General features: G+C 30.8%; 14 protein-coding genes, 4 non-coding genes and 1 pseudogene across 21 annotated transcripts; 7 read left to right on the forward strand and 12 right to left on the reverse strand.

The window, feature by feature from the left end:
- Positions 1 to 9,960: 9,960 nt before the first annotated feature.
- Positions 9,961 to 12,804, reverse strand: LOC114185837 (uncharacterized). Its single transcript, XM_028073770.2, has 3 exons — positions 12,495 to 12,804; positions 11,397 to 11,628; positions 9,961 to 10,543 (listed from the first exon to the last, which is right to left on the reverse strand). The coding sequence occupies exons 1-3, from the start codon at positions 12,687 to 12,689 to the stop codon at positions 10,137 to 10,139; spliced, it is 834 nt and encodes a 277-aa protein (XP_027929571.1). The 5' UTR covers positions 12,690 to 12,804; the 3' UTR covers positions 9,961 to 10,136.
- Positions 12,805 to 24,812: 12,008 nt separating this feature from the next.
- TRNAG-GCC (transfer RNA glycine (anticodon GCC)) lies at positions 24,813 to 24,883 on the reverse strand. Its single transcript has one exon. It is a non-coding gene; the product is annotated as a tRNA-Gly (tRNA).
- A 5,079-nt stretch (positions 24,884 to 29,962) lies between these two features.
- LOC114185606 (putative L-type lectin-domain containing receptor kinase VII.2 pseudogene) lies at positions 29,963 to 32,767 on the forward strand (annotated as a pseudogene).
- Positions 32,768 to 33,212: 445 nt separating this feature from the next.
- Positions 33,213 to 35,800, forward strand: LOC114184168 (putative L-type lectin-domain containing receptor kinase VII.2). 2 transcript variants are annotated; one of them, XM_028071432.2, is made up of 2 exons: positions 33,213 to 34,360; positions 34,442 to 35,800. In XM_028071432.2, exons 1-2 carry the CDS (start codon positions 33,508 to 33,510, stop codon positions 35,629 to 35,631), a joined length of 2,043 nt encoding a protein of 680 aa, XP_027927233.1. In that variant the 5' UTR covers positions 33,213 to 33,507; the 3' UTR covers positions 35,632 to 35,800. The 2 variants fall into 2 exon arrangements, with proteins under 2 accessions (XP_027927233.1, XP_027927232.1); XM_028071431.2 differs by having other exon boundaries at positions 33,214 to 35,800.
- Positions 35,801 to 38,803: 3,003 nt separating this feature from the next.
- LOC114185117 (putative serine/threonine-protein kinase At1g54610) lies at positions 38,804 to 44,153 on the reverse strand. Its single transcript, XM_028072644.2, has 8 exons — positions 43,137 to 44,153; positions 42,307 to 42,591; positions 41,565 to 41,882; positions 41,173 to 41,400; positions 40,807 to 40,904; positions 40,357 to 40,471; positions 39,611 to 40,078; positions 38,804 to 39,173 (listed from the first exon to the last, which is right to left on the reverse strand). The coding sequence occupies exons 1-8, from the start codon at positions 43,554 to 43,556 to the stop codon at positions 39,003 to 39,005; spliced, it is 2,103 nt and encodes a 700-aa protein (XP_027928445.1). The 5' UTR covers positions 43,557 to 44,153; the 3' UTR covers positions 38,804 to 39,002.
- A 1,370-nt stretch (positions 44,154 to 45,523) lies between these two features.
- Positions 45,524 to 48,123, reverse strand: LOC114186120 (pectinesterase-like). Of its 2 annotated transcripts, none has more exons than XM_028074148.2 (3): positions 48,025 to 48,123; positions 46,632 to 47,683; positions 45,524 to 46,499 (listed from the first exon to the last, which is right to left on the reverse strand). In XM_028074148.2, exons 2-3 carry the CDS (start codon positions 47,665 to 47,667, stop codon positions 45,763 to 45,765), a joined length of 1,773 nt encoding a protein of 590 aa, XP_027929949.1. In that variant the 5' UTR covers positions 47,668 to 47,683; positions 48,025 to 48,123; the 3' UTR covers positions 45,524 to 45,762. The 2 variants fall into 2 exon arrangements, with proteins under 2 accessions (XP_027929949.1, XP_027929950.1); XM_028074149.2 differs by having other exon boundaries at positions 48,046 to 48,119.
- Positions 48,124 to 59,405: 11,282 nt separating this feature from the next.
- LOC114184068 (uncharacterized) lies at positions 59,406 to 60,387 on the forward strand. Its single transcript, XM_028071304.2, has one exon. The coding sequence runs from the start codon at positions 59,632 to 59,634 to the stop codon at positions 60,166 to 60,168; it is 537 nt and encodes a 178-aa protein (XP_027927105.1). The 5' UTR covers positions 59,406 to 59,631; the 3' UTR covers positions 60,169 to 60,387.
- A 1,107-nt stretch (positions 60,388 to 61,494) lies between these two features.
- Positions 61,495 to 67,034, reverse strand: LOC114184717 (callose synthase 12-like). The gene is made up of 2 exons (XM_028072027.2): positions 65,908 to 67,034; positions 61,495 to 65,788 (listed from the first exon to the last, which is right to left on the reverse strand). Exons 1-2 carry the CDS (start codon positions 66,951 to 66,953, stop codon positions 61,573 to 61,575), a joined length of 5,262 nt encoding a protein of 1,753 aa, XP_027927828.2. The 5' UTR covers positions 66,954 to 67,034; the 3' UTR covers positions 61,495 to 61,572.
- Positions 63,849 to 63,929, reverse strand: LOC114186373 (small nucleolar RNA J33). The gene has a single exon (XR_003605033.1). It is a non-coding gene; the product is annotated as a small nucleolar RNA J33 (small nucleolar RNA).
- Positions 67,035 to 67,962: 928 nt separating the features above from the next.
- Positions 67,963 to 70,750, reverse strand: LOC114186219 (uncharacterized). The gene is made up of 3 exons (XM_028074258.2): positions 70,495 to 70,750; positions 69,689 to 69,976; positions 67,963 to 69,325 (listed from the first exon to the last, which is right to left on the reverse strand). The coding sequence occupies exons 1-3, from the start codon at positions 70,630 to 70,632 to the stop codon at positions 68,192 to 68,194; spliced, it is 1,560 nt and encodes a 519-aa protein (XP_027930059.1). The 5' UTR covers positions 70,633 to 70,750; the 3' UTR covers positions 67,963 to 68,191.
- Positions 70,751 to 81,855: 11,105 nt separating this feature from the next.
- LOC114184718 (non-specific lipid-transfer protein 13-like) lies at positions 81,856 to 82,350 on the forward strand. Its single transcript, XM_028072028.2, has one exon. It carries the CDS (start codon positions 81,856 to 81,858, stop codon positions 82,225 to 82,227), a length of 372 nt encoding a protein of 123 aa, XP_027927829.1. The 3' UTR covers positions 82,228 to 82,350.
- An 8,104-nt stretch (positions 82,351 to 90,454) lies between these two features.
- LOC114183916 (uncharacterized) lies at positions 90,455 to 91,235 on the forward strand. The gene is made up of 2 exons (XM_028071097.2): positions 90,455 to 90,638; positions 90,764 to 91,235. Exons 1-2 carry the CDS (start codon positions 90,558 to 90,560, stop codon positions 90,884 to 90,886), a joined length of 204 nt encoding a protein of 67 aa, XP_027926898.1. The 5' UTR covers positions 90,455 to 90,557; the 3' UTR covers positions 90,887 to 91,235.
- A 3,311-nt stretch (positions 91,236 to 94,546) lies between these two features.
- Positions 94,547 to 98,504, reverse strand: LOC114186287 (DTW domain-containing protein). The gene is made up of 8 exons (XM_028074345.2): positions 98,150 to 98,504; positions 97,936 to 98,076; positions 97,485 to 97,577; positions 97,266 to 97,392; positions 96,760 to 96,869; positions 96,112 to 96,192; positions 95,303 to 95,385; positions 94,547 to 95,219 (listed from the first exon to the last, which is right to left on the reverse strand). The coding sequence occupies exons 1-8, from the start codon at positions 98,474 to 98,476 to the stop codon at positions 95,003 to 95,005; spliced, it is 1,179 nt and encodes a 392-aa protein (XP_027930146.1). The 5' UTR covers positions 98,477 to 98,504; the 3' UTR covers positions 94,547 to 95,002.
- A 5,416-nt stretch (positions 98,505 to 103,920) lies between these two features.
- LOC114185679 (E3 ubiquitin-protein ligase RMA1H1-like) lies at positions 103,921 to 106,523 on the forward strand. Of its 2 annotated transcripts, none has more exons than XM_028073547.2 (2): positions 103,921 to 104,105; positions 105,534 to 106,523. In XM_028073547.2, exon 2 carries the CDS (start codon positions 105,578 to 105,580, stop codon positions 106,346 to 106,348), a length of 771 nt encoding a protein of 256 aa, XP_027929348.1. In that variant the 5' UTR covers positions 103,921 to 104,105; positions 105,534 to 105,577; the 3' UTR covers positions 106,349 to 106,523. The 2 variants fall into 2 exon arrangements, with proteins under 2 accessions (XP_027929348.1, XP_085529001.1); XM_085672875.1 differs by lacking the exon at positions 103,921 to 104,105 and adding an exon at positions 104,112 to 104,404.
- A 6,114-nt stretch (positions 106,524 to 112,637) lies between these two features.
- LOC114185514 (pentatricopeptide repeat-containing protein At2g20710, mitochondrial) lies at positions 112,638 to 115,319 on the reverse strand. Its single transcript, XM_028073273.2, has 2 exons — positions 114,897 to 115,319; positions 112,638 to 114,156 (listed from the first exon to the last, which is right to left on the reverse strand). Exons 1-2 carry the CDS (start codon positions 115,155 to 115,157, stop codon positions 112,930 to 112,932), a joined length of 1,488 nt encoding a protein of 495 aa, XP_027929074.1. The 5' UTR covers positions 115,158 to 115,319; the 3' UTR covers positions 112,638 to 112,929.
- Positions 115,320 to 121,548: 6,229 nt separating this feature from the next.
- Positions 121,549 to 124,097, reverse strand: LOC114185193 (acyl-UDP-N-acetylglucosamine O-acyltransferase). The gene is made up of 4 exons (XM_028072772.2): positions 122,740 to 124,097; positions 122,340 to 122,594; positions 122,054 to 122,173; positions 121,549 to 121,960 (listed from the first exon to the last, which is right to left on the reverse strand). The coding sequence occupies exons 1-4, from the start codon at positions 123,808 to 123,810 to the stop codon at positions 121,910 to 121,912; spliced, it is 1,497 nt and encodes a 498-aa protein (XP_027928573.1). The 5' UTR covers positions 123,811 to 124,097; the 3' UTR covers positions 121,549 to 121,909.
- A 1,156-nt stretch (positions 124,098 to 125,253) lies between these two features.
- Positions 125,254 to 125,326, reverse strand: TRNAV-UAC (transfer RNA valine (anticodon UAC)). The gene has a single exon. It is a non-coding gene; the product is annotated as a tRNA-Val (tRNA).
- Positions 125,327 to 125,636: 310 nt separating this feature from the next.
- On the reverse strand, positions 125,637 to 125,709 carry TRNAV-UAC (transfer RNA valine (anticodon UAC)). Its single transcript has one exon. It is a non-coding gene; the product is annotated as a tRNA-Val (tRNA).
- A 10,768-nt stretch (positions 125,710 to 136,477) lies between these two features.
- LOC146886500 (uncharacterized) lies at positions 136,478 to 137,573 on the forward strand. The gene is made up of 2 exons (XM_085673475.1): positions 136,478 to 137,293; positions 137,373 to 137,573. The coding sequence occupies exons 1-2, from the start codon at positions 136,478 to 136,480 to the stop codon at positions 137,571 to 137,573; spliced, it is 1,017 nt and encodes a 338-aa protein (XP_085529601.1).
- Positions 137,574 to 144,179: the final 6,606 nt, after the last annotated feature.

The following is a 144,179-nucleotide window of genomic DNA, read 5'->3' on the forward strand; positions in this document are numbered from 1 at the left end:
TCTTTAAAAAAAATGAAATCATCTCCATGGTATTGAAAATGCAATTTACAATTTACAAATTGTGCATTTACAATTCTATAGCCTTTTAATATTACATCATATACTAAAGAGAAAAAAAAATTATCTATATTTTGAGTACAATTCAAGACAAAATTAAAAAATGTAATTATTTAATGACACAAAATGATCACCATAAAATTTAAAACTAAATCAAAAAATAAAATTGTCTAATATTACATAACATACTAACACGAAAAATAAATTTGTCTATAGTTATATCGCATCTAACTTCTGAGCATTGACACACAATTCAAGATGACAAAAAATAGAATTATTTTTAATGCCACAAAGTGACCACTAAACAATCCTAATCTAAGCAAAAAAAAAAAACAAAATTGTCTAATGTTAGATTACAAACTAAACCAAAAATTAAAATTGTCTAATGATATGTCACATCTCATTTCCGACCAAATCCAAGACTAAAGAAAAAAAACATAATTACTTAATGACAAAAGATTACCTATTCAAAATTCAAAACTAAACAAAAAAAAATTGTCTAATGTTATATTACATCTTACTTCTAAGCAGTGACACACAATCCAAGACTGAATCAGGAAACAAAATTATGTAACGATACATTATATCTAACTTTTGAGCACAATCTAAATTGAACCAAAAAACACAATTATTTAATGATATAAAATGATCGCTCCAACACTAAAGCAAAAAACAAACAAAATTGTCTAATATTACATTACATACTAAATCAAAAAGTCAAATTGTTTAATGTTATGTTACATCTAACTTCTGAATAGTGACACACAATCCAAGACTGAATTAGAAAACAAAATTATATAATGAAATATTACATCTAACCTTTGAATAATGATAAAGTTACAAATTTCTGACACTTATTTTATTATTAAAATATATTATGTTTTCAAAAAAGAAAATGGAATCATCTCCACGGTATTGAAAATGGCAATTTACAATTTACAATTTGTGCTTTTACAATTCTATAGCCTTTTAATATCACATCATATACTAAATAAATAAATAAATATCTATCTTTTGAGTACAATTCAAGACTAAATTAAAAAACATAATTATTTAATGACACAAAATGATCACTATAAAATTTAAAACTAAATCAAAAAATAAAATTGTCTAATATTACATTACCCACTAACTCGAAAAACAAAATTGTCCAATGTTATATCGTATCTAACTTCAGGGCATTGACACACAATTCCAGGTGACAAAAAAATAGAATTATTTTTAATGACACAAAGTGCCCACTAAACAATCCAAAACTAAGCCAAAAAAACAAAATTGTGTAAATTTAGATTACATACTAAACCAATATTTAAAATTGTCTAATGCTATGTTACATATAATTTCTGAACCCAATCCAAGACTAAACTAAAAAACATAATTACTTAATAATAAAAGATGACCACTTCAAATTTCAAAATTAAACCAAAAAATTAAAATTGTCTAATGTTATGTTACATCTAACTTCTGAGCAGTGACACACAATTAATGACACAATATATCTAACTTTTGAGCACATTCTAAATTGAACCAAAAAATACAATTATTTAATGATACAAAATGATCGCTCCAACATTAAAGCAAAAAAAAAAAAACAAAATTGTCTAATATTACATTACATACTAAATCAAAAAGTCAAATTGTTTAATGTTATGTCACATATAACTTCTGAACAATGACACAATCTAATACTGAATCAGAAAACAAAATTATATAATGACATGTTACATCTAACTTTTGAATAATGATAAAGTTACAAATTTCTGACACTTATTTTATTAATAAAATATATTATTTCTTTAAAAAAAAATGAAATCATCTCCATGGTATTGAAAATGCCTAAATTTAGATTACATACAAAACCAAAAATTAAAATTGTCTAATGCTATGCCACATCTCATTTCTGAACCCAATCCAAGACTAAACCAAAAAAACATAATTACTTAATGACAAAAGATGACCACTTCAAATTTTAAAACTAAACCAAAAAAATAAAATTGTCTAATGTTGTGTTACATCTAACTTCTGAGCAGTGACACACAATCTAAGACTGAACGAGGAAACAAAATTATGTAATGACACATTATATCTAACTTTTGAGCCACTCTAAATTGAACCGAAAAACACAATTATTTAATGATACAAAATGATCGCTCCAACACTAAAGCAAAAAACAAACAAAAGTGTATAATATTACATTACATACTAAATCAAAAAGTCAAATTGTTTAATGTTATGTTACATCTAACTTCTGAACAGTGACACACAATCCAAGATTGAATCAGAAAACAAAATTATATAATGAAATATTACATCTAACCTTTGAATAATGATAAAGTTACAAATTTCTGACAATTATTTTACTATTAAAATATATCATTTTTTCAAAAAAAAAATGGAGTCATCTCCATGGTATTGAAAATGGCAATTGTGCTTTTACAATTCTATAGCCTTTTAATATTACATCATACAGTAAATAAATAAATAAAATATCTATCTTTTGAGTACAATTCAGGACTAAATTAAAAAATGTAATTATTTAATGACACAAAATGATCACTATAAAATTTAAAACTAAATCGAAAAATAAAATTTTCTAATATTACATTACTCACTAACTCGAAAAATAAAATTGTCCAATTTTATATCGCATCTAACTTTTGGACATTGACACACAATTCAATATGACAAAAAAAAAGAATTATTTTTAATGACACAAAGTGACCACTAAACAATCCAAAACTAAGCCAAGAAAACAAAATTGTCGAAATTTAGATTACATACTAAACCAAAAATTAAAATTGTCTAATGCTATGTCACATCTAATTTTTGAACCCAATCCAAGACTAAACCAAAAAAACATAATTACCTAATGATAAAAGATGACTACTTCAAATTTGAAAACTGAACCAAAAAAATAAAATTATCTAATGTTATGTTACATCTAACTTCTGAGCAGTGACACACAATCTAAGACTGAACGAGGAAACAAAATTATGTAATGACACATTATGTCTAACTTTTGAGCACACTCTAAATTGAACCAAAAAAACACAATTATTTAATGATACAAAATGATCGCTCCAACTCTAAAGCAAAAAACAAAAAACAAAATTGTCTAATATTATATTACAAACTAAATCAAAAAGTCAAATTGTTTAATGTTATGTCACATCTAACTTCTGAACAGTGACACACAATCCAATACTGAATCAGAAAACAAAATTATATAATGACAGATTACATCTAACTTTTGAATAATGATAAAGTCACAAATTTCTGACACTAATTTTATTATTAAAATATATTATTTCTTTAAAAAAATGGAATCATCTCTATGGTATTGAAAATGACAATTTACAATTTACAAATTGTGCTTTTACAATTCTATAGCCTTTTAATATTCATATACTAAATAAATAAATAATCTATCTTTTGAGTACAATTCAAAACTAAATTAAAAAAAGTAATTATTTAATGACACAAAATCATTACTATAAAATTTAAAACTAAATCGAAAAATAAAATTGTCTAATATTACATCAGACATTAACTCGAAAAACAAAATTTTCTAATATTATATCGCATTTAACTTCCGGGCATTGTCACACAATTCAAGATGATAAAAAAAATAGAATTATTTAATCATACAAAGTGACCACTAAACAATTAAAAACTAAGCCAAAAAAACAAAATTGTCTAATGTTAGATTACATACTAAACCAAAAATTAAAATTGTCTAATGCTATGTCACATCTAATTTCTGAACCCAATCCAAGACTAAACAAAAAAACATAATTACTTAATGACAAAAGATGACCACTTCAAAATTCAAAACTAAACCAAAAACTAAATTATCTAATGTTATGTCACATCTAACTTCTGAGCAGTGACACACAATCCAAGATTGAATCAGAAAACAAAATTATGTAATCACATATTACATATAACTTTTGAGCACAATCTAAATTGAACCAAAAAACACAATTATTTAATGATACAACTCCAACACTAAAGCGAAAAAAGGAATAAAATTGTCTAATATTACATTACATACTAAATCAAAAAGTCAATGTTTAATGTTGTCACATCTAACTTTTGAATAGTGACACACAATCCAAGACTAAATCAAAAAACAAAATATATAATGACATATTACATCTAACTTTTAAATAATGATAAAGTTACAAATTTCTAACACTTATTTTATTATTAAAATATATTATTTCTTTCAGAAAAAATGGAATCATCTCCATGGTATTGCCAATGGCAATTTACAATTTACAATTTGTGCTTTTACAATTCTATAACCTTTTAATACATCACTTATTACATTCCATAGTCTCATTTTAATGATAAAGAAATTACTAGAATAATTTAAACTTGTAAAAATATGAAAAGGCTATTACAAATTATACAAAATAAACCACACTTAACATAAAGTATTCACAAATATTACAAACCAGGAAATTAAAAATTGAGACAACAAGTGCATATTTCAAAGAAACCAAAACAACATAATAATGATAATATTGATAACTCTTATTCTTTTCTACTCTCCATATTTCAACATAAACTAGCATTTTAGATCTTGATAAACCATATAAAATCCAACTCTAGAAAGAGACTGGTCTTGACTTTTATTGATTGTCGTTGCAAAATATAGTGATATTGAAAACAATATTCTTTGAAATTTAAAAGGCAATTAACCTATATCAAAAGAAACTAAATCCATTCTTAGGATAAATATTTTGTCACCAATATTTTTCCATGTAATTAAAGTTGTAAAAATGACAGTCTTCCCTAAATGATTAACTTACAATTTTGTGTCATTGCAAAAACCTTTTGATTGATCAATATTTCTCAAAAGCACGATTGGTATTACTATTTTCAACTTCTATCGATGATTTGATATGTTTAAACATTTGATATCATTTAAGAATTCAAATGTAAACCATTAGATTTTACATTACTTTTTTCAGAAAGAAAAAATATATATGAATGTACCGTAATTCTAAATTTTATCTTTAACATGTTTAATGAAAATTATTTGTTATGTTCTCCATTGTAATTATAATTAAGGGAAGAACATAATTTTTAACAACTTAAAAGAACCTTTTAATGTAAACAAAATAATGTAACTACGATTTTTATCAGACCTATATTCTCCATAGACTTTTGCATAAAATATTTTCTGCATAAGCTTCTCTTTTTTTTTACTTCTGTTGAAAGGGGGAGCCTTTCATCCATAAATGAAGAACAGTTTTGATGATGTCTACTGATCTAGGATAAAATATAGCTTGGTCCAGTTAGGATATGCATTAGGCAATTAGCTTCTCTTTATCAATTGTATTTCAGGCCTGCTGTGTAATCCTGCACATGATTAGTTTCTGAACTAATGATTTAGCTGTGAAGTCTGGCACAAAGTGAGTGAAAATGTACTCACGATAATCGATTAGATAAATGGCTAATTGAATTAGTGACAGCAAAAACCTTTGTATAAAAGCTGTTTTAGAATCTGTTTTGTGCCTGGAATTTTTGAGATAGATCACGCAGTCTTCATCTGGAAAAGAGCAATCTGAGAGACACAAAAAGCTTCAGAAGATTCTGCAATAATCCAAGCACAGATCCAAGAATGATTGATGATTGACTCTACCATGATGGATCTTGCTTGACTCAAGGAGCATTAAGTCAAATCTGCACAATTTAGGTGTTTTCGTTTCTTGTTTTGTTTTCTGTATCTTTGATTACAGTAGCTTCAGTGGTTGAAGTGTGGACCTAGGTGCAATTGTGTGGATGCATTGCTCCTAGGGGAAGTTCTTGATTGTTGAATCAAGTTCTTGGGTTTTGGGGTTAGAATTACATAGGTGTGCTTGTAATTCTTGGAACCTTTGTGTTTAGTGGAATCCTCCTAAGTGTATTACTTAGGAGAAGACTGGATGTAGATTCGCCTTGAATCGAACCAGTATAAATTGTGTGTTTTGATTCCTCTTATCTCTTTTAATTCTTCTTGATTGTCTTAAAACAGTCCATTAACCCAGAACTGTGTGATTGATTAACTAAGCTTTAAACCTTAAAGACTCCTTCAAGATTCACATTAAACAAGTGAGAAACTCATTTATCAACACAGATCCCTTTGTGGTTAAGAGTATTGGACAGATCTGTTTTAACAATTGGCACCAGAGCTGGTTAATCGCACGCTAATCGATTAGAAAGATCCTGTTATGTCTAATACATCTCAAACCTTTGCTGAAGGGGCATCCATTAACAGGCCACCTCTGTTTGCTGGTGAAAACTACCCTTTTTGGAAAATTAGAATGAAAATTTTTTTTGAATCAGTGGACAAAGGGGTCTGGGATGCTGTAGTTAATGGACCTTTTCAACCCATTAAAGTTGTGGAAGGCAAAACTGTTCTTAAAGAATTCTCACAATGGACTCTTGATGAAAATAAAAGGGCACACTATGATGTTAGAGCCAAAAATATTATATCCTCTGCACTAACTTTGGATGAATTTTACAGGGTATCTGTGTGTGAATCCGCCAAAGAGATGTGGGATGTTTTGGAGGTCACCCATGAGGGCACGAATGAAGTCAAAAGGGCAAGGAAGAATACTCTCATTCAAGAGTATGAGATGTTCAGAATGAAGGCTGGAGAAAGCATTTGTGATGTGCAAAAAAGATTTACACATATTGTAAATCACCTCCTAGCTCTTGGCAAGACCTTTGACAAAGAGGAACTCAATATCAAAATTTTGAAGAGCTTAAATAGGACATGGCAGCCCAAAGTGACAGCAATTTCTGAATCTAGAGATCTCACTAGCATGAGCATAGCCACTCTCTTTGGAAAATTGAGGGAACATGAATTAGAGCTTGGAAGACTCAAGGAAGAAGAGGATGGAGAAAAGAGGCACACTATAGCCTTGAAGAGTGCAGTGAAATCTGCAGTAAAACTGAAGAAAGCAGAAATTGTAGATGAATCTAATGATGATTACAACTCTGACAGTGAAGCCTTGAGACTAATGGTAAAGGGGTTCTCAAAATTTATAAAATACAAGAACAAAGCTACCAGTAATTCTGCAGAAATTAAAAGATCCTCTAGGAAGCAAGAAAAACATGTTCCAACTTGCTATGAGTGTGGAAAAATGGGACACATCAAACCTGAATGCCCTGTCCTCAAGCTGAAGCAAAAATTAGAAGAGAAAGGTGAGACAGACAAGCACAAGAAGAAAAGGAAAGCTTACAATAGTGACTCCAGCTCATCTAGTGAATCTGATGGAAGCATTGAGGAAGAGACCAACCTCTGTCTTATGGCTGGAACAAGCTCTTCTAAGAGTAGTGTGAGTAGTTTCAACTCCAATGATGATGAAAATAATTACTATGAATTACTTGATGCTTTTAATGAATTGCATAAGGAAGCTACAAAATTGCAAAAGTCAAATAATAAGCGTAGAGGAGAAATTAAATGGCTTGAAGGTAGAGTAAAGCAACTAGAAGAGGAAAATGAAAATCTGATAACAAGTCTTGAAAAACTAGAGAAATCTAAGAAACACTCTAGGTCCAAAGATGACACAAGCTCTCCCCAATGTGAAAAATGCCTAGGACAGCTAGAAAAGATAGATTATCTAATGAAAACTCTCTCAAAATTCACTTTGGGAAGATCAAATCTTGATGTAGTGTTAGGATCTCAAAGGAGTGTGCTTAATAAAGAGGGAATAGGTTACAGTGGCAAATCTAATCCATTAGGCACCAGAAGTTTTCTAGATATGAGTAAACCAACATCTGTCATTTGCTCCTACTGTTCTGAACCTGGCCATTTTTCTAATTCCTGCTACTTTAAAAATTGTGGGGTTCCTAAAGGAGAGTACAGATGGGTACCTAAAGGAACACCTCAAACCACTAACATGAAAGGACCCAAGTTCAATTGGGTACCTGCATCTTCTCTTTAATCTTTGTTTCAGGTGTGTCTTAATGCAAGGAAAACAATGTAGCTTTTATATAATGGATGCTCAAGACACATGAAAGGAGATGTGAAGAAGTTCTGCAAGATATCTTACAAAGCCAATTATTGGTCATGTTACAAGAGGTGTTAATAACAAAGGTCAAATTTTAGGCATTGCCAAGGTGAAAAGTTCCTCTTCTATTGTGATATTGCAACTGATTATGGCTGTCTGCACTCTGATGTTAACCTGCGCTACTGATTTCACCTGCTGCGTTGGTAGTATTGTCATACATTGTATGCCTATTGTGTTCAAACTGTGTAGCTGCTTGCCTAACCTTGGCCTTAATCCATTATCGTGCTCTATCTGAAGCCTAGTCTGTGTTAAGTTCTGCATCACATAGTTGCTACTTAATTTCTCAAAAGGAGCCCGCTAATCCATTATGCGAAATTGCTATGCATTCTGGTTGTTATCCTGGTTGTTATGCATTATCTACTGCTGCATCTTTTACTTTGCTGCGCTATTTAGTTTTTTTTTTCTGTCCCATCTTGAATATGTCTTTTTGCTACTGTCCAAAAAGGGGGAGAATTATTTTGCCACTACATTGATAGGCTATACTGATAGGGGGAGCATAAAATTAAAGTGATATCTGTTATATGCCTATGCTGTTGTTTGCCTTGTGTGCTTGTACTGCTGTTGTGTTTGCTTAATGTGCTGCAGGTAGGCTTATCATAGTCCATGTTTTGGACATCATCAAAAAGGGGGAGATTGTTGAAAGGGGGAGCCTTTCATCCATAAATGAAGAACAGTTTTGATGATGTCTACTGATCTAGGATAAAATATAGCTTGGTCCAGTTAGGATATGCATTAGGCAATTAGCTTCTCTTTATCAATTGTATTTCAGGCCTGCTGTGTAATCCTGCACATGATTAGTTTCTGAACTAATGAATTAGCTGTGAAGTCTGGCACAAAGTGAGTGAAAATGTACTCACGATAATCGATTAGATAAATGGCTAATTGAATTAGTGACAGCAAAAACCTTTGTATAAAAGCTGTTTTAGAATCTGTTTTGTGCCTGGAATTTTTGAGATAGATCACGCAGTCTTCATCTGGAAAAGAGCAATCTGAGAGACACAAAAAGCTTCAGAAGATTCTGCAATAATCCAAGCACAGATCCAAGAATGATTGATGATTGACTCTACCATGATGGATCTTGCTTGACTCAAGGAGCATTAAGTCAAATCTGCACAATTTAGGTGTTTTCGTTTCTTGTTTTGTTTTCTGTATCTTTGATTACAGTAGCTTCAGTGGTTGAAGTGTGGACCTAGGTGCAATTGTGTGGATGCATTGCTCCTAGGGGAAGTTCTTGATTGTTGAATCAAGTTCTTGGGTTTTGGGGTTAGAATTACATAGGTGTGCTTGTAATTCTTGGAACCTTTGTGTTTAGTGGAATCCTCCTAAGTGTATTACTTAGGAGAAGACTGGATGTAGATTCGCCTTGAATCGAACCAGTATAAATTGTGTGTTTTGATTCCTCTTATCTCTTTTAATTCTTCTTGATTGTCTTAAAACAGTCCATTAACCCAGAACTGTGTGATTGATTAACTAAGCTTTAAACCTTAAAGACTCCTTCAAGATTCACATTAAACAAGTGAGAAACTCATTTATCAACACAGATCCCTTTGTGGTTAAGAGTATTGGACAGATCTGTTTTAACAACTTCAAATATGATGTTTTATTTGATCGATAATGTTAATTGCTAATAGGGAGAATTGAAATCATTTCTCTGAATTTTTTCTTCCAAATCTATCAAACTAGTCTTATATCTTTTAAGAATAAGGAGTTGAACTCATAACATTTTTTATTTTTTATTACAACTTTACTATCAAACCAACCTTATTACTTCGTGTTTTGACGCCGATGATGATTAAAACTTCATAACTAGTGGGGAAATTTTCAATATCAATGATTTGAGAGGAAAAATTATTCTTTAGCTTCCATTATAATCTTCCAATTGCAAATTCACTGTCCTCAGGTTAAACCTGTTTGTTTTCACAACAAACGTGGCCATAACCATATATGCTATGTTACGAAAATTATTCAAATGGGGTTAAATTGTTCACCATCACCAATAATCACCCAACCTCAGCAAAGTACAACACAGCGAAGCCTATTTTCTACTAAATCGCAAGTGAGCATTGAAGCCTTATATTTTCGTGGTCTTGAAGTGCAAACAGTGGGAAGTGGCACTGTTATGTTTCTATCTGTCATGCCACGCCACTTTGCTTGCATGTACCTTAGTTTTCTCCAAGGTCCTAAGTGCATTTTCTTTTCCTTCATGCATTTTTTTGCAGCTGAGCACATAATATTAATTATGACCTGTAACCTCTCTGTTTTTCCAACAAATACCTCAGGTAACCTGTTGATTAATTTGTTGTATTCTTCACTGGCACGTGCCATCTCAAATTCTGCTCGAAAATTCAATTCAATTACCACTTTTACTTCTCTTTTAGTGTTTGAGTTATCCTTCACTTCCAGATAAGTATGCTCCCCTGAAAAGATTATCAATGATATTAAAAACCAACTTGATTATCTTTAAGTTCAGTTAATATGTAATACAAACTTATGGCTGTCCTTCAGACCTGTCCCACCTATGACCATGTTCTTATCTTTGTAATTTAAATAATACAACTCACATTAGACATATAGTAAAGAACATATATGGTTGTTCTTAAATCCTTTCCCACATATACGTCACAATAGAAATTACTCACAGGTTCACTTTCTCTGAAATGAAATTACTAAATTATTTACCAAGCAGGTTTTCATATATAGGAGCTGTAAAAGGTTTGAAATGATAATGATTCGATACAACATAGTTTTGGTTTGATTTTTTTAGAATTTAGAATTTCCTCCTTAATCTCTTTGGTTTGTCTCAGTTGTAAAAAATAAGGCTCACTTGAAAATTTTACACTTTCATAATTGATAATTGATGATGCAGGTGTCGGCAAACATTTTCTGAAATTATTCATATGTAAGAACATAATATATGCACATTAGTTTAATCTCAGTCTCAGAAATAAGTTTGTTTCAAACATTACAAATTATTTCTGGACACAATTCATATTCCTAAAAGCATTATTTCTGAAAAAATATTTCGTTTCTTTAACCACATTTGCTTGGTTAATCAACAGTCGACACGTTATAAGAGAGCCTTTGTCACAGTACAATGACAGCCAAAATCAACTAACTCAGTGCTAGTGGAAAAAATAGAAAGAACAGTCTGCTATAAACACTTTATGAAAAGTCAAAGTAGTGAAACTTTTGATGATGTTAAAGACAAAAGTGGAGAAAAAGTTAAGATGAAAAGTGTATTTTAACCAAATATTGTTCATGATAGTATACCTGATATTTGGATTTCCGAGGAAGTTCTCCATTTAGATGTGCAAAGAGCAGAGTTGTAACCAAGGTTCAACAAACGATCACATATTTCCCTCCTCAAACAATTCCTACAGCTCTTAACATTCACTTCCCTCGGGCAAAGGCACTGCATATCCCACATTTTTAACTCTGTTAGAGCTTCCTTTGTAGCTTGCCGAACTCTTGTCTCAATCGAGCTACTCCCGCATAAATTTGTCTGTGAAAATGGAAAAAACAGAATGTCAGGAACTTCCATAGGTTTATCATGTTAAGAAGTTTATCATGTTAAGAGAGATTTTAAGTCTAATTTAAAGTTACAAAACAGACTTGTAAGATAGGTATCTACCCTCTTATTTATTTATAATGAATGCAAAATTTTCAACCACCTCCTCACACTAATATATATATATATATATATATATATATATATATATATATATATATATATATATATATATATATATATATATATGAGTAGTTTCATAGTAATCTAATAACAGATAGATCAATAAATTTAATAAACAATAAATTTCATCAAGATGAACTTTAACTCATAATTCTGGTGGTACTGTATCATTTCAAGAACGTATCTATCGTTAAGCATATTAAAATACTATATTTCTACTCAAAATCATTAGAATTAAGTTAGATAATTACGAAGGATATATATATATATATATATATATATATATATATATATATATATATATATATATATATATATATATATATATATATATACTATTTTGAGTGATACCACCACACACCTATCACATTTTGAGTTTTTAAATTCATAAAACTGGACATAAACATGAGTGATCCAATATAGTAATCGCGAAATGCTTTCATAGTATTTTAGACTTTTTAGTTTGGATTTAGCTAACAAGGTACAGCATCGGTAAGTAAGATGAAAAAAAATTCTTCACATATGCAAACTTTTTGACAAAATCGGAGTTCAGACTTCATAATTAAATTCTGATGGATCAAATTGTCATGAGTTTATGGTTGCGCGATATAGTAAGAAATGGGAAAAGACAAATAGAATCCATTGAGTAATTGGCACTGTTGTGAATGAAATTATACCTGGAGAAGGAGGTATTGTTTTTCCCAGAATGCTTTGTGATCGTTTTCCACAGAACAAAGATTCTCATCGTCGTCACCAAGAAGGTTGCCGGAGTTGGATGAATTTACCGGCGGGTCCTGGAGATCCTCCCAGAAGCCAAAAACGGTGTCGGAAAAGCTTACGAATTCTTCATCAGAGTCCATGGCTGTGCACATTGCTCTCGCAGGGGCTTATGTGTAAGAGAGAGGGAAACTGATACTTCAATTTATACAAAAATAACCGAAGATTTACGTGCCATGGGGACCCACCATACGCCATCATTGAGTTCTTCCTGAAAACTTCTGAGTAATGTGTCTATGGATTGAATTAGATAAACCCTAAACAATCCCCTAAAAATCGTGAAACTGATGATAAAGTTTTATAAGTTAAATTACCTTTATTTTTATTTTATTTAATTATGTTGTATTGAAAAGTTCAATTTGATTCCATATTTCTTAAAAGTTTTAGTTGCTATCGGAGGTATAATTATTAAGATAGAAACACTAAAAAAAACTCTTAAATAATGATAAAAACTAATTATTAATATAGAAACACTAAAAAACTATTATAATATAAGGATAAGAAGTTAAAACATTGGGTGCTAATGAACGAATTTATAATAAAAATTATTTTAGTTATTAATTATAATTTTTTTTAAATGATTTTAGTTGTCAATAATTTTTAGTTTAATAAATTTGTATCTATATTGGTCATCATAGTGACTAATTATTTTTTATCATTATAATTAATTATTATTTAAGAATTTTTGTTAAAGTGAAAAATTATAAATATTTGCCATCACATGAAAATTTATTAAAAAGAAAAAGTTAAGCAATATAAAACATAAGGAGACCACACCAAACCCTTGATAAAAGTTACACGGTAGAACATTAGACCACTTGTATTATTCTTTATGAATCAAAGTTAAATTGACTAACTTTTCAACACAATGATTTCCCTCAAAGAAAAATATGAGAAACTTTGAATTGCATATGTTTACAAAAATGCAAGCATCGACGTCATCTCCCTCTAAAGACTCTAAGAAACAACTCGTTGATCCAAAAAATCAGAACAAACTAAAAAAAATCACTCTTTAATCAAAGCATCTGAAAAACCTCCCTCGAAGCATGTTCCAAAACATAAATGACCCCATAAACTCAGCATAAATAGAAGTCAACACCCATAAAAAAAACTGAAAAACTACCTACATATTCCTTTCAACTTCCTCAAGATATATTAGCACATGAAGTTAAATTAGGGCAACTCCTAGTTGCACCATCATTATTCACCTTGAGCCAATTAGCAGATGGAACTTTTCATATTACATCTGTAAATGAAATCACTCTACCATACCTAGAATGAATATTGAAATATATGAGCACTAGAAAAATTATAGATAGTATTACTCATGTGTTTTGTAGAGTTATTCTATATCATATGCACTAACTCCTTAATTTGAGAAATAGTAGAATAAAAAGTAATTGGATCCTAAAACCTACTATGATTTATCATCCTCCAATTAGGCACATCCTCATCTCCAGTAACCATTAAAAAAGAAAATTCGCATATAAATTGTCAATAAAAGAAGGAAAATTCCAATGAGTACTTGTCCAGACTGAACTAACAACAGAGTATAACCTTGCTCTATCAAAATAAGGAATTCTAGCCAATTCAGGTAAACAAATGTTAGAACACCAACGATTATTCCAAAGATTAATACAATCACTTTTACCTAGTGTCCAAAATGTATTTTCAAGAACAACATCATATACATGCTTAATATCATGCCAAATTGATGACGATTTAAAGGACATTATTTCTAATACTTAGACTTAAGAAATCTCATATGCATGAGTTCAGTCCAAGTCATATTGCCATAAACAAACTCCTAAGCTAAACGTAATAGATATGCTTTATTCTCTAACCGAATATTTGTAACATGCAAACCACCATTCATTCACCTTAGAAGGACACAAGATAGACCATTTAACAGTGAGCAGCCCCCGTTTCTGTGTATCCGCAATCCAAACAAACTTTCGAATCCATTGTTCCACCTCAAGAAGAAGCTTAATAGGTAATTTATAAACTTGAAAGGTATAAGACAACAAGCCAATAGTTACCGAATTTAATAGCTGAATTTTGTCGGTCATACTAAGCGATCTTCCTTTTCAAGAAACACCTTTATTACGAATCTTATCAACCAAAGGCTGAAAAACTGTACTTTAGGAGCCCCCACAAAAATTAGCACACCCAAATACGTAAAAGGAAGAGATTCGTGATTGCAAGAGACAAGTCTCTTGAGATGTCGAACAAAGAAAGCAGAAGCATTAGTAGTATAAAAGTGACATTTAGCAAGACTTACACATTGACTAGAGAAAGTGTCATACTCATATAAATAAAATTTCAAATGTTGTCTCTCCTCTGCAAAAAACAAATATATAATTAGTATACAGAGTGTGAGAAGAGAATTGTATCTCCCGAAGACAAACCATGGAAATCATATTATTATTTCATAATGTAGATATTTAAAATTTAAATTAATCATTATATTATAGTCTTAAAAGTTCCCGTGTTATTTTATTATAATTTGAAAATTACAACAAAATAAATTTCATATTTAAAATTTTTGTTATCTATTGTTTTCTTTTTTTTTTCTTTATTAGCAAGAAAATGTTATATTAATAAGAGGTGTCTCAACTCATTTATAAACATAGACAAAAGTTAGAAGAAAAATAAAACCGATTACACAGTAAAATTTGCTTCTTATATATTGTTTTGTATGCTTATTATTAGACCAGTACATATAACTAACTGATTTTAAAAAGTAAATAGTTAAATTGATCTTTTAGTAATAAAATACTATTATACAAAATCAAACTATTATTGTTTGGGAAATAAAGTTAGAATTAGTTTAATTTTACGAAAAATTTCTGATATCCACTTATATCCATGTTTCATAATTAATAAATAATGAAATATACTTATTTTTTATTATCAATACATTCTAGTGCCCTTTTATCATTTAATATGTGTAATTTATAAATATTTTTATACTGCCAATAATAAATATGTAATAATTATTATAAAATTAATACTTTGTGATACTTGAAATGCTGATAATTAAAGATGTAAGAAAATATTTATATACACTATAAGAAAATTGTGTATATTAATGATAGATATAATTTGTTCATAATAGCAAAAATTTATCAATAATTTGAATTTATCAATAAATTATTGATGACTATAAATTTACATAAATTTTATTGATGGATATTAAAATTTGTTAGTAATTATTGACAACTACAAATCTATCAATAAATTTGTTGATAATTATAATTAAATTCAGGATATTGATAAAAGTCGTGATAGGATTATTTTTCTTTCCTCCTTCTCTTCCTTTTCTTTTTCTTTCTTTTTTTCTTCTTCCTCCTCCCCCATCCACCATTACCATTATTACTACCACATTCATTGTCATCATTCAATGCCTCTTCCTCTTCCTTCTCATTCTTTTCTTCAACTCCTTCTTCTCACTCATCTCTCTTAATATGCAAAATTTATCGTCAAGCCAAAATTTACCAACGTAATCATCTCCCTTAATATGCAAAATTTTTCGTCAAGCCAAAATTTACCGACGTAATTGATTGTTGGATAAGTTACTGACAAAAATATTTATTAGTAATACAAATTATAAATTAGCGAGAGATCTTATTGACAAATTTTATTAACAGATTCATTACCTATAAAAATATTTGTTAATAATTTAAATTATAAACTCTATCGATAAAGTTCATTAATAAAATTGAATATAAATCGATGATTTTATTTCCATATTAATAAAAATTTATATGGAAATTATTGTAGTAATAATCAAATTAAAAATATTTATATCATAAAAAAACTCATATTTATATTATTTTCTAAAATGTCCATAAATGTTCCAATCAAATCATAAATGCTACTAAGTAAATGAAAAGTATCTCAAAAATTCCATTTACAATATAGTGAATTAAATATAAAACATATATACTCCTCCCGGAAAAAAACATAAAAAAATCTTAAAATTAATAAAAATAATATATAAAAAGCCTTTCATAAAATATTCTTTTAGGAAAAGATATTTTAAATTTCCTTTTTACGAGGAAAGACGTATAATTAAGTTGAGTTTATAAAAGCAATTAAAATTAATTTCACTCAATCTTAACTTGGTATATTGTTTAAGTATAATTACATGGATAAGTAGTATTAATTACTACTGTTTTTTGGTGGTATTTTAAAAAGTTCCATACTTTTTTACTTTAATTTTACTTTAATTATAGTTTTAGCATTATAAGTAAGAATGTCAACGGAGCGGGTAGGATACAGATCCCATGTACCCTACCCACTAGACAAAACTTCATCCCGTACCCATACTATATCCGTTCGAATATTCGTTATGTAAGTACCTGCATATTTTTTAATATTTCCGAATATTCACGGGTACCCGCGAGTATTTACAAAAAAAAAATATTTAACAACAACTTCTAATCATAATTTCAAATAAAACTACAATGCATAACATTTATAAATTTCAAATAAAGTGCAAATAACTCATTTAAATAGTTTTGAATGAAAATTTACAAATAAATGGAGATTTTTTTAAATCAATTGATAAAAAATAACCCATTCAAAATTAATGAATTAATGTTTTAATCATTTTTTTTTAATTTAAATTATAATATTGTGGGTACAGGTATCCACGATACGGATACTATGACACCCATACACACCCCTTTAACATGCGGGTATAAAAAATATCTGTACCCGTTACCTGTGGATATCCATTTTCAATATCTATTTCTTACCCATTACGGATTTTATCCGCGAATACCCGCAAGTATGGATTTTTTTAACTTCCCTAATTATAAGTCTCAAGATAGCCTATAGAAAAGAAAAAAGAAAAAAAAAACTTATGTTAAGGTAAAATTATTTCACTTTGATAAACGTGGTATAGAAGATCCATATCTGGATTTGGACTATTTGAAAAGCTAGTATGCAGTACTCTAAGGTTGATCGTGAGAGCTCTCTTTTACTAATATATATGTCTGATTCAGATATCCACTAATATAAATAATAATTTATGCCACAAGATAAGTGAATGTGTAAACAAGAAAAAAATAAAACCAGCTCTTATCCTTCTCAAAGGGTTATGCATTGCAATTGACTGAGGTTAGTAATAATAAATAAAAAAATAAAATTGGCTGAAGCAAAGAATACTGTAACATAAACCCTAAACCTAAAAGGAAACTGAAACAAATACAGTATACGAAATAGTATACTAAGAATTCTTAGTTATTATTACTATATTAATATGGATTAAATATGTTTTTAGTCCCTTAACTTTCAGTGAATTTTGGAATTAGTCTATTTTAAAACTTTGGACCAATTTAGTTTTTCATCTTTCGAAATGCATGAATTTAGTCTATTTAATCAAATTTTGTTAAATTTATTTGACATTTCAAGCACATTTCATAATAGTATTTGACTTAACATTAAAGCAAAAATGTGTCAAACATAATAAACAACTCAAATATAATCTTGAAATGCGTACGAAACATCAAATAAACATAATAAAATTTGATTAAAATGATTAAATCCACGTATTTCGAAAGATAAATGACTAAATTGGTCCAAAGTTTCAAAATGGACTAATTCCAAAATGTACTGAAAGTTAAGGGACCAAAATCATATTTAACCTTATTAATAATAGTTAAAATTAAAAAGAGAAGTATATTTTAAAAGATTTATATCATCACCACCTACCTCTTGAATATTTCACAGCTCCTAATCTAAACATAAGAAATGACTTGGTGAAAGATAAAAGTGGTAATTTTCTTCAATGAACTTATTTATTTATCTTTTTTTCAAATAGAATAAATGAAATTTTATACATTATCTCTTATTCATTTTTTTTTAAAATTGACCTTTTCAGTGCTTTTGACATGAAATTAAAAGAAAAAAAAAAAACGTATTTTTACATCTCTTAATCCAAACACACCCTCAAAATCTAATCAAATGAAGCATAGTCAAAGATTCCAATCATGTTCATATATATAACATAATATTACCCATCTCCATTTTCTGGAATGTACAAGACACAAAATCCAGAAATTTGTACTGTGTTTGGTGAAAAACCTGTTGGGGATTTAGAGATAAGGTTGTGTTTGTTTTATTATGAAAGCAAAGATTAAAAGAACAGTTAAAGTGCAAAGTAGGTTGGAATGAAGCAGTACTTTGTTGGGAAAAGTAAACCATTCATCCAAAGTTTCCTGTTAAGGAGACAAATACAAATTGCCAGGCTCCACCAACTTCACAAATTCTACGTTGTATTTGTGAAATCCAAGAATATAAACCTTTATGGATAACAACAAATAACTACAATGTATTTTGAAGCAAAAAGCTACTATGAAAAACTGATCTATAACTTTGAGAGTTATAAGTTATTAATAATTCATTGGTGGAATTCTCATATTTAAACAATAATAAATCAAATGAACCATACATTAGAAGATAAATTATAAATTCACCTTGATCTATTTTAAATCACATGCATTAAACAACATTTAACTTGAAAAAGTATAACTAAAAAATATCAAAAAGTGAATTTATTCTATTTTAAATTTTGATCTTATGAGAATTTTTTTTACATAATTTGATCTTCAAACAAATGAAAGATGAGATCAAAGATAGAAGAAAAACGAATTTTTTTTAAAAAAAATAGAGAAATTATATTTTTTATAAAATAAAACTCAATTAATAAAAATTATATTTATAATATAATATTTTAAACAATAAAATAATAAAGTACCATCTTTTAAAAATCACTACTACTTTTTATTATTTATTTATTTTTAGAATTCACGTAACATAGTTATTTAATCTCGAAAAACAATCATAGAAAAGGATAAAGATCTGGATTTCATTGTCCACACTACAATTATTTACATTAGAAAGTAATAAATAGTTACTTTAATAAATTGACCAATCTAATGATGTCTAAATAGCAGTAAATCGTTTAGAAAATTATAAAATTAGTGATAGTTGAGAAATCATCATTGCGTATATTAAACGAATACAAAAAAACTGTTGAAAATGTATAACAAAAACCTATAGAAACAGGAAAAGGATGTACTCACAAGTCGTTTTCTTTCATATCTTATAATAACACTTGTAAATAAAAATACTATATTGAACTAAGATATTTCCAAAATAAAACATAAATTAAATCAAAATTAATAAAATAGGTTTTAGAATTTGAGCACAATATGAGATGTTAACTATGTCCTTAGAAATAAGATAAAATGTACTAACTTAATTAGCTTTATCTGAATTCGAGTAAGGTAAGACAGAAGAAAATAACAGAAAATAGGTCAAGCTTAGGATTCTTTAAATTAAGAGAAAGAGTATATTTAAACAGAAACAAAGATGAAAATTATATTAAATATGATTGATGTAATTAACAACAACAAAATGTGTAAAAAATGACATAAATGTCCTTGCATTATTTTTATTAAAAGTATGTATAAATTTCATTTAAATAGTGAATAACTAAATTAGAATAATTATAACAGTTGTAAAAAATATTATTTAAAAAATTTATTAAAAGTATGCAATTATATATATACATATATATATATATATATATATATATATATATATATATATGGGGTTGAATTTTAATTATAAATATTTCAATATTACAGGCACTAAAACCCGTGCATGACAATGAATTTTTTAAAATTTTACTTTTAATAGTTTATAAATTATGGTAAGTGTGGATGAATTATATTAGAAAATATAAATTGATTATGTAAAGAAGATTTGAAAAAATAGTGTCAATTAAAAAAAGTATTTGAATTAATAAATTTCTGCCAACAACTTAACTTTTTACTCACAATAAGATTGTGATTCTCCCACAATTTCAAGAATAACTATATAATTCAAATCAGAATTGAAAGAACAAATATATCTATACATTCAACCAATTATAATATTTTATAAAAAAAAATTATTATTTTTTCTATAAATTTTAATTGTTAGATAATTCCTTTATAGATAATTATTTCTTAAAAAATTATAAAATTTGCAAGTATATCCTGTAATTTTTTTGCAAAAAACATTTTGTGAAAAATATATTGGAAAAAAATTGATAGCAAATTCTTGCAAACCATTATTCATAACAAATTTTGCATGTTTTTCCTAAAAAACAATTTTCAAAATAAAAAGTTGGGAGGAAATATGCGTTTTTTAAATAGTAAATTAGATACCAATTTACAAAAAAAATATATATATTAGTTACTAAAATAATCTCTACTATGAATAAAAAGTTGTAATTGTTTCTAAATTGGTTTCAAGATTTAACTACCAAAGTTTTTCCTACCAAAAAAACTGGTCACTAAACATTAGTTACCAAAAGAATTAATTTATGTTGGAAAAAACGCAACGTCAATTAAGAATATTATCGTATTTATCTTCGATAATCACCATATTAATTGAGAAATAGGATAAAAATAAGGAACACAAGAATATAACGTAGAAAGTTCAAATATGAAAAAAAAAATCGTGGTTGTTGTCCAAAGATAACTAGAGAATAACCACTATGTACAAATTTTTACAACACACAAAAAACACTCTGAACCCTTTAATCCCAAGTATACCCACACTCTCCCGAGTAAGAATTTAACTACACATCACAACACCCTACTACAAGAATATAAGAAAAGTCAAACACTAGCTCAAAGTGTCTTTGACTTGGGACAATGAACATCATGGAGTTAGAGCCTATTATATAGTCACTAACACCCACTCCTTAGTTTATCTTAGCGATGTGAGACTTTCAAGATGTATTATTTTCATCTGTCCAACATTCTTCACCTTGGTTAAAATAAACACATCCCGAGTAAGAATTTAACTACACATCATAACACCCTACTACAAGAATATAAGAAAAGTCAAACACTAGCTCAAATTGTCTTTGACTTAGGACAATGAACATCATGGACTTAGAGCCTATTATATAGTCATTAACACCCACTCCCTAGCTTATCTTAGGCTATGTGAGACTTTCAAGATGTATTATTTTCATCTCCCCAACATTCTTCACCTTGGTTAAAATAAACACATCTGCATTGCCTATACCAGCAATCATACTCCACCATAAAGATTTCACTTGGAATTACCTAGAATTTTCACTTGGATTTAAGTCATCCTAAGAATTTCCACTTTGAATTAAACCATCACAAGAATTTTCTCTTGGAATGAAATCATCCAAAGTATTTCCACTTAAAATTAAACCATCCCAAGAATTTTCACTTGGAGTTAAACCGTCCCAAACATTTTCTCTTGGAATTAAATTATCCCAAGTATTTTTCACTTGAAATTAAACCATCCCAAGAATTTTCACTTGGAATTAAACCATTCGAAGAACTTCCATGCATCATGCATCAATGCTAACCAATGTCCGTATATAATCACCACACACCTTGCATCAATATTAGTCAATGCTTGTTCATAAACATCATACACCATGATGCAATGCTAATCAATGGCCATGCATAAATCTCACGCACCTTGCATCAATATTAGCCAATACCCATGTATAAAATTATCGCAAGAAAAATTCATCTAAGCAATCACAGTCTACCCAACCAAGAATTACCACGTGTCACAATCTGTTGGAAGTCCTACATCGACTAGAGATAAGACTAATTCACAATATATAAATGGGGAGTAAACCTCACCTTACAAGTCAGATTTGTGGAATTGAGTTAGGCTTAAAGCCCACTTCTAACATGGTATCAAAGCCAAGTTAGAGCTCATCCTAATAAGTTTTTTTGGACATTCTGTTCCACCCGATATAGGGCTACTAATGAACCACTCATTCATTTATAGTCCCACACACGAGATGTATATACCTCGGCGTGAGGAGGTGTGTTAGAAGTTTCACATCAACTAGAGATATGGCTAATTCACAATATATAAATGAGGCGCAAACCTGACCTTACAAGCCGGTTTTGTGGGTTAAGTTAGGCTTAAAGCTCACTTCTAACACAATCCTCCAATTTCAAATATGACCAACCAATAGATACCACATGTCACAATCCTCCGGTATCAAATATGACCAACCAGAAGTTGTCACATAATCTTCTTCTTCCTCAAGTAGATCTGCAACATAGTGAACATTTTGCATCGCACAACCACCATCAGCCCTCCATGCAGTCACCGCAACAACCAAATCAACACCCTTCGCCAGAAACCACGTCGCCATCGTATCGCCACAACACCCATTGTCAATAAAGCATTGTGCAATCCTTGCAAAAGGTCGCCATAGAGATCTCGAGAGCTCCATCGTTTCCACACAGATCTAACGTTACCAAATGCTGCAATCCATCACACACAACAACCCAAATCCCTAAGCTACACCACACGAACAAGATCTGTAAACCACAGAGCACTTCCTCCATGCACATGCCGCAAACTACGACTCACATAAATAAGACCTCCATGCACATACCGCAAACTGCGACTCACACAAATAAGATCTTCATTGTGCATCACTCACTAGACCACACAAGTACCAACAACGGCATCCCCTACAGATCCAGGAGCACACTCGACACGAAACACGAACTCCACAACAAATCAATGACTCACCATCCTTGCACTTCACGAACCCAGTTGTAGATTCACCACGCCAGCACGACGTTGACAATGATCCTTCCATCAAATTTCTCATTAAAACTTCAACAAACAATGATGATTCTTTAACAATAAGTAATTAATCTTTTCTAATGTGGAAGATCAGACTAAGCTGCAACCAAAGAGCATACTAAAAAAAAAAATTTACCGAACCATAACTCTTGATAGCACTTGTTAGGAAAAACGCATAATCAATTAAAGACATTATTGTCTTTACCTTCGAGAATTACCCTATTAATAGATACAATACAACAAATATATAAGATAAAAATAAGGAACACAATAATATAACATGAAACTCCAAATACAAAGAAAAAACTACGGTCGTTGTCCAAAGACAACTAGAAAATCACCGCGTGCAAAGTTTTACAACACACAAAAACACTCTCAACCCTTTAACCCCAAGTATACACACACTCTCCAAAGCAAATATTTAATTACACTTCACAACACCCTACTACAAGAGTATAAGAAAAGTCAAACATTAGCTCAAAGTATCTTTGGGCAAAGAACATCATGGACTTAAAACTCATTATATAGTCATTAACATTCATTCCATAGTTTATCCTAGACAATGTGAGATTTTTCAAGACGTGTTATTTTTATCATCCCATCAGTTTCTACTTAATTAGTAACCAATCTAGTGATCAATTATAACTTTATATTTACAATATTGACTATTTTAGTAACCAATAATTTTTTATTTTGTAATTGATATCTAAATTGATTATTGTAATGACTAACAAATTTTTATCACTATTATTTAAACGTTTTTTTATAGTGTTTAAGAAGCTATTATAATTTTAAAAAATTTGAATTTTTTAAAATGTCTCATGTCAAGTAAAACTAAAGTTAAATTATACTATTTAGGTGAAATACGATTTTCATCTCACATGTCAATTTTATTTCATAGTTAAATTTTTAACATTTTCATTATTCCCAATGATGAACTTTTAACAAAATTAGTAAGAAAATATAACATTTATAATAGTTTAAAAAGTAAAACTTTTCTCATGCGCACACTAACATTTTTATCTTCAACTAAGATAATCCTATGCAAATCAATTTGCTTTTAAAATACGGAATGCAAAGTTATAATAATTGAATCTGATGACGCTACATCCACATAAGGTCACTTTATTTATGCATGATAATGCTTCATCGTAATAATGTTTACGTCACATTTTCCACTGAGATATATTGGCAATATATGAACCATTAATTATCATACAAGGCCAAACCTATTGGAACCTTAAAAGTATACAAAATAATGAAAATTGTGATGACAGGATCAGTATCGGGATATACCCCTACTATTTTAGTTTTGTATAAACCATTTATTTGATTCCAGCTTTCTCTAATCAAACCCTAATTTATCAAATGAATATTCTCCGTATTTAAAAAAGAAAGGCATAAACATGTCTCAGCTTCAAAATAGGGGTAAGAAAAAAATGAAAAAGAAACTGCGTGAACGTGGATCGAACACCAGCTTTCTCTAATCAAACCCTTACAAAAAAAACAAAAACATGTTTCAGCTTCAAAATAGGTATAAAAAGAAAAAATGCACCAGCCGGGAATCGAACCCGGGTCTGTACCGTGGCAGGGTACTATTCTACCACTAGACCACTGGTGCTTTTGTTAAAAATTTTGTATTGTATGTTTATATTACTAAATTTTATTTGGGCCTTAGGTTTGGTTCATTTTAGTTTGGACTCAAAAATTGTGAATGTGGGCTGAATGACTTTTGAGGCTTTTGATGATCCTGGTGCTACTTTTTTTTGCAAACTTCAACGTCTGAGACTCCTTTTTTAAGAAGAGTTGGTTTATAATTAACTAAAAGTATGAGTGCAATGCAACCATCTAAGTAAGTTGGAGGGGTTGAATAATAGCCACATGTTTATTTTATATTATATTTAAGGGTAGAAATTAAGTTACCTCATTGTTGTCTTTTTTAAAATGGATCATGTCACACGCTTATCATACTTAAATGTTCTTATGGTTGGACCTAAATACGAAAAAGGTTATGAAGGCAAATGAGAAAGTTAAGGTAGAACAAACCCACTCAATATATAAATAAGTAAAACATACCAATAATAACGTAAGACTATATGTATCCTTTCAAGTATACTTTAAGTGAAATTTCAAATAATGACAAATAGAAAAAAAAAAATGGTGTTGAAACAGTTGTTATTCCAGAATTTACTTAATATAAATTAATCAATTTTAAAAATGATTAGCAATATTAAGAATTTTAAGATAAAAATTTGTGTTTAGAAGTGTGCATATAGAGATCGCAATGGGAGCACCATGAGTTTACCATCTCGAAGTAAAAATTTATTTACATTTCTATTTTTATAGGTAATGGATATAACTTCTTGTTTCATCATCATTTCATTAAGGGAATGGAAACACACATTATTCAAGTCGGAAATCTACATGTAAGTTTAAATTTCATATTAAATAGGTGAAAAATCAACAACATATAAAAGAATAGTCATAGACTTATTATTTTAAGGTTTTAGAATTAAAGTGATATCCATACTTTATGTGTGAATTTGACTTATATTTCATTGGTGTTGTGGGTGAATTTTGTCTCGAAAGATCTATCAAAGTCAAATGTTAGTCTTGGTGACGAGCTCAGACGAGTCCCTCTTTAGACAAACATTATTTGTCCATTTAATATTCTAAGTATTAATTAAATAAAATGTTTGCATAAAATAAAAAATATGATATTATTAAGTATTCAATGATAAAATGATACATATTTTTTTTCTCCAATATCAAATATAAAGAAAATAAATTTATAATTATTTAAATAACTACTAAATAGAAGTCAAATAATTATAGAAAAGTAAAAATGATCAAATGTGAATCTTAGAAATAAGATACAAAATTAAGAACTAAATAAACATTAACATATTATGTCATCTAAATAAAATAGATAGGCTTTAGTAATTTAAAGGAGGGATGAGTGCATGAACCATTGTATATCTCCTCCAGGGATGTCAAAAAAAATTTGTACACGCGGGTATTCGCAGATAAAACCCGCAATAGGTAGGAAATGAGTATTGTAAATAGATACCAACGAGTAACGGGTATGAGTATTTTGTATACCCTCATGTTAACGGAGCGGGTACGGGTATCACGGTATCCATACCCGTGGATATTCGTACTCATTATATTTTAATTTAAATTAAAAAAAATATGATTAAAACATTAACACATTGAAATTGAATGAGTTATTTTTTATCAATTGGTTTTAAAAAAATCTCAATTTCTTTGTAAGTTATCATTCAACACTATTTTAATGAGTTATTTGCACTTTGTTTGAAATTTATAAATATTATGCATTGTATTTTTATTTGTATTTATGATTAAAATATTTTTTTAAAGAATTAAAATTTTCTTTTGTAAATATCCACAGATAACCGTGGATACTTCCACGGATATAGATACAAGTACATGACGGATATTTATTCAGCGAGTAGGGTATGGAGGCTCTATTACCTGTACCCTACTTGTCATGCTGACATCCCTAATCTCCTCCCTACACGATTTAAAAAAATGGATATTACTCATATTCATGTCTAATTAATTTGGAGATTTGTTTTTGCCTAACGGCGCTTAACCAGACAAATTCAATCTCTTGATCATTAATAACTATATTTTGATGGCTAATTCTACTTTTTGTCCATTTATTTCATTCTAAAAAAATCCTTTGTTTAATAGAATAACACCAAAATATATATATATATATATATATATATATATATATATATATATATATATATATATATATATATATATATATATATATATATATATATATATATATATATATATAACACCATTGTATCTCTAGGATTGAATTTAAAAAATATGGTCAAATTAGAATAATTATGTATCAGTTGATTTACACTATGTTATTGAAGCTATTAGGAGAATTAATTAAACGAGGTAAATAAAAAAAATACTGTACATTTAAAAGTAGAATTTATTTTTGTCTGAAATAAAGTAATCAGATGTGAGAATAATAAATTGAAAGAATAAAAAAGTAATTCAATACAAAATGAAATTCTTTTTAAAGCTAAAATTTCACGCACTTTGTTTACACTACAAATTTGACAAAAATCCGTTGATTTGAAATTCATGAATAGGGGGCAATTTTTGTGGTGTTACCTTTTTCGGTTGGATTGTGTTTCAGAGCAAAGACCCAAACATTCTGTTTTTGGAACTCTGGTCAACCTTGATGGTGCCATTTTCGTCAACTAGGTTAAAGATTTTGTTTCTTTTTATCTGAAAAGCAAAAAAGAAAAAAAAAAGAAAAAAATTGTGTGTGACGTCTACTTTCGAAAAGAAGGTGAGGGGAAAATGCATACTTGCCACAATAATTGTGTAGAAGGAAAGAATTATGAATCCACGGTTCAAAGAAAAGAAAACAACAAAAAAACTTTACAAAAATAACAAAGAAAAATGTGATTCCCACATGTAGTGCAATAATCAGTTTTCGCGAAATTCAAAATAAAAATATTCTTACAATCTTGTTCCTTTATTATATTTCAAATCTCAAATCAATGATTTGTTTCTGTCACATTCAGATAATTCAGCCTAAAGAGTGAGAGACAGAGGTGCCAAACACCTTTCTTCGAAGCTACATATTCAATATTCATACAAGTTATTAGGCATGGCTTTTAGGGTTTCTTCCAAGCTTATCTCATCATATGAAATAAGCCAAACCATAAGATATATTTTATAATTTAAATTGTATTTTCCTCACTGCTAACCTAATGGTTTTTATTATATGCTTAAAATGGCTACGTTTCATATTTAATTAAATATTTTTATGTTTGCTTCTTTAGTTTATCATGATGTTTGCTTATGAACTCACACTTAAAACGTGCTTACCTTAATTAAACATAAACCAAATTCTTTGTATTTAGGATTTAGTATATGCGCGTGACTCTCTTTTTTCTTTTTCTTTTTCTTTACACATTTAGAAGACTAAAATCAAATATTTATATATTTAAATAAATTAAAAGTATATTTAATTCTAATAATGCGTACTAATATTCAGATAAAATAAAGACGGAAGAGTTATTACTATATTAATATTTGCAGCATTTTTTTACTCTTATATTTGCAGTATTATTATTGGTTTAAAAATCAATTCTCAAATATAATATTTAATAACGGCTTTTCGCATAATTTAAAAAACACGTGAGTTCTTTTTCCAAGGAAGAAAAATAGTTGTACTGTTTGAATTTTTAGTTAAAGAATGACTTAACTAAAACAGGCAAAAAAGAAAAAAAATTCTTCTTCTTCCACCTATAGTTCCTTTTCTATACCAAAGAAAAAACGTGTTTTAGGTATATTGACTTCAATCCTGTGCCAAAATTCTATTTGAGGATATAATTTGGGACAAATTTCTTTGAAAACATTAAAAAAAAAAAAGAACAAAAAATTAGGTAGATTTTTTTCGTAACTAAAATGAGCTTATAGTTTAATGTATAAGCTAATTTATAAAATTTTTGTCCAATATTTTTTTTAAGTTTTAATTTTTAACCTAGATATGAAAATATTAATTTTAGTTTATAAATATACTACTTTCATTTTCTATATTGTAAAACTTGCTAGTTTATATAAAGAATTTTTTTTTCTTCTAAAAATGCTTATAAGTATATTTTAAATTATTAAATATTCACGTAATATATTATTCTAAAATTACATAATGAGTGCAAAAAAAAATTCTAAACGAGTTTGTTCTTAATGTATTATTTGTATAATGTATGTTTTTATTAGTGTAAAAAATTACATTATTAATTCTAAATGAGTTTAATATTAATATATTATTAATTATAAAAGAAATTTTAAATATAATTGTTCTAAAAATAATATATTAATATTGTAATGTATTTTAATTAAATTCAATAAATATTTAATAGAATAAATATGTCAATTATACTTTCTGTTTGTCTAATAATTTGAAACGTATACGACTTTAACTCCCCCAATAACTTTCCACTCAACTTGGATATTCTTATTTTTGTAATTGAACAAATGTAATTTTTTCATCAATCAAATTAATCATTTACCAAGTTGACATAGAGAAAAACAAAGTATTCGTCAAATTATTAAATAATCACGTGTTGTTGAAAACGTATGAGTTGAAGCTATGTTTCCTAATAAAAATTTATTATCATTCACAGTATGTTAAGTTGAGAAGAAAAAATAAACAGAAAAATATAATATATTTATTGACAATATATATTTAAATAAGTGGTCGTGTAAATTACATTAAATATTTAATCACTGATATATGAACATGTCCATTTGCATATAAAAGATGCATGCTTCTATATGAGATGCATTGAGTCTTAAGTGTGAATATGTAAATATTATTTTGAAAAACGCTTTTATAAAAAAAGTTAGCTAGATACTTTTTTTAATGGAATCTCTCTTTCTAATTATATTTTTCATATAAAAAATTCACCAGGAGATCGAAGTTGGATACCGTCCATCTATATTACTTTAAAATTATTTGGATTTTTTAATTAGAAGTTGAGATTAAGATATTAAACAATAATTTAAAAATTCGACCATAGGCAAACACAAACCAAGAGGTAAATGAGTGTGCATTTTTTAAAAGAAAAAAATAAATAAAATGAAGTCCCTTTAACTAACCCACTCATTACACTTCAAATCCATGACTTCTTAGGGCGGTGTGGTTGGATCTTTGTCGGAAAAATAAACTATTTCACCCATCTCTTCTTCCTTAAATCTCACTCTCTTTTTTTATTTTTAGCAAATGCTTGACCATCACTAGTGTCCACTACTTATTTTATTTTATTTTAATTATTTATTTATTTAATTTTGTGATTTTTTCCATTGCTAAGTTTCTTTCAACTTTCCAGGAATTGTTGTCTCGCCGCCAGCTACCAACCAATGCCAATGTTCGGCTAAATTCAAGAATCAATGAAACTAAATCTAAAACTTCATCCAAAGTAAACACAAGGTCTTCTTCTATTGTTAATGTTCGGTGTAACTGCATCATTAGTTAGGCTTAGACGTATTTGTTCTTCGTTCTTCCCTTTATCTTCAGTTCTCTTGTTCGTTGCCACCCACAATGTCTTCTCCTACTTTGTTTTTTCTTGTCCTTAATTTGGTTCTTCAAGTTTTGAGTTCTGTGTCCGCAAATGAATTTGTCTACAACAGAAACTTCAACTCCTCTAACGTGAAACTCTATGGGAATGCCACCATCCAGAACTCAGTTCTCACGCTCACAAACAAAACTTTCTTCTCCATAGGACGTGCCTTTTACCCTCACAAAATAAAAACGAAGCCATCGAACTCTTCCACCGTTCTTCCCTTTGCAACTTCCTTCATCTTCTCTGTTGCCCCTTGTGAGAACTTCCCTGTTGCTCATGGTTTTGCTTTTGTTTTCACCCCGGTGATGGCCGTAAATGGAGCACTCTCGGGGAACTACTTGGGTCTGTTTAACCGCTCCACTTCAGGTAACTCCTCCAACCATGTTTTTGCGGTTGAGTTTGATGATTTTAGGAACGAGGAGTTCAACGAGGAGAATGATAATCATGTGGGTGTGGACTTGAATTCGATGATTTCTGAGTATTCTGAGCCTGCTGGGTTCTGGGGTGGGAGAGAGGGCGAGGAATGGGAGGATTTGAAACTGGCTGATGGTAGAAATTATCAGGTTTGGATTGAGTTTGAGGATTCGGTGATTAATGTTACTATGGCACCAGCAGGGAAAAAGAAGCCTCGCAGGCCTTTGATTAGTAAACCTATTAACCTTTCTTGGGTCTTGTTGGATGAAATGTATGTGGGGTTTTCTGGATCAACAGGGAGAATGGTGGACTATTGTAGAATCTTGGCTTGGAGTTTTAGCAATACCAACTTTTCAATTGGTGATGCTTTGAACACCAAGCATTTACCCGTGTATGTGCATCCAAAAACGTTGCTGTTTAGAACAAATGGTTTCATCATAGGTGTAACTTTCGGGGCATTTTTCATGGGGGGTTTCTGTGCTTTGGTGTTTTTCTGTAGTTTGTTCAAAACCAGAAAGGAAGAGAAGCAGGAAAATTTTGAAGACTGGGAATTGGAGTATTGGCCACACAGGATTAGCTATCAGGAGATCTGTGATGCAACAAGTGGATTCTCTGAAGAGAAAGTGATTGGGATTGGAACGAGTGGGAAAGTATACAAGGGAGTTTTGAAGGGAGTAGTAGTTGCGGTGAAGAGCATCAATCACGAGACACAGCATGGAATGAGAGAGTTTCTGGCAGAGATTTCAAGTCTTGGCAGAATGAAGCACAGGAATTTGGTGGGTTTCAGAGGTTGGAGCAAAAGAAAAGGAGGAAAACTTATACTGGTTTATGATTACATGGAGAATGAGAGCTTGGACAAAAGGATCTTTGAGTGTGAAGAGGCAATGCTGCTGAGCTGGGAAGAAAGAGTTAGAGTTTTGCAAAATGTAGCTGATGGGATTTTATACCTGCATGAGGGTTGGGAAGTTGAGGTCTTGCATAGGGACATCAAAGCTTGTAATGTACTACTTGACAAGGACATGAATGCTAGATTGGGGGATTTTGGGCTTGCAAGGCTGCATCGCCAGGAACATGTGGCAGACACAACAAGAGTGATAGGGACTCTGGGGTACATGGCACCGGAACTAGTTCGAATTGGGCGACCGACGGCGGCGTGTGATGTGTTCAGCTTTGGAGTATTGGTTCTAGAAGTGGTGTGTGGGAGAAGACCAATCATAGCAGATCAGCCACCATTGGTTGATTGGGTGTTTTCCCTTATAGAGAAAGGGGAGTTGAATTGTGCTATTGATGAGCGTTTGAAGGGTCAAAGTGGCTATAATGCTGAGGAATCTGAGAGGATGCTTCATTTGGGTTTGTTATGTGTAGGTGATGATCCTGTTTCTAGGCCAACAATGAGGCAAGTGGTGAAAACTTTGGAGGGAATAAAATGCACCGAGTGCAATGAAGAGTGCATCCATTTGGGTCTGCTTGGAAAAATAAACTCAGCAGCATCATGGTCTAAAAGTTCTACAAGTTCTTCCTATGTAAATTATCCTACCTTTGATGAAATTTTGCAGACCAAGTTTTATTCTACAGCATCTTTAAGCGTCTCTTGTCCCAGCCCACAGCCACAGTCAGAGTTTGTCTCAGAAGGAAGGTGAGACCTGCAATTGATTAAACCACTATGTTAATATTGAACTTGCAAAGAGCTAATGCTGCTGTGATCAAGTTACAAACATGTGTAAAGTTCGAGCACTTGTTGCTCCAAATGTCCGAGTTTCGCTAAAATAGTGATCTCAAGTCTCAACGACTGATGTAGCTAAGATTTGCATAAAGTTGGGGTGTTTTTTTTTCCCTCTGCTACCATAATTTTTTTTTTTTCAAATTTCTTTCTTTGGTGTTCTAGTTCTTTGAATACTACTTATGTTGAACGTTCTTTCTTTGACAAATCTTGAATGAAACAAAAAATTTAATTTAAACGTGGTGTCTCATTTTCAGTATTTATTGCATCTGAAACAGTGGTCCTTGCAAATATTAGTTATTTCATTTCATTCCAGCACATCTCTGCATGATTACAGCATACGATGACTTTTGGCAACTTTTATGTTACTGTGTTTTTTTTTTTTGAACGACAGAAACACATGATTAACAAAATTTTGAAGATACTCGTGTGTAGCAAATAATTACGATCTATTTCCCAAGAAATGATTAATGAATGGAACCTATTTCCCAAGAAAAATCAATTTCCTTCTTTTTTTAACCATACTTTTTTTCCTCTTTATTTTCTAAGACCAAGCACACCCAAGTATCTCGTGTATGCAGGACAAATATGTAAGACCAAGCATACCCAGGTATCTCATGCGTGTAGGACAAAAATCTAAGACTAAGACTGGTTTGGGATTGGTGATTATTTGTTGTATTGCTGAGATAATGATGGTATCTACCACGAATTTAATTTAAAATTAGTTGAAAATAAAAAATATTATAACAATGCTTCAACAAACCTTCAATAAATATTCACTTTCTTATAAAAAACTTGCAAGATATTTTTCAACCAGACACGTCTTGATCACCTTAATGGTCCATCTCCGACGAAATAAATGCAAAATTTCTATGACATGTGTGTGTGAATTGACAATAAATAACAATAACCTGCGTTGGCCGTTACCTCTTGCTTTTGAAGGGTTAAGCAGTTGCAGAGCCAAAGATTCAGATATATATGCAGCAGCCAAGTTCAATTGGGCAAAGTTTTCCTTCCATTTTCAGTCCCTTGCCAATGTCTCCATTGAAGCTCCTTGTCATTCTTCTTCACACTGCAACCACTTTGTGTTCAGTTTCCACCACCGAATTTGTCTATAACACAAACTTCAACTCCACAAACATCATTTTATATGGAGATGCCTCTGTAGAAACCTCCATTCTGACTCTCACAAATTCGAGTTTCTTTTCCATTGGCCGTGCTTTTTACCCTCACAAAATACCTACCAAAAAAGCCAACTCCCCCACTTTACTCCCCTTTGCAACCTCCTTCATTTTCTCAATTGCTCCCATCAAAAACTTTTTCACTGGCCATGGCTTTGTCTTCCTATTCACATCATCAAGAGGTGTAAATGGTACCACTTCAGCAGAGTATATCGGTCTTTTCAATCGTAGCAACGAAGGCAATCCTCAGAACCATGTTTTTGGAGTTGAGTTTGATATAGTCCAAAATCCAGAAGAGTTCCATGATATTAGTGATAATCATGTCGGTGTTGACATAAACTCGCTTCGCTCTTTAACTTCACATGAAGCTGGTTATTGGGGAGGAAAAGGTGACAAAAAGTTTAAGGTGTTGGAGCTAAACAATGGACAGAACTATCAGGTATGGATTGAATTTATGCACTCTCAACTTAACGTTACCATGACTCGGGCAGGACTAAAGAAGCCTAGAGTGCCTCTTATCAGTAGCAATGTAAGCCTTTCAGGGGTTCTTATGGATGAAACATACGTTGGATTCACTGCAGCAACAGGGAAGATAGTAGACAGTACTAGGATTCTTGCTTGGAGTTTTAGTAATTCAAATTTTTCAATAGGTGATGCTTTGGTGACAGAAAATTTGCCTTCATTTGTACATCATAAAAGGTGGTTTTCTGATAGGCGAGTTTTGGCTGCAGGTGTGACCATTATTTTGTGTGTGTTAATCACTGGCTGTGGTTTTGTAGTTTTTTTCATCCTGCGCAGAGGCAAGACACTAGAAAAAGTTGAGGACTGGGAACTGGAGTATTGGCCTCATAGGATTGGTTTCCATGATATTTATGCAGCAACAAGAGGGTTTTCTGAAGAGAATGTGGTTGCTGTTGGAGGGAACGGGAAGGTGTATAAAGGGGTTTTGCATGGAGCAGAAGTTGCAGTGAAGAGAATCCCTCAAGAAAGGGAAGAAGGGATGAGAGAGTTTTTGGCTGAGGTTTCAATTCTGGGCAGAATGAAGCACAAAAATTTAGTAGGATTGAGAGGTTGGTGCAAAAAGGAAAGGGGAAACTTGATTCTAGTTTATGACTTCATGAGCAAGGGAAGTTTAGACAAAAGGATATTTGAGTGTGAAGAGAGAATGGTGCTGACATGGGAAGAGAGGATTCAAGTTCTGAAAAACGTAGCCACAGGGATTCTGTACCTGCATGAAGGTTGGGAAGTTAAGGTCTTGCATGGTGACATTAAAGCATGCAATGTTCTTCTTGACAAGGACATGAATGCAAGGCTGGGGGATTTTGGATTGGCTCGTATGCATGATCATCATGGACAAGTTGCAAGCACGACAAGAGTAATTGGGACAATAGGATACATTGCTCCTGAAGTGATTCGAACAGGAACAGTGTCAACTATGTCTGATGTGTTTGGTTTTGGAATATTGGTACTGGAAGTAATTTGCGGGCGAAGATCAATTGAAGAACATAAACCAGGTCTTACTGATTGGTTGGTGTCTCTAATGGTGCAAGGCCAATTGCAAAGTGCTGTTGATGAAAGGTTGAAGGCTAAATGGGGATACAGCGCAGAGGAAGCTGAAAGATTGCTTCATTTGGGTTTGTTGTGTTCAGATTCTGACCCTAGTATTCGACCAACGATGAGGCAGGTTGTGAAAATGTTGGAAGGGGAAATGGACAACACTGATGAAGAAAACATGGAGATGAGTTTGCTTGGAAAAGTAAAATCAGCTGCAATGTGGTCTAAACCTGAATGTGCTTTTCCTTGCAGTGGTTACCCAACTTTTGATGAAATTAAGATGTTCAGTTTCAGTTCTTGGACTTCTGGGAGTGGCTCGAGTACTTTTCCAGGATCAGAGTCAGAAATCATCAGAGTAAACAGATGATGTTTTTACTATTTCATTGTTACAGATTTTAGTTACAAAAAACTAAAGTAACCAATAGAGAATATTCTAGGTGTAGCTTTCTTGCTTGTTTGTTTGGATGTAGCATGCATCACCAAAAAGAAAGAAAACATGAGATCAGTTACTTCAGGGTGTGATTTCTCTGTTTTTATGAGATTTTGTTATATTAAACTCTGCTAAGAATTGTCTGGTATTCATGAATTGTGAATTAGATGAATGAGTATTGAATTGCCTCCTTTGATTATCGATGAAATTAAATTCTTGAAACGAACCAATTTGAAAGAAAATAAAATTGATTGTGCATTGTTTGACTCATGGGAATTCTTTTTCTTGTAAATATCTACTTAGTTCTTGTATATAGATTTCATTTTCAGTAAATTTTGTGGGTTGAGTTAATTACTTTTGAAATATCCTCAGCTAATTACCAAAATTTAATGAGATAAGCTTTCAAGAAAAAAAATATTAATGAGATAAAACTTTTTTTTTTTATTGTTAGGATTGGTCATAAATTGCATAAATCATTGTTCTTTCTCCATACATTAATTGGTTAAGTAGCAAAAGGTTAAGGAAAAGAGAGATGTTTAATTTCCAAAATATTAAACATAATGTTAGAACAACACTGCAAATTATTCAAAGAAATATATATATATATATATATATATATATATATATATATATATATATATATATACACGTACATGTATATATATATATACGTACATGTATATATATACACATGTATGTATATATATATATACATACATGTATATATATATATATATATACGTACATGTATATATATATATATATATATATATATATATATATATATATATATATATATATATATACGTACATGTATATACGTATTCGCGATATTGTGCCAATTCAAGTTTTAAACTACCGCAGACTTGTTTCATAGCTTTCAACTGAGAGGCAGATCCGATGCGACTGACAGATAAACCGACGTTAATAGCAGGTCTAATTCCGCGATAAAAGAGCTATGTTTCCAAACATATTTATCCATCAATAATGGAGATCACATTGGTTGGAATATAGGCCGATACGTCTCCCGCTTGTGTTTCAATAACGGATAAGGCGGTCAAGCTACCTGCACCTGTCTGGTCCGATCGTTTAGCAGCTCTTTCTAAGAGACGGGAATGTAAATAGAAAACATCGCCTGGGAAAGCCTCACGACCTAGTGGTCGGCGTAACAATAATGACATTTGTCGACATGTGTATATATATATATATATATATATATATATATATATATATATATATACACATGTACATAGATATATACATATATACATATATATATATATATATATATATATATTAAAATTAAATTTAGGGTTAAATATATTTTCAGTCCTTGAATTTTTGATGTAAGATTGAAATTTGTTTATGTTCAAAATTTTGATATATTTTAGCATTCAAACTTTAAAATTTAATGGATATACTCATTTTAATTCAATCATGTTAAAAAAATTTAACATGTCAAACACATTTCATACTAACATTTGAATTGTTTACACCATTTGACTTGTTTCCACTTTCATATCTGTTTGGAAAACAGGTTTTACACAAAAAAACTTTGACATAGACCAAAAGATATCAAAGTTTTAAACAAAGACGAATTCTAATTTTGTGTCAAAGTTTAGGGACTGAAAACATACTTAACCTATAAATTTAAATTTGTTTGTTTTATGGTGTGTGTTTTTTTTTTTACAAAAATGGGTTGTTTTTCCCATTTATTACAAAAATGGATCAGTTTACTAATTAACTACATCGTAGGGGCAATTTACTACAGATTTGACTTCTCTTTACTTTTTCTTTAACTTTTATATAATTATAAAGTTTTGTATACTTTTTTTGAAAATAAATTTTTAATAATTTGATTAAAAATATTTTAAATAAAATTTTATTATTGCAAATTTTATAATAAAGTTTAAAATATCTAAATTTTAATAAAATTTTATCATTTTAAATTTTTTAATAAAATGCAATAATAAAATTTAAAATATTAAGTTGTAAAATATCTAAATTTTAATAAAATTTTATTATTCTGACTTTTATAATAAAATGCAATAATAAAATTTAAAACATTAAGTTTTAAAATATCTAAATTTTAATACAATTTTATTTAAAATATTTTTAATCAAATTATTAATTTTTTTTAAAATGTATATAAAACTTTAAAAGTTATATAAAATTTAAAAAATATAGAGAGAAGTTAAATTGTTAGTAAACTACCCTACCATATAATTAATTAATAAACTGACATAATTTTGTAATAAATGGGTCAAAGCAACTTATTTTGATAAAAAGATCACTTATTATCTTAAGATTTTTATTAGAAATCGTGTCAAATGTATTATTTATACATAATCTCTTAATGACTACCCCGCATAAAAACTCATCGTTTTTAATGAACTCAACTTGGAAGGTGAGAATCAAAATGCAGTTTGTGATGTAAGGTTCTAAATTCCAATTAGTGTTTTGATAATAGTATTGGGCGCAAAGTGAACTGGACTCGACGGTCCAGCCTGCTAGCCCGCTAAACGGATAGGTCGAGTTAAATTTTTTAATTTATTTTGGTGTAACTCATTTTTAATTTTTGGATTAAATATATTTTTGTCCCTTAATTTTTAGTAACTTTTAAAATTAGTCAATTTCAAAATTTTGGATCAATTTAGTCATTCATTTTTTAAAATATGTAAATTTAAGATTATTTAATGATTCGTACTATTATGTTTTGTCATAATTGAATCTAATCGCAAGATAAGGATAATTGATCATAAAAATTTTAAAATCATCAAGTAACCAAATATGTCTTTATTGTTAACTTTCTCAAGAAAAACTTCCTCTCGTATGACAATGCTACAATTCACAGATTCATTTTGACTATAGATACGATTTTCTGCACTGCTATGCCATGCAATTAACCCTTGAACTCAGTGTTCCGACATTCACACACCCAACTTCTCTCCCATCAAGCTTTCAATATATTCTTTTTCTTCCCACATTATGTCACTGTCTTTCTATTTTCTCTATACATCCTTGTCCTCCTTCCACTTTTGGATGAAATAATGTTGGAGCTTTAGTAATACAATTTTGAAAATTTGGATTGCATATACAAGAACGTGAATGGAAGAACATCAAACTCTTGTTATAAAAGCCTCAATTTACACTATATCCCTGTAACTTACAAAGGAAGAGTAATGAACAGTGAACACACTCCTTCCCTTCTCTTTCTATAATTTTGATATAAATTTTGTTGTCATTTAAAATATATCTAGTTGTATAACTAGAAAAAAAAATTTATATGTAATTGACTAATAATCATCCTAATTTTGGTTTGCACGAGCTATCTCACCCGACTTGTTCATTCGTGCTCGTCTCGAATATTCTTGGATCTTTCGATCACGCTCTTTGAGCATCTGATCCACATTGTTTGATGAAACCAGTAATGGACCAGAGAGGTGGCAGATATTGTTCCCCATGGGTCCATGGCCCTCCTGAAATAGGGACCACCATCAGGAACCAGCAAAAACCCAAGATAAATGACATATGCATACAAATTACAAAAATGTGGAAAACTGGGGACACAAAAAGCAAGGTTTTTTCATTGTTAATTGCTAGCTAGAAAAAGCTATTACCTTCATGTGGATCAAGTACAACCGAAGTTAAAAAATTTAACATTGATTAAGAATGATAGTTAAGTTCATTACATATTCTTGATTTCAGATGATAAAAATGTTTCTTTTTTATCATTTATTCAGAATGGTGGTTAGGTTTAAAGATGAAAGCTTTTTTTGAAACAGAAGCATTAAATAGGATTTAGAAAATTTAAATTTGTTTAAATTCCAGTCCACTATAACCATTTTTCACTTGTATTTGAGTTCAGAGAGAACAGTAATAAACATTTGGAAGGTAACAACAGTTAAAAACTAACCTGAATTAATGTTTGAGTGGAGACTCTAGCGTTTTCGATTTGCCTGTGATCAATTCTCTGAGAATGGCGCTTCTTATCATGCCTTCTTCTTGACTCTGATCCAGCATTAGTTGACTCCAAAGATCTTTGTGCTTGAATTGCTTCTCGGGGTCTTGAAGAAACATGGTTTTCCTTTTTATCTCCGGATAATGAAGTCCTAGATGCCACTCCAGATAGTTTTGGTAGGGCGGCTTTGTTTGAAACATAGGGCTGCTCACCAGCTTCCTTTACAGCCATTTCCCAGCTATTGCCTGGAACCAATGGACCTGAATGCATAGGCCTCTGATAAAGAGGCCCGGAGAAATAATTTACTGATGATTTATGATCCTCTGACACTTTCTGTGGAAAAACCAAATGTCCAGAAACAGGTTCTCTGTGAGGGTTGAAGAATTCGTTCCGGCTCCTTGAGTTAGGAAGGCGTTGTCCTTGCTGCATCAAATAAAATTATGATTTACTGAGATGAAGAAAAGAGACAGATTGCAGAGCACTAGACAAGGCAAAACACAAAAAAAGTAGTGCTTTCTAGAGGGATCTGGAACAGTGTAGTGCTTTTATGTTCAGTTGATGAAATTCAATCTTTCTTGTTTTTGATACCAGGTCTAACAAAATTCTATACACAATTTTTTTGTTGTATTCTCCTATGTGCCTAACTTTTAAATATGAAGATGAATAAGGAGAAACGGTGGGTTTAATTTTGTTTCCATTACCTGCATTGATACGCGACAGTCCTCATTGTCTTTTGATAAAATAAATGTCTGAGGTTCTTTCTCTTGCCGAACTCTTGGTCCATTTTTCTTCTCCTTTCTCCCATCAGCTCCTTGCCTAGGATGATAAACAAAAATTTATACTTGTTTACAATAGTCTCAGGTAACAAGGTTCCCATCTACCATAAATGGATGAATCCAATGGAGCAGAAAGCAAATTCAAAATTAATCATGCAAAATATATTTGCAGTTACATGACTGCAAAGCTTTAGAAATCAAATATATGCACTTTTTCAAAGATTTCAACAGTCAAATTCAACTATTTACACAAAATCAATTTCACTACTTGGCAGAAGTTAAAATCACATCAGAAGAAATTAGTATTGAAAACAAATCAAATTGTCTTTGGCTCAGCATCCTTTTCATGTAAAAAGCATATCATACAGCAAGTACCTTGTTGCTTCTTCCCAAAATTTAGTGTCCATCTCTTTGCAGGGAGGATATTTTGGTAAACTTGATGGATCGCAAGGAAGGGGTTCCGTTGAAAAGAACTGTCAATGAAGGGGTGAAATGTCAAAATGGAGAATCAAGGGCCTCATAGAAGTTTAGATTGGAAACGAGTTCCTTCAATATATTGAAGAACATTGCATAAGAAATTCGATAATTTTTTCCACTCAAAAGGTAACAGAGGCAGGAATCAGCAAGCAGGCTTCATCATCACAAGTACACACATGAAGCTCAGAAATTGGTACTCAAAACTCACGCAAGTATAAGTACATTGCATGAGTGCTTCACTTATTGTAAACAAAAAAGACTAACCTCACTCTTCAGGGCTGTAGCTGCTGTTCCTCGAAGTGTGGGATCTAAAGCAAGTAGGGATTCAATGAGCTTTGTGGCAGCAGATGGATATTCTTTAAATGTTTCAGCAACACAACGCCTATAATGATGGGGAGGCCTGAATACTGTTGAATGTGGTGACCGCAGCTTACGCCAATAGTCTTCAGACGGTGAGCCACAAAGTTTAAAAATCCTATGCAATTGCTCAACCTGCAATGAACAAAAATTAAACTTCAGGCACCTAGCTCTGTTACTGTAATAAGATCAATTTGAGAATTGACAATATTGCTTTAGAAACTGAAACTGTTCACATCAGTGAAGTAACAGTGCACGTATTTATGATGAGTAAATGATGAAGACTAGATTCTTAATACCTCTGTTTTTCCAGGCAAAATAGGCCTGCCACTATATAATTCCCCCAGTATGCAACCAGTGCTCCATAGATCTACTGCAACTCCATAATTAGACGCTCCGAGTAAGAGTTCTGGTGGCCTATACCACAGAGTTACAACACGGCTGGTCAATGGAACCTTGTGATGGGGATCAATAAAATTTGCCAGACCAAAATCTGCAATCTTTAAGGTGCCATTATTGTCAATGAGAAGATTTGAGCCCTTTATGTCACGGTGGAGGACACCTCGACTATGACAATGATTCAATCCACTAAGAAGCTGCTGCATGTAGCATTTAATCTGATACACAAGAAAAATCACTTAGAATTCAAAAAACTCATAAGGATAAATAGTTCCCACTATTAACTCTGACATCAGTATACAGAAGTGTTAATGACCAATTATCCCAAAAGCTTAAGCTGTTAGGCAAAGGCTCATTAATGGTTTTATTACATCTCTAACATGTTTGAATTACGGATAATGCACAGGCACAATTCTTCCATGTGCTGAAATTCAACTTTTCATTTTAGAAGAATCTGGGCAGCAAAGATCAAATTCATAGCAATTTGTTCATAAAGCTTTGATACCATGTCAATGACCAAATATCCCAGAAGCTCGAGTTGTTAAGTGAAGGCCATGAATGGTTTTATTACATCTTAACTAGAGGAATCATGACTCCATGTAAAACAGAAGACTGCAAGAATATAAGATATATCATCAATACCTGAGGTTCGGAAAACTTAATGCTAGGACTTGATGCAAGTCCTGTAAGATCATGTTCCATGTATTCAAAAACAAGGTACAAGCTGCGAGATGTCTGCGACGTTATCAATCCTTCCAGCTTTATTATATTTGGATGGTCAAGCCTACGCAGAACAAGAATCTCCCTTGCCATAAACTTGACACTCTCAGCATCAAAATTATCAAAGCGTACCCTCTTCAATGCAACGATCTTTTGGTGAGTCAAATCACGTGCCTTATACACAGAACTGTAGGTTCCTTGGCCAATCTGCATGGTTGAATGCCATCCCACAGGTCGTTTAATAAGTGAGAACAAAAAACAACATTAACCATTTATAATAGAATACTATTTCTTTGTCCCTCAAAAATAAGTTTAATCACCCTAACTCACATTTTTCATCCTCTACTTTTGACAAAAAGCTTTAATAATGAAAAATAATCCTGAACTCATTCCCATTACACAAAGCACAGCAAAATAAAATGTACAGAGTCCATTGTACGAAGGACTTAGTTTTTGTTAAAAAAAGTTAAAATGAAAACTATCCAGTCCCTTGTTGCGCTCTTTCCTTTTGCAGTTAGAAAAAGATACAAGAAAAGGTAGATACAAGCCGCATCTAAGCTTCATACATAAACACGAGCACAGGTTTCTGAAACACTCGTCAACAAAAAACATTATAGGATTAATTTCATAAGCATGCAATGTTTTGAAACCTTTGACAAGTGCGTTCACATGATGGTAACAACAATTGGTGAACTACACGACAGTTGAATAATAATGCAATCACAGAGTATGCAGCCAAGGTGAAAACTTACTTTACCAAACCTCTCAAAAGTGTCTGCCCTCCGTGGTATCCATCCTTGGATAGCTTCACCAGCAACAGAAGAAAGCCAAGTTGGCCAACCTGCTGCGACTTGCTCTCCTTCTAAACCCTTGGGAACCCTTCCAACACCAGGATGATCATGAACAGCCGATTCAGGTTTCTCCTTTTTCTTCTTCCCATTCTGATAATCAAACAACCGCATCGAACCACCAGATTCCTTGCCAATTAGTGAAACTTTCATATCAGCACCATCTAAAACCTTATCTTTCCCCCAAACTCCATCGACCCTTTTCTTGGAACCCAATGCAGAAGCCTTTATCTCAGATGTCCTTCTGCTAGATGAAGTTAATTCCCTTGCCACACCCTCCCTGCTGTCATCAACAGCTGCACTCTTGGAAGCTATGCACCCCATGTTGCACCACGAAGCTATTATTCAACTATACAATAATATTATTATCCTTCAATCAAGAACCACGATCGCAATCTTCCACCTACAACTCCATCATGCAAGTCACCAACTAATGCTCATGCATCAATTTGTTGTCGTCCTTCAAAAAAAAAAAAAACAAAGCTGGGAATTTCCCGTCCCTGAACCCTTAAAAATAAAAAATGGAAAAAACCACGCTTTCTCTGCCCCCTTTTGAAACTTTCAAACTGACCCAATTGCAGAGTCAGATATTCCAATCAAAGACGCAATTCAGAACCCTCCAGTAACACTGCGCCAACAATTGTCAACATTCAAAAAAAGAGGGTGGTGATGATCCTAACATTGGTATATAAGGAATGATAAGAGTGATTAATAAAGAAAATAGTGGGAATGAGAAAAATAAAAACTTGAGTGGATCTTTAAAATGGGGTTAAGGGTAAGAATGGAATGGTTGGTGAAAAGCTTAATATGAAAGAAAGTGTTTGATTTGGGTAAGAGTGAAAGTTCAACGCGTATTCATAATTTCACAAATTAGAGAAATGAAATATTAATATCTCCCTAACAACGGCTTCTGCCGACTAAACTCAGTCAACAGACCCCTCTCTTTCCTCTCAGGGGCTAAGAGTCTGCCATTGACGTTATGCAAGGAACAAATTTCCCCCTTTGACGGATTATTTTTATTTTTAAATAAATAAATAATTTTTTACAACCTAATATTTTATTTGTAAATCTCATATAACTGCAAGTTTTTCTTCTATTAATTTATTTATTCAATATTATCATTGATGAAAAATGCTACAAGAAAAATATATAAATTTATTCATGCCCTATTCATGAGAAAATAAGTTCATGATTTATTCGTACTTTTTAAAAGCTAAATTAAAACTCCAAAGAATGCAACATGCAATTAGTAATATTTTAGTAATCGCTCCACTTATTTAGCCTGAAAATTCTTTACACATAACTTTAGATATTTAATTAATTAATATTTTAGATATTTTAAAAAAATAATATTCATGTAATTTTCAAATCCGTGAAATGGTTTGAAGAGTTTATTTTGCTAGTCTCATGGGATAATGCATCTCTAGGCAAGTGAGAAAATATTAAAAATATTTGAGTATAATTTTTTTTTCTGAATTTTGTATTCTTAATTTATGATATAATAGCTACTTACTTTATATTCTTAAAATAATTTTAATTTTATTTCCAGGACACATTTATAAAATAACCAACATTATATTATTAATCTGAGTGAAATGAGGTTTAGTTTCTTTAAGTAAGTATTGAATTTGAATTCTATGAATGTAAAAAGTATTAAATTATTAATTAATTAGTTCCTCTAGACTGTAATTAATTATCAACAAATTAATTAATATGTCGTATTCTGTTTTGACAGAATTAATATGTAATACTTATAGCACTATAAAACAAATATTTAAATAAATAACTTAATTAAAAATTTATTTAATGTTTTCGTATGATAGAGAGTTTAATTATATCACAAAATTTATTGAAACAGGTTGAATATATATAAATTACAAAATCATTCCTAGGTCTAAGTTTAATTTATATGTATAGTTAAAAAAAATATACATAAATCTAACATAACTTACCGTATTAGCATTTATTAAAGAAGAGTAACATGGTAAAATGCTCAGATTATATTAAATGTTTGTCGTAAAACATTGTATATACGCCAATGATGGACATAAATTAAATTCGTTATACGTTTTGATACGTTTTACATTAATAATTAATTTTAAAGGGTTAACTCATAATCAATAAAAACGGGTCAAAAACCAAAACAAAAAATCCACTCAAACGTAAATGTTCCGTTTTTTCTTAATTATTTTCAATTTAAACTCAATTCTTTTAATGCAAATAAAAAAAAAAAAAAAAAAAAAAAAAAAAAAAACAGGTATTACACGTAGAAATGCACTAGGTTGTGGCAACCATGTTGTGAGACAATAAACCTTGTTAATTACATCTTCTCTTTATATTTATCTGCATTCATTCTGAATGTACAAAAATGGAAATTAAAACATAAATTTCTATGAGAATGACGCGACTGGAGCAGGTATATATATACAAAAGAATGTGTGAACTAACCTAGCGTAGTGAATGAACAAAAGAATGATCAAAAAAGAAAGAATGAAAGAATAGGGTTATGTTGTGAAATTGATGTGTTTGATCACCATATAAATGTGGTCTTGTTGTGTCTGTAGTGTGGGGGCACGCCAGGGAAGCAAGGAACCCCAGTAGCACGAACCCAATCGAGTCCATGGAAGAACTTGGAAGGTGAGAACAAACGTGCAGCTTTTGAATTCAGGTTCAAAATCCCATTCCAATTCACACGCTTTGATTTGTCTGAACCAGGGCCAGTGTTGTGATACTCTGCATAAAAGCAAGTATCCATACCAGTAGGGCCATCTAATCCCTGCCATGGCAAATACCCTTCACCTTGAATCAAGTCATCGATGTAGGTATCCATGAAAATGGTTCTCGAGTAACTCTTCCATGGACGAGCTAGGTAAGCTTTGTTATTAAATCTCACTGGGTGAAACTCAGGGTCGGACACAATGGAACCTCCTTGGATCACTATTCCAGATGGTTGTTGTTTCTCTTTTCTTCCTTGTGCTGTCACAATGCATTGTTGATGTTCCATTGGCTTTCGGACCATGAAAGTGCAATTCTGGAAAACCACAAGTGCATTTCCGAACACAAAGTCGATGGTACCGGAAATGGTGCAATCCCTGTAATACTGACGCATGGCGTGTACGTAAAGTGTGTCTTGATACCCATCCATTGAACAGTTGTAGAACACAGACTTGTCTGCTTGAACTCTCAATGCCACTGCCTGATGCTTCTCGGGTCCAGCAGAGTTCTCAAATCCCATGTTCATGCCCACAAAGTAATCTCCTTGAATAGCTGCATGGATATATAAGGTTATAATCATCATCAGTCAAATTTTTATACTTTTACCCTTGAAAAATACTTGTTTGATTAAATTCCATATATGATGTATATGGAATTTGAAAAGAAATATGAAAGAAGACATACCAACTGTGGCAGATCTATAAGTGGTGACACCATCCATGTAGTTTTTGTTGCCTGTTATTCTTGTCTTTTTCCCACCATCACCGATGAAAACCACATGACTCATCTTCTTTGTAACTTCAACATACTCTTGGTAGATACCCTCCTTGATGTAGATCACAAATGGCGTTTTGTTTTTCTTGGGCACTTTCTGCAGTGCCTCATTGATGGTTCTGAAATCTCCACTGCCATCTTTGGCTACCGTCACATTAGGCTTGCTATTCAACAACAGAGTTGCATTTAGTCCTCCACGATTACCAACCGACGAGGGTGACTCAGAATCTTGAAAGAGGCGACGCCCCAGTACTTTTGTGGCAGTCAAATTTGTGAAAGTATCATACAACGCTGTTATGATGCCAAGACCATTGCTAGTCATATGCATGCCCGTGGTTAATAAATCCTGCATCTTTTTACCAGCATCGCTCGTTGTGTTCTCAAACTCATCCAAGCAAGTGTCTTGGTATGTAAGTGCACCACTTAACCAAACTTTTAAGTTCATCAGGAGTTTATCAACAGTGAACAGGTTCAACTCGCTCATTCCGCTAAATGCCCTTTCTAACTCCCAAACCGAAAGATCCATCAGTTGTTTGCATGTTTCCAGTGCCATCTTGGCTCTGGGATCCTTCTCAATGTCATGCAAGACCTTCGTTTCTGCGAGTTTATCACTGATTTTTTCGATGGTTATATTGAAGGCAAGTTTGATGAGTTCATATGGATTTGTAGTTGTGCTGTTTCCCGCACCTGCTATGAGATTTTCCTCACATTCTTCCTTGTAATTCGTGGGGTGACAAAGGGATTCCACGGCTTTTACAGTGGCAGCAACATGTTCATTTTTGGTACTAACAATTTCTTTATTATCTCCATTTCCATTTGAATTTGAATTCGAACCATTCTGAATGAGGTTGATACCAAATATGATAGTCCCAACTATAGCCACCAAGAACAAGGTTGAAACAGCGATGATGATCCTCTTTCCTTTATCCTCATTTCTCTCCGACATTTCAAGTACGTAGCTCCTATCATACGTGGGTTTAGTGTAAAGTTAGTGGATTTCACAAAATAAAAATAAGACATCTCATAAACATGTTTTTGAAATCTGAACATGATCTTGTTTTATTTTGATCATCGTCTTTTAGCGCTAGCACGACATGCAACTAACGTTAACAACTAACAACAATGTGTTATCACTGTTTGCATATATAATGTCATCATCAATAATAAGGACAATATTTCAGAAATTCTAAAGATACAAACAAATAAACGATTTTTTCTTCTGAAATAAAGTCACAGTGGCATAAAATAATCATATATTGCATTGAATAAATAATAAATAATGTGTATATATTTATTTACGTACTATGTGAAACAAGAACCTTACGAAGAAAAGTGGAGAGAAATGAGATCTTTAGCTAACAACTACTCTTTGTCAAAGTGTTTGGAAGAATGTGCTTTCTTCCGTGTGCTGAGGTGCAAAGTGGAGAAGTATTATATAGCCAAAAAATGGTACTTAACCCCTAATTAAGTTAATCATTCTAATGCCATTCGTGTTTTGTCAAAATACCAAATAAGAGGAACGGATAAAAAACACAGATACTTGTCTTTTCCAAAATAAGAGGGGATAAGAAAACACAGATACTAAGTTGTATATATAATTGGTATTAGTGCAATTAGTGTTTTGTTAAAATGCCAAATAATTGTCTTTTCTAAAATAAGAGAAACACATATAAAACACATTACATATTATATATATATATATATATATATATATATATATATATATATATATATATATATATATATATATATATATATATTATTATTACTGGGTGAACATGTCTTAGGTAATGTTTAGATTAGGGGGTAGACATGAGGAAGAGTGAGTGAATGGATTGAGAAGATAAAGAAAAAAAAAATTATGGTGTTGTTTATATTGAGAAATTTGGATAGTTGAAAGGATCTGAAAGAAAAATGTGAGAATTTGTAAATGATATGATGGATATAATAGGTTAAACATTTTAATCGATAAAAATAGAAGATTGCCAATTTACCTTTTCATACAAATTTGATATAAATTTAAATTTAAGTAGCGAAAATTATATTAAAATAAAATTAAAATTGCTGGGATAAAAAATAAAATTGTAAAGATTGCATGTGATTTTTCCTTACATGTTTTACGGCTTCTTTGCCTTTTATTCAAAGAAGACAAAGTCATATCCCACAATTGTATTTTTTCAAACTAAGTAGGGACAGTTTTGTCTTTGCTCATCACTGAACAGTCCACTTACTCTCATCTTTACATCTAGCACGAATCAATCCATCACTCTCTCACCCAAATTTGCTTCCTCAAATTGGAAAAAAATCCTGAAACACATGTGAGAGAAGATTCAAATTAATTTTGGTCTATATTTGAATTCACTTTGTTAACAATGTCGAGTTTGATCGACAAAATAAATTCATATTTGAGTCGAGGATGACAAGTCTTATGTATATTTTTTTCTAAATTAACCCCTTTGATTTTCTTAATTTTAAATAAAATTTATGAAATAGTAAATATATGAGATGGAGAATGGAAGTGGAGAGTGAAGACGAAGGAGGAGAGGAAGAGAGAAAGAAGAAAGGAAAAGAAAAAGGGAAAAAATGTGAAAGAAAAGGAAAAAAAACTATAAAAATTATTTTTTTAATTAATTAATTTTGGTCTATAATATTCAAATAAACTTAGTTAACAATGTGGACTTCTTCTTCACTTTAGTCTCTTAGGAAAGTTTAATGAAAGAGAATTGGCATTGACTCTTCATTACTCAAATGCTCTAACATTTATTACATTGTGTTCACATTCAAGTAATTACCGTTGGAACAAACGGATTCGAAATACTAAATGGATGTGTTGGTGTTACCTGAACTACCTAACACTAAAATGATATACACAAAATAACAAAACTACGTGATACTAGAGATGACAAATAAACCCGTCTCCGTGGATATTGTCCGAACCCGTCTCCGTTTTGACGGGGAATCCCCGCATTGACTGAGTATGGATATGGGTATGGGGAATCCCCGACTTTTTCAGTTGGGTATGGGGATGTACATATACCCGCCATATCTCCATTCTCGTTTAAATTATTAAAATATTCACAATTAATCAAGTAACCTCTATATATATATATATACATATATATATATATATATATGTATATATATATATATATATATATATATATATATATATTTTTTTTTCTATTTTTTATTTCTTTTAATTATTTCATTTGTCATGAAACTCATTCTCATCTCCAATATATTTTTTATCTTATCATAACCTTTATGTAATTATGTTAAAATGATGTATGTTAATTAAAAAAAAATTATGCCTCACATTTGAATATTTATATTATTTTTTAATATTTTTATTTATTATAAATTTTCCTTTCACATGAGAATGTTTATACTCTCAATTTAGGGTAATATAAAAAAATTATTTACTTATTATTATTATTAATTTTTGTTTAATTTGAAGAACTCTTTTGTTTCATTAAAATAATTTTCGTTATTTTTCAACCATTAAGTATATATGTTGATATTTGAAAAGTTTTCTTAATTCTCTAAGATATTTTTCGTCTTATTATACCTTAGTTATACATTTGATTTGTTTTTTTTCGATAGTCTCTCAAATTATTTCTAAAACACACATTTGTTAGTTTTTTAATATTTTTATTTATTGTTTTTATTTTCATCATGTAGAATAATATTTTGATATATTCTATCTAATTATTTTTTATTTTATAACTTATTATTAATCATAATATAATTTTTTCACTTTAAATTCTGTTTGAAGTGGTTAAAATTATATATATATATATATATATATATATATATAATGATATTTAGGAATAGTATATGATAATTCACTACAAGAAAAACATGAAATGGTGACTGATTTAGTCAGTAACCCATATCAGTCACTATTTTTCGTCATTGGTGGTAGTAGTTGATTTATTGTCTGAATTAATGACTAAATTAGTGACCGATTCAATGATCGAATCGGTACTTGATTTAGTGACCAATTTAATTACTAATTTATTTGTAATTTAATGACAAATTTTTTGGTCACTAATGATATTTCTATTTAATTTTAACCACTTCAAACATAATTTAATAATTAGTTCTCGAAGGTATTTTTCATTTTATCATACCTTAATTATACATTTGATTTCCTTTGTACGATTTCTTTCGACAATCTCTCAAATTATTTCTAAAACACACATTTGTTAGTTTTTTAATATTTTTATTTATTGTTTATTTTCATCATGTATAATAATATTTCGATATATTCTATCTAATTATTTGTTATTTTATAACTCACTATTAATCATACTGTAATTTTTTTCACTTTAATTGTATAAATAACTTTTATTTACTACAATATAAAAATTTAATGTAATTGCTATGAATATTTTTTTGTCACTATCCAACATATATTGAAGGTCAAAAGATACAAAATCTATGTTAAAATTTTATTATTATGTTTATTATTTGTTCTTTGTGTCATTTTGATCAAGTGATGTATTATAACTTTTATTAGTGTATAAAAAAGAGATTCATTATAATTTAAAAAATTGAAGTAAACAAACATTTAAAATATATTTTAATTTGAATATTTGTTTTCCTTTTATTATTATGTTTATTATTTGTTCTTTGTGTCATTTTGATCAAGTGATATATTATAACTTTTATTAGTGTATAAAAAATAGATTCATTAGAATTTAAAAAATTGAAGTAAACAAACATTTAAAATATATTTTAATTTGAATATTTGTTTTCCTTTTATACTTTTTTGAAATATTTTTTAATTTTATCAACTAAGTTCATCAATGTTGTAGTTTGCAAATTTAATAAATATTTTGGTTCACATGAAATTTTATTTGGTATTTTAATATAAAATGTAAACAATTATAATTTAGGTTAAATTATACTTTTAGTCCCTATTTTTGTAGCAAAATTTGAATTTGGTCCCTCAATTAATTTTTATCTCAATCTGGTCCCTATTTTGGGAAATTTGACCCAATCAAGTCCTTTCCGTTAGTGGTGGAGTAACGGTGTTAAATGGGGTGCCACGTGTCAGCTTCTGGATTTTTTGAATTTTTTTTTGAATTTTTTGAATTTTTTTTTTATTTTTTATTAATTTTTTTAAAATTTTTTAAAAAATTAAAATTTTGCCACGTGTCAAGCTGACATCGTGCCACGTGGCAGTGACAGTGCCACGTGTCACTATTTGGGAGGTGTCATTTTCTCATTCTCAATTTGGTCCCTGTATTTTATTTTTTGTCTCAATTTAGTCCCAATTTTTGTAAAAATTGTGCAATTTTGTCCCTCTCCAAATTGAAGCCAAATTTAATTTCTATATAAATATGCACAAATATTTCTATCAAAATTGATAATTCAAGTAAATATTTTTAACAAGATTAAGTTTATTTTAATTTATATTTTACGTTAAACTTTATTTAAAATTGTTTTAAAGTTGTTAATAGAAAATAATGTTAATAAAAACATTCATAAATTATATTGATATTTTATTACATTATACTTTAATATTGTTTTTTATTTGAATTTATATTTTAAATAATTGCATATTTTTAAAATGTGTAAAATTCAATAATTTCTATACAAATATTTTAGTTAGTATAAAAATACCAATTATATAATTTAAGAAAAATTAACTAGTTTATGTAACAATAAAAAACAAATAAATTTAAAATTTGAAAACAATTTTAAGTAAAATTTAATGTGAAACAAATTTAAAGAAACTTGGTTTTATTGAAAATATATGATAAAAAAATTAATTTGAATAAAAAAATCAAATTTAATAAAAATATTTGTATAACATTTTATAATTTTTGTTTCAATTTGGAGGGGGACGAAATTGCATAATTTTTACAAAAATTGGGACTAAATTGTGACAAAAGATAAAATACAGGGACCAAATTGAGAATGAGAAAATGACACCTCCCAAATAGTGACACGTGGCACTGTCACTGCCACGTGGCACTGTCACTGCCACGTGGCACGATGTCAGCTTAACACGTGGCAAAATTTTAATTTTTTAAAAAATTTTAAAAAAATTAATAAAAAATAAAAAAAAAATTCAAAAATAAAAAATAAAAAAAATTCAAAAAATCCAGAAGCTGACACGTAGCACCCCATTTAACACCGTTACTCCACCACTAACGGAAAAGACTTGATTGGGTCAAATTTCCCAAAATAGGGACCAGATTGAGATAAAAATTAATTGAGGGACCAAATTCAAATTTTGCTACGAAAATAGGGACTAAAAGTATAATTTAACCTATAATTTATTTTAAGGTATTTGGCATCGAAGAAAATCTTCCTAATATTGAATATTTCATAATATTTTGTTTTTTTTACTGTAATTTTTTTTCTTTTATAAAAATTAATATTGAAGTAGTTAGAACACGGGTACGGGTATGGGTACGAGATTATACCCGTTACCCGGTGGGGATGGGGATGGGAAAAAAGTTTGATACCCGTTGGGTTTGGGTATAGGGATGTGGATGAATTTTTTATGCGGGGATGGGTATGAGATAGCGAAACCCGTCCCCGCCCCGTTGCCATCCCTACGTGATACTCCCAATTTTATTAAAGTCATTTTACCTATTCTCACCATAATTTTCATTTATTAATACAACTAAGACCACAATTTTACCGTTTCAACCAATGATATATCAACTCTCAATTGCATAAAAAAATTAATATAATTCAACAACTATATAAATTAACTCAAATCATTTTTACGTTCAACTTAGAAGTTTAAATCATTTCAATAAAACACAAACAATTTTCCTTTACAAACAACTGAAAAAGAAAAGACTGAGAACCCTAAATTACATCACCTCACTAAACAAAAATGATAAAAAGCTAAATAAATCAAAATAAAACATTATATACTAGTATAACATATTAACCTTATAATATGATATATGGGACAAAAAAAATAAAGAAAATGTATTAAAAAATAATTATCCTTAATTAAATTTTTATCGGAGGAAAATGATTTAGATAAGAAAAGTAAAAAATTAAAAAAAAAAGCTTTGAAAAGTTAAATAAAAGTCATAAATAATTTTAAAAAAATTACAAACATATGATAAGTTTAAAAATAAATAACTAAATAATTTGAATACTTATTAATAATTTGCAATGTTATCATTTATTCTTTTTAAAAATATTCAAAGTAAATCAGAAAAATCGGTTCTAATATTTATTAATAATTATGTTCACATTTAAAAAAAGACTATTTTTTAAAATATGTTGAAATTTTACCATAAAGTATTTTTTTTTCAAGTGTGTTAAAATTATAACATATTTTGAAAGCATTTTATGATTGATAAATTTGACACATTCAATTAAAATTTTCAAAATAACATCAATTGTCTTTTAAGTCCTTATATTTTTTATGGTGGATACACATACTTTCTCAATTTCATTTTTCAAAAGAAACTCCAAAAAGTAAAAAATACGAAAATTATGTTCGCCTGACAACATTATCATCATGAACGACATGTAAAGATACGAAAATTATTATTTGACTTCTGAAGAATTATTTTTCTAGTGTGTTAAATTTTAATTCACTTCTCCAAGGACTTTCTGAATGTCTTAAAATCTCTGAAAACTATTTTTCAGAGTATTAAAATATTAATATATTATGACCAATCATTTTCAGAGAAAAGAATTATAAAAGAAGTATATTAGTGAAGTTAGAAAAAAAAATATTTGTAATTACTATATTACTTTTCAATTTTAATAGCAAAGATTAGGGTGATAATATGGTGGGTACCAAATTTCTCTATAAAATCCATTCTCATCTTGATTTTTACATCCAATGGGAATGAATTTTTATCGTATTCCATCCTAACAGCGTACATTAATATTTATGTCTGAATTCGTCTCTTAACTTTTTTAGATATGACTTAAATATTTTTATAGAAAATAGATATTATTAAATATTAAATATCAAAGTAATATATATTTCTTTTTTTCCAATATGAACATAAAAAAATAATTATATAAATATTAAATAAAAAATTAAGGTATAATTACTCGTATAGTACCCAGTTTAGGACTAGTGTGTCAAATAGGTACCCGGTTTTAAAAAAGTGTCAATTGCATCACAACTTTTGAAAATTGCTTCAATTAGGTCTCTTTCAGACAAAGTTGACTAACGCCGTTAGTCAACGTGCCACATGTCAATCTGTGGTTTTTTTAATTTTTTTTTTAAAATTTAAATTTTTTTAAAAATTTTTAAAAAAATAAAAATAAAAATGCCACGTGTCAAGTCTGTGACACCCCGACTACTATACTAAATAATTATTATTTGATAAAAAAATATGGAATCAAATTTTTTTTTCCATACGATTATCCTTGAGAGAATATTAATAATAACATAACTTCATATTCATATATGTAGTTTGCATCTATGTAATTGTTCATGAAATATTACAAAAATATATATTTGTTAAATATTAAGAGTCCTACATCAGAATAGAAGATTTTCTATATTTTTAACATCTCCTAAAGATATTAATAGAAATTATCCATGAGTCAATCTTCAGAAGATCCACCAATAATATCCCGAACAACTCTCACTGAGCAGGTTCCTCTTCTGCTCATGGCTCATGCAACAGGTACATATGAAAGAAAAATATGAAAGGAGTGAGGTCTTTATAAGCCTTAAATATCAATCTTAATAAACTCAACAAACAATGCAGACACCGGGGGCCTAGATTTGGACCTATAACCACCAAACTTGATCTTGTTTTACCAGACATATGGATCCATATTCCACTTCTGATGATCCAATCTGAACATCAAAAGTTGCTTTGGGAAGTGATTAGGTAGTTGAGTATTTCTCATAAAATATTGGTACAATCATAATTATTTCTTTCTCGAGAATATTAGCCATTCATCGGCTCACAAAAGAGATATATACTCACTACCTAACCTTGGTGATGCCGAGCAGGTATCTGATAGTTCCAAGTTTGGCCTATGAATATCCTAGTCCAGAGCGCTATTCTGAACTATCCAGATATTCACCTACTTGGTAAAACTTCCTTAGACCCCACCATGGTCCCTGCCTTTCATCCCGCAGTGTACCAAACTGTGACTTCCCAAATACAAATACTTTGACACTGGTTTAATCTCAACTTATTGAAACCAGACTTAACTCTTACTTAACTGACACACTCTTGAGTATTTTCAAAGGTCATAAAATGTGATGACTATCAATTCATGTCATTGTATAAACAATATACAAAGAATATAAAACAACGATAAAATGTATATGCAAATTTCTTCTATCCAAGCTCACTAAATAAATAATATATACTTTCACTTCACATTTATTTATTTTTAATTGTAAAAATAATGATAAAATAAGAATCAAAGCAAGAACTTTAAATAAATAATTAGATAAGGGTAAGAACGTTATAAATAAACAAAAATATAAATTAAACAGGAGCAGTACGTAATTGGAGATTAAATAAAATAAATAAACAGGACCAGTGCATAACTGGAGATAAATTAAATTAAATAAAATAAATAAATAGGACCAGTGCGTAACTGGAGATAAATAAAATAAACTAAATAAACAGGATCAGCGTAACTGGAGATAAATAAAATAAATAAACAGGATCAGTGCGTAACTGGAGATAAATAAAATAAAATAAATAAATAGGACCAGTGCGTAACTGGAGATAAATAAAATAAAATAAATAAATAGGACCAGTGCGTAACTGGAGATAAATAAAATAAAAATAAATAAATAGGACCAGTGCGACTGGAGATAAATAAAATAAAATAAATAAATAAGACCAGTGCGTAACTGGAGATAAATAAAATAAATAAATAAATAGAATCAATACATATTTAGAGATTAAATAAAATAAATAATAAACAGGAGCAGTGTATAATTTAAGATAAAATAAAATAAATATAAGAGGATAATAAATGAAAATAAGTTAATAGAATAATATATGAGTCAAAATAAATAAAAGATTAATATAAAACCCATGAGCTTATCAAGATTAATATATAAGAGCTTAACCTCACTCCCCCTTACCTTATTGATTGAAGAGCACACTAATAATATTTGTAGAGGATTAGGATCCCTTTAAATTTTTGCTCTAAACTTTATTTTCCTATTTTCTTTTTCTTTCTCCTTTCTTTCTTCTCTCTTTCTCTCTCTTCTTGTCTTTCTCTCTCTTCTCTCTTCTTTCTCTTTCTCTCTCTTCTTTCTCTCTCTCCTTTCTTTCTCTTTCTCTTTTTCTTTCTCCTTCTTTCTCCTTTCTCTTTCACTTTCACGTAAGCTCCCTCCCTCATCCATATATATAATTTATGCATGTGCTATTTGATTTTTCAAGTCATAATTGCCTTCATTAAGAGATAATGTTTATCTCTTCTTATCTTTTTTTTTTCTTCTTTCTTATCTTTTCTTCTTATCTTCTTTTCCCTACTTCTCCTTTTATTTATTTTTTTTCTATATATTTTTATCTCTTTTAGAAAATTCATATATATATATATATATATATATATATATATATATATATATCTTTTTTTTTACACACACCTATTTAATAATATTTTTAATGTTTAAACTACATCATAATAAAATACAAAACATTAGTAAACATAGAAGATTTTCTAAGTGTTTTATTTAAAATAAATAATACAGTTTATTAAAAAAAAAAAGATGTTACAAAGTCCCTGTGTGTGACACGTGGCATTGTCAGTGTCACGTGGTATTGTAATGCCACGTGTCAGTGTCACTATCAGATGTCATTATGTTGATCTCGATTTAGTCTCCATATATGTCTTTTTGTTTCAATCTAGTACCTAAATATGTGTAGTTGATTTAATTTTGTCCCAATTTCTTTTTTAATAATTAAAATATTTTTGTAATCCATTTTTTATAAGATTAAAAATAATTAAGTATAAATATTTTTACAAAATTAAGTACTAATATTTATAATGTTTCTCTCAATTTCATACCAAATTTATTATTTGTATAAATGTTATACTAATATTTTTATTAAAAACGACTTTTTAACATATTACTTTATTAATTACTTTTTCATTAAGTACTCATGTTTTGTTAATTTTTTTTTAAAATAGAATAATATTGTATCTTACTAATTTTAAATCAAAATTTCTATTGGTATGATTGTTATACTGATTTTTTTTTATTAAAAATGACTTAATAAAATGACTTTTACCACTAAATTTTAATATAAATATCAAATACTTAATTTTTGTAAAACTTTTATACTTAATTACTTTTAATTTTATAAAAAGATATTTTAATTATTAAAAAATATTAGGTCAAAATTGAATCAAATACACATAAGTAGGTACTAAATTGAAACGAAAAAACATAAATGGGGACTAAATCGAAATCAACACACATCTGATAGCGATACTGACACGTGTCATTGCAATGCCACGTGACACTCACAATGCCACGTGGCACTCACAATGCCACGTGTCACACACAGGGACTTGACAAGTGGCATTTTTAATTTTTTTTTTAAAAATTTAAAATTAAAAAAAAATCAAAAAAACCACATATTGACACGTGGCACGTTGACTAACGGCGTTAGTCAACTCTGTCTAAAAAGGGCCTAATTGAAGCAATTTTCGAAAGTTGGGATGCAATTGACACTTTTTTAAAAGCGGGTACCTATTTGACACACTAGCCCCAAACTGGGTACTATACGAGTAATTAAACCAAAAATTAAATAACAATTTGATAAAATTAAAATAATTATATAAAAATATATCAAATATACTTTAGAAATAAACTACAAAATGTCATAAAAAAATATATAATAATTTAAAGAATAATAAAAGTAGGATTAAAGTGTGTTTTCTTGAATTAGATATGAATATTCACGCCAAATTGAGATTGATTTATATTTTAAAATTTGATATATTTTGGTTGCTAAAACTTTAAAGATAAATGAATATAATTATTTTAATTTAATTAAATTGAATATTTTTAACGTCTCATATATTTTCTAATTAATATTGAAGTGGAACGTGTCAAAGTATACAAACATTTTAAATGTTAATGTAAAGTAAAATATTTTAACACGTTAAAAAATTTTAATGTAATTAGATTAAGAAAACTATATTCATTCATTTTTAAAGTTGTGAAAACTAAAATATATTAAAATTTCAAATATACACAAATTTTAATTTCACATAAAAATTTAAAAGACTAAAAATATATTTAATTTAAAAATAATATAAACCAATTAATACAAGAATTTATAATCAATTCAAATAATATTTACAGAAACAAATAGTTTCATTTATCATCATTTTTATAAGGTAAGAGAATTTCCAATTCTTTCGTCTAACTTTCAAGTTATCAAAGGTTAAATCATGAAGGTGACAAAGATAATAGATGTACTCAAAGTAGAAAAGAGCAATACTTATTCAGAAGAATTAATTTGTTATCCTATCTTACAATCCATCTTATTAATTTTGTAATCAATCATTTAATTTTTATTTTAACTTAGTTTAATATGTTGACATCTCACTTTTTCTTTTATAATTCTTTAGCAATATTAAATAAGAATAAAATATTAATAAAATGGATTGTAAGAAAGAAAGGGATAAGAATTTAAACGGTTGTAAATGCTCACCCAAGCATAATAAGACATAGGTGCACTCCACTAAATTGCCAACAAGGGTACAATTTTATAGCAGTAACTTCATTTTCATGGTCCCAAAAGCCAGAGATAGCGTAGTAGCAACAATAGAGAGGTACCCAGATTCCAGAAAAGAACCAAAACGCGCTTATCGATGGAATAGTACAATAAAGTTTTAAACTTAGGAGAGACAAGCAAAACCAGACTGGCCATTGGTGGTACTAGTTTTCCGAGGTTGTCACAAGTCCATGGGAAAAGTGAAAGAGCAACCCACTTCACCAATCAAACCATCTTCTTCTTCTTCTTCTTACGTTATACTTCTGCTTCAAATCATGAGCAAAAGGAGAACCTGGGTATGTGTTTTTGTGCTTGTTTATGGCTTGCTCTTCACATCTTCCTGGAACATTCTCAAGTCCATGATTTCGTGGTACAAGTTGCAAGCTGAGTCATCATCATCATCATCTTCTTGTTGGTGGCCTGCACTCTCTGCCTCGCTGCTTCTCGGAGCTGTTTTTGGGGTTCTTTCAATGGTGGCAGCTTTTGCTGTGGTGGTGCCTGCGGTTCTGGTCACGTGGATCGCCATAGTGGTGTTGTTGGCTTTCTTTGGTAAGCCTAAGAGGACTTTGGTTGTGGAGGGAAGGAAGATTACGAGGGAGATTTTCAGTTTTGTGGTGAAGGTTTTGCTGAAAGAAGGGAATATAGTGGCTGCTGTTTGTGCTGTTTTGGGCTACTTTGTTCTTGGGAGAACAAATGGAAAAGGTGTTGACTCAATTGCTTTAGATTAAGTTTCATAATTGATTTTGATTCTGAGGTTAGTTTTTAGGATTTGGGTTGGTAAAGTGTATTGATCTCTTTATTTTGCATTGATTTAGATTAAATTCAGATTTAGATTAGGTAAAGTGTCTTTAATGAAATTGTTAAATTGTTAAATATCATTACCTCCTAAACTTTATTTTAATTTTTAATTATAAAAATAAATGAATATAATTATTTTAAATGTAGTATGTACATGTGTTAATTTTTTTTTACATGTTAAATAATGTTTGAGTAATATATTTAAACTAATATGTATTCAGTGATATAACCAATTCAAATCAGTTTTTGATACATCAAAATATTTAACATAATTAAATTAAAAGATTTTATTTATTTATTTTTAATATTTAAAAGTTAAATTATATAATTTGGTGTAACAACAAATTTCAATTTTAAGTTAACTTAAAAAATAAAAATATATTTAATAAAAATCTTCTATACTCGATCGGTGTAATGACCTTTCTGTCTTATTCTTTGTCTCGAATTTTTCCAAAGATTGGTCTTGTTTGTTTGTCAGCAAACTATTTTCGTTCAGCAAATTGTTACTCTGAAAATTTGAAGCTTTGATCATATACTGAAAAAAGGAAACTAATGAGCTACAAAGTTTGAGAGTGGACAGTGCTAGTGTGTCAATATTCAAAAATCAAATCAATAAGACAAAGCTTGTTTCTTTTGTATTTTTGTTGAATAAGATAAAGTATAAAGCATTCAGAAATAGTTACTATTGGAGGTGAATTAGTGGAATTTAGTTGTAATGTCCTTAGGAAAGTACAATTAACAGTGAAATTAATTCTAAATCACTCAATGATATATAAAGGTATATCTATCTCTATCACTCAGCCCCTGATTTCACCGTTGATGCTAACAAATTACTCATTGCAAGGAAACATACAAGAACACTTGGTTTACAATGTGTTGTTTAAAGAGATGAAAATGTGAAGAAAAAAGTAAAGACCATTTTCTCATTTATTTAGACGAATGAAAGAAAAAAATAGAAATAAATTGTATAAAAATGTGTCCAAATTAAAAATATCTACATATTTAGCGTAGAAAATGTGATCTTCTGCTCCACCATTGTTTAATATAAAACTGTTTCTATTATATTTTTTATGTTAAAAAAATACTATTTTTCAAAAAAGGTTTATAAGAAAAATAGCACTCCCTTCCTCCCATGTTTCTAATAACTAGAGATGGGAGAAAAACTAAAGCCATATAAAAGGACAGATCAACAACTCAAAATGCTGTAATCTAACAAAAAGAAAGAGATAAGAATAAATTTCAATTTTTTACTGTCTAGAATGAGAATGGACATGAGATGAATTTAAGAACCTCATATAGGCCAATATAACGCAAAAACAAAAGAAAAAGTGGGTCTAAACAGATTTAGCTGAGGACTTTTTTGCAGTAACAATCTGGAATATACGAAGGCCCCTGCCAAATGCCTCGTTGAAGAGAATCCTAGTTTGCATGGGCTGAAACCCAGGCAACCATGAGAGCAGAGCCACAGGGACCATAACAATGATCCCAAATAATGTATCATATAAACGAGCCAAGGAAACAACAACATTCCAAACTATGCTGTGCTGCAAAAATGGCCTGAATACTTGTGCAATCAGTATCATGCCCCACCCTGTGGGAATGAATGCCACCAAGCTAGTAAAAATGTCCATGAACTTGAATTTAGTGAATTTCATCAACACAAGTATCAAAAGTATGGCAAGAACTATCACCAAGGACTGGACCAACCGAAAATACAGGTGCTGTTTTGCTTCATATTCATTCCGGGAATAAGCCACCACCACATAAATCCCGAACACAAAGAATACATAAATCCAAGATACAAAGTAAACACCAATGCTGGTACTTCCCGCAGCTATGTCTAGCCGGTACACAATACCGTATTGGAATATTAAGAACCGTAGATCTAAAATTATCTCAAAAAGCTTTCCCCAAATTCCAGTTAGCCTTAGATGATCCTGTTCTTCGTACCACCACCTTTCCCAGCTCTGTTCAGCTTTAGCAAAGAAGCCTTGGCGTTGCCAGATCCAGTTCATAAACTCGTCAAAATCACGCACGGTTTTCAGCCAGTCAAAGCCACAAGGATTGAACAGAAATGGTGTCATAATCCATGATGCAACTAAGAACCAACTGGAGAAGGTCATGGCTATGTAAACAAATGTGTCAGTTGCCACAGTACTTTGTGTTGAATAAACTATTAGTATTAGCCCCAGTTCAATTGCTTTCACAAAATGGCTGCGAGCATACAGTCTATAGTTTTCGGCAAAACTCTTGTGCTCTACCACAAAACCACGACCTGTGGCTCGGTATTTTGCCCCACCATGCAGGATGGTTCTTCCGAAGAAGTGGCTACGCGTGCCCATAGAGAACGTGTAGAAAACTGATGAAAGTTGGAGCTGCATGGTCAAGAAGTCCCATACAGATTGAAGGAACCCTTGTTCAAGGGAATTCTCCACAATCATTGGAAGGGCAGTGAAAAGTCCAATTTGTACTATGAACTGTTGACTCAAAATTATACTAAGTGCTTTATTATTGCTTTTTACTATAGCAGCTTCAATACCACTGAGAGCAAGCATTAGCCTGCCCCACAAAAATGCATATACTGTAAGAACAATCATCATTGTGTTGAAAAAGAACCCTACTGTAGTGTAGAAGAATGACAACATCCTAAAGAAATCTAGTTTGTGACCCAACCTATACACATCTCTGCTTAGGACTTGTTCCCCATTTCCACTTGCAACCTTTGCTTCAAACATTGAAACTTGGTTCAAACCAACATCTCTTCCCTTTCCTACCTGAATGTACTCATGATGTGTGACATTGCCACCACGAAGTGTACAGTTAAACCCTGCAAAAATGTCCTCGCTTATGTTGATCACTCTTGAGGCTTTGCTAATACCACCTCTAGTTATGAACCAAAATCTGTCAAACACATCTGGGTGGCCATAATGCATTCGAACTTTCAGAGGGTTTGCCAAAACCCTTTGTCCCAAGGTGACAAAACTCATTTCTTGAGCTGACATGAACCATGCAAGAGAAGAAACAGAAGCAGTGAAAATGTGTTCTCTCACTCCCAAGATAGTGGGTTTCCTGATACCATAGTAGTACCTGTATTCTTCCAAGAGATTTCGTATTTTAAGTGCCTCCTCGAAGTAGTTATCCTGGTTCATATCAATGGTCTGAACTGCATCCCCGCGAGTGAAGATTATGGCGTGGTTTTGATTCTCTGGCTTTCCTTCTCCAAGTTTTATGGGACCTGGCAGCTTCACACGGTAAATTTCTACCTCCTTTTCCAATTCTCGATCATACTTAGCAAGAACAGAATAATACTCCTTCTCATCACTTCCAAAGGGAACCTCATCAACATAAGCAACTCGAAGGGCTTCGTTGTTTTTCATCAGATACAAAATTTCTTCTGCACGGGGGTCCTTTCTTTCTTTCTGAGCTCCATATATCTGGCAAGAAATCACATATGTGAATTTCATTAATGCAGTCCCACAGTCATGGCCTTTGAATGACAATCTTGCTGAACTGTTTTCTCTACTTAAACTCATAGGGGAAGATAGTGACTTATTGGAGGTAGATCCATCTGAGTTGTCTTGATTCAGTGAAACAAGTTCACGTGTTCCTTCTTGAATCTCTACTTCAGATGCAGAATCCAGAAATGCCAAAAGCTTGAGGCCCTTATAGTAGTACATCATTCCTCTAACAGTCCTTGATAGTGTCTGGCCTCTATAGGATGCCCAAGACCTCAAATCTCCAAGTTTATCAGTCCATATATCACTTTCATTCTTCATCCCCTCCCTCCTCATCCTCTCCATAAAATTATTCCACTCATCATCATATATAGTCTGCAAATAATACAGGGTTGATATCCCATCTTCGTTCCCAACTCTTAGCTGTTCTTTACTGTAAACTACTTCTTCACTATAGTAAGGTGTTAGAACACTGAAAGCCATCATTTTCTCTACCCGGGGGGCATGGGGCATCTTCATAAAAAGCGAATTAGTAAAGAAAGTAATCCTTCGTCTTGCTTCAAGATTAACTGGGACGTTTTCCATTGAATCTCTAGATGTGAGAATAGTAAGCAAGCGTCGAATCTCTCTGTAGAAATTCTCATTGACAGTCTCAGGCAACTGAATGGCATTCTCGAAAAGTAGAACTTTAGAAGAATCTGGATTTTGTGGAGCCAAACCGTCCTCCCTAAGTCGTTCAATATTCCTTCTTTCCTTGAAAAAATCTCTGACAACAATCTCATAAAGGGCCTGAAGGGTCTTAACCATTTGGCTAGAATCTGTTTGTTTCTTGTTCAATAACTCCAAAAACTTTATCAACTTGATATGGAGTTGGAGAAGTGCAGTGGTTTTGAAAACTTTAGTAAACTTCCCGATCTCGAGAGAGTGATCAATTTCTTGAAACAGAACCATCACAATAGAATGTTCTTCACTGTTAGGTTTGATGATCTGAAGAAGCAAGTGTTTGATGCAATCGTAGGTTTCTATGACAGCACATCGCCTAAATTCATGCTTGCATATCTTACTCCAAAGCCTCTTATCAGGAACATCAACTAACTCTTTAGCCTGGCTGAGCGCCAGTAATAACTCATTGCAAAGAAGAAAACATGGCCAACGAATAACCCTTACGTTCCAAGAGTTTTTTGGCAGCTCCAGAAGCTCAACCTCTCTGTCAGATATGATGTCCTCCTCCCTAAAACACATAATTACCTCATTCCATAACAATGCAAACTTATTAGCCTCTCTCTGATTAGACTCAAGCTTCATATAAGAATGACCAAACCCGTACCGTAGCTTCATCCTGTGAATCACATCCTTAACTTTGTTACTCAATGCTCTGCTTGCATTCAACGACTGCTCCTCTGGCATTAGATTAAACAAAACTGCACTAGCGAAAAACTGAAACCTCAACTTCAGCTGTTTCATGCTTCGAATCTCGCCCAAGTGTGCAAACAACCCCACATTCGCCCCAACCAAAGATGAATATATTGAATACCATATTTGAATATCCATCAGATAAATCAAAATAACCGGAAGCCACAGTAATCCGAGAGCAAACCAAATACCGTTTCGAAAAAGCTCATGCCACAGGTAATTGATATCCTTAAGGTTCAAAATCATCTTCGATGGACCAACCATTGGCCTAATCTGCAAAAAGTAGCTGAAACAAAACTTCGAGGCCAGAACCACAACCCAGAACAAGGTGTACCCAATGTTGTCCGTAAGACTTTCACTCAATCCACGACCAACGAATGTCCTACTTTGAAACCACCACGACAACATGAAAAATACCCTCCAATCCTTCTTCTCAATAAAATTCCTGACCCAAGGAAGAATAAGAAGTACCAAAGCCAAAAGCTCCGGAACCATGAAAACAAAAACAACCTCTAGAAATTTCACCAGCCGTTTGTTTGCTTCAACAGACCAATTTCCATCACGGTTTCTCTGTTCCCATATTTTCTGATAAAAAATGAAAAACACAATGAACCATGCGGCGGCAACCACGGCTTTTAGCACCATCTTCATTCCAAGTCCAATTTTCTCCACGGAAACCAACCTGCTATGACAACATATACGTTATATTACAACTTACAAGTAAGGCTCGCGGGATAGATACATATATGAATGCATGAAACGAAACAAAGGAAACCAACGATGTTTCAGACCCAACGTTACCTCCATTGCATCACTATATCGAGCAAAGACTGCAAAAACCTGAGAGCACTCCACGTGAAGAAGATGGTTAAAACCCGAACCTGCAAGTCACGATCCCTCAATGCATGCCAAGGATAGCTTTTATCCTCCCATGCAACAATCAGAGCAGCCTGAAGGAACAAAACCAACATAACCCAAAGCCTATGGAAACTCCTAAACAAGTTCCAAAACGACCGTCGTTCCACAAACCCGATCTTCCTAACGCGCTTGTCGAAGAAACCACTCCCAATATCAAGAGGCCACTTGAGCTTCTTAAAGCAACGTTTATCCCAGAAAAACTCGTTTATGTCATCGTAGTTTCTCCACTTACAGTGAGGCACGGTTCCGTTCCTACTACTCTCAACCTCGGAGAGTAGGACTCGGTAAATCGGTTGCACCACGCGATCGAGGAAGCTTTCCCGGTGAAGTGAGGCTTGATGGAAGTTGTTATCGTCATCATGGTTTTGTAGTAATTTGTTGAGGTCCATGGCCATGTGGTGAAAGATGTAGGAGAGGCATTCGGGGAGGAAGCGGAGGTTGGCCGCCTCCCCCCAGATGAGGAGGTAGAGGGAGACGTAAAGGAGTTCGAGGCGGTGGTTGGACGAGGAGTTATTGTCGGAGCGGTAGGAGATGTTGACGGCGGGTTTGACAAGGAGGTAGGAGCACCAGGAGGTGTAGTTACGGAGGAGTTTGGAACGGAAGGAGCGGAGGAGGGTAGCGTCGAGGGTTTCTTGGGGAGGGGAGAGGCGCATCTGGGCATTGGCGAGGTGGAGAACGAGGTTCTCGCGCTGGTTTCGGACGTTGTCGTTTTGGAAGCCAAAGAAGAAGCCAAGCCAGTCCAGGAGGTCCATATCAGGGTGCCATTGCGAGGGGAGGCGAAGGTCGCCGACAGAGCGAAGGGCGGCGACGGCGGCACAGACCTCCGGGAAGCGGAGAGAAGGGTGGTCGATGGTAGGGGTGTGGAGGGGGAGGATGTTGTATGGGTGGTCGGTATCGTCGTGGTGGTGGTGCTGATGAGTGTAAGGCATGTGATGGTGAAGAACGAGGATCTACAACACACTGAGCTTGTTACGCCAGTGTCACGGTTAGCCCAAAACGACAGAAGACGGGTTAGTTTGTTATAAACTCTCATAAATTATTTATTACATTTTCGCAATAAATATATAGAATTTGGTTAACATATTAATACACTTAATATATTTATAATCTAGCTTTTATATATTTTATTAGTTAGTTTTCTTTATTTTGAATCACATTAATTGTTAAGCTTCTTATTTTTTCTATATATTTTTACTAAAAATAACTCTTAAACAATAACCAATTTAAATCACAGTCATTATAATAATCAATTTATAAAAAATATTATTAAAATAATTATGGTTACAAATAAATATTATAATTAGTTAATAAATTAATTAGAAACTAATTTAAAAATTAATTTCTTTGATAGGAAAAATTTTGGTCTCATTAATGTTTAGTAACCAATTTTTTTTATAGTCTAAATCTTGGTAACTATATTTTTAAAACTAATTTAAAAATCAATTATAATTTTTTATTTATAATAATACTTATTTTAAAAATTAATATTTTTTATCGTCTAATTTGGTATCTAAGTTGGTCTTATCACTAAAATATATTATAAATTATTAACGAGAGATTATCTTTGTAGGGTTTTATCTCTGTGCAACCCAAACTTAGGTTTACATTTGTTTTTTAATATATATTTTGTTTTAGACAAAGATAAAAGAACAAGAATGTCAGGTAGAAATAAAGCGAAAATATCATTAAAACAAAGTAAAGAATGAGATGTGAATTTTATATCTATTATAAGTATGGATTAATTTGTAGTGGATGCTACAAAACCAGAGATGGAAAGAGAAGAAATTTGCATGTTGGTCAATACAATAGGGTCCAAAATTCATACTTCAAACATACATACAAACACTGCATGCAATGTGCATGGTAATTAAATTCTAATGTTGAATCTAATAATTTTTAATATAAACAATTTTGATTAATCGTCGCTGTAGACAAGAATTACCTTTCACAGGTTGATTTCTAACAATTTAATTTCTTTATGAACAAATGGATTCGTATAATTCCATTCACGGAATCAACAATAAATCTTGTATAATAATCCTGATTTCTAAAACACGTTATATTACATCCAAGTTTAGTATTACATGCATGATAAAACACGCAATGTTTTGAGAGTTTGAACAGAGCATCCCACCATTGTTCAAACGGTATATGCAGTAGAGGCACTTCACCCTGACCATCCCCTCTGAGGATTATGCACCTTCAACCGGTCAAGTACAGAATTAAAATCAATATGCTGCTCAGTTTCTTGCATCCTCTGGATCGTGCTTATCACGTGATCACCTCTATATCCTATGCTCACAAATTTCTCGATCAGTTCATTGTTGGGATTGACTCGAAGAAATTGTGACTGGCTAGAATTCTGAACCATAAAATTATGTGGTGCAGAGTTGTGAAGGGAAGCACTAGTTGGAGGATATCCACCTTGAGCAGTATGAGAAGGTTGTTGTTGTGACGGATAATGTGATCTTGCATTCTCACCATCATACACCGTGAAGGAACTAGCAGGAGGATGAGTGGTGTAGATCCCGCTAGTTCCATACACATGTGGTTGTGCTGAAAAAGAGCCCTTCATGTGTTGGAGCGTAGGTTGTTGGGGAACTGTTCCACCACCTCCACTGTATCCATGTGGTAGAACCTCACCATGGCTGGGTACTTGAGGTGGAATCCCTGAATAAGAGAGTTGCATCGGCATGCTGTTCCGTGGTGGTGGTCGTAGTGGTAGTGGTGGTGTTTCTGTCGGAAGATGATTTGTAGCTTGGCTGGTAGAATAAGGAGTATAAACATTTGTGACAGGGGGTCTTACTTGAGACTGGATTGAGGGTGGTTGGGAAGATTGCACATCCACCTGCTGTGGTGGTAACTGTTGAGGCCATTGCAATTGTTGGTGCTGTGGCTGCTGATACTGAGATAACTGTTGCCCGGGTGGGGATTGGGTTACCGGAGACGATGAAGTTGATGGTGGAATTCGATAGTGTGGATCACACGCCAAATATTGATTCCAAGCTTGTGGATTGGAGGGGGTAGGCGGCATCAGATAATGACGAGGTTGTTGAGTCGCTTGACTCACATTTGGGGGTGGCACTTGATGAGGTAAGGCAAGGGCTAACTCTAGGTTGTGTGTGTCAGATGCATTATCAATTCTTCTTGGATCAATGGAAGAAGGTGAAGATCTCTCCTCATTAGACTGTGTATGGCTTGAGGAAGATGATTCTTTACGAATGAGTTGAAGCTTGGCTAATTCTTTCTGAGTCTCTGCCAGCTCTTGCTTGTCTCTCAAAATTTGCACAGACCTGTGTACCTACATCAACAAGACGGTTAGACGTGGACTTTAAACCTAATTCAACCGTACAAAATCAACTTGTAGGATGAAAATTGCTCTCGCTTATATATATATATATATATATATATATATATATATATATATATTGCGAATAAATACATGACAGACTTAGGTTTATTCTAAAAGTTTCTGCAGCCAACCATAGGATTCATTTTACTGTTTACCATACAGGATGCGAACACATATTGTAGTTACTCATCCACCAGAGAGATAGTTTCTAACTCTAAGACAAATCTATTAATCAAGCAGATTAAAAAAACGGAGAAATAAAAGCTAACTTAAAGGACATTGCAGATTCTATCAATTAAAATTAAAACTTACTTCTTGAAGGTGTTTATCAAGAGATTTGAGTTTTGAATCTGCCTCTTCATGATCACTGTTTAAATCAGATCGCATTGCTCCAATTGATTTGTCAAGATTGTAACAATATAATTCCAAGTTTGACAGCCTTGAACTGATTCCCTCAAGAAACCGCAGAAGGTTATCGGTACATGTTTTCATAGTCTTCTCAACAGTGACAATCACATCCTGGCTCAAAGAACCCTCGGACGAACTATAGGCAGTAGCAGGAACTGTGGATGTTTTTGCCATCCTCGATGCATGAAAATCCTATAAAAAAGGCAAAATTTGGAGATTTGAGATACACTTGAGGACACATGGATAGGATCTTCATATTACTATTTGCACAAAGCTACCCTCTATCATTATTCTCACTGCTAACCAGTTAGCCTCGTCATTCTCGCATCGATGCCTAAAACTGCAGAACACTTTTCCCAACTCAAACCACATTAGAAACACACATTCTTAATTTTATTCTCGACGAACCAGTCGGTATATATTTATTTTCATCGTGGTGTTAATTAACCAGCTCATGCATCCATGCGTCTACTCAACAAAAATAACACTTCATTTCATTGCACTAACATGCTAAAATAAAAACAACCAAAAGAAAAATAGATATAGCAATGAAAAAAACAGTCCCCCACCCGTGGTCACAACATAGTGCCAAAAATGAAAACTTTCCCAAAACCATAGCCATTTGTGCATACCCAGATTTGGAATTTTCCTTTAAAGGGCGAAAAACGCAAAGTCAACAAGGAAAACCGTCACGGGTATGTTTGTGTTACCTTGGCGGTATCGATGTAAATGCCGTTAGAAGAGCCGTTGTTGGTATTATTGTCCTCGTAGGAACATAGGATGTCACCAGAAGTAAAATCAAAACCCTTGGAAGCACCGTTGGCGAGACCCGACGGTAAAGACGCCATGAACGGAGGTGAAGGCGGCGGGTGAGGTTGAGAGAGAGAAAGAAAGAAGCTTTGTGTGAAAGATATAGGAATCTGTGGAGCTGAGATGGAGAGAGTGTGTAACGTTGCTTGTCTGCTAAAAAAGGAAGTTTCGTTTGTATTTGAAAGATTAGGTGAGATGAGAATTAAAAAAACGTGGTACATCACTATTAAATTAATACATTAATGGAATTAATTATTCATAGTTTAAGAAATGTAGAGTACCATCTTTTTGACTGCTTCGTACGTATATCAAGAGAATAATTATGATATTAGCACAAGTTAACTATCCAAAAAAATTGATGGTTGAGTTCAAAAAACACTTCATTGTAATTTGCCATGAAAAAAATATGAATTACCAACTTTGAATCATAAGAGAATTGTGTAAGTTTACGTCTCATTAAATGTTAAATACAATGGAGAGTTACCTATAAAAATATACATTATACACATATTATCTTATATCATGCTTGGTTTATAATGTTTGTGACATTATCTTATCTTATATGTGTCTGAATTATAAGATATTTCTTAAATTAAAAAAGTTAAAGAGTGTTGTATACGTGTTGCATGCGTGTTGGTTGTGGCTCGGTTCAAAGTATTGTGAGAAGAATTGATTAAGCATGCCACGTGGTGCCGTCTTCACACGCCACCTATCTTCTACTCCAAAGGCATTGATTAAAAAATTATGACAGATCTTTTATCGAAAATTAAAAAATTATGAGAAATTTTTTTATCAAAAATCATAAAATATATTTTTACAAGAGAAATATTTTTGTTGAAAAATATTCGTAAAGACCACAGTTTTTCCTGATGAAGATGAAAACAGAACCTTCTCGAAGATGGCAGACCATATAATCTCGAATCTTGACCATGGATTCCATTCCACACAAAAAAAAATGTTAACATATGTGAGGAAAATATACGTGTTAAAATTTGAGTCAGGAAAATTTAGGTTAATTAATATCAACATATCTGAAACTGAAGAAAAAGTAATTTATTATCATTTTTAAGTTAATTAAAATCTAAACACTTCCTAAATCAAACTGTTATTATGACTGGGTAAAAGTATTATGTCAATGATATTGTATCTTCGCATTTCAAAATCTAATGTGTTGAAAAGAATAATAATTAAGATTTTTCATTACTTTTAATTTCTTTGATGGAATATCTTCCTGCCTAATTAAGTATTTAATTTTCAGTATATTCTATGAGTATATTTTTTTTTATTTTTAACAAAATATGATTTACGATTTAGTCAACTTGTATGATTGACACATGTTACTCTACCTATCTGAAGTTGAGAATTATGACATTTTCGATATTTATAGAAAAATGCTAGTAATATATTTGGACCCATTTTTTTATTTCTTTTTTCTTCTTCTTGCATTATATATAATAAAAGAAAAATTACTAACTGAATAATGTGAAAATTTACTAAAATAATAGATGTGAAGAATGTCATGAGAGTGTAAAAGAAAGTGGGATGTGAATGTATGAAACTCCTATATAATTAATTTAAAATCTGTGAAATCATATGTGTGCTTTTCTCTTTCTTTCTTTTTTTTTTCTCTCTTTTTTCTTTTTTTTCCATCATACTCTTTTCTTATTTACATATATATATATATATATATATATATATATATATATATATATATATATATATATATATTCATTTTTGTTTTTTAACATTTCTTTTTTTCTTCAACTATTTCTCATATTTTTTTGAAAATGTTATCAACGTTAAATGTATAGCATTTTTGGTCCTGTCATTTCAAAAATAATATTCTTTTAATTAATTCACCTTTTAAATGTTTTATGTGATATCCCAATAGATACTTAGAAAATTAGTATTTTTCAATTTTTTTTTACATATTATTCGGTACATAGATTATTGTGAAATGAAAGAAACTATTTTTCATTATCATTATACTTAATATAACATACTTAAAGTTGTTTACTAGATAAGAACCCGAGACTTCACCAATACCAGACTAAGACCAAACAATACTGGATTTTCTAGGTTTGGATTTAGCCTATGTTTGTTAACGGTGCTTTGTTTTACTCTTTCTTTCCGTCATCTTATCCCATTCATAACCTGAATACATCCATTTATCTTAAATTTCAATAACTAGAAATAGAATTATTTTAATTTTATGAGCTAAAAATATTGAGTACGTTCCCCTGAAAATATAAGACTTTCTCTTATAAAATAAAAAAAAAAAAAAATTAACCACTTACAAATTGATAAAAGTTTCTCTACTCTTCCTTCAACTCATTTTATTTTAACTTTTTTTTTCTTGCATCTCATTTTATTAATTGCACCCCATACTCTACCAGTAAAAAGATGAAAATATTCATTTCAAAAAATATCTCATATGTTTCTGAAAGCTTGTTCAGAAAATTTTGTTCCGAAACACATTTCATACATTTTGAAAAGCTTTTTTCCCAAATCATATTCCAGAAATTCTATTATGGAAATTTCGTTCCAGAATTCACGTTCCATAAATTTCAGAAAAATTTTGAATAAATAATGCGAAAGTTCCTTTTATGAAAGATAAACTGGTGATTTTAAAAATTATGAGGTACAGAAAGAAAAAGTGTTCTATTTTAATCCAATACACTAAAGTTTGGGCTTACATTCGGCTTGTCTTTTAGCCTGTAATATCATTGTTTCATTCGTTAGTGACAATCTCTCAGCAACCTATGTATATAAATTATTTTGAAATATTTTATATTTGATCATATCAATTTTCAGTCTGTAAATTATTATTATTATCTATTTTAAAACTTAAAAAAAAAAATAGAATGTCTTAAACTTGAAAAAGTTGTCCAATTTGGGTGCTCATTTTTCCTTTCTGCTATAGTCACAGTTGACTCTCTTCACCTCCATTTTGTTCAGGTTTTTGGTTAATCAAAGTGAAACTTTCGTTTTCAAGGAATACTCAAACAAACCATTTTGGTTATTTGGACTTCTTTTTCCCTTAAAGTTTGGTTTTGCTGTCTCCACGTTAATATATTTACCATTTACAAGTAAAATCACTTTATTGGTTCATTCAATGACTCGTTCCACTATATATTTTATCAGAGCCTCAACCAATTTCCTACCAATGTGTTTAGGGTTTAGGGTTGTTTAGTGTCAAACTCATTTTTTCGAAACCTCAAAATAAAATAGAAGAAGCCGAAACTAATGAAAGACAAATATTTTTGTTTTCTCTATAGAGTGACAACATGTGTTTCCTGTTGCAGCAAGACGATCAAACAAGGAGTACAAGAAAAAATAAAGGCTCTTTATTACCTTGAAAAATCACCCTTTCTACAATTATTTTAATGAGAACAAACCCAACATATAATTTCATTGAGATCATTCTTGCAAAACAACATTAACCTTGTCACAACTCCTTTGATTAGTTGTCTTCCACCATGTTCAATGATGTCCTCTAACATCACATCAATACAAAAAAAAATATAAATTTAGCTTTCAAATATTAGTATCATTCAAATTATAATATTATTAATATTGACTTAATCGACTCTAGTATGACACAAAGATTAGTTTAAAAAAGCTAAAAAAGTGTAAATTTATTTTTGATCTTTTTCTTCAAATAAACTTTTGAGTTAGTATTAACTTTGCAGATGCTGCATAAAATAATTATTAGGCATAAATAAGGTTAATCGACTTGGCGAGAGCTAACATTATTTATTTCTAATGTTTTTATTTATTTAAGTTAGAGTTTATTAAGCATATGCTAATTATAAAAAAAAAACTAAATAAATATAAAATATAAATAAGGTTAAGCAAATTTAAAGATGATAAATCTTTTCATTTATAATATTCTTTTCTTCTTTATATAAATCTCATCATAGTCATCTTTTTCGTTGACATTCATAAATCATTCACACTTATATCTTTCATCCACACTTATTTCTTTAACTCACATTCATCTTTTTCATTCACCCTCATCTTTTCCATCCTAACATCTCTTTTATCTACATTTTTTTTCTCATCTCCTTTGTCACATTCTTTTCATCTTTCTTTTATTCATATTTCTTCTTTCGTTCACATTCATCTTCTTCATTTATATTACTCTTCTTAATCTATTATAATTATTTGTTTCTTTTTCTCTTATATTATAAGTTACTATTATTAGTATTGGCTAAGACAACAAAAAAAATTAAAATCAAGACACTTTAGCACCAACCAAGCATACGCCGAACTGCTTTGATAAAAAAATTAGGTATAATTAGTCGCAACATACCCACTTTTGTTCTAATGTGTCTAAATGGTACTCGTTTTTAACTTTGTGTCTACTTAGTACCCAAATTTGTTAATTTGCATTAATGTAGTCCCTTTTTGTTGACGTCGTTAAATAAGATAACATCTAACTATGTGGACCTGGTCAGTGAGGAAAAATATTGTGATGTGGCACGAGAGTTGTGTGTGATGTGGAACAGTGCAGCATAAGACAAAAAAAAAAGAGTCACACATTTGTTCCCATTTCTCTCCATACGTTAGTGAAGAGGGGGGAAGAGGGTTTGCTGAATTTGGGGGAGTTCGCGCGATTTGGACAAAATTGAAGTTGCATTTGACATTAAATTGGCTTCGAAATTGGATCGCAAGTGCAAACCAGTATTTGTGGTTGTTGATTGCATGATTTGTTGTTGGGATCATGGGGTTTAGGGTTTTTGTTTGAACACACAAGAGGATGATGATAATCAAACCCAACAAAATAATTAACTAATTATCCTAAATAAGTACATCAGACACTTCTCATAATCAATCAACTCTTTCTCTAGATTACGTATCCTTTTTCTTTGTTTAGCAATGGTTGCATCTCTTTCATCCCCATTATCTTCATTGCACCATTTGAAGTAATTGCAGCCTTTGAAATCTCCATTCCCAGTCCGTTGTTAACAAAAATCAAACCAAAGATGTTTTTCAACAACAAAATTCAGCTCAAGATGAAGAAGAAGAAGAATATGACATTGGAAATTAGGGCTTTCAAATGGGGGAAATCATTTAAAATAAACTTTAAAAGAGAGATATGGCACGTTAAACCAAAATTGCCATTGTGCAATTATTTTTGTTGACACTATTCGTTTTGCAATGCCACATTAGTGCATTGTTAATGGCATTTCTGAAAACTTAAGGGGATGGACTATATTGATGCAAATTAACTAATTTGGGTATTAAGTAGACACAAAGTTAAAAGCATATACTAATTAGACACATTGAGACGGAAGTGAGTATGTTGCGATTAATTATACCAAAAAATTAATAATAACTTAGCATTGACTAAGTCTATGTTAATTAGAATTGGCCTTCAAAAATCAATTCTAACAAATAAACATCCATAAGTCTAGCGTGGTATACATGCGACACAAAAGTGACGGCTAATAACTATTTCTTTTAAGTTTTTGACAGATACTAAATACGTTTTTTTTAGCAAAAAATGTTTTTTCTTCTAAGTACCCTTTCTTTTTCACCAACAATTTCCTTTCACTTAAAATTATTTTCATTTACATCTAGGTTTAATTATTCGGACGATATTCAATTTGATAGGGAAGTGTTAATTTGGTATCCGCCTTTAAAAAAATGTCAATCGCGTTCCAACTGTTGAAAATTGTCTCAATTAGATCCTTTTAAGAAAAAAATTATTAACACTATTACCGACGTGCCACGTGTCAACCTCTGATTTTTTTATTTTTTTTTATTTTTTTTGCAAAATATTTTTGTTGTTATGTGTCAAGTCTATGGTACGACACGTGTCAACCTTAGTTTTTTTATTTTTTTTTTAATTTAAAATTTTTTTTCAAATTTTTTTGTTGTCACATGTCAAGTCCTTAGTGACATGTGGCACGAAAATTGTCTGGATCTCAATTTAATCTCCATCTTTGATTCAATTTAGTTCCCACTTTTGCGTCCTTGGTTCAATTTTGTCCCAACTTTTTTTAATAATTGAAATATATTTTTTAATCCATTTTTTTATAAGAGTAAAAATAATTAAGTATAAATATTTTTACAAGATTAAGTACTCTGATATTTATATTAAGATTTATTGGTAAAAAAATGTTATACTAATAGAGCAATATAGGGCTTTTTTGTATTTCAAGGTCCATTTAGATTGAAATTTGTAAAATTGAGTCCATTAATTTTTTTTTTTGCAAAATTGGGTCAATAGGTGAAGTCGTCCTCCACCATGTCGGTTTCTTTTTTTTTTTTTCAAAAAGTGAAACCGTGTTGTGGGAGGCCAGTTCGTATTCACGTCAAAAGTGAAGTTGTCATCATACATGACGACTTCACTTTTGACTTTTTATAAAGTTGCAGAGTGGCGATGGGAATGGAAATAGTGGTTTGAGTTCAGTGGAAGCAGCAACAACTACTGGTGCACCCACACGTACTGGATTACTTGTTCAAAACATTCCAGAGGTAAAATGACTTGTTCCATTCCTTATTTCATATTATCTCGTTTCTAAATAATGGATTTCTATGCATTTCAACAAACAAATATCGTGCATTAAAAAGAAATAATGTGCATTAAAAAGAGTAATAAAGGAAAAACAAAATTACAACTTTTTCTTCTTATTTTCTTATTAAAGAAAGTGTAAACTTTGTAACTGCAGTAGGATCGCAAACTATCCGGGAAATAAGATAATAATATGGTTAAAATACTTCTCTGGTTCACGTTTTTGTTCAAAAATCTCAAATTGATCCTAAGATTTTTTTTTAGTCTCAGTTAGGTCCATATTTTTTAAAATGTGTAACAATTAGGTTCATTCCGTTAGTATGGTGTTAACGGTGTTAAGAATGTGTCACGTGTCAGTTTCTCATTTTTTTTAATTTTTTTTTTGAAAATTTTTCATGCCATGTGTCACGTCAATATTGTGCCACGTGTCAAGTCAGTAAGGTGACACGTGTCAAATCATTGTCTGAATCTCAATTTGGTCCATATATTTGTTACTTTTATTACATTTTAGTCCATTTTTTTAAAATTTTTTAAATATATTAATTTTAACTTTTTACAAAATTGTTTTAAAATTTTATATTTAAATTTATAAAAATTTTATTTTTAAACCAACTCTAACATTTGTATATAAATTATTTAAAACAATTTTGTAACAAGTTAAAATAAATATTTTAAAATTTTAAAACAAAATATAAAATAAACTTAATATTATTAAAATATTTAATAAAAATATCATTATAAAATTTATATAAAAGTTAAATTCGATCTCAATTTGGAAAGGATGAAATTGAAAAATTTTTAAAAATGGAATGAAATATAATTAAAATAACAAATATATGGACCAAATTGAGATTCAAACAATGACTTGACATGTGTCACCTTACTGACTTGATATGTGACACAATATTGACGTGACACGTGACATGAATAATTTTAAAAAAATAAAAAAATATTAAAAAAAAATTCAAAAATTCAAAAAAATGAAGAGTCTTTAACACCGTTAACACCATACTAACGAAATGGGCTTAATTGTTACACATTTTCAAAAATATGGACCTAGTTGAGACTAAAAAAAATCTTATGACCTATTTGAGATTTTTGAACAAAAGCGTGGACCAAAGAGGTATTTTAACCTAATAATATCCATAGTGTAACATTCTCTTTACTTTTCATCATTGAAGATCTCAAAGGAAACCAACGGCAGTGGTTGAAAGTGATGCCAATCTTGGTCAACACCCGTGTAGGGTGACGATGGAACGTAGTAAGAAGGATACAATATGTTACAAGCTGCAACACTACTTTCTGGATACAAAAGCAAATACGTGTAGGGTTCATATTCATTAGGCCCACAAGATCCTGAAACTGCAATACAGTGCATGCGGGTGCACCAGTAGTTGTTGTTGCTTCCACTGAACTCAAACCATTGTTTCCATTCCCACCACCATTATGCAACGTTAAAAAAAATATAAAAAAAAATGAAAAGTGAAGTCGTCATGTGTGAGGACGACTTCACTTTTGACGTGAATAGAAATCGGCCTCCCATAGCACGGTTTCACTTTTTGAAAAAAAAAATAGAAACCGACATGCTGGAGGACGGCTTCACCTATAATGTTGTCCTCCACCAAATAAATGATTTCAACAAATCCAATTTTACAAAGATCTTGATAGGGCCAACAAATCCAATTTTACAAATTTCAGTTCAAATAGACCCCAAAATACAAAAAAGTCGCAATATAGGCACCCAATTTTTTTTAAAAAAATAAAGCAATGTCTCTCTCCAATTTCAGACCAAATTTATTATTTGTATAAATGTTATACTAATATTTTTTTTATTAAAAATGACTTTTTAACATGTTACATTATTGCATATTATTAACTCATATGTTGTTAATCATTTATTTTACCACTAAATTTTAATATAAATATCAGTACTTAATTTTGCAAAAATAATTAACTTAATTAGTTTTAATCTTATAAAAAATGGATTATAAAAATATATTTCAATTATTAAAAAAAATTGAGACAAAATTGAACTAAAGACACAAAAGTGAAACTAAATTGAATCAAATATAAATATATATATATATATATATATATATATATATATATATATATGAGAACTAAATTAAAATCAAGACAATTCTCCTATCAAGTGTGGGACAACAAAAAATTATAAAAAAAAAATAATTTAAAAAAAAAAATAGGGGTTGACACATCATAAGAACGTGACATATGACAACAAAATTTTTTTTAAAGAAAATTAAAAAAATTAAAGTTAACAGGTGAAATACTGTTAACAATATTTTATTTTTTCTGAAAGGACCTTTGAGACAATTTTAAAAAAATTAAGACACTTAATTTTTTTTTTAAAGGGGGTACCAAATACTTTCTTAATAACATTTGAGTTATTAAACCTTACACCTTTTACCCTAAATAACGTTGACAATAACGTTGTCGTTTATCTCAACATCAAACATTGCGAATTTCAACAAATCCTAAAAATAGATAAAATATTTGCAACAAATGTAATGTTGACTATTCAATATCACGGTCATGTGAACACGCTAACAAAAAGTTCAAACGGTAAGAATCTTGAAAAAAAAGTACTAAAAACCTGAAAGTATTTGTTCGGTATTCAATTTTTAAGAAACTCAAATATCTCAAGAATACGAAACTATTTTATTCTTACCATCAACAAAAACTTCAAAATAAAATAAAAAAAATGTTTAATTTGACATTTACAACGAAAATTGAATTCATGTGAGTCTATTTTTTTTTTCTCCTGGACCAATTTTTATCTGAAACAAATTTATCTTTATTTTCACCTAAACAATGAATAATGTATTTTACATTGTCTAGGTCCTTCTAAACTAGTCACCTCCGACGTTATCTCTCTCTCTGTGTCTCATCAATAATTAAATTTTAATGTTAATCCCATGCTTACGCGCTAAATGGTGTAGAAGATTAATTAGGCTATAGTTGTAACACCAACAAATTAATTGGATAATGTTATCGTCTGTATTTATAAATAATTTCACTACCTGATATTCTTTGGCATATTGCATTCCGTATGTAATGTAATTTGTTAAAAGAAAAGTATATTCTAGTTCAATTAACTTGATTATCGTAATACCAAATTAATTTGTTGGGTATCAAGTTATCCGATTAGTTTATCTGACGTGAACCACTTCACCATCTCATCATAATCATAAATAACACTACATTCCTTACCAACTTCACCAGTGCAATGACCCTTCTTAGTTCAAGTATAATAAATAAATAAATAAATTATTAATTTCTTAACACAAATATATTTATTTATGTGGTGAGAAATTAATCTCGAAGCATCGCATGTAATGCACCGACCATCAAAAGCATATTCAGATCGCTATAATGTACAACCCATAATGCAGTTGTTAAGAGGTTACTGTCACATGATTGTATGACCACAACAACACCCTTTATACAAATGGCTGATGCTGAAAAAAAAAAAGAAAAAGAATATATATATATATATATATATATATATATATATATATATATATATATATAATATTGGTCAGGTCAAGATCCAAATAATCTTTGTTTTGTTAAATTCTGAGCCTTTAATTATTCACTCTAAGCAGAAACTTTTAGTAATCATTGACACAAAATATACATGTGATTTTATGTCTATTCTGATGAATCAAACATAAAAAATACCTATAGCAAATTATTGTAAATAAGTTATGTAAATCTTGATTTTTACGTCTGATTATACATGTTGTATATAAATTTATGTTTGATTTGTTAAACGTAAATTTACATTTGATTTGTGTCATCATACGTAACGTCGAATTATAGCGCGTCATACGTAAATGTTAAAATTTAAATTCCTAACCTTCTTCTCTACATCATTGCGACTGTGTGAAAAAATGATTTTGTGGTTTTCGCTACTGCACCAATGGAGGATCGAGCGATCATTGTTGAGAGGTTTGTTTCTCTTTTGATTCATTTGTACTATTAATTTCGTAAGTTAAAAGATAAAATTTGTTTTGGACTTTTTCTGAATTTCAGGTGTTGGTTTTATGTTAAAACAAAACAAATATTAAAAAAAACTATCAAATTTACCTCTCACTTTACATTAACAGATGTATAAATTTATGTCTGACCAAGCGTAAATTTACATACACAATATCATACGTAAATTTTGACGCATAATTTTTTGACAAATTTTACGTTTGATTAGAGTTCATCGCACGTAACTTCACGTCCATTCTTGTGTCAAACATAAATTTATGTTTGTTTTTCAGTCAGACGTAAATTTATAACTACAGTTTTTACGTTTGACCAAAGACAGAAAAGGAAAAAGTGTTGTACGTAAAAAAAAAAATTGTGTTAGTGAATGAATGTGAACCAATTCGTCAACTTGGGTGAGAATGTTGTCTGCAGCTCTGCAGTGTGATCCAAATAATGTTGTCGTGGCTAACAGAATCTACCAATCTGCACTTTGGAACAAAATACACTTTACATGAGTAGAATTCAACCGTTTTTAAAATTTTAAGGAACACGAATGTGTCATGTTTGATTTCAGTGTGATAAATGTACTTCCAAAATCAAAAACCATAGGATCCATCATTAAATATAATTCAGTAAAATAGTGTTTTGCTGAAATTCAGTGATATAACAGCAGCTAAAAAAGCAGGTCTGGTTATTATAAATTAATAAAAAAACTGGAAGCATTTACTCATTCTTCATAATGGGTATGGTTGGTATCCTAGTACTGGCACTATCTCTGGTTTCTGCATCACACATGAGTGCGGGAGAAGAAATTATGACACCTCCATTCTCTGTTTGTGACCCAATATTTGAATACTTCCCCAATTGCTTAGAATTCCTTGTGGGGGATCCAAAAATCAGCATGCCCTCAGCAAAATGCTGCGAACACATGATGCTGCTTAACACATTAGCCAATTATGGGGTTGGTCCCAAGGCCATTTGTTGGTGCATTGAGATCATGGTTAAGGGAATGCAACCACCGTTAGTGCCCTCCAGGATCCAAGATCTTCCTCGTATGTGCTACATCACTCTCAGTTTTCCCATTTCTGACAGCATGGATTGTTCCAAGTGAGCAAGCTCAAACCAAAACTATTCGATTTTTGTTTTCTCTGTTGAATCTTATTATTATGTTGTCTCAATTGAAGAGGGTAGTGTCCTATTATGTTGTTCTATTCACTGATGGGTGGATATTCCCTTTTTGGCAGGGTGAGTTAGGATATGCCATGTTCTGCAATAGAATAATCAAGGAGGCTATGGACAAATAAATAAGAGACACATGTTGGAGTCAATAAACATATTAATCAATGGTGTTGGGAGATATTATAAGGGGCTATTAAAATACTAGAATATAAAGTTAAGTTGAATGAATGATAATGTTGTTATAGTTGTCTTGTTATGTATTTCGAGAAAGATAAAGATGTTTGTTAAGTACAACTGTGCCTAAGGATAATAAAGCAAACTAATTCTTGAGAGCACAAAGAAAAGGATTGATTTAATCCTCTCAAAATATATAAATAAAAAAGTTTATCCATATTTTGGAAACAAATTAGAGTTTTGTACTTATCCATTCAATTATTGGCTTATGTAAAAACAGATTTTTATAACCATTGACTTGCACTTAGTGATAAATAGCACGACAACACGACAATGTGCTGGTGATAAAATTTGACTAATATTAAGGTTGAACTAATCTCTAAGCAAAGTGAAAGTGGAGTCTTGTAAAAAAAGTGAAAATATAATACTATCAAGAAAAATATTTATTTTATAAAATCTCTCATATTCATTATGAAATAATTACCATGTTTTTAAATTAATATATATATATATATATATAGATATAAATATAGATATTCACTTAAAATAGATTGAATCTCGCATATTAAGTTAGACATTTTAATAATTATACTTGAAACTAAAAGTTAATATGTTACTATTAAAAAAAAAACATTCTTAACAAATTTATTTTTTTTAATATATCTATTATCAAAATGTGTTTCTCTCTAAACACACCCACATAAAGGAAAAAATAAAGAAGAAAAATGACAAACCACATCTACCTAAATATATAAAATATCATCTTTATATATATATAATTTTATTTTATTCTTAAATATATTTTAAAATTTTTAACAATATAGAAATAATGGACTTTTACTATTTATTTTCCAAAAACAAAAATATAACATAAACTATCAAAATATTACAAATAATGATTATATAATTACTTATGGGTTAAATATGTTTTTGGTCCTTAACTTTAAGTGAATTTTAGACCAATTTAGTCATTTATCTTCGAAATACGTGAATTTAGTATTTTTAATCAAATTTTGTTAACTTTATTTGACATTTCAAACGTGTTTCATAATAATATTTGACTTAACATTAAAGCAAAAATGTGTCAAACATTATAAACAACTCAAATACAATCTTGAAATGTGTACGAAACATAAAAAAAAAAACTAACAAAATTTGATTAAAAAAACTAAATCCACGTATTTTGAAAGATAAATGATTAAATTGATCCAAAATTTTGAAACTGATTAATTCCAAAATTCATTGAAAATTAAAGAATAAAAAACTGTTGGGATTTTTAGGGCTTTTGAAGATATGAGAGATATGAGATATATGAGAGATATATGTGATATGTTATACGGAGGAACATGTTTTTTGTATTTTATTGATATACTCTATATATAGAGCAAAATATAACAAATATCAAGTATAAAATATTTAGAATATCTCACTCCTAATCTAAAATAATAACAAATTTCTAAAACTGACACATATCTCTAAAACTGAAATATTTTCTAAAAACTAATAAAAAAGATATTAAGTAATATTCTCAACAAAAACATATTTAATCCATTACCTAATTATATAAACATTATTATTAATAGGCTTAAATAATCATTTGGTCCTAGTTTTGGTCGACTTTTTTCACTTTGGTCCTACTTTTAAAATTGTTTTCAATTTGGTCCTACTTTTCGTTATATTTTTTCAATCAACTCATTTTCGTTAACTCCGTCTAAATCGTTAACGAATGTGAACAATAACTGTCGCGTGTCATTTTGTGATTTTTTTAATTTTAATTTTCATTTTTTTTAATTTTTTTAATTTTTTAATTTAAAAAAATGTACACGTGTCAAGCTCATATTATGCCACGTGTCATTTTTTATTTTTTATTTTGATTTTTTAATTGTTTTTAATTTAATTTTTTTAATTAAAAAAAATTCATGTGTCAAGCTAATATCATGTTCATGCCACGTGTCAGAATCATATTTTTTTATTCAATTTGGTCATAATATTCGTTATTTATTTTCATTTTGGTCATAGTTTTTTTTTAATTTAGTATTTTTGTTCCTCTCCAAAGACAAAATATAATTTGTATATAAATGTTATATGAATATTCTTATTAAAATACATATTTTTATTAATATTTTTAATTTAAAATTAGAGTTGGTTTAAAATTAAATATTTTTAACCTCTTAAAATTTTAAATTAATGGTGTTATTGCTTTTTTTCGTTTTAATTTTAAACTAACTCTAATTCTAAATTAAAATATTTAACAAAAATATACATTTTAATATATACAAATTAAATTTTGTCTCAATTTGGAGAGAAGCAAAAATGTTAAATTTAAAAAAAAATTAGGACCAAATTGAAAACAATTAAAGAATACTGGGACCAAATTGAATATAAAAAACTAACTCTGACATGTGGTATGATATTAGCTTGACACGTGGATTTTTTTTAAATTAAAAAAAATTAAATTTAAAAAAGAAATTAAAAAATCACAAAAATGACACGTGGCATGATATGGGCTTGACAAGTGTACATTTTTTTAAATAAAAAAATTAAAAAAAATCACAAAATGACATGTGGCGATTACTGTTTACATTCATTAACGATTTAGACGAAGTTAACGAAAAAGGAGTTGATTGAAAAAATATAACGAAAAGTATGACCAAATTGAAAACAATTTCAAAAGTAGGATCAAAGTGAAAAAAATCAACCAAAACTAGGACCAAATGACTATTTAAGCCTTATTAATATTATTTTGTTAAAATTTATAAATGCAGAAATGTCTGATTTTTCATTAGTGTGAGAAATGTAAAAAAAATAAGAAATAAAAATAATTATTTTATTAATGAATATTAAAAAAATATCTACCACTGAACAATCCTAAGCCACAGAAAGAAAAACAAAGAAATAAAGTATCACTAATTGAGCCAACGGTGATGCTCCGTTGGCTTCAACAGTATCACCAACGTGTCCACTGTTGATTCATTCATTTCTAAAAATCGCTCAACCAACATTCATTTCAATTAACATCATCAGAAAATATCAACGTCATCTTTCGGTGCTGCAACACCACTAAACATTTATATTTCTTTTACCAAATTACCCTTCCCTTTTTATAACTAGCTTGAAAAGAAGTATGCGCAATACCAAAGAAAAGGTTGGGTTAGAATTTGAAAATTTTTCAAATTTTAGTGTGATTTGATAAAATCTCAAAAAAAAAATCAAAGTAATTGTCTTCACTTAAATGTATTTTGACAAACTTTTGTATTCTTTTATTATATCAATTCACCCTTGATCGAATTAATTAACTTAATCAAAAGTTTCAAAATGTACTTTTTCATTAATTTTTGTAATTCTTGTTAGATATTTTAAAATATTTAAAAAAATGGATTATATAATTATTATAAGTAAAACTAAAAAACTATATTTATAAATTAAATATCAAAACTAAAATAAATTAAAAATAACTAAATAACTAAATTGATAAATAATAATTATTTTTTATAATATTTTTTATTAGATTAAACTTAAAATATATATATATATATATTTAATATATAAGGTTAAATAAGTTTGGATCAGTTATATAGTATGATGCTATCATTAAAAGAAATCACTTTAATTTATTTGAATTATATTGCATTGAATTAACTAATCATTTAAAATAATAAATATTTTTAGTCATTAAAAATAATTAAACGGGTCTCAAAACATATTTTCGATTATTAAAATTTGTTATTATTTATGAATTTTTTATGGTGCTTATATATTTGATTTATATAATACTAAGGATTTATCACCCCTCCTTTAAATTCTTTCGATAATATAAAAGTCAAGCTAAACAAAGAAAATTAAGACTCATATTTTACAAATAAAAAAAAGTTATCATTTTTTTAAGTTTTATAAGTGTAATTACTCGTAAAATATATTAAATATGTATTTATTAAATATATTTTGCAAGACAAAACCTCTCTCTCATTTTTTTCTTTTTGGTTTTGTAGAGAAGGTTTTGAGTTGGTTATCTCTTGTTTTTTAGAGGAGATACTAGAATCTTGCAACGTTTGACATCTTTTTCACATGAGTATATGACACTTCTCTAGTCACTAGTGATTCGTGTTAAAAGTCATTTTTACTAGGGTTGGCAATGCAGGCCGGTCCGCCCCGTTTAGGCCCGTCCCGCATAAGGCTCGCACACTGCGGACCGGTCCGCCCCGCCCCGTACATTTTATGCGGGCCGCATACTCTGGCCCGCCCCGCATATACGTTGGCCCGAGGTCCCGCGGACCGGCCCGCTTTTTTTTTAATTTTTAAAATTTTTTTTTATTATAAAACTTTAAATGTTTAAAAATTGGGAAACTTTAAGAAGTTCACAAAATTAAGTAAAGACTTTGAGGAATTAGATGATAAATTGATGATACATTGATAATTCAACATTTTCATCATATTCATACTATGACATACACAATGTATTCTTTAAATTTTAGCACATCAAAAATTACATAATACTTGTCTTTTCCAGTTATACAAGAATTTGAAATGTTAATGCAAGAGTCCATAAAAGAAGTAATTAATATACACAAGTGCAAGTTTTTTTTTAAAAAAATTTTATGCGGGCTTGCGGGTCGGCCTGCGCAGGCCGGCAGGCCGCGGACCTATACGGGCCGAGTACGCGCGGGCCTGCGGGCTCACTATCCTGGCCCGCCCCGTGTTTTTTCTGCGGGCCTGCGGGCCAGGCCCTAATTGCCATCCCTAATTTTTACGATGTTTATGCTTCTTCTTTTGTTAGATGTCTCAAGAGGCTTTTCTCTTGGAATCAAATATATCTTATTTTTACTTATTTGGGTGTGCAAATTTTTGTGAGGGCTCTTAAGGGACAATCTTTTTAACCTTTTGATAAGATTTGTAATAAACTTCCTTATTGGAAAAGAACAATGCTTAGTATGATGGAGAGAATTTAACTAGTGAATTGGATGATTCTTGACTTATTGTCCTATAACTTCTAACTTTATAAATGACTTATTGAGCTCATTCTTGAGATGGAATAATGGATTTGAAATTTTGTTTAAACAAGGGATACACAAAAACAATTATACTCACTGTCAGATGGTTTATCTTGTGTGGTTCTAAGATGAATTGTGGTTTGAAGGTTTATCTTGTGTGGTTCTAAGGTAAATTGTGGTTTGAAGGTTACTAATATTCAGTTGGAAAACAAAGCTTATCTACTACGTTTGGCTTGAGAGTTTGCTTATGACAAAACCACTTGGATTGATACATATTCGATTTCTTAAGTATAACTATCAGAAGTATATGTTCTTTAAATCATCGTCAATTTGGGATATTATTAAGCATGCATATGATGTTATTTTCGAAAATATTTTTTAAAATGATTGTATTGATCTTTGAAATTATTATCGGTGTTATGACATTTCTTATATGCACGCACACACACACACCCACACGCACACACACCCACCCACACACACACACACACACACACACACACACACACACACCCACACACACACCCACACACACACCCACACACACACACACACACACACACACACACACACCACACACACACACACACACACACACACACACACACACACACACACACACACACACACACACACACACACACACACACACACACACACACACACACACACACACACACACACACACACACACACACACACAGATATATATATATATATATATATATATATATATATATATATATATATGTATATGTAAAGAGATATCAATGAACTTTGATTCAACGGAAAATAAAAAGTCCAACAAAATCCATCACCTTACTTTAATATAATTTAAAAAACTCGATAAAAGTCCTAACAAAATCAATCATTTAAAAGTTCCACAAAAAATCATTAGGGTTTTTTTAATATTATTTAATATTTAGAATTTATGCAAGGGTTGGTGAGTCAATCTGACTCATCATGGATTCATTAGTGGTCTGGATCCATTTTGGCTCATATCGTAATTTGCAATTGTTTTTAACAGAAGAGAGGAAAACTGAAAGAAAAGGCACTTTTAACAAAAGAAAACTGAACTGAGTATATTGAATAGTTGTTACTTGATTGATTACAACATAGTAATAACATGTATTTATACACAAGGATAATGATATTATAACTAAATTTTGACAACTTTTTCTTACAATCTGAGTTGACATACTTCATACTTTAAGTGAGTTTGAAATATAAGAAAATGATAAAATAAAAAAATAGAAAGTCACTTAAAAGATGACAACTAATGATGTAAGAGAAAGTTGTCGAAATTTAGTTGTTATAACTTAATTAATTTTCCAGGAGAATGTTAACTAGTGTCTTAAGGGCACTAGTTAAAGATAATTAATTTGCATTGGTATCTTCAATTTTACATTAAAAGTTGAAATAATTAAATACATTAATTAATATAGTATAAATGCATATAACAAATTTTATAAAGACAAAAATATCCTTTTAAAGTTTTAGACATCGTACTGATATAGAATAATGACTTTGGAATTTTTAAGGTCTCTACTAAAACATTTTATATAGTTTTTTTTATATAAATTTTTTAGATGTTTAACATTTTTTTTGCTGGTTATTTTGTTAATTTAAATTTCCTTATGTTTAATTATATTTAATTTTTAACAATACTAAAACATAGTTATTTTATTATTTAATTTTTTTTAACTTTTATTTATGAACATTAAATAAAATATGAAACACACATGTACAACAATTATGAGTATTTTGTCTTTTAAATAAAATAAATTTACATTAATAGTGATTAAGTCAGATTTAATTTAATATTACACTTATCTGGTGTCCTTATGACATTGATTAACAAGACCCTTTTCCTTATATACAACAACACAACACTAACATATTAATGGTTATATATTAACTAAGTCTAACAGAATGACAGTTGTTTTAAGAGTAACAGTTGACTATATACTAATAGTTTTTAACCCAATCTAGCTCAAACTCGTAATAGACTTCACTAGGAGATTTTAACTCATTTTGACTACTCTAACTTATTTGTTAAAAGTAACCGCTATTTTAAAATATTTTGTATAAAACCGTCAAATATTTCTCTTTTGTTTTTCCTCTTTTCTATTTCTTTATTATATTTATAATTTTTACTACTAACATTCATATACTTCTTACTACTTTAATTGTTTTCAAAACTTAAAATCTTATTGTTTTAAAAAGTTGTTGTTTTAAAACTACATGTTGATATTTTGATTTCTTTATTATATTTATAATTTTTATCGCTAACATTACTTGCTACTATTCTCATTGTTTTAAAACTTAGATCTAATTTCAACCGATTTCTAAATTTTAGACTTTGAAAATGTATACAAAATGTTATGCTCAGTCCTACTACATATTTTTCAAGTAGTTTTTATTCAGCACATGTTTTAAAACTATTTAATAAATTCGTTATGCATATAAATGAAAGCATAAAATTAATTACAATTAAAGACGAGGTTAACGCGATTCATACATGACGTACATGATACACAGAAGACACATATTTAAACAACACAAATAAAAACTACCTTGAAAAAATCACGTCTATAAAACTTCAATTATTTTATTAAAAAAAAGCATGAATTAGGTAAGTGTTCTCAAAATATTAAAAAGTGATTTGAACAAACAACCAGAAAAAATAAAGTTACAAAAAGTGGACAAGTTCTCCAAGAAAAAAAAAAATGTGAAACACGGTTTTCCACGTTGAAAAGTTGCAACTACTGCACGAAACGAGATAGAAACACAAGATGCAGGAAGAAGAAAGGGCAAATACGTAAGTTTGGAGAAAGAAACCAAAACAAGGTATATTTGCCGCATAATAATTATAAATAATAAATAGAAATAATAATAATAATAATAATAATAATAATAATAATAATAATAATTCAGTGTGATTGATTACCACCACAAGCATCTCAGAGACTTTCCCTATATATATGCCGTCAAATCTCTCCAAAAATACCAAAAAACAATTTTTTCTCTATCTTTCTGCATTCCACATTTTCCCTAAATTTCCATCTAGATTCTTCCCCTTCCTTCACCCACACTCGTCATGAAGAAGTCCGGCATCCTCGCCGCCTCTGTCGCCGCCGCGTCCGCCACCGCCGCCTCCCTGTCCTCCTCCTCCCATCAGGTTCCTAAAACGTTTCGCCGTTTTCAATGCCCAACATAAGATTAGGTTATTATTATTTTGTGAAAAGAAGCACTTTTCTGCGTTTGGTGTCTGAAGCTGATTTTTTATTTTTCTTTTTCTTGCAGGATGATAGGAGAACCCGCGAGAACGCTTCCTCGCAGAATTCATCTTCTTCTTCGAACGAGAAATTTGCACCCAGATTTGATGGCTTGCGTTTCATTGAAACCCTCGTAACTGCCCACAGATGAGGATATATAGGTTTTCGATTTCTCCTCCAATTGGGCCTCGATTCTTCCTCGTTCGTCATATGTGAGAAAAATTTTAACTTCTTTTTTTTTTCCTCCTTTAGGAGCATTAGAGAGAAAAGTTTTGTAATGTTACGGGAACTATTTTCTGGATTTCCTTTCTGGGAAATTAAAAAGTTAAAGCTTTTAGGTTTTTGTTTATTCCCAATTTTTAACATCAATAATGGGTGACCCCTTGTAAGCCAATCGAAAGTCAAATTGTCAATGACCCGTGTTTGTACCGAACAATATATGTTATTTGTACTATGGGTTTCTCCATTATTATCAGAGAAGAAATACAATTGGTTGTGCATTTTTCCTTTTTCCTTTCTTTTTGTTTAGCTTCATTTCTTTTGATGAAGGAAATCAATAATGGAATATGGGTGGCGAAGGTGGTGTGTGGTTCAATTTGTGGTGTGTGGTTAATTGAATGTGTACAAATTATCGTTTTATCATGTTAAACATATTGAGAACCGTGTGATTTGAAATTTTGTAAATTTTGTGGAGTGTAGTGTTGGGTTTGATGTGATGGGTGCGTGGTGTTATCTCTGGTGTGGTTGTATGGAATATTCTTTGAGAAACAAAAAAATAAACATGTTGCAACTTGTGGAGGAAGAAGACACAACAATTTATGGTATTTTACTATTTGGTCACCCCTGGTGTAGCGCAAGCAGCTAAAATTGTCTGTCAAAATTGGTGACTGTGACACTCATAATGAAAACCAATGCCCAGTTTCTTCTGAATCTCTGATATTTTGTATCATGTTGTCGTAACAAATTATTATGATGAGTATGTGGTTGAATTGAAGGAGCACTCATTGGTGTGAAAGCTTAATACGAAGGTGGCATCTATATAATAAATGTATAATTGGGGTGTTTTGAAATATATAATAATTGTTGGAGGGCATTGTTGCAAGGGCACTTTGTTGATTAATTCCAACGCAACTTTGAAAAGACGAATTCTCCACTATCAAAAAGGAAGGTTTGAATTGTTGAAGAAGAGTATACAGCAGTTGTCACTACCTAGGGCTTAGACCAAGTGCACAACTTGACCTTATCGAATGTAGTGTTTGTGTGTGTTGTGGATTCAGATGATATCTCCACAAACATGGGTACAAAGATGCGTGAAGTTGTCCACAATTGATATTTTCAACTTTCAAGAGGATTTTCCATCTCAACCTACACCTTTAATAATCATTCATTCATTGCAACACATTTTAATTTAAAATCAATAAAATTTATATTAAAATTTATATTTAAATAAAAATATTATTTTTATTTTATTATATGTGGTCCCTCAAATTTTTATATAGTTATAAATAAAATTTTAAATTTCGAACCATTTATTTAAAATCCCCCACTAGAAACATATCTTGGTGATGATGTAATGAATGGGTGGACCAATAATTTGTTAAACCAAAGGTAGCTGTGCCGAATTATCCAGCTTCACCAAAGTTCATGGTACTTTTTATCTTTTAGGTGAAAAATCAATTTCATACATTCCATGAGAAAAAATATAGCATCCAATATAAATATGTGGTTCAAATTAAATTAGGGACCATATTAAATGCTCCAAAATCAATTTATCAAAACCAAACCCATTAATGTTCTGAAAAACAAACAATACTGTCCACTGGAAATTTCCCATTTCGAATAGTTACCACCTTGAAAATGAAAGTTCCTTTAGTTTCATTGCCATTATTTTATTGACATTCTCAATTTTAGTGCAACAAAAAAGCATTTTAATTATATTAATTTTCTCATTTACTTATTTCTCCATATTTTACTAACTAGATACACTAAAATAAGACTAAGATTGAAGAAAATTAACGTTTTCGTTGACTTTTATAGAAAAATAGTTTTTGCAAACAATTAATAAATAATTATGAATAAGAACAATAATAAATAATAATAATAATATAAAATCACTTGCCTAGCTACAATTATACAATTACACGTTTCAGTATTTTGTGCAATATTCTTTTTCTTTCTGAACTATTTTCTTTTTACTGTTCTAGTTTTTTTTTTTAAAGAAAGAAAGGTTATAATGTTTTAATGTTAAAATGTGAAACCTAAGTATTAGAACTTTTTTCATAAAGGCAAAAACCCTATATCAATTAGAAACAGTAAGTGTCCCTTCAGGAACGAATGATTAGTTTAGGAAATTTAGAAATCAATTATCAATATTTATATTTTAATGTCGGCAAGATAATGATTTCAGTGATATATTGATACAATTTGGATGCTTCAACCTATGGACAACATCTCTCAGCCTTAAATTAGGTTTAAACGTACAAGTAAGTTTTAATTTTATTTAGTAAATTTCGTTTACAGTACACAATCTCTGACCGTCAGAACCGAAAAGTTTGAAACTGGAAACCCAATTTAACGGTGATAAGCACAAAGCACTAACCATCAGTACCTTTGTTATTTTTTACAACTATTTCATGTTCTTTGGTCAATCGTTTGTTTATTTATATATTTTCCGAGCTTAGTCTATGATTGAATGATTTGTACCTCGGACTTTTTCGTCCATCCCTATCGAATGGGAGGAAGTTTAATATTGTGTTTTGACATTCAAGTTAATTGAAAGATGATAAACATCAAACCGAGATGGATATTTTACACAACAATGTTTTTAGTGCAAACCCCACTTTTTTCAATTTTCACATTTGGAATCTTGTGTGTGCATCAGCATCTTTTGGATCAATCCACTTCACATCATCATCATCATTACCTTAAAAAGGTTGTCTTAATCTCATACTATTGTATTTGTTAAATCTTCTCTAAATTCCTGGTGCATTATTACTGTTCGTATCATGCTACTACTATTTACCATTGCATAAAATATGTTTGAGTACACTTTTAGGCTGGTCAAACATTTAAAAAGTTGTGTTAAAACTTAAAATAAAAACAGAAATTTCATTGTGTGTTCTAATCTGAGTGGCGTGAGAACCAAACCTATGGACCCCCCCTCTAATAATATAGGCATGCGTTGCTCCTAAGCTGTTCAAAATCAAACCAAAGTATATGCTGATTCTTGTTTCAATACTTTGACTCATTTCTTTACTCACAATTTGAGAAGAACCTCATTCTCTAGTCCTTAACAGAATTGGTATTCAATAATTGACTGTTCTTAGGAATCAGTTGGATTCTGTGCATATTTTACATTACATTTAATTAGTAACTTGTTCCAGGACTTTTAATTCGTTTGGTTCTTATATTTAACTTTTAATCAATTGAATTCTTATTTCTTATAAAAAGATTTAATGTAACGTTTTTAGTTAAACTGACTTTAACTAAGTGTCATACGTCAAAATATAGGTCTGAGACGTATCAAAATCTAGATTTACAACCTATTAAAATTTGAACTATTTTCTACTTTAGAACCAATCTGATTTGACATGGAACACCAGATTTTGAAACGTAGGTGTCAAACCCAGATTTTGATACATCAAATTTCTAAGCAGCATTAATACCAATTTAGTAAAAATTGTCACATTGAATATATTTTACCAACAATAAGAACTCAAGTGAATCTTTTGTAAGAACTAAGAACTCGATCAAACTAAAAAAGAATATATAGGAACCAAAACAAAACAAAAGTTTAAATATTGACACTAAATTACTAATTAAGTCTTTACATTATTATTAATCAATGAAAGAGACCCACATGAAGTACCAAAGAGAATGATTAAGCTCTTTTTCTTTAAAATACAAAGAAAAATAACAGTTGGGGGAAAGATAACACCGTTATGATGCATTCCCCTCCATCCTATCCAACAATAGTCTTAAGGCAATGATAGATTCAAACCATGGACAACTACATTTCTATCTTGTCACCCAAAAAAGGGTACACTTCCATCCAAATGTTTTAAATGGAATCAATTCAAACTGAAATTTAAGACTTGAAACCTTTCTCAGACGTCAATGTGAAGAAGTTAGAAATTCTTGACTACATAACTAAAAGCCATAATTTCCCATTGAGCCTATATGTACAGAGTTGAGAATTTTCTCATTTCCAAAAATTGCAACAGGCTTACTGTGTATATGTTGTCAGAACAATCTTGGTTAGATGTCTCTATCGGATGTTGGTTTGCCTCACTTTTCTTGTTATGGACCTTCCCATGCGAACCCGTCTCTTCGTAAGGGCTTCTAGTAAGATTGTTAAAGCATGCTCTATTGCTTCTGCTTGTTTATCCAATTCAATGGATCTAAACTGTGGAAGAAGTTGCATCTCTGAGAGCAAGCCAGCAGCAGCTGCCGCTGTGCATGTACGATCCCAAGATGGCTGTGGTCTGCACTTGAAAAACAAGGGATGAACATAAGTTACATTAAACACAACATAGTTGTCTGGTCTTAATGTCATTTTCTTACTCACCTAAGTTTATGCATAGCAGAAGCACCAGGATTTAGGGATATACATGGAAGGTCCTCATCCCCCCAAACTAACTTTGCTTTATCCTGTTGGAAACAAAATTTCAAGCAAAGTTACAAACTAGCATAGAAAAATTGTAAATGTTGCTTCAACACAAACTTAATTCATTCCATTGACTTTAAAAACTTGTTTTTTATAATCCAATTGAGTCATCATAAAATACCAAAGCCTATTCTTCTTGATTGTTCCACCTCGTTGTCTACCCATAAAAAAATATATTAACTCTGATGCATTGGCACCTCATTGATGTTTTTATCTTTAAGGTTTCATCTCAGATAAAAATCGGTTAATAGACAGCATCGGTATATTGAATCTATGAGAGAAACTCATCCTTCAGTAAAATTCCATGTTATGACCCATTGCTTTGCAGTTTGCCACATGTACATTCTCATCCTAAGGGGAAAAAGCAAAATAAAACAAAGTATCACATAGCCTATATCTCTGTCCTAATCATATATAAAAAATAAAAGGGCATTTGCTCTAGAGGTGATCTTTTCCTGGCATAAGAAATTCTAATGCCACAATTGCTGTATTTTGCTCAGCAAAAAGGAACAGTATCTGATCATAAAAAGTGGTAGCCTGTGTCAGCAATGTTTTTGATTAAGTTGAAATTTTCTGTTTCCTTCCACCTCATGATTCAACGACTTGAACGAACTTGTACCAGAGGAACATGTTGAATACTTAATTTACTTCTAGAATCAAATTATGAAGATATACAACTTAAGAAAAGGAAGAAAGCCATCCAGAAGTACCTGAAGGCGCCTAAACATTGCTGCTGAATTGCTCCACGTCCCATCAATCAAAATAAAATGATGGATTGTTTCTACTTTCAACTGTTTCACACTCAAAAGAAAATTATTACCTGATTGCACTGAACAGAAAACAGCGAAATCTATATTAAAATGCTACAAGCAACATTGTCATATTTATTTTACATGTGGCATTGATTAGCAGAAAATAAAAAAGATATTCTATTTAGAGTGAAAGGTCACTTGTAATTTATAAGTTGTCATTTTCAGTGCCAATAATCCATTTAAAATGTGTAACTTAACCCACACCCTAGAGATATACTTCAGAGCTTAAAACTTCAAATCATGAATTGGTCAGGCTCTCAAAAAACTTCAATTGTAGGCCATTCTTGCAATGCATTTGGGCTCTACTAATCCAAAGTAGGAGGATATTCAACAAAAATACCTTTTTGTTTCCATTAACATTGGTGAACTTTACCACTATCAAAAATATTAAGATTGCATACACAAAAGAAGGAAAGCAATGGACCAGAATAAAAAAGTGCATATTGCTTTATATTCGAATGCCTAACTCTTCAGTATAGACAAAGTCACTAGCATTATTTGGTAATCAACAAGATATAGCAATCATTATAATGCTTAAAATAAAACCTCTGAAGGTGCAACTTCATCACTTGTAACTGGTTCCTGATCAAACGCATTTTTAACTGACTTTAGAACTGCACTTTTGTTGGGATAAAGGCACCACACCTTACTTTTTCCTGAAATAAGGACAATACACAGCCAAAGCAACTGAGTACAAAATGAGCAGCAGGTTCAAATATTAAAAGACACGGAGCATAACAACAGTATTAACTTAAATCATGAACCAGTATCTAAATTACTGGTACCAGGCAAACCAGTTAAAAATTACTACAATAAGAAGATCCTATTTGAAATAAAGAAATACAACCATTTGTCCCTGACCAAATCTGGTATAGAGTATTATATTTCCTTGATTACTTTTTAAGCAGTGATAGTCAGTGATATTAAACTCTAAGAAAAATATATACAGCAGAAATTGTAGAAACAAACATAGATCCTAGAGTATGAAGCAAGATCTGACTATATCAATAACAACAACTACATTCACTGTCAATTTACATAAACTTAAAGACCTGCCACTTTTAAGGAATTCCACATAATTTCTTCGTGTTCAGCAATGCCAAAAAGGCACAAAGATGCTGCATCAACCCCAAACACCTGCCACAAAATCTTTCCAGTGTTGTTCTGTCTCAAGAAATCCTACATTTGATGGCCAAAATGTGTATGCATCATGAGAAACAGATAAAACCCAAAATGAAGAACTTCCAAGTAATCACAAGTTACACCTAAACCTTGGGATGCATATACAGCCAAAATCTTATTCCCGGGTGTAGCGAGCAGGATGTAACTTCTGAACACATACAGTCCTCCATGGGAAGCCAGCACTACAAAATTTGAAAACCGAAGATTAAAAGCATAAACATGTTCACCATCACCCAGCAAATGCATCTTCCTAAAACTTAAGTCATTTTAAGAAGAATGAATCTCCATTTTAGTGACTAATTGTGTGGCACTATCATGGTAGTTCTTGAAATTGGAAAAATGACATATAGATTCCTTAAGATCATTGTGATTCTGATCTCTGATATGTATAGCTTAGTATCATTTTCACTCCTTCAATTTTATGACTTACTATCGTCAACCATAACCATATCGAGCTAATGACAGGTACTATTATGAAAACAAATTTCAATTTCAGAACTGTTTGATATTTTTCTATATTCCATTTAAGAAAGAACAAACCTTCTGACAAAGGTAACCCCTGCTACCGAGAATGCGACAAGCTATCTGTCTGGCTGAATAAAACTGAAGCTTCTTCTCCGAATCAGCCAAAGCCTGATACGTGGCACGGTGTTTCTTATCTTCTTGTATTCTAAAATTCCCCTAAGCATCCGAAAACCCAATTAATAAAAACCGAAACTTTAGAGCACGTAAACACGATGATGGGTGCCCTTACCTTTAACTTTCCACCATTGCCGCCAAAACTCATGTGGGCATCCAAGTCTTGTTCAAGCCCCTTCAAATCGCCGACAATTTGGGCCACCATGGTGGGGAGTGGGGAGGTGGTGCCCCAACCCTGCCATTCCTGCAAAGACACCACCCCTTCTTCTTGGGCCATATTTGTGTGAGAGAGTGATGAATGACCACGAAGGTTACTGCAATGGCGTCTGAATGGCATAGGGAAAGGAAATGAGACAGAACAATGGCATAGGAAAAGGGGCTTTGTCGGAAGAAGCGTTGACACCAAGTTTTTGTCCATTCCTATGTGTAGGAATTGTTTCATCTGCACTATCCCAAGTAGCCCAAGAGTGTGGCCCATATCAAAGTTTAATGCTTACTATTCTTTCATTCAATAAAATCTCCTTTGTATAAATTAAAACAATAATAAAATCAACATAGTTTTTTTAATATAAATTAAATTATGTAAAAGAAGAAACTAATTTTATTTTGTAATGAAATTTTTTCATAAACATATCCTTTTTGAAAATGAGTGTTTTCTTTTTCTTCTATGTTGTTGTAAACAGTGGTCACAACATTATTATTTAATTTCACATTTAATAAATTTATGTACATGATTATTAGTGAGAAAAAGGGTTAACAAGAAAAGTCATTAAAAATGAAATATTAGAATTTTGGATTAGTTAGCATAAATTTTATTTTACACCTTTTAGTCTGTAAATATTATTTTTTGCATTTTGTTGGAAACATATTAAGTAATAATAACTTGTTTAGGACCAAACCATGTTAAATTTTTTATATACTTCTATTTAAATCTTTGTTATTATTTATGGTGTGTTTTCAGAACGGTTGCTCTGTGTATAATCATTGATTAGTGAATTTCAATTCTGCACTTGTTTTTAGTTTTTCACATTTCAGAAGAACGGTTACTCAATAGTTCCGTTTTTATAGTTGAGTTAATCTTAGTAATTCCTCTCTGCATTGTTTACGTTTTAGAATTTCTGATTTTAATATGCGATTAACACTTCTAGTTATGTTTTCCATTGCTCTCTCATGATTCTACTCACGTTCCATTTCAATTCGACGATGTTCACATTAAAATTCAAATATTATAAAAGAAATATAATTCTTTTATGGGAAACAAAATTTTGATCATAATTCTCTTTTCTCAGCTACCATTCCCATAGCAAACTCAAATATTAAAATAAATGTACGTCTATATAATAATATATAAGATAATTATTTATATTTTAAAATATCAATTTTATTCTTTATAATATAATTATTTATTAAATTTTTTAAAATTAATATTTATTTTTACCTATTTTTTATAAAACTGTTTATCATTTTTTTATTTATTAACAATTAATTTTTTATTTATTTTACTTTATTTTTAATAAATATAAATTTATTTTATATATTAATTTAATAATATTAAATTATTATTACTTATTAATAAATTATCATTTATATTTAAAATATATATACACAAACGCCACTATACACTAATATTACTACAGAAGTTACCAGAATTAACATAAAATAATAAAGTAAGTTATCACTTCAATATGTTGTAGATAATAATAAATAATAAATATACTGAAAACGTTAAAGTACTTATGCTAAATAATGCAAAAGTAGAGTAAAGTTTTTATGCCGTATAATACAAGTAAAATAAATCTTTTTCTTAATTTAATATTGACCTTAACTTCTTTTTTGTTTTTTTGGTTAAAGCCTGGTTTACGCTAAGATAAAGAAAGTAACGAGTGAAGAAATAAAAGGAATACGAGAAAACAAAGAAAAATTAATAAACATGGAAAACCTTTGATGTAAATATAAATGGATTCGTGGGAAAAAATTGTATAATTAATTCTATTCGAAGACATAATTATTATATCATAATATTTTATAAATATTTATGATTTTATTAAAAACTTAATTAATTATTTAACTTTATTTTATATAATTTATATTATTGATGTTTACTTTTTATTAAGAGAATAACATAAATAATTAAAATAGTAATATTAAAAAACATATTAATTATAAATAAATATATTTCTCTTCACTTCAATTTTTTTTTCTTTCCTTTAATTTAAATAATTTTATGCTTCACTTTTTTTCCACTAACTAAACTTTTAACCCCCCAATAGAACCACTTTACTAATTTAAACTATTCCAAAATTTAGTAATTAAGCAAAACAATATTATAATATTCTATACCATCCCTCTAAGCTAATTCATTATTGAGGATCCTAATCTATATAATCTCATGTTGCGATGCAAATAAATAATCATAACAGAAAAAATATATAATTACAAATTAGGGTAAGCTAATATATTTGAAAAGGAAAAGATTTACAAACAGACAAAGGACTTAAATAAACAATCACTCACAAATAATTCTACTAAATATTCACGATATCTACACCAACTATAACTACTACCCTTGGAGGATTTCATGTATTGAATTAAACTCAAATTATATATTTGCTATGAGGCTCTGGATAGATGTTGGCTTATGATATTAGGACTCTACCTAGTCCTCTTACATGACATGATAAGTTCATTATAACACGACAAAAGGGTTTTCTTTCAAATCAATTTTCGGTCATAGAAATCTCCATCGACTCTCACTACCTGAATGTATTCCTCCATGTGAATAAAGTCTAGATAATCTCCTATCGAGTTTCTATTCAATACACCTTACACAAGAGCGAAATACTTTCTCCCTTGAAAACCATTTCACTTCCATCACTTCACATCTTACACATTGTATACCTCATCATATTTACATTTAAAGCATTTCCCATCTCAATCATTTCACACATTAAATTTCTTTCAATAATTAACCAACATTTGAAATCATTATAAAACATTTTCAATCAATCCATCTTTCTTAAAATCAAATAAACATTTCATTTATAAAACCCCCTTTTCTCAAAACCAATGAAACATCTTATTAGCAACCCCTTTCTCGCTAAGCAACAAAAAGGCTCGCCAAACCAATGGGTATTGGAATAAAATGTTTAAAAATTCAGTGAGGGCACACTCTTATTTCTCTAACTTTTCACAAAAATATTCTCGCTCAACGAGTGATCCTCTCCTACCTCACTAACTTTGTGAATCTTGCTTCTTGCTCAGTGAGTGTAACATTTGCCTAACGAGTCTCCATAATTCATATTTATATGAGATATGTGAAGTTGATTCAATTGGCACAACAAATACTTTTCTTTCCTTTAACAAGTTAAACCAAATTATACAAGTTCAAAATATGCCAATTGAAATCAATTGTGCCAAATTTACATATTTTTGAAACAAAGTCCTCATCAAATCCCAAATATATGTATCAATTTTAACAAAAACATTAATTCAACCATTTCAACAATTCACACTATCAAACATGCAAAATTGCATCATACATCAAATTCAACTACACTCAATTAGGAAATTCAACAACAATATCATTCAATAATACCATCAATTTTAAATATCTAACTTCTCTTACCTGATTATGAGCAAGCACAAACCACTTTTCTGCCTTTAGGTACCCCTGATCACAAATAAGACAACATATGCATAAGGAAAGCTCAGATAAATGATCTGATCATACCCTAACACTCCTAATTGAATAGAGATTCATCTAGAGCTTTTAAATAATACATTTAACCACATACGCCCACTATACACACATTTAAAAAGGCTAATACACTTTAAAGAGAGAGAAAAATAAACTTATTACGTTTGAAAAACGAATCAGATACAAAATTTGACCTTGCCAACCGAAAAAGTTTGAGATAAACTACGTGGTTCTTATAAAATGAAACTTAATTAATAAAATTTTTTATTTATAATTTAAATTTTAATAATAAAATATTTCAATATCATCTTTTTAGATTACTATTGCTCTTAGTTTTTTTTTTGACTTAAAAGAACTTTCTTATTTATTTTATTACAAAATTTTTCTATTTTCTCAATGATATAATTTGAAGTTATTAAGATTATCATATTTTGTTTCAAGGATATGTTTTTACTATATTATAAAAACAGTTGATTGTTAATAAATCACGATATTGTAGTTTTAATTTTTTAAAAGTGTTAATATGTACAAATATAATAATAACATTATATATATATATATATATATATATATATTGCATAGCATATCGTAATGTTGACATGCTGCAATTCTATTAAAGTCCATAATTTTTCTTTTTACAGTGATGTTAATTTGATTGTTCTGAATTCACGTGATATCAGAGCGAGAAATGGATAATTGAAGAATGGATAACATAAAAATGCTCTGATACCATAAAAATGCTCTTATTGAGTAATTCACTTTCTTTATATAACAATTAGAGTTGATTAAAAATAAAGGTGTGTAGTATTTCAATTAAAGAAAGAAAAAGAAGAATATGAATATAATAATCATATCACCGGATTAAAATTTTCTATGTTTATGATTAAGTTAACACTAACATAATTTTAGCCTTTATGAACAATATCTTTGATTCTATTACAAATTTGAATAATTGATTTTATAACTAATAATTGTTATAAATTTTATTTTAGAGGTTATTTAATTGGAGAGAAAGAATATAAAAAATATTAATTTTTCATGTGATGATGTAATAAAATATATTTTTTATGTATTTAAAAAAAATTTAAATAAAACTCTAAACTTAATTTCACATGAAAATAATTTTTAATACATAAATTAAAGTTAAAATCACTTTTAAATTAAAAAAAAATACGATCAAATTTTTAGCATTAACCACTTAACATATCAAGTTTTTAATTATTTAATCTTGTTTTAATTATTATTCAAATATTTTATTTTAATTATGTATTTTATTACAATGTAAAAACATATATTTAATATTTATTTAATTGTATTCTTTTTTGTGTATTGTTTTAGTATTTTTTTAATTATTTATACTTTATAATATAGAAATATTTATTAACAATATTCAATCATTTATTTAAATTATTCATATTGTTGTAACAGAAAAACTTATACAAATACGTATTAATAGTGCAAATATTAAAAAATAATAATAAATTACATACACTTAAATAATAATAATAATAAAATATGTATGTTGAATATAATTATTATGTTTTCAAAATAATTAATTATATGTATATTTTCCTTACAAATACATTTTCAATCACGTCGAAAATTAAACTAAGATTTTGTCTTTTCGTATTTTTACATTTTTCAATATATTAATTTTCACACTTTCTTCTTTTAACCCGTGTAAGCAATATTTGAATGATCTAATAACACTCTTAAAAGACACTAAATTATTAACTGAGAGTATATGTAGTTTGACATTTCCCCGCATATTGTAATTACCAATTTCTTAAAACACAGATAAGGACAAGAATTAACTAAACAAATAAGCGAAAACGAGTGTTGATTTGATCACACACAAAAAAGAAAAAGAAATATATAACTTTTAGTTGAACGATCAATTATTAAATTAAAAATCATCGAATAGTTATGCTAAAAAGATATATAGTAATTCTATGAACATAAATATGGTATATTTGATTATGATTTAGTAAAAGTTAATGAAAAAGTAAATGTAATATATAATTTAATATCTTTAACGTTTTTTGAAAGATAGAAAAAATAAATAGGCAGTAAAGAAGTTTAGTATCCGGTGGGCAAGCCGCGGAGAGAGGAGCCCGATCCGTTGGCCAAATTTTACTTTATTTTTTATTTTTTTAACTTTCAATAAAAAAATATTTATTTGGCAGTAATGGTAGAAGCTTGATGGAAGCTACTCTGTTGAACTTTCTCTTCCTCTGACTTCTCTGCCTATAAAACAAATCACCACTCTTTTCCTTTCTCTGTATTCATTCCTTCTTGCACTCATTCACATCTCACAATTCCTTCTTTCACCCCTTCAATACTCAACACCTTCTCTTCCTTTATTCTCTTATCTGTAAGTATTCACACACCCTTTTCTATCACTCTTCTTGCAATTGCCTCCTATGCTTTACTTGTTTCCTTAGCCTCTTGCTTTCATCTGGGTTTTCAAATCTGCAACAAAAAATCTCTCTTTTCCGAAAGTACCGGGAAAAAATTTGTTTTTTACTCGACCCTCTGCTTTGGAGTTCTTCATAGTTTCCAACAATGGTTTTTTTTATTTGGGTGGCATCGTCGGAATGAACTTTCTCTGCAGAGGTTTATGTTCAAAGCTGAAACCTAGTATTCAGTTTTCCGCCCTTAGTCAAAAATAATGTAATCTGGAATCTTCTTCTTTTTGCCTTAAAGGTTACTGTCAATTTTCATCTGTTTAATTGATATTGATAAATTTCAACTCAGCAATTTTGGTTTTCACCTCGGTCGCATGGAGATTGAGTTAGGATTACAGCGTAGATTTAATCGCCATTATTGATAGTATAAGTTGTTTTCCTGCCTTTTTTTTTTATACTGGGAAACACTGAGATTTGTCATATTTTTCTGCTTGGAGGGTTTGTTGCTTCTTAATTAGAAGAACCTTTTCTATATAGAAACGCCTCCTTAATTTAACGCTTGGGGCGTTATTATGACTATTCATTGACTTTGCTACTGCTATTTACATTGAATAAGGCGAGTTCTTTGGAAAGCATACGTTTTGTACCTTTTCTTCTGAATGTACTTTTGGAAGGGGTAGTGGGTGCATTACATTGAATAAATAATTCTGATAGAGTTTTGTATTTGTAGCTTTCTTATTTAGATTAGATTTATGATTATTTCTATAAGCATGTAGGTGGGTAGTGAGTCTGAAACAATCCTCTTTTTGTTTTTGATGTTTTTTTCTTCTTGTTCTCGCAATTAATGTTAATTAGTGACTGCAATCCCTTAAGTAGTTTAGTGTTTACACGGAATATTAGTTCTTTTTTCTTTAAAAGGGACATCACAATTACGGGGTTATTTCTAACACTAATTGCTCATAAGAAAATTAAACATTTTTGTCTGGTAGCTCTCTCCATAGCTGACAAATTTGGTGATTGAACAAATTGAATCACATGATACTTGTGTTGAAACAACTGAAAAATTTGGTAGGTGAGCTGATGTTAACCTACTCGCTTTCCTACCAAAACTTGGTGTTCTATCTTAATCACTTTGGGAAAATTTCCAGAGAGGTTCTAGAGAATTCAAGACGCCAAATCAAAATCTGAATTGATTGTTCACTGGCCTTGTACAAAGCTTTCAAGTAAAGAATGAATGACTTGTTCTGGATGCATTTTTGTTTTCATTTAAAACTCCTAATTTCTAGCAGTTTTTTCCATATTAATTTGTGTACCTATTTCTAGACCTTTTAGCATTGATGGATTGTGGATTACCTATTGGCAGACACTTACTGTTCTTGCACTTTTTTCTTCAGATTCAGGCGCACTGCACAGAACATTAGCACAAGACAAAGGAGACATGGCCTTAAACCAGTATTTTGAGGACGTTGTGCCCCAGTTGGATTCCTTTGAAGATAAATCATCTCTGAAGACATGGAAATGTGGTGGTGATGATGATATTGCAGATTCAGATAAAAAAGCCTCCAGTGGCTTTGAGTGCAACATCTGTCTGGACTGTGTGCAAGATCCAGTGGTTACTCTCTGTGGTCATCTCTATTGCTGGCCCTGCATTTACAAATGGCTTAACTTCCAAAGTGGCTCCTCCGAAAATGAAGAGAAGCAACAATGTCCAGTGTGCAAATCAGAAATCTCAGAGTCATCACTTGTTCCACTATATGGCCGTGACCAAAGCACACTACCTTCCAAAGGAAAAGGTCACCAAGTAGGGATTGTGATACCAAGAAGACCCCTTGGTCCTTCATGGCTGACCAACTCATCAAGATCACGGGATTCTGAAACTTTTTCCCGACATGTTTATCATCACCGCCATTATCCCAATCATCCTCAACAGTTCAACTCAATTCCTGGCAGTTACCCTTCACCAATGTTCAACGCTGGTGGTTCACTAGCCAATGCATTTGATCCAACATACGGAATCTTTGGAGAGATGATATATGCAAGGGTCTTTGGAAACCAGTTGACTAACATCTACACATACCCAAATTCATATGATCCTTCAGGGAACAGTAATCCAAGGGTCCGAAGGCACTTAATGCAAGTTGATAGGTCACTCAATAGAATCACATTTTTCCTCCTTTGTTGCCTAGTTTTGTGTCTTCTCTTATTCTGATTGCTATTCCATATTTTTTTTCTGCTACACATCCCTGTATAGAATACAAGCACTATGCGGATTCTGCTAGAAGCATCATATATTTTAGAGTTGTTTGATGTTTAGATGTTTGTAACAGGCCCGTTTTGGTACATAGCTTAATTGTGGACTTAATGAATAAATGTTTATCGTATTAGCATTTGTGTTCAATGTTTTCTATAGTGGTAGAAAAAGAACAAGGTTAAACTATTGTCATATTATAAGCCCCGAAATATGTGTGGTAAACAATTTGATGGGTAGATCATACGTTATTTTTATAATCCCTGAAATAGATGTTTGCGTAAGTTTGCATTTGTGCTCAATTTGGACTTTCAGTTTTTTGTAAGCTAAACTATCTTACATTTCCGGATTCTTTATGCATTCATTGTTCAGAGGTTCTGTGTATATAGCAGAAGATGTAAGTTATATAATTTGGCTTGCATGCTTTTCTAGGATTCCGTGTAGCGTGTAGGGTGGCTTTGCTTCTGAATGAAGGCAGGAATTGGATAATTTTCATTCAAATTTCTATGAAAAATGGAATAAAAGTAATACCTAAACTTGGTTTTGTAGTCATGGCTTTTTTTCAAAGGAGTTAATATATATTTTTTTTTTTGAAAAAGGAACTCTAGGTAATGTTTATGTTGGCTTTGGATAATCTATTTAATTATGTTTTATTTACAAATGAGAGATAAAAAGGGGTAAGGGAATTGGGGGATGGAAATCGATGAAGTAAAGTTGGGGGCAAGCAAACTCTTGTTTTCGGCCTTCAAAATGGGGTTATATTATATCAGTGTTAACATAAATCATGTTTTAGGTCCATTTAATTGTGATTTTAGGTTAGTTTTGTGTATTATATAATATATTTTTTGTAACTATTTTTATACAACAAATAATACACAATCTTGTTTTTCACATATTTCTTTATTTTTTACATGATATTAAGAGTTTCAAATGATTTGGGATTGGGAAGGAATTATTGTAATAATTTTTCTTTCCTAAACCTTAAGTCTCTTTTGCAAGTTTTACTATGTTTTACCAAATTTCGTTAGTTTTCTGCAGATTTCATTTCATCAGATCGTGATTTCGTTTTCTGTCTTAAGGTATTTTTTTTAGGTTTCGCACCATCTTCATTATGTCATTTGAAGGTATTTGCAATTATTTAATTTTGGATTTGTATTATGTTTTTTATGTTGCTTTCACTGTGTGATTTGCATTTCTATTTTGTTTTCGATTTGTTATGACAACTCGTAAATCTGATTATCTTCCGTCATGTTAGTGTGTAATTGGATGGTAGACATTATTCCTATTAGAGTTATATTATGAAAAACTTTCTTCGTGGAAAGTCCATGCGAGGTTATGTTTCAGTTTCAGGTGTTAAGACAAAATCAATTAAGACCATAGCCGATAATTATGCTACCACTTTAGAGATATGAGAAGTTGACAACTCTAAAATTATCACTAGGTTCAATAATTATGTCACACACTCGATGATACCCAATTGACAAAATATGATACTGCAAATGAGGTATGAGATCATTTATCTCAATTGTATACATAGTCTAATTTTGCCAAACAATATAAATTTGAGATAAATATTCGTGCATTGAAACAATATGACATGAACATTCAAGACTTTTATTTTTTATGACAACCCTATGATGGTGTCACAATGGTATCAATACCAGATAATAGAATTGAACCACTATTAACTGTTATAATTGACTTGGATGAGTTAGGTGATAACGAACAAAAGAAGGCAAATGATGTGAGATATGATTAGTGACACCTAAGTCAGTGATCCATTTGTAAAAAGATATATTTGGTGATGATGTACCTTAAGATTGCAAGATTATGTTGGCCTGTGGCTGGAAAGCAAGTCTAATTTCCTTCGTTAATAATTCATTAACAATAAAATTAATAAAAGGTAGAGGGATGCAAAGCCAAACTGAATCACATTAACTTTCAAAATCACTTCGCAAGGCCATAAGAAATTGAACCAAACGTTGTGATTCCTTAAGAGTAATATACGATACAAAAGCACTCAATTTTGCAAGCTTAGTCAAGGCAAGTTGATCCTATAGGGTTGTCATGACAGAATAAAAGTCTTGAATACTTATGTCATCTTGCTTTAGTGCACGAATATCTGTCTCAAGTTGACACTATTTGACAAAATTAGACTGTGTATTTAATTAAGATAAGTGATCTCATACCTCCTTATGCTATCATATTTTGCCAATTTCGATGAGTGTATGATAGAATTATTGACCAAGTGATAATTTAGCGTCATCAACTTCCTATATCTCTACTACATCTCTACTATAGTAGCATAATCATTGACTTTGGTGTCAATCAGTTTTGCCTTAACACATGAAATATAATCCCACATTGATTTTTCATGAATAAATTTTTTCATAACATAACTCCAACAGGAATAATTTTTCCCATCTGATAAACAGAAGAGAATCATCCTTACAAGTCACCATAACAAAATACAAAAATAGAAATGCGAACCACACAGCGGAAGCAACGAACAAAATAGGATAGAAACCCAATATTAGAGGATTGCAAATACCTTAAAATGACATAAAAAACATGTTGCAAAACCTCCAAAAACGCCTTAAAGAAAATAAAATTGCGATCAAGTAGGAAAGATGAACTATTACAAGAATCTCTTCTCAATCATAAAAATTAACCTAAAGTTTAGGAAAGAAGAATTACTGCAAGAATTATTTCTTAATCATGGATTGTTCAAAGAAATATATAAGAAGATGATTGTATCGGATTATATTACAAGGGGTGTTATATATATACACAAAGTTAATCCTAAAAGTCACAAGTCACATATAAATGAACCTAGAACATAGACTTATGTTAACATTTAGCATAGACCCCTGTTTTAGGTTCATTTACGGGTAACTTTAGGATTAACTTTGTGTATTATATAATACAATATAATCCACTTCTTGTAACAATTTCTATACGATAAATAATACAGAGTCATCTTTTCGTATATTTCTTTTATTTTCAACCATCAGTACGCTATAATTAGCAAGTTTTCTTGATCCTCGGCAGCAATTTTGCAAACACCAGAATTGGTTTTGAGATATTTCCCACTTTTCTAGTGAGTGGAATTGATCCACATTTTCAGAAACAACATTTATTACTATAATTCAAAACAGTTTTACTGTTTTATCGAGACAAAATGTACTATACTAAACTCATTTCCAAAACACGTTTCTAATCAGTTTATAACATAAATAATTTCTATCAGATCCATTATTGATGCATTTCCTAAGCAAAGATGCATTTGTCAACAAAATTTAATCATTAAGAACAAACATGTATGGAAAATGCCAAAAGTTCTGAATCAGCATCAGAAATATCTCTTGAGTGAAGCTAAAAACAGAATGTTCCCAACCCCAGACGCAAAGCCATTGCCTTCTCAGTTTTGATCCTGAAACAGAAGATTATCAGAAAAGATTGTTCTTTTCTACTAGTTTTGTTGAATGAAAGTGACTCAGAGGGCTAATCTCTTAAAGTGGTTGATGAATAACTTGTAAGCATCAAAAAGACTGATTCCAATTTCAGATCAGAGTGCAGACAGATTTTTCACGCAAACTGGTTCTATAATAGGTTACCCTTTTAGAAGGGTATGTAATTGCAGCATCATTTTCAAACTTTTGTTTACACTGAAGATTATTGATGGTGATTAATTACTTACCAATCACCATCTGGGGAGCTACATGGAGAAGGTGTTTGCATTTGATGAGAGGTTTGATAGATCAATCCAACTAAATTGCTTTCATTTTCTATTTCAAAATTACAATGTTTTTTGTTTTTTATTTATTTGGGTTGCTTTATCACACAGAGTCTACCTTGTCACTTCTAAGGTCTTATAAGCAAGTGATTAAGAGTTTGATGTTTAATATCCAATTTGTTTGAACGTAGACAATGGGAAATATTTTTGCAATAATATGCATGTGAAGAAATTGAACTTTCTTATTACTTCAGACAACTTTATTAATATAATAATAAGGAATGACAAATAAAATAAGTACCTGTGGGCATTTATATATAAAATTTGTAAAAAGTATTCCATAGATGTCTTCCATAAATGCTCATAAATATTAGTTATGAGGTACAGTATTATGAATGATATCTATTAGTCTTTAATAATTGTTAATCGATTTTATTTAAATTGAAAAATCAAGTAAATAAAATAAATTCATTGATAAGAGAACCATGAATTATTAAAGAACTCTTTAAAATTTAATTTTATATATTATATGAATGTACAATTGTATGTAAATAAAAGAAAAGATAAATAGAATATGTAGATTCACATCTTTTCAGTTTTTTCACAAACTAGCGTTTAAATACCACGTCATCCCGTTTCAACTTAAATTAATTTATGATAAAGTTATACGCGAGGAATAAGTAAAGAAAACATATTTATCTTTAAATAATTGAAACAGTTTTAATTGAATTAAAAGTCTTATTTTCACAATTCTCAACCTATATTTATTCACTCTTCTCTCCTATTATTTATTCAATAATTTTTTATTCTTAACAAAAAATGCAGTTAATTGATTGTCATTTAATATAGTAAAATCTAATAAAAAGTCTCCCATATATTAATTACTTGGTCGGTTTGGTATGCATAACTTCAATTTTGTCTTTAAAGAAACTTGGTACCACAGACAATATTTAAAAATTTAAAACGATTTATTTTTCCATTTTTTTGTACAGACCACGTGTCTTTTATATGAAGTAAAACTGTTTAAATATTTATTGCAAATATATAGTGAAAGAGACATCAAACTACTTATTAAATTCAAACAATTTTATATGAATTGAGGACACACTTTGTTCTTATTTTAAAGTAAAGCGTATCCTAATCAAATCATATATATCCTTTGCACTTCCAATATATATTTTCTTTATTCTCAAATAAATAGAAGATTAAATAATAAAAATAATTGTAACTGAGTAACTATATGTAAATATGAGATCATATTTCATTTGATAGAAATGTTATTACATAGATTTAAGAAGAATTGTCATTAATATAATAAAAATTAAATAATAATTCCATTTATTATTATTCATATTATATTATAAATCATGAATAAAAAAATTGTTAGTGACATAGGATAACAATTGAATTATAATAATTGGTTTATTTAAAGATCATTCGCAAGATTATTAATTAATTTTGGTTGATAATTAATATGTGAATATTTTTAAGATATTTATAGGTGTTTAAATTCTCAAGTTTAAAATTTGAACAATTGATCACTTTTTTTAAGGATGAACAATTTTTGTCATTTTATAAGATTTTATGAACTTGAGTATATAGACCGAATAATTTTAATCACAACTTTGTGTAAATTGTTTAGTGTTTGTTTCTAAATGATGAAGCATGATGTTTAATGTTTATTGATAAATATTAGAACAGGATATTTAATGCTTGTTTTATAAAGATTAAAACATAATTTTCTGTGGCTTTTTTATAAATATTGAAACACATTGTTTAATGTTTATTTATAAAGAATGAAACACAATATTTAATGCTTGGTTATAAGGATTGAAACATAATGTTTAATGCTTGTTTGTAAAGATTGAAACATAATGTTTAATGCTTGTTTGTAAAGATCGAAACATAGTGATTAATACTTAATAAGAGATTTATTAGACTCTTTTAATAGAGATTATTGCACAATAGTTAATGCACAAATTAAAGGCTAATGTAGAGGTTGAGATACAAAGACTAGTGCTTAATACACAATCCAAACCTTGTATTGCCTAACTGATTAGAAAGTGCACCATTTTTAGTGCTTAACCAATAAGTGATTGATGTAAATTGGCTATTGCTAAAAGGATTAAGTGGCACAAACTCTTTATTGCTAAACTATGAAAAAAATCAATACAAATTGTTTATTTCATGTTGATTGGAGTACTATCTTTAATTCTAAACAAAGAAGAGTACAAAAGACAAATTTGAGCACATTGTTTTGTGATAGCCACAAGCTTTTAGACTCCTTATATAGTTTAAGTGTACAACTCTTAGTATTTGTAGGAAGCGTTTAAACTCTTGATGTAATTCAACATAAAACTTTACGTGTAATTTAAGAAGATTCATTCAAGTTTTTTTCTTCTAATGTAGCAATCTTCATCCTTTTTTTGGATGTTTATGATATAGAGCGATACTCAAGACATGATGTCTTAAAAATTCTTAAATTGTAAAGTCGAACTAGACTTGTTCAAGATATGAAGTCGAAGGAAACACACTTTTATACTTCAATGAGAAAATTCTCAAGGCATATGGTCAAAGTGTAAGTCAAAATGAAGATGGTAATCCTCCTATGCAGCTACAATCTAAATAGGTTAAATGGTAATGAGTATGACAGCAAAGAAATCATGAGCTAATTTCATCACTGAAACATGATGATGATGATGATGATGGTAGTAGCAACCGAACCTCTAAAAACAGAGGAAAGAAATCAAGGATATCTTTACAAAACACAGATAATGAAGGTCTGCTTACCATTTAGATTCAACAATCAGTTTTCCCCATCAAGAACTTGAGTGCTTTCACTTGTATACTTTTGATAATCTCCTTTAATAAGATCAAGGGGTTCTGTATCTGGGTTTACATTATGAACATAACTTACCAATCCATCATAGGAAGTGACTGAGATATGCTTTTTCTCTATGCATGACTTAAGAATCTCAAGGGCCAAATCCAAGTCTCCTTTTTCTTTCAGGTATTTAACACAAGCAACTAGAGTGACATGATCTGGTTTCCTTCCTGCTAAATTTGCCGAGACAGCTTTCTTCATTGCCTGAACTGCTTTCTCCATATCATTATCTGCACGATAGCCACACGCCAGTCGGTCCCACGATCTTCCATCTAATGGCTTCCCACCATCCAAAAGCCTTTTGATATAGGCCTCAGCCTTATCAAACTGACCCCATTTACAATAAGCACTGATCATTAAATTTGGAATTCTGGAATCAAAATTTGCATATTGAGATTCCCATTCTTCCAAAATCTTCTCTGCCCCCTCAATGTCATCCAACTTTACTAAAGAGCTCAACATACATATGTAACTTGAGTTGTTGCAGGAATTTTTAAGACTTTTGCAAACATTCCAAAGCCTATAAACCTCATCCTTGTTCCCAATAACAGCATAAATAGTTTGAATAGATTCATAAGCAAGTCTCCTATTCTTGCCTTTGGCTAAATGCTCTGATTTCTTTAACATGGCCGTGACCTTCTCAATATTATGTACTTTCCTATAAGCATTTGCTGCATTACAGTATGTATACCAGTCCACAGTTGCAAAGGGATCAGCTTCCATTTGCATAAGTAACTTCTCCATCCCCTCTATGTCTGTGGCGGCCACATATGCATTTAACTGAAACATATATGTTCGAGCATTACAGAGATCTTTCTCTTTCATTTCTCGCACCAACCTATCCAATTTTTCATACTTACCCATTTGACCATATAGTTTCAGCATCAGATTATAACACTCAGTTATATCCAGAGGAGGAAACTTCTTAATTTTCTTCATGACAGCCTCTGCTTCCTCCAGAGATTTATGCTCCACATAGCATCTTAAAAGTGCAGCATATATCTTAAACCCAATTTTAGCATCAGGGATACTTCTAAAATATCTATCAGCTTGTTCAAGACCATGGACTTTTGAAATTAGGTCGATCTGTATTGCAATGCCTCCTGGAGACAAGTCATAGTTCCTTTCATTACACATCCATTCCATCACCTACCAAAAAACATATTTCAGTCACTCTAATTAAAAAACTATGTAACTAGAACCATGTTTCCTTGATTTTAAAGGGGTCAAATACGATACAGCACAATATATTGAAGAAGAAATAAGCACACGAGTATCCACGCAACTAGGAATAGAATTCAACAGAACTTGGAATAGAATTCTACCTCTCAATTAGCTTCTCTATATCACCAAAAACCAGAAAGACTTAGGTTATGTCTGTGTATCTAATAGTAAGTGAATATGGAATAGAATAAAATCACCATTTCATTGTTTGGAGAAATAAAACTAGATTAAACTAATCATTTGGTCTTTGTAGTTGTTCTCATTTAGGTTTCAGTTCCTATACCCAAAAATGTAAACTTTGTAGCGATTTATCACTAGCAAAACTTAACCTTGTATGCAAGACTAGGATAGGAACTTAAACTTAATAGGACTAAAACAAAAATGACCACAAGTATACGAATCAAGTGAACAATTTAAATACAAGAAGTAAATAATAATTTCATTAAGGGAGTAAAAGTGGGATTGAGTAGAATGCATTTTAACAGGTTCCAATACATTTCATTCAAACAATCAACCAAACAAAACCTCAAAAACAGGTATCTTCTATTCCACTCCACCATTTCCTCAATCCAAACATAAGTTAAACACTCCACTGATCCATGAATATTATGCATTTAAAAGTACATGATTTTTTTTTTTCATGAAAATGTTGATTGTGAAATTACCTGAAGGGCATGTGTGAAGCGACGAAATTGAGAGAGGCGACGAACGATATCATGGAACTGAGAGTAGGTGACTTCTCTGCCTTCTTCGACCCATTGGTTCAGAATAGGAACCACTGGAATCCTAGGGTCCCCAACCTTGAACACACGATTTTCAAGACTCTCCAACACGCTTTTCGTCGAGTGCATGCATATTCCAAGAGACCCAGAAACAGAAATGCTAAAATTTTTCACAAGTTTGCATCTTGACCGTATTAGCATCATGTTTCTTCCCTCTCGTCGATCTTAACTCAACTCTCTTCACGCACTGCTACCTAGCTTTCTCAGTACACTCACAGAGAGAGGGCATAACAGAGATTTCTTTCTTCATTTTTGGGTTTGGCAATCCTTCGAGGAAATGGGTTCTAGGCCCAGTTTCGGGTTGAAAAATGTTTAATTTAAGTTGTTGGGTTCTCCTGAACCCCAACCCTTACTCCTGTACCTCCAAAACTTTCTTTATTTTCATTTTTGTTTTGTCCATTATAAAAAATAAAGGAAGAAGGAAAAAAAAACAGTAAAAAATGTTTTAACCGCACTGTACCCCAACGAATTTGCTGCAGCCTGTACCTCAAAAAGAATCTCGTTGACCTAGAAGCAGGGAACATTTAAAATTTACGCTTCCTCTCATTCACTCTTCTTTGCCTCCTCTTCATTCTTCTTTGACGCAGCCGCAGAGCACAGCATGCAGCACCACCAAGAGCTTCGGAGAGGCCCTTCCGCATTTACAGGCTTCTCGTTCACACTTAATCCACCATCCACACATCCAATTAAGTTTTCTTAATTTTTTGTATTGATTTATGTGAATGATGATGGTGATTGATGATCTGAATGGTAATGCTGTTGTACTCATGGTGTAATCTTGATTTTATTTTTTTTCTTATGAAACGGTTTTCCAGATCGTCTCACAGTTTTCAGAAACGGATCTTAACATCCGTTTTATTTTTTTTATGTGTTTTTTCACGAAACGGATGTAACAAATCCGTTTCACAAAATTAGAAACGGATCTTAAGATCCGTTTTAGCTTCTTTTTTTTTCATTTTTTCTTGAAATGAAAGTCGAAATCCGTTTCAAAAAAATCTTGAATCATGTTTCGATGTTTTTTTGAACTTTTTATTTTTAATAAGTGTGTGTTTTCTTCTGAGGTGTATTATACACACTATTAACAACAGTTCTAGCTCCGATTGACGTCACCGGATACACCCTGGTCGGCTGTGAGAAGCGCAACCATGGTGGACCTGGAAGAAGGTAGAAACTCGTGTCGGTGACAATCGCAGCTCCGGTCTTTGCGAGGTGAGGTTGCAGTGCCCTGTTTTCACGGTTTGAAAATCTAAAAGAAGGAAGAGGTGCGGCAAAAACGCTGACTGTGTTTTCCGGTGGTGACTGGTGTCGCCGCTGATGACTCTAGCGAACTGGGGTAGGCACGATGGCTGACCTTGGATGTTAGTGTTGGGATTTCGTGAGGCCAAACGAGATGGAGCATTTATGTCATTTTTAGATGTAAGGATTTATCTGAATTAAAGATTGTTTTTTCATAAGTTTTCGTAGTAAAACTCACTCCAACGAAGACAGTATTAACTTCATGTTGTCATAATAAACATTATAGTATTAGTAATAGTCATTCATATATTATCATAACAAAACTAAAATAGTACAGAGCAATTAAATTTAGTATTTTTTTTAAAACTGAAATGAAAATCAATTCGTATATATCTAGGAATTTTCATAATTAAAAAAAAATCCATTTCAATAATTTAAAAACAAAAGTAAAAAGAGAGAGAAGTAGGTAATCAATGGCAAAATTGATTGAGATGTGATTAGTTAATAGTTTATACAAATAGCATTCTCCCCCTCTCTCTCACGATAGATTAAATCTGGGGTCTCTCTCTATTTTCTCCCTTTCTCTCTCTTATAGCAATATAAATTGTTGTACAAATATTATACAAGTAACATCTCTCTTGTGTTAATCTGTCTCTGGATAAACACAGATCCCTGCTACCTAATTTATGTTTCATTCTTGCTTTATATTTGTAACAACAAATTAGCTGAAGAAATATAGCAGTGATTATTTGCATAATCATCATCTATGAATGTAGTAACTGTTAGCACATGGATTTAAGGTGCTCTCTGAAAACCTTCAACATTGCTTGGAAAGAAACAATGCCCATCAAGGTTCCATCTACCTCTACAACCCACACGTAACTCACACGATGAACCAGAGCTTGAATCATCACCGCCACCAGAGAGCTCCACCGGTAGCACACCATTGCCTCAAACCTTCTCCCCACCCTCCCAGAGTACCCTCCAAGCTTCCAATTCTTCCCGGAGCAAGAATCTTCGTCGGAGGAACAACTAGAAGAAAAAAAAGACCATGAACAAAGACCCGTTTCGTCAAGGAGCAGCTCCGAGAGATTCCTCTCCTCCACCCTCACCTTCACCAACTGCACCAAGTCCTCCGGCGAGCGAGCTCCGTTCAACGATATTTTTACCAAACGGATGTTGAAATCCGTTTCAGAGAAGTGTGAAACGGGTTTCGAAATCCATTTCATTAAGTTGAAATCCGTTTCAGAGAAGTGTGAAACGGGTTTCGAAATCCATTTCATTAATAAAACGGATAATGAAACGGATTTCGAAACCCATTTCACACTTCTGTGAAATGGATTTCAACATCAGTTTGATAAAAAAGCTATATAAACAGAAACGGATGTTGAAATCCGTTTCACACTTCTCTAAAACGGATTTCAACATCCGTTTCAGTGAAAAACCCAGAAAATGACCAGTTCACACAGAACAAAACCAGGGACCACTACCACTGCAAAAGCACACATTCAAATGAAAATGAAAGAGAGAAAACAGGAACCACTGCTCTGTCAATAATAATGAGAACGGGAGAAGAAAGAAAACGGAGGAAGAAGAAAAAGAAAGAAGGAATGAGAAATACATGAATTGGGGGTGCAGCACCGTAAATATCAGCCAGCCGTAAATTCGGTTTAATTATCTCAAACCACCGAGACAGATAAAAAATTAATTAGGGTCAATTATGTCATTTTTGGGAGTACTAAAGAATCTTTGGGGGTGCATGGAGAAGCCCCCTTAAGTTTTTTCTTTATTTGAAGGCTAAGTACTGTTTTTTTTTTTTTTTTTAGTTTTTAGTTTTATAAAGTTGATATATTATAATTACTCTAAATAAATTTTTATATGGTAATATTTTTCTTATTCATACTTCATAATATATTTATTAGAATTTGAGTGACTCTAACGAATACTTAATGAAGTGAATCTTCTAAATTTTGTAGATCAAATTGTGGATTTGGTTAAGAAAATGAAAAATATAAAAATTATGAGTAAGTAATGAAAAAATAAAAATAAAAACCTAAATAGGTAATAATGAATAAGAGTTGAACTCTTATTTTTTTATAATAAATAACTTATTATATAGATTTAACGAGTCTAATATAAAAATAAGAGCAACCACAAAAGTAATTATTTAATGCAAAAGTTATGATTGACACTATTAAATACAAATAAAAATAGTAGTTGAATTATAAGACTTTATTTTTATATAACTAATCTCTGATCTTTTAATAAAACTTATAAGAATTTCGAATTATGTTTGAATATTTTGTACTAGTCGCTACACGTACTAAATACATATAAATTATTTTTCACTTGTACTTTCATAATAAATGTGTTGAGTAAAAAATAAAATAAAAGGATATGAGTAATAAAGACATGATGTGTCGATACTTTAACTTGGATTACGTATCCGATATTTTAGAATACTTAATTGATACTTATCGATAAAATATTTAATTTATAAAGATGTAATATACTACAAGTATTTAGTAACAAAAAATAATTAGTCACTATATAGTGACCAATTTAGATACTAATTTAAAAACTTAAAATTATTAGCAACTAAAATAATTTTAAAAAATTATAATTGGTATATAAATTGATAATTAAAATAGTTTCTATTATGAATTGATTTATAAATTGACCAGTAACATTACCTACCAAGATTTTGACGATCAAAATAAGTGGTTTCTAAATTATTTACTAACATTAGCAACAAGTTCTGAGTACCAAAATAATTAGTTTCTAAATTGGTCTTCAATTAAAAAATCGGTCTCTAACATATTTTTGGTTACTAAATTGGTTATTATTTAAGAATTTTCCTATAATAATAATTTTATGATAACAATAATTTATATTTTTTATGTTAACAATTTTAACACATATAGTTTTATTTCACACAATAACGATCATATATTTATTATTGTTTAAAAAATCACTTTTTACTCTTCAATATTATATCATGTATTGTATCCTATTATTTTGAAAATAAATGTATTAATGTATTGGATACGTGTTGTATTTGATACACGTGTATCATAGATGAAAACATGTTAATGTTATCTTAAATTAAAAAAAAAAAAAAAGGACTGATCATAGGTTTTATTTGTCTTTTTCAACAAAGTTTTCTCGAGAGCCAGAAGAACAAGCTCCTGCTAGTTTGCTTAAGAAACTCTGTGATGGACCTTGTTGGTATCATGCTCGATAATGGCACTCATTTGTTCACGGTATCATGAACTTGTTGCTGATATATATTTCAAATTATCACAGTAATTTGTAAACAAAATCATAATTTATAGAGAAAAAGAAAGAAAAGAAATATATAGTATATTAAATGATGTGATACATGGAGAGAGATAAACACAGAACTGTATAAGTTACTGTATACATATCACAACTCAAAGAAACAAAGAGTGCAGACAAAGTTTATACATTATATGAGTATTAAGGAATGAATAGAAAATCAAATGTGAACAATTTAAAGAATAATTTGTTGATAGCATGATATGTTTTTCACAAGATTATGGATGTAAATGGCAGACAAATGGAGAGTGGCATGGATCAGTTTATGTCAGGACTTGGTGCAGAAGGTGGCACAAGACCTTTTGGAAGCAACCCTGCAAGGGTTCCAAGTGTTTTCATGTCTCCTCCAATATCTACTCGCCTTCTGGATCTTCCAATATCATTCAAAGGATAATCTCCCCTTCCTTCTGCCAATGAAGTTTCCATGATCCAAGCAACTATAAACACAAACGTTACCAAACATAGCAACATTTTGATCTGGTGCATGTAATAACGTGTCATTCTTTGGTGTAACTGTGGCTATGATTTTTTGGCAAGTTCCGAAAATTACTTATATACACGTATATGTATGTATATGTATATGGGAAGTATGGAACAAAGTCCCATGAAGTAAACTGTGCCCGCCGGCTTTGTGAACTGAGATTGAGTGCAGCTAATGTTTTCTTGTACTTGCCGGCATGTAAAGTTGCAGCTGTGGAATGTTTAATAGTCAAGATTGTTGCATTAATTATCAATGTACACCCGGTTCGCCATTTGTATGATTGGAGTATACCATGATAGATTTTGTAATTTTATTTCACTTTGTTTTTGCATTGGAGAGGCTCTTAAAAACCCAAGCTATGAATGAAGAATAGAGAGGCATTATACAAAAATGCAACTTGGACTCTGATCCTTTACCATAAGGAAAAAAAAAAACTAGTGAGTAGTATTAGGGTACTGTTATCTCTTACAATCAACATTGATTGGCCATTACAACAATTAAATGTTAATAATATCTTGCTCCATGGACATCTTAAGAAACAAGTATATACGTACTACGCTATTGTGTCAACTGAAAGTAAAAGTACTCAGTAATCATCCCCTTAGAAACTCTACTGATAAACAAAGTAAAGCAAAAAACACAACGAGGAGAATCTTCAAGTAGGAAAAAACTCCTATCATAATAGGCGTTGGGAAGTAAAACATGGAGGAGAAAATGGAGTTTTTATCGTGACATGAACAAGTACAAAACGAAGAAAACTTAAGTTTATGATAGATTGATCTTCAATGCAACGCAGAAAAAAGATTGACAGAATGAGGTTGCTTTTCAAAATTATGGAGTACTTGTATCAAGAAGTTTCAAGAACAAACTTTTTAACTACCAAAGCAAGCTAAAAAACAATAAATAACACAACTAATAACACGTGCCAAGATATTATAAAGGGTTTAATGAGTCTTTTTGCGGACCTATAGAATTTATAAATAGATAAATAGATAGTAATCCTCTTTTCAATTTCTGTTTTGAAATATTGAAATCATATATACCACTATAGTTCAACATCTATAACAATTTTCTTAGCACAACCTTTTGACATTATATATTCATGAGACATGTAAATAACTAGTACAAATAAATCGGGTCAACTACAATAATCCTTTAATCGAAATAGAACACTTACAAAAAAATCGCTTAAAACCAGCCAACACTCCATTTACTCACTTTTCCATTCCAATCTCTATTTTTCAAGTAACATACACCCCAAAGACAGATGAAAATAACGTTTAATAAAATTAACTTGTAGTACAAAATATGCATAGCTGCCTTCTGAAATACAAATTCTATCTTTAATGTTCAAACCGAAAGATTTAACTTTGGCCTCTCGTTCCCGACACATAATGTTGGAACAGGTAACAAGGAAGTAACCGCATATACCGAATAGTTACAAGTCATCCTTGGAATTACAAGATTCAGCGTAAAGCCTTAGTAAATTAATGATAATGTATTGTAATAAAGCAGGATTTCTATTGGTACATAGTTGCTTGCAATCAGTGTTCACCGATATTAGTCACAAAAGAACACAGAAATAAAAGGTGAGCTAACAAGGGTGGCACGGTGGCACTCTACCACGAGGTGAGCTTGCAATCCCTTTACACATGTACATTGCCAACAATGTACACTTACACAAACTCATTAGCAACAGGTATACACAATGTTTAATCTGGTCACTATCTACGAGGTTATATAACCAAGTCTATCAACGAACATTTACCTAAAAAGTTACACACAATTCTTGAAAATATAATCAGATGTAAACGAAACATTTGCTCGGTTATGTCCCACTCTAAACATCAGCACGATAAAAATGCAGCATATTTATGGGTTCCACTTTTTCCTGAAACCAAAGCGTTCACAATAAATTTACTACAGATGATACACAATTGAACATATAATATTTAATTAAAATAAATGCAGAAATATTAAAGACCTCGAATATCTCTTCTGATTGTGAAGGGAAGTGAAACCCAGTTGAGCAATTCTGCAAAACTTCGGGGCTCTTGATCCATTCTCTGCGTGCATCACATGCTTTTATTTTGAATTTGAACATCTGCAAGAAGATTAAGCAATATCCGATAAATTCCAAGTAAATTTGTTTTCTGAACACATGACAAGTATTTTACCAAGAACAGAAACAATGGTGCTAAAAACAAGATAGAATTTAAGTATTTGGTAAGCTGGAGAATTAAGCAAGAATTATCATATAATAAACAAACCTGAGACAAAGAAAATTCTGGCTGTTCAACCCCATCTCCATCAATGACCATACCAGTACCTTGGCACTCTGGGCAGAATACAGTTCTTATATGCTTTTCTATATCTTTTTCTTTTCCAATTTTCTCACCATCTGACGCAATCTTTCTCTTCACTATTCGTCTAACATTTGGACGAACTAAATGATTTGTGATTATTTCAAATTCACACAAGATTATCCAGTGTATAAGGCAGGATGTATGGAACACGTGAAATGCCTGCAGATATATGCCAATGTAAATTGTCTAATTTAGTAAATGAAATATGCATATAATGAAGTTTAAATATCTCAAGCTCATTATTATCAAACAAACCAATATAGCAAAACTATATAAAATCAGAACACTAATAAAATGTCTTTACCCCAGTTTTATTCCGACTACTGCACGCTACCCTTCTAGTCTTCAAATTCAAAAGTGCAGCTACATCTTTACCGGGAAGCATTTTTTGTTGACAGATGTTGCATACTTTCTCTGCTGCCAGTCGCTGCTTCCGTCTCAATTCTTTCCTAACAGCCTTGCTTGAAATGAACCTTGTACAAAGATGATGATTGTTGAATTGATCTAGCGTTAATCGAGTAGTGGAATTGTTTGAATCAGAAGACTCTTCCGCAGACGAATCATACTGATTGCTTAAAGAATCACTAATATCATCAGAGTCAGACAATGATGTCTTTCCCTTTCGGCCACCAGAAGCAGACGGAAGTAATGACTTGACATCATCAAGCAAACCAGACCGACCAAGATCATAATTGTAAGCAAAATTTACAATTGCAAAATCATGCTCTAGAACCTCAACACCATCTTGTTGATTATTACTTTTTTTTCCTAACCATTCACACCATATTCTTTTAATTCCACTCAACGCGCTGCACTTCTCAAGAAATCTTGCAGCAATCTTCCCCAAGCCCACTTCGCTGACTTTTACATCAAATATTTCATCTCCAATCAGCAAATGAGGAATCACTAGTCCACACTCATCATCTTGCACGCCATCAGTCGAACATGGTTCAGCACTTGGCTGAACCCCTTCCCCAAACTTAACAATTGCAAGACTATTGTCGTTGTTATTAAATTTCAACAACCTGTTTCGGTAACTATCTGCAACTTCCAAGTCTCTATCACTTTCAATAGAAGTATCAAAGAAAACAAGACCATCGTTAAAAGGCCATGGTTTCGGTCCTAGCAGGGTAACCTTAGCAGCAGACAATCTCTCCTTATGAAGATTACCTTTCAAGTGATCAAACAGAACATCGTCACTATAACACGGTGCAAGACACAGAGTGCAGAAATAAATGAATTTTTTCCCATTCTCACGCAACTCAACATACGGATGCCCTTGAGATCTAACAATTTTCAGTATCTTTCTCGCAGCCAGTTCCTTCGGATTGGAAACATCAGACTTCGGAGGCCCCAATTCCAACTTCCCAGCCATTAAAATTTTCCCAAACAAACAGTAAACGTAAAATTCAACACCAGATAATCTCCAATAGCCAATTAACACACAAAGACAACAGGAACCTCTCCAAAATCATAAAACCACGAAACTCCTAACCATATCCCAGATCTCAAGGTCTCGGAGACACCACAGACTCCGTGCCAAACCCTAAAATAGCATAACGGAGAATTATCCGATACTAACTGACGGAAAATTCTCCCATATCCAAAGTTCGCACAGAGATAATGAACCACTCTAAGTAACTAAGAACAAATGATTTCACGAATGGAAAACAAAGCATGAGTCAACGATATCCTAGTGTTGGAATTCCAAGTTCAAACAGCGAAAAACGAAAAGCGATTGACAAATTTGGAGAGCGGTAAAAGGGACCTTAACACGACGCCCTTAAAGGAGATATTCGAGGCGCAATCGGTATAGAACTGTTCGGTAATCTTGGAGATCGTCTGCGTCGGAGGAAAGCATCGAGAACCACGGAGAGAATCTCGTACGAGCACGAATCCTCCATTGACATCTCCATGTATAGCAGAACACGAAGAATTGGAAGGTGCTTGGAGAGAAAGAGATAGAGAAAGTGAGGGAAAAAGGAGAGGGAAGAAGAAGGAAGATGAAAAGCCTTATACAAACTCAGACACGAAACCAATATTAACAGAAATTTGAGAGTCCCTTCAATTTTCACAGAAAGTGAATGATTTTAATGAATGATTTTTAATTAATTAACTCATTATTGCTACAACGTTCTCTATTTTGGACGGGGTGGTAGCGTAGCGAAAGGGAAGTGTTATGGGTAGATTCGAATTTTGAACAGATATTCTTTTTTTTTCTTCAATTATTAATTTAATTATTTTAATAATGATTTGGTTCAATATTGTTATCAAACATTAATAATATGCTTTACGAAAAAAAAAATCATCAATAAAAGGTTGATGCTAACTAGAGAACGACAATGGAAAAAAATTGGCAACTCATCAAAATGAAATGAATCATCTGAATATACAAATTTCAGGGCCCTACTTCTCTGTTCTCTTAAAAATACGAATTCCTAATTATGCATTTCGTAATTCCAAAAAGGGAAATAAAGAAATTTGCTTGATAACTGATAAATCATTTCTGGAAAAAAATGTGAGGTCAGCATTGGGAATGAGAAGAAGCACTGATAACAGTCTTAACAACAATTTTGTATCCATTTGAATTGTGTTATGGTTCATCGAAGAGAAGAGAAAACAAATAAAAGAGAAACTAAAGATGTTGTATCAGTGAGAAATGTGACTTAAAGTATGATTGTGAAAATGAATATACAAATAGTATACAAATATATGAAATTAAAATCAATTCAAACATATGAATTAATAATTCACTTAAATTACTGGGAAAAAAATTATACTTTTTTAATTATTATAAAAATGAAAAATTAAAACACAATGTTACTGCCCAGGATCAAACTGGGGACCTTTAGTGTGTAAAACTAACGTAATGACCACTACACCACAGCAACTTCACATCTCGTAACATTTAATTTCTTTACTTTGATTTATTTTAATTCTTATTTTTATTTGAGTTTAATTCAATTTTGAAACCATTTAAAATTAACATCTTGTAATTCCACAATTATTATAAAAATGAAAACGATAAAACAAATGATACTGACCAGGATTGAACGGAGAACCTTTAATGTACAAGATTAAAGTGTTAACCACTACACCACAGCAACTTATAAGTTAAGTGTTACTAAAACATTTAATTTTAGTGAACTAAAATTTGTAGAAAGTAAACTGATTTTTGAGAGAGCCAAAAAGTTTAATATTTGTTGCTGCCCAGGATCGAACTGGGGACCTTTAGTGTGTAAGACTAACGTGATAACCACTACACCACAGCAACTCTATATAATTTTGTTAACTAGAAATTCTAGGATTTAAAACTAAAGGTAGACCTTGCCCAAATCTTCTAAAACGCATACTAAAAGTTATAACATCACCAAAAATTAATATGGTCACGGACTATGTCATTTGTAAATTTGGTGTTTTAATTAAATATTCATGATAATAGGTATTTTTATTTTGTTAGGTTTTTTATATGAAAAATTAAAATATTTTCAGTTGGCTAATTTTCACTCAGTTTTTCATGTTTTCTAATTGAGAAAGTATGTACCTAATTTGTCTCATATGCTAGATGTTAAGGATGTGCATATTAGAGAGAATTTCTCAGTGAAAGGAGGATATGAGGAAGACATATCCATATTTGTTTTCTGGTAAATATCAATTTTCCAAGTAAAAAATTTATGTTGTTGGAAAGAATGTAAGACCCACTTTTAATTTTGTATTTTGGGTCCAAATTTAGTAAACAGGAGCCCAAGTCAACCCACATGTTTCTTTTCATAAAAAGAAAGGTTAAATATGTTTTTGGTCTTTAACTTTTATTGAAAATTGAAATTAGTCTTTCCTCAAGATTTTAGCCCAATTTAGTCTCCCAACTTTAGAACTACGTGGATTTAGTTATTCTAACCAAATTTTATTAAGTTTATTTGATGTTTCAAATATATTTTATGATAGTTTATTAGCTAACATTGAAACAAAAATGTATCAAACGGAGTAAACAACTCAAATACTATTATGAAATGCATTTAAAACGTGAAATAAACTTAACAAAATTTGATTAAAAAGACTAAATCCACACAGTTCTAAAGTCAGGGGACTAAATTGGGCTAAAGTTTTGAATATGGACTAATTCCAATTTTTACTAAAAGCCGATGGACCAAAAACATATTTGACCACATATTAGGTTCAACACCCACCATTTCCCACTAGGGATGGGTTTGCCTCTCAATTTAAATTGACACTCACATTTTCTTGTGCCAGATAAATTGGGTTCCGCATCAGATTTGTATTTCCTCTACTTTCCACCTCTTTCACAGCCTAATAATACATATGTCTTTCTTCTGGGTTGTCCATTATATTTATTGGATCTTGGAATAATAACAACGAGACCAAGATCAAAAGTCACACCTCTAACTCACTTAATTAAATCTTCACATGTGGGAAAGACCTCATCGGTTGTAGAGTTAGAGGTATAATCTTCTTTGCATATAATATGAATGAAAGAAGAAAATTCTGACGCCAAACTAGAATTTTTTTGAGAATCCAGAAAACCCAAATGATAATCTTCCACAATTATAATCACCTACAATTAATTAACAAAGAATCAAAAGGAAAATATTAAATATAATAAATGAAATAAAAACTAATAATTTCAACGATAAATTTAAAAATAATAATAATAACTTGTGGATGTGGACATCCGACTCACAAATTTAACATTCATTTATAAATTATACCGATGTCCACATCCGATGTTTTCTTATTACAAAATTTAAATATAATAATGTAAAAAAATAGATACATATAATTACATATGTAAATAAATATTTATATATCTAAAATAATATATACTAGATAAACCGGAAAGGCAAAAAAATATTTAAATGAAAAATTAAAAAACAAATATAATTGCTTGTGGATGTTTACATCCTACCTACAAAGTTGAAGTTTGTTTCTAAATTATACCGAATGTCCACATCTAGTGTTTTCTTACTAAAAAAATTAATAATAATATTGTAAAACAAATAGTTAGATATAATTACATATATAAAGAAAATAAACAAATAAATTATTAAATAAATATTTATATATCTAAAATAATATATACTGGATAAACTGTATCAATAATCAAGGCAAAAAATTATTTAAATGAAAAATTAAACAAAAATTGCTTACGGATGTTGACATTCGGCTTACAAAATTGAGATTTGTTTCTAAATTATACCGGATGTTCACATCTGGTGTTTTTCTATTACAAAATTTAATAATACTAACATAAACAAAAAATTAGTTAGATATAATTACATACGTAAAAAAAATAAACAAATAAATTACTAAATAAATATTTATATATCTAAAATAATATATACTGAATAATTTGGATCAATAATCAAAGACAAAAAGTTATTTAAATGAAAATTTTATACATATATATATATGTTTGGTTGCGGATGTGGACATCGACTTAGAAAGTTGAGATTCGTTTCCACACTATATTGGATGTCTACATCCGTTTAGTATTTAACTACTTTTCTTAAATTATTTTTTTTTACATACCTAATAATTAATTAAAATAAATAAATATAATAATTATTAAATCTTTATCTTAATAAGTAAAAAAAAATTACCTTGGTTTGTCAAATCACTGTATCAAAAAAAAAATTAAAGAAATTGTTGTTCACATCCGTTTGTGGTACACACCGGATGTCCATATCCGGTTCAAGCAAAACACGGACGGATGTCTATATCTGGTAAGTTTTTAAATTTGTTTTTTCTTTAACACATTTATTAAATAATTAAACTAAATAAAGAAAATAATTAATAAATCATTATCTTTAAAATAAACAAAAATTAGAAAAAAATATAAATAAAATGTTAAATACAAATTGATCTTTCACAAAATAAAAATTAATAAACATCTATTAAAAATTAAAACAAAAAGGAGTGCAGAACATCTGACATCCGTTTGTAGAATGCACAACGAAAGTCCACATCCAGTTTATAACAACCAACAATGGATGTCCTAATTCGGTGTTTTGTTAAGACCTTGGCAAGTGTACCAAGTCGCGCAAGTAGTAACCGGTAAGACCGGGATATCGTTTCCCAAAAGACTCGTGTATACTAAATAATTGTGTAATTAGTGACTAATTTAAACTAATGAATAAATTCATAATTTGGGTTTTTGTATGCAAGAAAGTAAATATTTCATAAACAAGTAAAATTGAACTTGGATATTTGAAGACTCTAGAAAATGGTAAAGACTAGAAATGCAATGGATTGATATTGTTGGAGTTAGACTTCACCTACTTCACTCTCATGTATATTAAGCAATAAAACTCTTCTCCATTAATTACTAATGTCAACCCACAAGTCTACTCAAACTCTAATCCCTTAGTTAAACGAGCCTATGTTTCTTTATTTAGAGTCAATTCCTTGAATCCCTAAATAAACAAACCCGCTTTACAAATTAGGGTTTAAGACAACTAATGGGTCAAGTTCTATTCCTAGATACAAGTTCCATTAGGTATCTTGTTCCAATTCTAGGTTTCAAGAGATATTTTCCAATACCTAATGACCCAAATATCATGCAATGAATGGTTAAAACAAAGCAAGCTTTAAATGCATAAACAAAGATACTTCAATGGAAGAAGCATATATATATATATATATATATATATATATTCAAACCATTCGAAAATACATGAAAGTTCAGTGGCTACATCTAACCCCAACAAAAATGGGTTTAGCTCTCCATTGTCATGGAGAGCTCAAACTTACGAAATGGAAATGGAAGAGGAAGAGAGGGTAGTTCCCACTAGCCTTAGCAGCCCTCCAAGTGCTCCAAATCGCGTTGCTCGAGCTCCAAAATGTCCAAGATTCGTTTTCCCTCGCGAAAACAGAAGAAAAAGAGCCAACTTGTCACATCAGCGAAAACTGGCGCCTAGCGGAAGCCTCTCACCGCCCGGCGCTAGCGAGAAAATAGTGGGCACAACATCCAGCTACCGCCCGGCGGTGTCCAGGTGTCGCTAGGCGATGAGCATCAGTATCGCCTGTTGACATTTTTGCTCTTCTCCTTGCTATTCTGGGTCACTCGTTTGTCTGGACTTTTGGAGCAAAGCTTCCAATCTACAAAAAAGACACAAAAATGGGGATTAATGGTATATTTAGATCAATGTAGCCCAAAATGTATTTATTTACAAAAGTAAGGTAAAATTGAGAATTAAGTAGGTTAAAAGTTTTGGAAGAGATGATTTTGCTAATGAAATATAGCTTGGATAATGGTAAAAATTAACATTATCATGTTTATAAAATCAATGACTAAATTATATATCGGATGTCCACAATCAACACGCAAAATGAACGAATGTCCACATCCAATTTATATTATGACGTGGTGTTTTCAACGAACGTCGACATCCGGTTATATAATAAAAATATCGGATGTCGACAACCAATAATTTGATGATTATTTCATAAGCATGCAATCCCATTTATGTTACCTTAGCAACAAATAACAGTCAACCAACAACATTTATCAATCATTCAAAATAAGGTGCAATGAAATAAAAATGCAAACACTAACCTGGTTGCGTCAAACAAAAAAATGATAGGGGACCACGATGTTGGAAGAGGGAACAGAGGCTGAGAGGTTGGAAGAGGGAACAAAGGCTGAGAGGTTGGAAGAGGGACCACAGGCTGAGAGGTTGGAAGAGGGACCATAAGTAGTTAGAAGAGGGACCACAAGCTTAATAACAGGACCACAGTCAGCAGCAAAATGTTTCAAAGCAAAAGGATTTTTATTTTCTATGGAGAGCCCAGAGCACAGAACAAAACGGAAAAAATTTGGAGGTGTAAGGGGTATGAACTATTCAGAACTGAAGAAGAAGTTTGGAGGTGCATTGTTTCCGTTAAAAACACATGTCGCAGTTGTAAAACCTAAAAATTTATACTTAATATTATTTTACTTTAATTTATTTAAATTAGTAATATCCGGTCAAGCTACACCAATAACTTTTTTTAATTACCTACAATAACCGACTTAGATGAGGTTATAATGATAATAAATTATGACATTTGGGGGTACAAGAGAAACAATTGGGGAAGAGAAACAATTGGGGAAGAAGGGAGAATCTCTCGTACATACATGTTAATTATATACGGAACTAAAAGCAGCCCTATCAACTCTGCGACCTAAAGATTGGTACATGGTTTACGGAGGAGATATTATTCCATGCACCCCTATAATTACTAAATGCAGCTCCATAATAGGAAAATATTTTAGACACCACAGCCGCTGCAGATAAATAAGAGGGAACGCTTCAAAGAAAGAAGAGAAAATGAAATATAAAAAAAACTTATCTATAACAATATATAAAGGGGATTCCCCTTTTTGTGTCCACTTTTCAAAATACCGATTTTACCCTTTAAATATAATAATTTATTAAATTTTTAAAAATTGATCGTTATTTTTACAAATTTTTTATAAAATCGGATGTCTATGCTTCTTCTCTTCTTCTTTATTTATCAATGGTTATTCTTTTATCTGTTCTGATATATTTCACTTTATTTTTATCTGTTCTGATATATTTCTTCTTTATTTTTAACTTAATAACATTATAATATTATCACCTACTAATATAATATCACACATATTTAAAAAGTACATACACACAGGCGCGATAGCGCCTGTGTTACGCTAGTTTTATATAAAGATATTCCAAGTATACATTCTGAAAATTTTGTTCCGAGAATCTTATTTTGAAAAAAATTTCAGAATACATTTCATATATTTCGAAAATTTTATTCTAAAAATATGTAGATCCTTTTTTGAAAATTTTGTTCCAAAAATTTTATTCTGAAAAATGTAGAAAATCTGTTCTGAAAATTTTCCAATTAGTAGTCACTTTTTCATAAGGTAAAATAGTCATTTTGAAAATTTATAGCATACACAAAGAGATTATGGAACTACAGAAAGTAAAAGCCTTATCAAGGTGCCTCTTGTTTTGCTTCTTATCCGTTCCTAAAGTTAGAGATGAAATTGGATCAAAACAAGATAGTTTCATGAATAATATTAATCATCACCAATTCTTATATATAGGTATAACTAGCTCTTATTTTTGCCATTTATTAAGAGTGAAATAGGTCTAAAGCGTAAAACTGGTTCTTTTGAATTAAGAGTCCTGTTATATTGTTTTATTAGAAAATAATATATAATTTTTTTAAATCTTACATAACAATTGGATCCAAAAAATTGTATTAAAAACTTTAAATAGATTATACAGTTGATACAGAACAAAGCAGTAGATTAATATATGTATTTGATAAAGAGATTCTGAATGTAGGGTTTTTTCTATCTTTTATTTGAACCTTTAACATATTTTAATCATATCATATCTATTCTTTTTGTCACTTATACTCCCGTTTTAATTACATATTTTATTCTTAAAGTCTGTCTCTGTGTGAACGGAAGACTTCTGATGATGCTGGGAAATTTATTTTTCTTACCTAACCATGTGGAACGAGAAAAATCATTTGTTTATTTAAATGTGAAAATCACATTTAAATTAGACAAATTTCTCTTCGTGCCAAATATTCAACGTAAAAATTATCATTACTAGTTTGTTTTTGAATTTTAAAAAACACAAACACCTCTGGTGCCTCTTTATACTATTGTAATTTAAAAGGTTTTACATTTATATCTCGTCAATCTTACAAGTCAATTTTATGATATTGGATTACATTTAAAATTTACTTTTTAATATGGTATAGAAGTTACGAGTTAAACTTTATCCTAACAAAGTTTATTCTTTGTTAGATCTATTTTTTCACTTACCATCGGACCGTTATCAAATCACCCATTAATATTTATAATCATATTCAAAATGTATATGCTTCAGTATAGCTGAAATTAAACTCATTCATAAGTATTGCTTGAACCCGTCTTCTCTATGACGGAGAATCCCTACACTGACTGAGAATGAATATGATATATATCTGATCTTTTCAATTGGGTATGTGAATAGGGATGAGGATATATATATATACACATATATATATATATATATATATATATATATATATATATATATATATATATATATATATCATTTACTAGGTAATAAAAAAATATCATTTTTATTCTATTATTATTAATTTTTGTTTCTTTTAAAGAGTTCTTTATGTCGCTAAAATAATTATTGTTATCTCTCAACCATCGTGATTAGGTTGATATTTGAAAAGTTTTCTTTAATCGCTAAAGTATTTTTCATTTTCATCTTATTATACCCTTAATTATACATTTATTTTTCTTTGTGCAATTTTATTCAATAGTCTATCAAATTGTTTCTAAGACGCATTTGAATTTTTTTTAATATTTTTATTTATTGTTTATTTTTCTAAATTTTCAATTACATTAAACTAAATTTATTGAACTATTTAATAGTTCAATTTTAAAATATAGTACCGTTAACCGCTGTGATAACTAAAACTGCTTTGAGTGTGGATCGATTTGAGTGCTTCAAAACTCTTGAGTTTCGCTCACTTGGCCATGCTCACCAAGTACACCGAGAATCCCCAAACTATTGATATTATTGGAAAGGCATGATGATGTGAAAGGAAGGTGTCTCATCTTAATCAATAAATTCTTTCAAGTTTCCTTTAATTATGGTAATCGAAACATTTTGTTTACACCCATTTATTCGCTATCCTATATTTTTAAATGGGTTAAATATGTTTTTGGTCCCTCAAGTTTCAGTGAATTTTGGAATTAGTCCCTCATCAAAACTTTATACCAATTTAGTCCTTCATCTTTCAAAATGTGTGAATTTAGTCCTTTTAACCAAATTTTGTTAAGTTTATCTGATGTTTCAAGCGCATTTCATGATAGTATTTAAGTTAACATTGAAGCAAAAATGTGTCAAACAATGTAAATAATTTAAATACTATCATGAAATACGATTGAAACGTCAAATAAACTTACCAAAATTTGGTTAAAAGGACTAAATTCACGCATTTTGAAAGATGAAGGACTAAATTGGTCAAAAGTTTTGATGAGGGACTAATTCCAAATTTCGCTGAAACTTGAAGGACCAAAAACATATTTAACCCTTTTTAAATTTTCTTTAGATATACAAATATTCACTTTTATTTAAACATTTCATCTTGTAAAATATTTATAGGTGTCAAATAATTCTTTTCTAGTAGTTGATGCAACCAAAAACTCCACAAACTGTGTGAAACTTGCAACAAAAAGAGTAAATCAGAACTTCGATAGATTTTTGGGAAAAATACGTTTTTGGTCCCTGAAGTTTCACCAAAAATTGCAAATGGTCCTTCACCGAAACTTTCTTACCGTATGGTCCTCATAGTTTTGAAATGAGTGTTATTGGTCCTTCCGTTAGGACGACGTTACAAAAAATGGTGAGTGACAAACGGCGTTCCACCTCAGCATGTGAGATGTTGACACGTCTTCACATAAAATGTTGGCACGTGTCATTAATTTTTTATTTTTTAAAAATCTCTGAAATATCAAACGTACCGTTTAACTTGAATGAGTGAAGTAAACGCGAAAGGCAAATGTTTCTGACCTAAGTAAAACACGAGCAGTACTTTACCTAAGTAAAAACTCGAGCAGCACTTTACCTAAGTAAAACACGAACAGAAAGGCAAATGTTTCTGACCACCGTTGTTGCATACTTCAGTCGCGACGACCACCGTGAGGGAGAAGAATCTTGAAAGCGCTGGAGAGAAATTGGTTCTAGGTTGCAGAGAAAGGGGGTTTCGCGTGGTTCTTGAGTCGAAGTGGGAAAGCTTGTTGTCGAAGGGCATTTCGTGTCGTATCTCGTGGTGAAGACGAAGTTGAAGGTATGGGTTTATTCATTTGAGCGATGCATTTTCTTTGGTTTTATTTGATTCATGTACGTTGTTGTATTCTGATTTAGCTATGGTTTGTGTTGGTTGCGATTTGTGTTTATTTTCGTGCATTTAGGGTTTCTATTTCTTTCATTTTTCAGAGATGGGTTTTTCGATTGCGTTTTACCACATGGGGAAATTCGAGGCCTTTAAAGGAAGGTGTCTGAGATACAAGGGAGGGGAAGAACATGTGGTCCATGGTCTGGATGCTGATAGGTGGTCATATTTCGAGGCACTGTCCATCTTAAATGATGAATTTAAATATGACGGAATGGTGAAATTGTGGTGGAAGCCTAAAAGAGGTAGGATGGACAGAGATTTGAGGCCTTTGGTAACAGATAAAGATGCATTAGAATTGTCTGGCTATGCTGAAAACAGAAAAGAAGAGGTCCAGATTTATGTAGAACATGTTGTTAGTACTGCTGAGCCAATTGAGTTTATTGAAGCTATTGTTGTTGATGATAATGGTGGTCAGGATGAAGTTGCTGCTGGTGTTAATGATAATGGTGGGCATGGTGGAGCTGCTGTTGATGCTGACGGACAGGCTGAGTCAAATGTTGCTGTTGTGGAAGATGTAAATGTGGCTGTTGCTGCTGTGCATGAGGCAAATGTGGCTGCTGCTGTGGATGATGGAAATGTGGCTGCTGCTGCTGTGCATGAGGCAAATGTGGCTGCTGCTGTGGATGATGGAAATGTGGCTTCTGCTGTGAATGATGCAAATGTGGGTGATGTTGTGCATGAGGCAAATGTAGCTGCAGATGTGGATGTGCAAAGTGGTGATGATAGTGCAGTTGAAATTGGGTATGAAGTGTTGGATGAAAGTGAAGAAGAACTTCATAGAGACAATGATGATGGATTTGGATGCAGTGATACACCACGCAGGAACATAACAGATGTTCTTCAAAGGTGGTCCAATATGAGAAAGAGTAGGAGAAAAAGGAAGCGTTCAGTTAGTGCAAGTGCTGGTGGTTTTGAAACACCCCAATTTGGTGGAAATCATGACATGGATGCAACATATAGCACAGATGAATTACAAAGCGATGTGGACTGTGAAGGGGAGGAAGTGCATAAGTACCCAATGTTCAAAGCTGATGACGTGGGAAGAGATTTCAAATTCTGCCTGGGAATGGAGTTTTGTTCCCTTAAGGAGTTTAAACAAGCTTTAAAGGAGTATTCTGTGTTGAATGGGAGAGAGGTAATATTTCTTAAAAATGATGATGTTAGAGTTAGGGCTATTTGTAAGAAGAAATGTGGTTTTTTGATTCTGTGTAGTAAAGTTGGAGGCAACCACACATTTCGAGTCAAAACATTGGTTGATTCACATAGTTGTGGGAGGGTATTTGCGAATAGAAATGCGAACAAAGATTGGGTTTCTAAAGTTGTTGCTGACAAGTACAGAAACGTGGGCAAGATGACTGCAAATGAAATTATAGATGACATAAAGAAGACTTACAGTGTTGGGATTAGTAGGTGGAGGGCTATGAAAGGAAAAGAAATTGCCATGGACATTGTAGAAGGGGATGGGGAGAAGCAATATAGCTTGTTGTATGACTATGTTGCAGAGTTGAAAAAAGTGTCTGCTGGTACAACATGCAAGATTAAAATTAATCATCCCCTACCCACCCTGCAGCCACGTTTTGGGTCTTTTTATATGTGTTTAGAGGGGTGCAAGAAAGGTTTCATTAATGGTTGTAGACCATTTATAGGTGTTGATGGTTGTCACCTGAAAAATAGTTATGGAGGGCAGTTGTTAGTAGTTGTAGGGAGGGACCCAAATGACCAATATTTCCTACTTGCCTTCGCAGTGGTGGAAAATAAGTGTAAGGAGACATGGAGATGGTTTCTTAGTCTCTTGTTGGATGACATTGGAGATGTACAAACTAATCGCTGGGTGTTTATTTCAGATCAACAAAAGGTAAATTCTTAAACTACATCTGTTTATTTATGTTATGTTGTTGTGTATCTAAATTTATGTTCTGTTGTTGTGTATTTAAAGGAGTATTATGTTCTGTTGTTTTTTCCAGGGGCTAATGCAAGTGTTCGACGAAATCCTACATGGGGTGGAGCATAGATTTTGTCTAAGACACTTGTACAGCAACTACAAGAAGAAGTTTGGAGGAGGGATTGTAATTAGAAACCTCATGATGGGGGCTGCCAAAGCAACATATTACCAAGGCTGGGAAGCTAAAATGGAAGAGTTGAAGAAGGTAAACCTTGCTGCATATGAGTGGTTAGTTGCTATTCCACGACATTCTTGGTGTAAGCATGCATTTAGTGTATACCCTAGGTGTGATGTGCTTATGAACAACTTATCAGAATCTTTTAACAGCACAATACTTTTAGCTAGGGATAAACCTATTATTACCATGATGGAGTGGATTAGATCATACTTGATGACTAGATTTGCTACTTTAAGAGAAAAGTTTGCTGCATATCCTGGAGTTGTTATGCCTAAACCAAGTAAAAGGCTAGATAGGGAAGTGGAGAAGAGTGGCAATTGGATTGCTGTTTGGAGTGGTGATGCAATTTTTGAAGTTACTCAAGGATTTACTATGGAGAAGTTTGTTGTTGATCTTACAAATCATAGGTGTTCTTGTTATTTTTGGGACTTAGTAGGCATTCCATGTAGACATGCCATTGCTACTATTAACTACAAGTTAGAACAACCTGAAGACTATGTCCATCGATTTTATAAAAGAGAGGCATATGAAGCTTGTTATGGGCCTCATATTTCACCTATTAATGGACAACAATTATGGCCAAAGACAAATGCAACTCCACTACTGCCTCCTACATACAAAGCTCCTCCAGGGAGGCCCAAGAAACTAAGAAGAAGAGAGGCTGATGAAAATGTTAGTCACTCTAAAGCAGGGAAAAAACCAGTGAAGATGAAGTGCAGTAAGTGTAACCAATACGGCCACAATATCAGAGGTTGTAGAACTACAAAAAAACAAAAGGTAATCTCTGCACCATAATTTATAAACATTTACAGTTAAATTACAAACATTTAACTTCATTCATGCATCTTACTTACAGGGGAAAGGACAACAAAAGAAGAGTAATGCTGGAAGTGATTGTACCCCCAGTGCATCTGGAGCGAGACGAAGCAACAGGTTCAGATCTGCCACAGGGAGCACATCACAACCACCAACTAGAACGGGAGGGCGAAGGCCTAATAAAGGAGTGGCAGCCACTATGGTTTTAGGCTCCCAAGCAAGTTCTAGCAACCCAAGTTGACAGCGCATGTGAGGAACATTTAGGAGAGTGTGCTTTTGTTTCAATGACAGTGGATGGTTATTTTTAATTGTAATTTTTGAAAGCTGTGTTTTGGGGCAAGTATTATTAAGTTATAGCCAGCTATGAATCAACTTTTGTGTGCACTTTATTAGACAAATATGGTCAAGTTGTTTGGACCACTTGTTACCTTTATGACTAAATGACTTGTTTTGTAATATCTTTATCTTTATGACTACTGGTGTTGTTTCAAATTGCAAAAAAATCGAGTTAGTTAATTCTGTAAGCGTTTTCATGTATTAATCTCTATACATGAGATTTATCCCACAGCTTAAAATAACACACAGGTTCATAACAGCGTAGGGACTAAAAAGAAGGACTAATAAAGGGCTACTAACAATTTCAAGTTATATCACAATGCCTGCAAACATCTTAATTTAACAGCAAATGACCAATAGTTCATAACATCTTCCTACACACTACCTGTTACAGTTGATCTTCATCACAAAAAAAACACAAAACATAACAGTGACTGCCCATGATACAAGGAATGCACACATCTTCAATTGACCCATTTTTCTCTCTCCGATCAACTTCTTCTTCAACTTAGCATTCTTCTGCAACACATCTACAAGCATTCTTTCATTAACACAAACATTGTCCTCCTCGTTTTTCTCTATTGGTACTTCCTTTTCAGGTTCAACTTCATCAGCCCATTGGAAGAACCTACAATTTCTGTCATTCTGCAGTGAAAAAAAAAAATCAATCCAACAAAAATATTTATCCCAAATCAAAACCCTAAACACTCAAAATGACTTTGTTACTTACAGCCCAATTTTTACATCTCCAAAAAAATCTCCCATTGTTCTTATGGGTAGTGGCTTTCAAAAGCAACAAAATTTCCCCACATCCGCAAATTCTTGGCACAAATCCAGAACTTCGATTTTGAGAAGATGAAGATGAAGTCGTCGAACACTTGGATCCATAACTCCTCCTCATATTGGGAAAGCTTAAACAACAAACCTGGTGCTGGTTGATTTGGGTCCTGTCGAATCTCTATTCCACTTCACTTCCACTGCAACTTCGAATCTCTATTCCACTTCACGGTTAATCAATTTCGATTTGGGTCCTGTCGCAGGCTGGTCGTCGTCATTCTCTCTTCCAGTGCTGGTCTTCCAATTCAAGCACGGAGTTAAAACAAGGGCAACGAAATGTAGGTTAAAAATTGAAGTTAAACGGTGCGTTTGATATTTCAGAGATTTTTAAAAAATAAAAAATTAATGACACGTGCCAACATTTTATGTGAAGACGTGTCAACATCTCACATGCTGAGGTGGAACGCCGTTTGCCACTCACCATTTTTTGTAACGCCGTCCTAACGGAAGGACCAATAACACTCATTTCAAAACTATGAGGACCATACGGTGAGAAAGTTTCGGTGAGGGATCATTTGCAATTTTTGGTGAAACTTCAGGGACCAAAAACGTATTTTTCCCATATATATATATATAATTCTTTTTTTCATTTTTTTAAGCATGAAATAGTATAATAGGGTTGGACACTTACTTTGCACAATTCAATAATTTAAGCATCAAATAGAAATAAAAGATACATTATAAAGATAGTGTAGTTTGGAAAAAAGTTCAATTCATAACCGTTCAGTTCAAGTTCTTAAAATAGAAAATAATTTAGTTTACTTCATCTCAACGATTTCTCAGTTCAGTTCAGGTAAACTATTTTCTAGTACACTGTAATTTTTATAGTACAGTGTAGTTCGGTTCATTTTGGACGACCCTAATAAGGATTATGCCATGATTAAGTTGTTATTAGATCAACTGAAAAGTTAAAAGTCCAGTATAAATAGGTCTTCCAATAAATTAGTTTGGTTACTCTAGCATTTATTACCACCTAACTTGTACCGAGCGGTGAGTACGAACGGTAGAATAAGTAGACGAAGATCGTCTGATTTGTAGACGCAATATCCAATAACATAAATATTAGTGTAAATATTCAGAATATTTTTTATATAATATTAAATCAATGTGGCAAACATGTATTTTTTTTATCATTTCAAATCCATATGAACAAAAATGTGCTTTTTTTCCTTATACATACAATTTGTTATTGTTTAATTGAAAATATCCTTAAAAAATTAATAATTTAAGAACATTTTTATTACTTCATCTATATTTTTTCTTCATATTCGAGAATCTTAAAACATATAATAATTATGTGAAATTTGTGCACCCACTACAAAAAAATCTCTTATTAGTGACTAGCTTTAGAGATAAAAAATAATTAGTTACTATAGTGACTAATTTAGATACCAATTTATAAACTAAAATCATTGGTAACTAAATTAATATCTAAATTAGTCACTATAATGAATTTGTCTTTAAATTGATGACTAACATTAGCTACCAAAATTTTTAAGGTTTTAGATACCAAAAAATTAGTTTCTAAATTTGCTTCATCAGTAACCAATTTATATACAAATTTAGGAACAAGTTTTTTGGTAACTAATATTTGTGACTAATGTAGAGACCGATTTAGATGTATAGCTTACTTTTATATGAAAAGTATTGTATTATCCCATTCATTAAAATATTTTTTTATTCGACTAATATACACTCGAAAATATCATTCATTATTTTCATAATATTTTTTGACAATATTTCACATTAAAGTAGAGGAAAAAAAAAACATATAAAAGTTTCACAGAAGTTAAATATACATTTTAATCACATAAACAAGAGTGAAATTCTAAGCTATCCAATCAAAAAATTGAAAATTTAATAAAACAATTAATGCTACGATAATCACTTTACTCAAATTCAAACGAAAAACTAAAATTTACTCATGAATTTAATATAAAACAATTACAATCCTAAATATAATAGAGTAGATTGATCAATCAATTTGAAAAGTATAAGTTTCTAACGAAAATTTAATAAATTCTCTTTTATTAATCAATCAATAAATCGTGACTTAAAATGTGCAATGAAATTATTAAGTTGTAATATGTAAATATTTTTTTATATATCATAACTTATATCAATTAATGTGTGAAAACTCTTGTATATAAACTTTTAAAATTATATTTATTTTTTCTATTAATTAATTTGACTATAAATAAGTTAAAATTTTAACTTATAAAAATAGTCAATTTGTTTTGATCATATATATATATATATATATATATATATATATATATATATATATATATATATATATATATATATATATATATTCAAAGTTCTAGAAACTCTTCCATTCATCCTAAATAGGAAAAAAAAGGAGCAAATGATTAATTCAAAATAATACAATTCTGCGAATAATTGGTCGGTTGCAATAAAACATATTAATTCTAACAAATGGCAATAAATAATTCATTTTTTTTTAATATAGCAGAAATTTTTGAAGGTGTAAAGAGAAAAAAAAACGCATTCGATTAGATAGCATGATATAGCCTAAGAGATACTTCCACCTATAAATAAATCCAACTAGATGATCAATGAGTGTTGGTATGTTGCTATCATATCGTAAGTTTTATAAATGTATAAAAGAATAAGCCAGCGCCATATAGTTTAAGCCTCTTTAAACATGTCATGAAACTAATAAGAGGACGTCGTTGAAAACAAAATTTGTCATTACAATACATAAAAGTTTCACACTATTTAAAACCGAAGTTAAAAAAAAAAAAAAACTAAATAATACTTTTACTTTAATCGTATGAAATAGGGTTTAAAGATAAAATCATAATAAAGATATTTTTTTATATTTATTAAAAATTTCATGTCAACTAAATATAAAATGATTTTATAATATATAAATAGATATAAAATTTATTTTATAAACTAATTTTATCCGTTTTTAGTTGAATTAGTATATGTTTTTAGAAAATACGATAATAAATTATATATATAGGATTGAAGAATTTGTAGGTGGCACGTTGGTGACGACCAACTCGATTGGCAGAGTTAGCAGACAGCATGTTACCATGTGGTGTGAAGTTTGCAGAAGTCGTAAGGTCTGTTGGAACATCTTCTACACTGTCCCACCCTATCAGAATTTGGATGATTTTATGCATTCAGATCGATAAAGATTCAACAATAACATGCACCATCTCGTTAGATTTATAAAGAAGTTTCATCGGAAAAAACAAACATTAATAAGAACCGAGTCTAACTACATAAGATATTAATATCATTTTTAACTTAAAGCCTTAAGACATTGGGTTTATGGATTTTTATATTTATATAGTACTCTACTTTCTGGTTTTCAGTCAATGTAGAACTTAGACTCACACTTAAATTCCAAACATATCTTCTTCTTTCATTTCCCGTTTGCTTTTTCTCAAACCCTTTCCACACAAATATTTTCGTTGACTTTTTCCTAACTTATATCACACACCTCACTTTAATTTATCCATATTTGTTTTGTTTTTCCTTATATACTTATACATATTTGTTAAAAAAGTTTATCCAAAGTATTTCCTTCAATACTTATTTAAGTCATTATAATGTACAAGTGAAGTGAGCCATGTGCTTGTATCCGAGTGTTCATATATGGAAATCTTTAACTACCGCTTAATCATACTTAATTTATTAAACGTGGCCTCAACAACCTTTTTATACTTGTATTAAGATAATCATCTCGTTGATAAAAGAAAAGTTTGAGAGAGAATGTGATTCATGGGCACTCCTATTATTATTATTATTATTTATTTATTTATACTGAGAATTAATAGAAATTAATAGAATTTACTAGTGAAGTGAGTTTATCTAAAACGAAGAAGAAGAAGAATTATAATTTTCCTTACTTTAGCCGAATCACTCTTATTTATATCATATAGTAATATAAATATACATTTTCATTATTCAAAGTAAGCAAAACCTTACAAATAATCTTCTTGTTTCATAATCTTGTCCTTTTCCATTTTGCAACATTTACATTATTTGCTTTATATTGGTCAACTTTTTTTATTTTGGAAAAAAAAATCTTTATAGTTAATTAATAGTATGTTAAACTGTTTAGTCTTTACAACGGCCAAAGAAAGCTTTACACGGATTAAATTTCCCTTCACGTGAATCCTCTTTTTAAAAGCATTGGAATCGATATCTTCGGTTGATTTGATGCTTTGGAGTTTAGATATTTGGTTCTAAAAGCTTTATATTCCTATGTGGGATTTGGTAATCCTAATCCCACTCAAACTTTGTGCTTCCGATAATTAAGGATTCTAAACATTTAACCATTTATACCAATAATCAAATTACTTTATACTCAATATTCATTTATACTAATTACTAATTATATTTAAATAATACACTTATAAAGATAAGATAGAGATTTATAGAGAAAATTACAGATATAAATTAGAACAATGAATATATAAAAAGTTAACATGTTCCTTTTCTATATAGTTATAGGTTATAATAAATCAATATCAGATTTGGATTATTTTAATCGAAAAAAAAGTTCTATATTTTTCATTTTGTTTTACTTTTAATTATTTAAAATAGGTAGTTTTTTATTCGTTTTCTTTCCTATGTCATTATGCTGCTGCCTTGCGAGTCGGCACCACCTTCCAATTTTGCTGACCTTGGACCAACTATAATTCATGAAGCTAATAAACCATCCATGGATTTTTCTGCTAAGTGTCTTTCATCAATAATTAATGAGGTCTAATAGTAAGTTTAACTATAACCATCACTATACAGGAAACAAAAACACAATAATTATGATATTAGTGCTATAATTAACTAACTAAACTCCCTATCATTGCTTTACCTTTACGAATCAGTCAAATTCAATTTGATGAAATTCAATTTACTCTCAAAAAACCTAATTAGACATCGGTGTTCCCAAACATGTTAAACATATATAATCGTTTTCATGGATCATGTTTCTTAATCATACCCTAGTTCTAATAAGCCTAGGCTTGACAGAAGAAAAATATGTATATGTAATTTTATTTTACATTTTTTTCATATAATATCTGGCTCACACCCATATGTATAGCAACAAAAACTAGGACAATAATCACAATAATACAATATATAGGGCCTCAATAGACCAATGATCATTCTCTATTCTGCTTGCAATTTTCTCCACTGGGGAACATGATCCACTGCATAATAGACTCCACAGTCACGTTATCTGAAAATTCCAACCAATTATATCTAACTTCTGTCATACCATAAATATCTAGGATTTTTTTTTCAAAACACGGGACCATTTTTTTTCAAAAGGAAAAGAAAAAAAAAATCCCACACCTTAATTGTTTTATTGACTCTTTAATTTAGTTCTACATGTGCTATCATTGTCTTTTATATTTGAATTTATTCAACAATTCCAATTTAGTTATCTAATATTAATATGTAATTAAATAAAAATACATCCAATTAATATGCGATTTTGCACCAACGTGAGTAAAACATTCTAGTGCGAGTCGTTCTCGTGTGTAAACGGCAGTTGGTCCTTAAAATAACGTCGTTTTCTGAAAACGCTACTATCTCGTTTTCAGTTGATCTGATCGTTAAACAATAAAACAGAGTTAACGGTAGAAAAAATAAATAAGTCATGGACCAATATACCCACTTGCTTCGA

The sequence above is a fragment of the Vigna unguiculata genome, chromosome 5 (assembly GCF_037176805.1).
Source record: "Vigna unguiculata cultivar grain cowpea cultivar isolate G323 ecotype 2 chromosome 5, ASM3717680v1, whole genome shotgun sequence".
Taxonomy (NCBI): Eukaryota; Viridiplantae; Streptophyta; class Magnoliopsida; order Fabales; family Fabaceae; genus Vigna; species Vigna unguiculata.

Excerpts from the sequence above, each read along its gene's own strand:
- LOC114185837 (XM_028073770.2), bottom strand. The coding sequence starts at position 12,689 with ATGTGCACAGCCATGGACTCTGATGAAGAATTCGTAAGCTTTTCCGAC. Across the intron at positions 11,629-12,494 it reads AACAATACCTCCTTCTCCAG|ACAAATTTATGCGGGAGTAG; the intron begins GTATAATTTCAT and ends CCATTTTCACAG. Across the intron at positions 10,544-11,396 it reads CTCGGAAATCCAAATATCAG|GGGAGCATACTTATCTGGAA; the intron begins GTATACTATCAT and ends TAATCTTTTCAG.
- LOC114184168 (XM_028071431.2), top strand. The coding sequence starts at position 33,508 with ATGCAGCAGCCAAGTTCAATTGGGCAAAGTTTTCCTTCCATTTTCAGT.
- LOC114185117 (XM_028072644.2), bottom strand. The coding sequence starts at position 43,556 with ATGGGGTGCATAGCTTCCAAGAGTGCAGCTGTTGATGACAGCAGGGAG. Across the intron at positions 42,592-43,136 it reads CTTTTGAGAGGTTTGGTAAA|ATTGGCCAAGGAACCTACAG; the intron begins GTAAGTTTTCAC and ends TCAACCATGCAG. Across the intron at positions 40,472-40,806 it reads TTTTGGGAAGAAGCAACAAG|GCAAGGAGCTGATGGGAGAA; the intron begins GTACTTGCTGTA and ends TTATCATCCTAG.
- LOC114186120 (XM_028074148.2), bottom strand. The coding sequence starts at position 47,667 with ATGTCGGAGAGAAATGAGGATAAAGGAAAGAGGATCATCATCGCTGTT. Across the intron at positions 46,500-46,631 it reads TTATAGATCTGCCACAGTTG|CTATTCAAGGAGATTACTTT; the intron begins GTATGTCTTCTT and ends ATATCCATGCAG.
- LOC114184068 (XM_028071304.2), top strand. The coding sequence starts at position 59,632 with ATGGGAAAAGTGAAAGAGCAACCCACTTCACCAATCAAACCATCTTCT.
- LOC114184717 (XM_028072027.2), bottom strand. The coding sequence starts at position 66,953 with ATGCCTTACACTCATCAGCACCACCACCACGACGATACCGACCACCCA. Across the intron at positions 65,789-65,907 it reads GATATAGTGATGCAATGGAG|GTTGGTTTCCGTGGAGAAAA; the intron begins GTAACGTTGGGT and ends TTGTCATAGCAG.
- LOC114186219 (XM_028074258.2), bottom strand. The coding sequence starts at position 70,632 with ATGGCGTCTTTACCGTCGGGTCTCGCCAACGGTGCTTCCAAGGGTTTT. Across the intron at positions 69,977-70,494 it reads TTTACATCGATACCGCCAAG|GATTTTCATGCATCGAGGAT; the intron begins GTAACACAAACA and ends CCTTTTTTATAG. Across the intron at positions 69,326-69,688 it reads TTGATAAACACCTTCAAGAA|GTACACAGGTCTGTGCAAAT; the intron begins GTAAGTTTTAAT and ends TTGTTGATGTAG.
- LOC114184718 (XM_028072028.2), top strand. The coding sequence starts at position 81,856 with ATGGGTATGGTTGGTATCCTAGTACTGGCACTATCTCTGGTTTCTGCA.
- LOC114183916 (XM_028071097.2), top strand. The coding sequence starts at position 90,558 with ATGAAGAAGTCCGGCATCCTCGCCGCCTCTGTCGCCGCCGCGTCCGCC. Across the intron at positions 90,639-90,763 it reads TGTCCTCCTCCTCCCATCAG|GATGATAGGAGAACCCGCGA; the intron begins GTTCCTAAAACG and ends TTTTTCTTGCAG.
- LOC114186287 (XM_028074345.2), bottom strand. The coding sequence starts at position 98,476 with ATGAAACAATTCCTACACATAGGAATGGACAAAAACTTGGTGTCAACG. Across the intron at positions 98,077-98,149 it reads GCAATGGTGGAAAGTTAAAG|GGGAATTTTAGAATACAAGA; the intron begins GTAAGGGCACCC and ends TCGGATGCTTAG. Across the intron at positions 95,220-95,302 it reads TCTGCTATGCATAAACTTAG|ACCACAGCCATCTTGGGATC; the intron begins GTGAGTAAGAAA and ends TTTCAAGTGCAG.
- LOC114185679 (XM_028073547.2), top strand. The coding sequence starts at position 105,578 with ATGGCCTTAAACCAGTATTTTGAGGACGTTGTGCCCCAGTTGGATTCC.
- LOC114185514 (XM_028073273.2), bottom strand. The coding sequence starts at position 115,157 with ATGATGCTAATACGGTCAAGATGCAAACTTGTGAAAAATTTTAGCATT. Across the intron at positions 114,157-114,896 it reads GCTTCACACATGCCCTTCAG|GTGATGGAATGGATGTGTAA; the intron begins GTAATTTCACAA and ends GTTTTTTGGTAG.
- LOC114185193 (XM_028072772.2), bottom strand. The coding sequence starts at position 123,810 with ATGGCTGGGAAGTTGGAATTGGGGCCTCCGAAGTCTGATGTTTCCAAT. Across the intron at positions 122,595-122,739 it reads GTAGTCGGAATAAAACTGGG|GCATTTCACGTGTTCCATAC; the intron begins GTAAAGACATTT and ends ATATATCTGCAG. Across the intron at positions 121,961-122,053 it reads AATCAGAAGAGATATTCGAG|GAAAAAGTGGAACCCATAAA; the intron begins GTCTTTAATATT and ends CTTTGGTTTCAG.
- LOC146886500 (XM_085673475.1), top strand. The coding sequence starts at position 136,478 with ATGATGGGGGCTGCCAAAGCAACATATTACCAAGGCTGGGAAGCTAAA. Across the intron at positions 137,294-137,372 it reads GAACTACAAAAAAACAAAAG|GGGAAAGGACAACAAAAGAA; the intron begins GTAATCTCTGCA and ends TCTTACTTACAG.